Source organism: Stenella coeruleoalba (genome assembly GCF_951394435.1).
Source record: "Stenella coeruleoalba genome assembly, chromosome: 18".
Lineage (NCBI taxonomy): Eukaryota > Metazoa > Chordata > Mammalia > Artiodactyla > Delphinidae > Stenella > Stenella coeruleoalba.
In genome coordinates, this window is record NC_137164.1 from 69541935 (window position 1) to 69655736 (window position 113802).

The 113802-nt window shown below is 41.8% G+C and overlaps 2 protein-coding genes and 1 long non-coding RNA gene across 8 annotated transcripts; 1 reads left to right on the top strand and 2 right to left on the bottom strand.

Moving 5' to 3' along the window:
* Nucleotides 1-5315: 5315 nt before the first annotated feature.
* LOC307176694 lies at nucleotides 5316-17963 on the bottom strand. Its single transcript, XR_013824864.1, has 3 exons — nucleotides 17779-17963; nucleotides 7343-7422; nucleotides 5316-6282 (listed from the first exon to the last, which is right to left on the bottom strand). It is a non-coding gene; the product is annotated as an uncharacterized lncRNA (long non-coding RNA).
* Nucleotides 17964-18107: 144 nt separating this feature from the next.
* TPP2 (tripeptidyl peptidase 2) lies at nucleotides 18108-86468 on the top strand. 6 transcript variants are annotated; one of them, XR_013824843.1, is made up of 30 exons: nucleotides 18108-18345; nucleotides 25932-26060; nucleotides 35245-35340; nucleotides 36961-37065; nucleotides 40055-40179; nucleotides 44179-44342; nucleotides 46128-46282; nucleotides 46928-47004; nucleotides 50205-50332; nucleotides 52919-53018; nucleotides 54523-54671; nucleotides 56401-56516; nucleotides 57051-57219; nucleotides 57938-58095; nucleotides 58401-58477; nucleotides 60400-60506; nucleotides 62497-62651; nucleotides 63800-63916; nucleotides 64156-64256; nucleotides 64854-64950; nucleotides 65843-65980; nucleotides 67309-67553; nucleotides 67814-67892; nucleotides 69794-69832; nucleotides 75139-75290; nucleotides 76626-76722; nucleotides 77719-77849; nucleotides 81290-81492; nucleotides 83660-83779; nucleotides 85548-86468. XR_013824843.1 is itself a non-coding variant. In XM_079902903.1 (30 exons), exons 1-30 carry the CDS (start codon nucleotides 18181-18183, stop codon nucleotides 85635-85637), a joined length of 3789 nt encoding a protein of 1262 aa, XP_079759029.1. In that variant the 5' UTR covers nucleotides 18108-18180; the 3' UTR covers nucleotides 85638-86468. The 6 variants fall into 6 exon arrangements, 5 of the variants coding, with proteins under 5 accessions (XP_079759029.1, XP_079759030.1, XP_079759031.1 ...); XM_079902903.1 differs by having other exon boundaries at nucleotides 81290-81497; XM_079902904.1 differs by lacking the exon at nucleotides 69794-69832 and having other exon boundaries at nucleotides 81290-81497.
* Nucleotides 86469-89359: 2891 nt separating this feature from the next.
* Nucleotides 89360-97110, bottom strand: METTL21C (methyltransferase 21C, AARS1 lysine; the record flags this gene model as incomplete). Its single annotated transcript, XM_079903132.1, has 4 exons — nucleotides 89360-89754; nucleotides 90873-90990; nucleotides 93796-93947; nucleotides 97002-97110. The coding sequence occupies 4 exons, from the start codon at nucleotides 97108-97110 to the stop codon at nucleotides 89360-89362; spliced, it is 774 nt and encodes a 257-aa protein (XP_079759258.1).
* Nucleotides 97111-113802: the final 16692 nt, after the last annotated feature.

The window sequence follows — 113802 nt, forward strand, 5'->3', positions numbered from 1 at the left end:
TCCTCGTCTATAAAATATAGATAATTCTTACCTTGCAGCATTGCTGGAGGGTTGAGAAATGACATATATTTTTCATAATATATGGCTAAAGAAGATGTGGTACATACATACAAAGGAATATTACTCAGCCATAAAAAAGAATCAAATAATGCCATCTGCAGCAACATGGATGGACCTAGAGATTATCACATGAAGTGAAGTAAGCTAGACAGAGAAAGACAAATATCATATAGTACAACTTATGTGTGGAATCTAAAAAAAATTGATACAAATGAACTTATACACAAAACAGAAACAGACTCACAGACATAGAAAACAAACTTATGGTTACCAAAGGGGAAAGTGGGCGAGGGGAGGGATAAATTAGGAGTTTGGGATTAACATATACACACTACTATATATAAAATAGATAACCAACAAGGACCTACAGCATAGCACAGGGAACTATACTCAATATTTTATAATAACCTATAAGGGAAAAGAATCTGAAAAACAATATATATATATTTGAGATTAACAGCAAACAGATGGGTGCTTATGAGGAGGGGGCACAGATGGGCTCCAACAAGCCTGGAAGCGAAGGTAAATTGATTTTAGGACAGATGTACGGGTGGTAACGACGGAGCCAAGACAGTCAGAAGCAACAGCTGAGGACTCTCTAGGGAAAAAGCCCAAAATGAGTTTAAGAAAAAATCAGAACGTTTAAAGGGGTAGCTTAAGAACTCACTGGTCCTAACACGGTTATTTGATCCGAACTTCATCTTCATCTGACGGACAGTACCGACAAAGAATACAGCATTGGATGTGTTCTTATACTTAAATTAGTAAATTATCTTTGCCTTGTTGCATGAAGGATTTCACAGTGGTGATAATGCAGGTATCCATGCCAAACAGACATGATGTCTTAAGCTCCATCTTTCTGAGCCTCATAAAGATGTGTAATGTATCTTACATAGTTATTTATGGAAATGTCTAACATAGTATTAGACTTACACCTGGCCTTCAATAAATGTTCTTTGTTTTTTGGTTTACAGTAGAAGTTCAGATTATGAATAAAAAGTTAAAATCAGAATGAAAGAAATTTTAATTTAGAAAAGTCTTTGAAGACCGGGGGAAGTTGAATACAGATGTGGAAACCATTGGGGTGTAGTGGACACAATGATACACCATCAAGATCCCACTTCAGTGAAGAACTGGGGCCCAGGTGCTGGCAGTGATGTCACAGGCAGCCTACACATGTCAGCTCTTCAGGAGCAGTCAGCACCGTAGGTGAACGTCAAAGTCAGGGAGGATGCACAGGAAACCAGAAAGAATAGGTATAGAGGAAGGGTAGTGACCAAAAAGACCCATAGCCTCTGGCCACAGCTACTTCGGACAACAATGAGTTTGTGAGATAATGGGATCCGATGGGGTTTCCTTCGGACTTTTGACTGCCTGCCCCCAAAATCCAAATTACCCAGCCCTCTCTGACAGTAAAATCCAAAAGACTTTGGACTTGATACTGGAGAGAGCTAAAGGACAGCCTTTCTCTAGGGGCTGACACCATGAGATGTAAAACTCAAGAATTCAGCGTCCGTGTGTCCCACTAAGTGAAGGAAGTGTATGAAATGAGAGACTGAAGCCAACATACTGAGTAAAGCAGAGTCAGGAACTGGAAAAAGGCCCCTGGTGGCATGTGTGTCCCTGGTTCCAGTGGGTCCTCAGGCTCTGCTGCATCTTTTCTTTTCCAGAGTTGTGTATGGGCCTGAAGCTCTCAACTAACCAGTAGAAAACCATTGCATGTTTACCCTAACAGATTTCCTAAGTAACCCAGAATCCTGTTGTGCACACCTCCATAAACAGAGGCATATCCTGGGGTAGCTCCCATGGTTGTGACACCCGCAGGGTGGCTGAGGAAATCAGGAATGGTCAAAGGCACTGCCCACTGCAAAGGCTGTTTGTGCCCTAGCGCAGCCACACCAGCCAAGGTAACCTTCCTCTGCCGGCTTCTTCCCACAGACCCCAGCCACTGCTTCCCCTCTTCCTGACACACTCTCCTTCCCCTACCAAAATCATCTGCTTCTGGGCCTGGTTACTGCTGCAAATGGTCCCCACATCTCAACTCTAATAAGTGTGACACTCATCCCGATATTGAGGGAACATAGCTTCTCAAAAGGGGGAAATCATAACTGCCCCAAATCTGGCAGAAATACCAGAAGTGCGTGGAATCACCCACCACACTATGAAATGTAAGTCACAGTTCTATGTCAATGAGTATTTTCTCATGATAGCAAACAAACAAAAATAGAGGACTCTCAGAGCTGTCCTGGAGACATTCCATGGTCAAGATATTCATTATTCCGACACAATTATTTTAGCCACCATTTACGCCTACAATGTCACCAGTTACCAGCTCATGGGCACACGGAATAGCCCTCATCTAGCACGAAACTCCAGCATTGCTACTGCAGATACCAATTAGGAGTGAATTCTCATCTATCACTAAAGCATCAAAACATGACCTGTCAATGTTCCCTTATCACAACAGGGTTACACATGCTAACTAAATGAGGGAATTAGTTACTTTATGAATACATGAAGAGCTTGGATTACCTTCCATTGTTTAGAAGTAAACTTTCAGCTTATTGTCAAAAACGAGCTATGAAAATCCTCCTTTTGGGTTCAACTTTGTTAGCTTATTTTTGGCTTATGGTAGAAGGTGATTTTTCTGCTAAACTAATGTACCCATGTGTCCTCATGATTTCTATCTCAGCGGTAAATTTTTTCAGATGTTTAGGTAAAACACTCTCCTCTCTGATCATTTCGCATTTTAATTAAAACAATGACTATTTTTAGCTAGCAAAAACACATCCTCGGGCTTCCCTGGTGACGCAGTGGTTGGGAGTCCGCCTGCCGATGCAGGGGACACGGGTTTGTGCCCCGGTCCGGGAAGATCCCACATGCCGCGGAGCGGCTGGTCCTGTGAGCCATGGCCGCTGAGCCTGCGCTTCCGGAGCCTGTGCTCCGCAATGGGAGAGGCCACAACAGTGAGAGGCCCGCATAACGCAAAAAAAAAAAAAAAAGAAAAGAAAAAAAACCCACATCCTCACCTTTGTATTTAAAGTCCCTGGATCCTCCAGAAATAGATTGTAAATGTGAAATACTTTACTAAAAAAAGAGAAGTAAGAAGCGTCTAGTTTTGGAGTGTACATGTTCCAATAAACTGATTTAATGCCAAAGTGAAGACATTTTTAGCATGCTCTCCCAGCTGAATCCAAACAGACACCTTCCCATTTGAGGGGGTGGCACAGGGAATCGTCTGAGCAGTCGTCGCGTATGTATGCTCAACAGAATTCATCATAAGCAATGGGAAACTGCATTCTGGTAGGGAATTTACGATATTAGATTGTTTCCTTAGGGAGATTCATACTTAGAAATACAGGGCTGGCTTGTTTTCTCAAAATTTCCATTTCTCCAGTCGGAATGGTGGGCTGCAAAGACGGCATCCATAATGCCAGTCCTAGAAACCATTAATCCTAAATATCTATGAAGCACCTATTGTGCGCAAGACACTTTGCTCAGAAAACCTAAGAGGCTATTATATCAAAGACTTCTTGCAAGTCACCCAGCTCTTAAGGCAGTGCCTGGCTTTGCCTAGCAGCCAGGAAGAGTCTGGCACCACCACCCCAGGTTGGGGGCCTTCCTCAATCCTCAACTAAGGAGGTTGTATATCCTGGGGTATTCACTGAGATGTCAAATTTGGGGGAGAGGGAGGGCAGTCCCTCAGCGATGAAGGGCAGTAGAAGACGGAAAAGACACAGGAACTGTGGATGACAGTCTACAAAGGAGCATGTGCCAAAGCTCCACATGCAAGTTTCACTGCAGGGTCACCCTTCTGTGGTTCCAGGATGGTTCGTCCAGCTGTTCCTGACACTGAGCGCCTCCCTTCTGCTCAGGCGTGTGGGTACCACACGGCAGCGTTCTCATGATGGCTGGCCTCCCATCTAGGTCAGTCATCCCCATCACCAAACTTGTGAAATACTAAAATGAAAAGAGAGTTGCTCTGTCTCCTGCTTTCATGACTTCTCCCCCATCTCTCAGCCCCTAACTCTCACCTATATACCTGCTTTACAAGCGTCGGAGTGTCTTATTTTCAAAAGGAATAAAGTCCATGCAAATAACACTTTTCCAGCCTATTTGCTGTATCAGAAAAAAGCACCTCCTCCAATCTGCACTCCCATTGAGCCTTGGAGCTAATTTCGCCAGAAATATTACCCATTCCTTTTTCTTTGACAGTCGTGCAAGGGAATCATTATACACATGGCATATATATTTTTCAGTCTAAAGATATAAGCAGTCTTCATAGTAGGGAACGGTTACTGTAGAGGCATGGCTGCCTCTATTCCATGATACTCAACCACTGAGTCTGTTGAGATGGTGTATTGAAAGCCCTTTCTAAACTGAACATTTTATTTGATTTGCATTTCCAGGGGGCTTTTCAATGCCAAATCTGTGAAGTATCTGTCGACTGGCAGAATAAATACAATGTGAGTAGTGACTTTTGAGGAAATTGTAAACAGGTTAATATAGAAATTAAATTAAGGCAAACCCCATGGCTGGCTGTGAAGTGGAATTAGAGTGCAGGCATAGATAGCAAAACTGACATCCTTCTGCTGCTGTCTTTGGCTGATAACAGGGAAAGGATGCTGAAAGAGACCTGCTGGAGACAGGATTGGAGGGAGTGGGCGGAAGACAAGCTGGCTTTGCTACAGCCAGAGCTGGAGACCAGGACATGACAGCCAGAGGTGGAGATGGAAACCAACCAACAGAATCCACGATGTTTTGGGGGGTGAGGGTGCCCTGGGAGGACTCAGCAAAGAGCCATAGATGGGATGGTTCACTTTACCAGCAAAAAAATTGTGGATCATATAAATATTCATGAGAAATCATGAAGAAAATATTGGCAGAGGCAATATTTGAGGATAACAATGCAAGATAGGGAAACCAGATTTTCAGTTACAGAAAAGGATTCCACGTTAGTCACATGGAGCATTTCTAACAGCAAGTCAGAGTCACATGGAAGCCAAGGGACTAGCTCAAACCCTAAATCCCTTTTTAGGATAAAATTTATAGAGTGATTTTACTTGAAGCTGAAATGCAATTATATTAAATATAGCTCTTTGTTTTACAGTAAGCTAGGGCTTAGCACCAAATCTCTGCTCCTGTAGAAATGATTTATCTAACTGAATGAATTAAATTGTAGTTCTCAGTTTCAAAACGTAGAGTTTATGGGTTTTCAAAAGGTCAGAGAGGCCATATTGAGGTCAAAAGCCTAAACCTATTACCCCTCACTTTCCCCTCACCCTTAGTTGATAATGCTATGCTGTATATCATCTGCTCTGGTGATGCTTTCCAGAGACTTCCAAAGAAAGATCTCTTTAAGTCTATTAATTCACTTTTAATAGCTACGTGAAGTCAGTTCATTGAAAACAGTTAAAGGAGGGTAAATAAGGAACTTGCTTTTCTTTCTTTTAATTGACATATAACATTGTGTAACTTTAAGGTGTACAACGTGTTGATTTGAGACACTTAAATCTTGCAAAATGATTACTACCTTAGCTTTGGCTAACATCTTTATCATGTCACATAATTACTGTTTTGTTTTGGTGGTGAGAACACTTAAAATGTTCTCTCTCAGCAACTTTCAAGTATGTACTATATGGTATTATTAACTATAATCTATTATAATCAATATTATAAAATATATATTTACTATTATCAACTCATTTTTCTTAAATAAAAAAGTCTTGGCTAACTTGAGCATCTGGGAAGCTATCAATTGAGAGCAATAAAGATTGATCAACCTTAATGCCTACAGACTTGGAAATACTTTAGTGTAGGAGTTGAAGAATATGGCTAACTAATGAGCTCACAAGCCCAAATATAACTGGTGAACCAGAGACGTCTACAGGCTCTTCCTTGTTGGGAACACTGCTCAGCTCCTAGCTCCTTAAGGGAAATCAATATTTATGATCCACCATATCTGGTCTGTCAGGTCGATTTTTAGTTGTGGTGATTGATGGTCCAGATAACATGAATAGGTTTTACAAGTGAATATATAAATACATCTTTGAGATTTAGGGGCTTTGCTTGCCATCAGATTTAGAGAGGGAATAAAGGGAAATCATCAGATCAAATTCTCAATACTCACATATCAATTCAAGACTAAGTTTTGGGTTGTTGGCTGCAAAAGTGATCAACAGGCACTTCGTCCGCTTTATTTTGTGTTGAGAAGCTCGGCAACTTCAGAAACCAAAACAAAAGAAGCCAGTTAATCTTTTTAGGTGCCCATTTTTATCTTAGAAAAGACCCCTGTATTATTTTCCATGACTGAGAATTAGGAGTATATGTCTTTTGCTTAAAAGTATCACTGTATGGGGACTTCCCTGGCTGTCCAGTGGTTAAGACTTCGCTTTCCAATGCAGGGGGTACGGGTTCAATCCCTGGTAGGGGAGCTAAGAGCTCACATGCCTCATGGCCAAAAAACAAAAACAGAAAACAGAAGCAATATTGTAACAAATTCAATAAAGACTTTAAAAATGGTCCACATCAAAAAAAAATCTTTAAAAAGTATCACTGTATGACAAGAATTTCATGCATCTGGATATTCATTTAGTAAGATGTTAGTGGCCTTGGCTGTAAGAAGGTTTTGCTTTAAGCACATTCTGAAAGGTTGAATAAGTGAGAATAAATAGTGCACCCATAGTCATTCAATTTGGGACATTTAGGTGGGAGATTCTCAGCCTGACAGTCTTAACATAAGTTGTCCTGATCATGCATGTGGTTTGTCTCAAGTTAATTCTTGCTACTTACAAAGTGCCCCTTTTGTGGTAATCAGGGGCCGTTTGAAAGGTGCGGGTTTTCTTATCTTGACACTGGATCCAAGTGGCTAGTCCTTGAGCTTTATACACAGGAGGGAATTCATGATTTTTCCTATAATGGTGATCCTCACTCGCACCTACAAGCTTCCCTGAGTGAGAAAGTGAACAGTGGAACTGGGGAACTCTCTGTATCCTGGACCCTAATTTAGCAGGAAATTTAGCATCTTTACTAATGACTCTGAATAGTTGTGTTGAATACAAATTGCTGTAATGCATTATTTTTACCAAAATAAAAGAGGGAACAGCTTTTGTGAAAATCTGGGTATGCCTACGGCAGTTGTCTCAAATTTTAACTTCATACTTTAAACGGAAAAATGTGAGGGGGCGGGTCTTAGGATCTATCACTTTAGATGAATTCAAATGGCTACATTCAAAGGCTTAGATGAAAGATAAGCAGAAGCCCTTGTAGCCCAAAGACCCACCTTGGACAGCTCCTGATCCACGTATACCCACATTTTTCATTTGACTTTTTCTGCGACGTACACAGTTCCACTGTATCTTTCTAAAAGAGAATGAGTCAATTACAAGCAAAGAACATTGCAAGTTTACATGGTTTGTTTGTTTATATGCTTGGCATAACTTCTTAGTTCTCTCTATTTTTCCCGCATTCCCTATGCTTTTTGTCCTCTAGCACCTAGCAGACCAGCATCTTTAGGGTTGTAGTCTGCTGAGATTGATTTACCACAGTTCACTCACTGGAACAAAATCACAATTTACCGAGCCCCGTGGGATGGTCTGGACAACACACCAGCTTGTAAAGGCAAATTCCAACCAGAAGGCGGCACTATTACAAAGCCAATGCTGAGTGAAAAAAAACCTAAATGAATTGCTTTTGATAAAGAACATTTTCCAGGGTCTACACACACACACACACACACACAGAGAGATATTGAATGAAATTTTATGTGAATAAAAGAATTGAGAAATTTTTACTCCTGTTAAGAATAATTATAATGGAATTATAATCGTATTTTAAGCTTGTGACCACAGCAGCATACTTTCCTACAATGTGTAGATTTGCAGTTCACTTTCTTCTATAGCCAGTTTTCAGTTGTAAATATTACAACCATTTAATTACTTAGAAACTATTTAAATGTTCAGAAATTGGGAATGTTTCAAAAAATTTTGGTATATCCATTGAACTATATACAAATCATGTTTATAAAATAAGTTTTTAAACTCTGAAAATGAGAACAATATAATGCTAAATGAAAAGTTTGTACATGACATTCTAATCCACAGAAAAAGTCTAATTTTGGCTGTTGGTCTCTATTTCAGAGCAGTGGAATTACAGAGCTTTTAATTATAATCAAAAGTGCAATGAGGTATCACCTCACACCTGTGAGGATGACTACTATGAGAAAAAACACGGTAAGTGTTGGCAAGGATGTGGGGAAATAGAAGTCCTTGTACACTCTTGATGGGAATGTTTGACGATGCAGCTGCTATGGAAGACAGTATGAAGTTCACTCAAAAATTAAAAACAGAACTACCAAATGCTCCAGCAATCCCACTTCTGGATATATACTGGAAGAATCAAAATCAGGATCTTGAAGAGATATCTGCACCCCCATGTTCACTGCAGCATTACTCATAATAGCCAGGATATGGAAACAATCCAAATGTCCATCAACAGATGAATGGATAAAGAAAAGGTAGTACATACATACAATAGAATATTATTCAGCCTTAAAAAAAAGAAGGGAATTACCATTTTCAACAACAGGGATGGAACTGGAAGGGATGCTAAGTGAAGTACATCCCTCAGAAGGACCAACAGTGCCTGAGTTCTCTCATAGGAGGCACTTAAATGTCAAAGGTATAGAAGTAGACAATAGAACGGTGGCTCCCAGGGTGGGGGAGGGGAGGATGTGAGGTGGTGTTGTTCAATGGGTATAAAGTTACAGTTATACAAGGTGAGTTCCAGACATCTGCTGTACACCAGCAGATATAGTTAACAATAAGGTACTGGTACTTGTAAGTTTGTGAAGAGGGTAGATCTCATGTTAAGTGTTCTTACCCTCCCCCCACCCCACCCTCACACACAAAGTGATATTTATAAGTTGTCCTCCAGTTGTCATTCTTTTGTTAAGGGAAAAAAAAATAGTTCTACGAAATTGGAGATGTATTTATTACAGTTAAAAGAACCCATTAAGTTCTAGAAACAGTAAAATCATATCTGCCCATGTTATGTTTCACCACTAATGGAGTAAATTGTTTGATCTATTTACCTCAAGGAAACAGGCTTATAAGGTCTCTGTACTACATGCCTAAGTTGATTTTTAAAAACGATTTCTTGCAAACTGAATAATCCTTTAAAAAAAAAATCAATTTGCCTGCTCTACGGAAGTCTTAACTTTAGATAGTGGGATCCAAATGATATGACCAGCCTCAGCGCATTGAATCGCTGCTGCATCCCAGCCACGATATAATAATAGCAATTACTTATTGCCACTGCAGAAGGTACCTTTTCTCATTTAACTCTGACGAAACCCTCAGACTTGTAGTTGAGGACGCTGAGGCTTTGTTAAAGATTGTGAGGCGAATTAGTGACAGACCCAGTCCCAGAGGCAAGAACCCTTAACTTCTAAGTGCTTTTACTCGCATATTCTCTGCCTCTCTCTCCATCAAGTCAGGATACTCAGGATCATCACCAGTATTAGGCTTTCACTGGAATCCAAAGCCTAACATGTTTTTCTGGCACTCCAAGTTCACGCAGGTGGATGGGACTTAGGAAATCCCACGCAGGTACTGCAAGTAGAAACAGCCACAGTGGCTGGGCAGATCCCGGCCTGTGCCCATCTCGTGGAGAGTCCCACAGTGCTGAGATGCTTCCTACAGTGAAACCACAGAGGGCAGGAACTACCTGGGGACAATTCCTGCATTGTACAATTTAATTCATGTCTGTCCACATAAGTGTGATTTACTGTCACGGAATTCAGTGGGAGTATGTGTTTGCTAACTAATACACATCAGGAATGGGTGCAACAAAATAAGCACCATATGCTCTGTTCTAGGTAAAGCTCTTTTGATTAAGGAAGAGAAAATTCCAAAGCTTATCAAATAAGAATGTTTAATATAAGGATACGGAGGGATCACTAATCAAACCAAAAGCAGCAGCTCGGTGCGCCGGGGCTTGTCTGAGAATAGAGCGGTTCTGGATTAAAGAGGGCTCTCAGTCCCCCAGCAGCGGGCCCCGAGGATCCAGCTTTCAAGAACCTCACTCAAACGCTCCATCACACACTACATGCTCATGGGCTCTTTCATCTGCCTCAGGATAAGAACCACTCCTGGTCCCATCACCTACGGCCAGAAAGGAGGTGGGGTATATCCTTCCTGCCCACTTAGCAGGGACTGGGGGCTGAAGTCCTCCAAGGATAGGAGTGAGACTTCTATAGTTATGCATGGAAATTTGACTTTGTCAGAACTAAAGGAACTGAAGATTTTTTAAAATTTTTTTTATTGGAGTAGAGTTGCTTTACAATGTTGTGTTAGTTTCTACTGTACAGCAGAGTGAATCAGCTATACGTATACGTATATCCCCTCCTTTTTGGATTTCCTTCCCATTTAGGTCACCACAGAACATTGAGTAGTTCCCTGTGCTATACAGCAGGTTCTCATTAGTTATCTATTTTATACATAGTAGTATATATGTCAGTCCCAATCTCCCAATTCATCCCACCCCCCTTGAAGATTTTTATGGCCTGAAACGTTTACATTTTAGAAACAATTGTACTGGCAAGGAAGTATCCATTTCCAATTTCAAAAACAAGAGATTTCAAAACTAACTTACTTGGGACTTCCCTGGTGGCGCAGTGGTTAAGAATCTGCCTGCCAATGCAAGGGACATGGGTTCGAGCCCTGGTCCAGGAAGATCCCACATGCCGTGAAGCAACTAAGCTCGTGTGGCACAACTACTGAGCCTGCGCTCTAGAGCCCGCAAGCCGCAACTAGAGAAAGAAGAAGCCACCGCAATGAGAAGAAGCCCACGCACCGCAATGAAGAGTAGCCCCTGCTCGCCACAACTAGAGAAAGCCCGCATGCAGCAACAAGGACCCAAGGCAGCCAAAAATAAAAAATAAAACTAACTCACATGTTAAATAAATGATGACACAAGCAAAGGAATAGTATGAAGCTATTAAGAAGAAAGAGAAATAATTCTCTGTACTAATATTCATCACGAAATAGTGTAAAATGAAAAAAAAACCAAGGTACAGGACAGTGCAGTATGTTGCCATTTATATAAAAAAGGAGAGAGGAATCATATATTTTTTCACACACATTTACACATTTATGTATGCATACATACATATGTATACAGTCATAGAGTATATGTACACATACATACACACATACATACACACATATTCTTTCTATGCATGCAACATTTCTGCAAAGATACACAATACAAAGAAGTCTAGAGAATTTTACACTGTTCAAGTTGAGATGTTTCTTGGGCATTCCTATTTATCCATGGTAGTAGAAACCATAAGGTTACTCTAGCTTTCTATTATTTTCTTTTCTCACTTATCAGAACCAAAAAAAAAAAAAAATAGAGCCTGAGAGACAATGCAATCAGTAATAACCAAATAGTGTGCATACTTGAAGATTAAATTAGGCTAATACACAAAGGTTGAGAACTTATTCTGTATTAGAAGCCATGTAAGAAGCAATTGGCTATTTCAGAACAATTCTTTACCCAGGGAGGACCTGGTGTAGTTTAACTATTTATCGAGCACTCCTGTGCTAGGTGGTATGTAGTTGGAGGGATAGAACCATCTGAGCTTAGCAGTCATAATCTACCCCTTCTATTTCTTTTTTTTTAACTTTTTATTTTATATCGGAGTATCGTTGACTAACAACGTTGTGTGAGTTTCAGGTGCACAGCAAAGTGATTCAGTTATACATATATCTATTCTTTTTCAAATTCTTTTCCCATCTGGATTATTACAGAGTACTGAGCAGAGTTCCCTGTGCTATACAGTAGGTCCTTGTTGGTTATCCATTTTAAATATAGCAGTGTGTACCTGTCAATCCCAAACTCCCTAACTGAATGTTCTATTTCCGAACCCTAAGATGTATTTCTAGCTCCCCTGAGACGACCTGGAGTATTTGCCATCCTGTACCTCCCCCTAGGTGGCCATCCAGGAATAGGTGTCCTCACTGTCTGGCTGGCAGTTCATATGGGATGCTGACCTTGGGAGAGAGGAGCACCTCTGTTTGGGGTTTCACATAACCAATCTTTCACTACAGTGAAAACGTCTTGAACGTCAATGAGGTTCTGGTAGTAATTAAGACACTTCAAATATCCCAGTTATTGTTCCCTTGGGCCCACGATAGAACTGCGTTTCTCTTCCCCCTTGAACGTGGCCATGACCCTGGGATTTGCCGTAGCCGGTGGTGTGTGAGCAGAGTGACAGAAGCTTTAAGATCAAGTGCACGTTTCCCCATGTTCTCATTTTCCTGCTGTGGTGACCAGGAACATTCCAGAGACTGCCAGCTCTTCCAGCCTGACTCCAAGATTGGGTGGAACTTGGAGCAGAGCCCGCCGTGGAGCTGGAGTGGAGACGGAGCACGGCTGAAAACTGTCTTTATACCACTGAAATGTGGGCTTTCATGCTGCCACAGCAGAGCCTGGACTGACAGGTGTTCGGCAATCGGTGTTTTACTGAAGATGGCAGTGAACGCAGCTGGGGAAGGCTGCAGAGAGGGGCACGGACTTGCGCCTGTGGCCACCCACGGCTGAGCCCCTCATCTGCTTGTGCTTTGCGTGGAGGGCAGCCTCTCTGCCTAAGCCCCATCCACCACGTTTTTCATGTGTCTGTAAGTCTACCAGCTCCAATGTCCTCTGGAAGCCAATGGATTTGCTATTCTGCCCACTTTCTACGGATTCTGTAGAAGGAAGGGATGGCCTCTGCTCCTAAGGAAAGCTGGTCAGAGCTGTCAGGAAGGAAGAAAGGGCAGCTCTGGTCCCACAGACGAGAGGAAAGCGGTGAGAGACTTCTACTGTGGCTTGGGAGGCACCTATCTTTGCTATGTGAAAAATTCACACTTCTCCTATTTATATAACATTGACTCTATTTCTCGTGAACTGACAACCCTAGCCTTAGTATGCTAAGCGCACATGACCTTTCTCTGCCCTGGGGGATATTTTGAAACTTTTTTAATATTAACTGACCATAAAACGTGCTGTTTTGAAATTGATTCAAATCCCTCCCCCACCCCCCATAGCTACCAAAGAAGTTCCATTAACTCTTTGCGATGCAAACAAGGAAACAGAGGTCCAGAGAGGTTCACTGCCTTGTTTAAAAATGACAAACCAAGAGAACTAGGACTAAAGCTCAGATCTCCGGATTTCTAAAGCCAGCTCTCATCCACCTGCCAGTACCAACTTTTGCAATGGTTAGACATGAATGGCCATCTGACAAGGCCCACCTCACTGGCTCATGACCTTCACTTTTTTATTTTTATTTTTTTATTGGAGTATAGTTGCTTTACAAAGTTGTGTTAGTTTCTGCTGTACAGCAAAGTGAATCAGCTATACGTATACATATGTCCCCTCTTTTTTGGATTTCCTTCCCATTTAGGTAAAAAATATGGAACACTTCAAGAATTTGTGTGTCATCCTTGCACAGGGGCCGTGCTAACCTTCTCTGTATCATTCCAATTTTAGTTTGTGTGCTGAAGTGAGCACTGGCCTTCACTTTTCTAATTTTTCAGGATTTTCTCCCCACTTCCCTTTGCCCTGAAAGGCAAGGCTGTCCTAAACATTAGGCTCAAGTTTCTGAGTTTACATCCACTCCAGAAATTCTTCACCACACTGTTAGCCCTCTTTTGCCAATGAGTATACTTTTTCATGTGTTGTCCAGTTTTTCTGATTACTGTCAGCAGGAGTCTTGGTCCAAATTGCCTAGTTTATCATTTTATTATTGAAGGTTCAAGGACCTGGAACTGTGTTATAATGCTTAATTTAGTTTGGAGGTAGAAAGAACAGAAAGTGAGAGGATAGCAAGCATAATCTAAAGTATTTAGAATCATGTAAGCCTTAAGGCTAAATGGATATATTATAGATATATATATGTTGGCAAAGTGGCTATTCGGTACAATTAACAAATCTTTTGAATTAAGAGGCATCTTTTGAAAGGCCTTTCTATGTGTATAGAATTTCCCACATTATCAGTCCTGCCTACCCATGCAAGAAGTCAGAAGTTAATCTCCCAGTCTCTTTTACAGCTAAACGCAGGCATGTGATTTAAGCTTTGCTAAATACCTTTGTCCATCTGGCTTTGCACTGGAGAATGTCTAGGAAGCAGGCATATTCGATAGGAATGGTAATAACGGCCTTGGCCTCCAGGGGGAAGCAGTGGTGAAGTTTGAAGCACCTGAATCTCGGTTTGGTGTGAGCTAGTTTAGTCCAGGTCCTCCGACAAGCAAGTGCCAAGACTGGCTCAAAGAAGCAAGGATTCTATCGGGGGAAATGCCTCTGTAAGGTAAAATAGTGAAGGGTCCACCAAAGGCTGGGAGGGCCATCAGGCCGCGAGGCAAGTTAGACCCTGAGAAAAGAAGAGAAAAGCAAAGGGGAGTCTTGGCAAAGCCGGAGGGGAGTCTGCCAGCCCAAATCTGCTGTCACGGAAATACCTCATCTCCCAGGAACGGCCCGGCCCTAGCGTTCCTACTTCCCTCCATCACCGCCTGGGAGCCGCCACGGGAGGAGTGGCCTCGCTGCTAACGCTGCGCAGGATTTCTACGCCCGGCATCTGGGACACGATGACGCTTTCACAATCTCTGCGCAGTTTCGGATACTTGATTAAAGAATATTCTCTAAATGATACGGTGCCGCAATAGCTACAAAGAAAGTGACTCATGGGAAGCGATACCTTTGCCCACACCTCTGCACTGGCGCGCAGCCTCCCACCCGGCAGGTGACGGGGAAGGGAGGTGGCCCTCGGGAACACCCTGCTCTGCCCTTCCCGCTCCGAACAATGCTGTGTGGGAGGGTGCCTGCGTCCAGCCTGTTACTTTACCCCACATAGGATGCCCCGGTCCGCTGACCTCGTTGTGTCCTGACACCCCTTCCTCCCCCTCCTCCCCATTCCTAAGCCCTAGTTGTATTTATCTGTATCTTCATTGTTTTCTTCTTAAAGCCAATGAACTGTCAAACTGTTTGTCAAGTTGCACAAACGGACTTGGCATTGAGAGCGTTCCCTTAGCTGGCAATGTCATTAAATCCAGAGAGGAGGAGGTGTAAACGCAGAATGTGGAGAATACTGTGGCTTGAAGACAAAGAGTAAACGACTTCTTATTGACTTAAAGTGATTTCGGGGGTTTTATAAAACAGTGGTCTTCAAACTGTGATTTAAAGCCATGGATAATTTCAATATGATCAATTTCCAGAGGCTTACATGTCCTATCTACTCTTTTCCAAACTTATCTGCTTGAAGACGTGCCTGTGATGGGAGGACATATCGCCTCCCCTTCGCACCTGTTTCACAGCTGGGTCTCCAGCTTCCTAGAAAAAGGCATCTTACTATCGTGCATCACCTTCAGGTGAAATAGCTTCTTGGCCATCAAATAAAGGGACGATTTGAAAAACTGTCAGCAAAACCTTTCATCAAAGCCCCGAAACATGCCTCTCATGCATCTTTTTAAGAACTGCATTTTCAATAAAAATTTTCTTTTTGTTCTGTAATTTTTATCTTAATCAAATATTTATCAAAGCTTAAGATTTATTTATGTCCTTTTGATCAACTTTCCAGTAATTGAAAGATAATCCAAAAGGAAAATTTTAACACTTTGATCCCAGGAAAAAATTTTAAATTAAATATTAACATACATATTTTTGTTGCAGATAATAATAAATGATCAATAGGACTTTCCATCATAGATGTAAATTACATTAGGATAAAATTCTGTGTAGAATGTTAATAAAATTTCAAGAAGAAATAGTGATGTCAAATATCTGATTTTAAATGGAATAAGTTCAGGTATATAAATAGAATGGCAGATATCAAAGAGTAACATTCAACTGGCTATATTTAAATGAATGATGTAGAGGTTTCATTAAAGAATGTCAATATTTATAAAATGCCAGATATCACATCCTTTATAATTTCTTGAACGTATGATGACAAATTTCAAAAGTTATATTAAAACTATACAAGAGGGTACGTAATTTTTCTAAAACATTTTTATGGGAGCCGTAAGAAAAAAAAATTTTTTTTTAAAGAACATTGTTATAGGAGTCTAATAAAAAGTCTGCCACTTTGGTTTCACAATGAACAGTTCATTCACCATCCATTCACTGGGTGACACTCTGGTCGGAGAGCACAACAGGTGTGGTAGAAAATACTGGGGGCAGACTATGAGAACAGAAATCCAGCTTTTTCACTAACTCCATTTCATAACCCGTGGCAGCCAGTAAACCTGTCTACCTTTGCTCCTCATTTGTAAAATGAAGCAACTGGACTACCGGTTCCTTTGAAACTGGAAGCTATTCCATTCTGTCACTACATGTTCTATTTGGATATCTTCTGCATGTCTTTTCTTTACCATTAATTTTAAGCCCTTTTCTAGAGGTAACATAAACACAGTTGGGAGTAGGAAAGAAAACATTAACTATTCTCCATTTCCTCTCCACTAAAGAGAACATGCTTCTCTAAGATTTATGGAATAGAAGAAATGGACAAGTAATCAACTCAAAGAAATTGCACAGCCATTACAGTAATTTTTGAGATTTAGTGGAGAATCTCCCAATCCTATGGATTGGAAACTGGTGTACATAGAATTTCCCTTTACACCAAGCATTCTTAACCTGGAGTCCATAATAGAATCTGATGGGGTTCAAAAACTTGAGTAGGAAAAAAAAAATACATCCTTACTTCCACTAACCTTTTAATTAAATATTTCCTTCAATTATAGATGTAGGTAATAACCAGAGTGGTATCAGCTGTTACTGTTTGACCAATAAAAATGTTTATCACAGTACGTTACAGGTGTGTCAAAATACTATTTATGCTCTTTACTATTTTGAAATTATGGGAGCTTATTAGATTTGGTGCTAGCTCCTGTTATTTCATGCACAGAAGCATACATATAATTATATGTATAAAACTTGCTATATAATAAAGTTGGTTTTCATATTTTGATAACTATTTCAACATAATTTCCGGAGTAATTCTATATATTAAATTTTATGAGTTTAAAATTGTTCTGAGGTGTCCATAAGCCCAGCCAGATTGCCAAAGGGGTCGCTGGCACATCCACACAAAACACTAAGATTACCCTGGCAAGAATACGGACAGAAAGATCATTAAGGGCCACTAGTGCAGCACGGAGCAATTGATAGTCGCCACTGTTAATCTGAAAAACTGCAAATTTTGGCTCGATAATTGAGTGGAGAACCTTCAGGACCAACCAGAAACATCAATTTAAAGAGAGAGTGACAAAAAAAAAAAAAAGAATTTTTCAGAAATCCCGGAAGCCCAGGGTGAGCAATGAGGATAGGAGGGGCCCACTTCAGCCTGGTATTTGTTACTGGCTACGAGGCCGACTGAACGGCCTACAACCCACTTCCTGTTGATGGCAGCTCTGGCCCATCCACACCCTATACGCCCCCACATCGCCCCCATCAAAGGGACACACTCGAGAAAGGGGAACACAATCCCTACACCACTGAATCAAAGAACTCTCTCTCAAAAATTTTTGTACCGGCATTTCGCCAAAATCCACACTCCTAGGGGTTTAGCGAGCGTGAGTTGGCTCCCTTTCCTCGGGGCAACCGGGGATTCTGCAGCAGCTGACCGAAAAGTTTAGTCCACAACCACAAGTTCGGAAACCATCGCTTGCCAGCGGGAGGTACCTGTTACAACAGACTGGCAGCCCGTTTCCTTTCCCGTTCCCGGAGGAGTGTTTCGGCCCGGGACATGCGGACCCTTTGCTTGGGAGCCGGCCGTCCCCTAAAATTCCCAAACTCAAGTCTCTTTAAGACCCCAGGTTCGAGAACTGATGCCTCCATCAACGCCTCCGACTCCACCTCCTTCTCTGCGGCCCGGGCAACACTCGGGCCCAGCTCCAGAGAGCTGCACCGTTGGCTTACGTAGCAGCGCGCGATTGGCCGCCTCTCCCTGGCGGGCCTGGATTGGCCGGTGGCTGGCCCCGCCCCTCGCCCCCGCCCAGGCCCGCGGCCGCCCGGGTGTCCTCGCGTCGCTCGTCCGCGCGCAACCTGGCAGTTTGCCTCGTCTTCGCCTTCCAGCTTGCGTCCATGGCCACCGCAGCGAACGAGGAGCCCTTCCCTTTCCACGGCCTCCTCCCGAAGAAAGAGACTGGGGCCGCGTCCTTCCTCTGCCGCTACCCGGAGTATGACGGTCGGGGGGTGCTTATCGCCGTCCTGGACACGGGGGTCGACCCCGGGGCTCCGGGCATGCAGGTGCGGCAGCCGCCGAGGGCCCGGGCGCGGGGGCGCGGGCGGCCTGCCACCGGGCCGGGAACGCGGAGGGGACGCGGCGTCGGAGCCTCGCAGGCCGAAGCCCGCTCTGCGGCCGAGGGGGAGCCGCCGGGAGGAGGCGGAGGGCCCGACGGGGGGCGGGGTGCGAGGGGCCGGCGGCCGGGCGCCCCGGCTGGGCCCTGATCCCGGCCCAGACAAAAGCGGCTGGTCGGGGCGCCCGGGGCCGCCGGTCGCCCAGGAAGCCCCTTCCTACCCAGGCGCCTCCAGGCCCGGGCCCTCGGGCTTCTGCCCAGCACACCGCCTTCTTCCGCGGGTGCCTCGTGTCTTGGGCACCAACCGGCGGGTGCCTGTTATTTGCAAAGGAGGATTTTACTGTTTTGTTATTCATGGGAGCGGGGGGTGGGAAGGAAACAGGGAAGGGGCAAATGACCTATCAGAACTTCATTTTTATTGCTGTCGTTCGGGAGGTTTGGTTTGGGGAGGAATAGTTTATCTTGAAACACGAAAGCCGGCTTTCAAGAAGATAACTCGGTCAACTTCCGGAATTGTTTCCTCTGGTAGTTTCATGTATTCTATTTTTAACTCTCTTCCGCAATGTACTTGTTAGGGTCAGTGAAACGCATGGCTTAGTCTTTGATATAAAGAAGAACCCAACTTTGTTTTTGGCGAACTCTTCAGACTGCATTAAATTATCCTTACGTATTTTTTTTTCAGCCTCAAAATGTAAGACAACATACTTCATGATTTTTTAAAGTTATTTTGTTTTGCCCTAGCCACCTTTGAAATCGTTAGATCAAGGTACCATGCCGAAAGGTAATTTTTAAAAATGTGTCTCTCTGTTGAAAGCATTCTCATTAAAGTCTTCAAAGTTTGACTTTTGTAAATTTAGTAGCCTGAGCCTTACACCGAAACCCAGCAATAAACAGTTTCAAGACTCATCTCCCAAATGTCTAACCTAATCCTCCTGTACGCTGATCTCTTCCTTGTATCAGTCTTTCCACTGTATTTCTTAAAACTCTGAAGTTTAATAATTCTCCTCCCCCATGCCTCTCCCTCCTCTGCATCCCTTATTGTGCTCTTGTATAACTGAGGTAGCATTTTGGAAGTTAGGATGTAATGCCGGGGGTGGGGGGGGTGGGGAGGGAACCAGTCCGGTTCCCAGTCCGGCCGACTCTGTAGAGAATCCCTCTGGGAACGTTGTTCCCTCCTGTTCATTCTTCAGCAGCACTCTGGAGCGCAGGACCCCTCATGGTGGCCCTGCCAGGCAGCTCTGGTGCATCAGAGAGGAGCAGGTGATGCGTTCCCTCCTGGTAGCTCTGGTTGTCCAGTTTTCTTAAGAGCTCCGAAGATGTACAGCAGTGACAGCTATCACCTCATTGAGGCTTCATTACAGTGCAGTAATGGTTTCCATTCTGGTGTGGTGTGTGTTTACTTTTTATAGGGATAAGTGGGAGGAGAACAGCTGGAGTAAGTGGTCACTGGCTCTTTTGTCCAGATAATAAGGGGATCAGAAGAGTTTGGAGGAGTAGTGTCTCAGTAAAAATGCTTTTGTAGAATTTCCCGGACCTGCTTATCAGATAATTCCATTACTCTCTCTATCAAGTAGCAGTAATTCTCATCCCACAGTGTTGCTCTGAAAATTGAGGCGATTAATTACATGTGACTTCTTAAAGTGCTCATGGAAAGTGTTAAACAAACACTGATTTTTTTTAAGCAAGGCTATTTAGTAGAGGGAGTTTATGCTGGATCTTGAATCACCATCTGTCTGAAGGATGAATACGCATTAGATATTATATGCATGTAATAATAAATGTTTGAGCAACAACATATTTGAAGTAAAATGAAAACATAACTCTTATCTTCTAACAACTTGAACTCTGAGAGATTGACCTAAACATGGCCATCTGAAAGAAGTTCACTAAGGTGGCTTGCAAACATGAGTGAATTTTTAAGGTTTTTTTCCCCCCTTTACCTTTAACAAATGTATCTTGTAGAGCTGTGTATACATCATTAAGATGAGACAGTGGATAGAAATAAAGTGGAAGGAAAGAGTGAAATGGGAAGAGGAGGTTGAACTGGACATTTGGAAAGGCAGGTGGTGTCTGAGTAGGGGACTAGGGGTGCAAGGGAGAGTTTTCAGGAACACAGTGGGGAGTCCCATTCTTCGGTGACGGCCTTGGGCCCAGTTCTCTTGTGATAGCGTGTAGGCTTCTTTAAATGTAGAGGGTGGCCAGCATGAGAGGAGGAGTAATTAAATAAATGATTAAGTCTTTTCCTCAGCAAATATTCAGGCACCTGCCAGGTCCCTAACATTCTGCGTTAAGAGATGATGTAGTCCTGCAGGTAACTGTTAACAGAAGTTGATCAGGGGACCAGTGAAAGCTGGAGCAATCAGGCTTCGCGGACAAGTGATGGGGCTTGGACTGGACCTGGAAATAAACCCATGGTAGCCAGCGGGTCTCCTGGCTGCCATTGGTCACCCTTCACATGGCCAAAGTACTTTCCTTAAAAAACAAAACAAAACAACCCATCACACCTTTGCTTAATATAAAACAGAACTATTTGGGCATCCCAGTTGTCTTTGCGTTGAAACCGCCAGATTTGAACTTTGCACAGCTCTTTGCCATTCAGCTTCAGCTCTTTGCGTAGCCTCGGTTCTCATCCCACTACTTCTTCTGTCCACATCCACTCCGCCCCACCATTGAAGCACCCCACCTGTGCTTCCACCAACAGCATTTCACAGCTTTGCTCTCACCCAGATGTTCCAGGTCTTTCCCCAACACATGCTTTTGCACGTGGGGTTTAATCTGCCTGCAGGCCTTCTACAATCACCTGTAAACGCCTACTTAATCCCTTAAGACCAACTGGGCCTTCACCTGTTACCTTTGGGGTTATCTAGTGATATTAATTCAGCCCCCCACTGTGTATTTATGTGTATGTGCCAACCACTGTGTTAGGACCTGGGGGTTCAAAGAGGAGTAAGGCCCAGTCCCTGGTGACAGTTATTTAGTTTGCTCTCATAGCAATTTTTTCATATCCTATAGCACTTAAAAGTTTTTTTTTTTGGCCGCACTCAGGCCCTCAGCAGTGAAAGCACGGAGTCCTAACCACTGGACTGCCAGGGAATTCCCTAAAATGTTTCATTTTAGTATATCGGCTTATATACCTTTTTCCTGGTTCAGTTAAAATTCCTTGAAAGCATATATCCAAATTCATTTTGTATGAAATGTGCTTGTAACATTTTGTGTTGAATGGAAAAAAATATATATATATGTGATAATGTCCACAATTTCCTCATGGGAAAAAAATAGTTTGGGAAGGAGGAAGTAGTCCTGTAAAAGTCTTTCTAATTTTACCTTCACTAAAATATAATGGAGTACAGTAAGGAAGTTATCATAGGTATGTACTTGGTTACTAATAGTGGGTGCTCTCCATTAATTTAAGTTTTATTACCTCCCTTTCAGTTAGCCTTTCCTGATTCCCCCAAGCTGGATTTTGTGTTCTTACATGCTTTCCTAGACACTGTCCTTATCATTATTATTTATCGTCCTATATTGCTGTTCTCTTTTTTTTTTAATAAATTTATTTATTTATTTGGCTGTGTTGGGTCTTCGTTGCTGCACGCGGGCTTTCTCTAGTTGCGGCGAGCGGGGGCTACTCTTCCTTGTGGTGCGCGGGCTTCTCATTGCAGTGGCTTCTGTTGTTGTGGAGCACGGGCTCTAGGTACGTGGGCTTCAGTAGTTGCAGCACTTGGGCTCAGTAGTTGCGGCGCACGGGCTTAGTTGCTCCACGGCATGTGGGATCTTCCTGGACCAGGGCTCGAACCTGTGTCGCCTGCTTTGGCAGGCGGATTCTAAACCACTGCGCCACCAGGGAAGTCCTGTTCTCTTTTCTCATTTGTTTTCCCAACTGGATTGTAAGCTTTCTGAAAGCAAAGCCTGTCTTATTCATTCATCATTATGTTCTTAGAATAACAGTCATTTAATAGTGTTTGTTTATGACATACCATTCTTTGCTTAAAGGAGTATTTTCAGTATCTTCCCTGAAATTTCAAGTGGATGCTTATACGTTCACTTTGGCTTGTGCAGGATAGTTTGCAAACCTTCCCCCTTTTGTTCCAATCCTCTACAAACCCTCACCAACTTCACTGTAACTGTTTCAGTGGAGACGCAAAGTAACGTAGATTCTTGATGTTTGGGGAGAATATCTTTGGGCCATTTCTGTTCTGTTCGGCCAGTGGCGCCCAGTAAGCATCTCAGTCTCCCACCCCGTTCCCAGGGCTTATCACCTTAGCTCTCCTCATAGTAACTGTGCCTTCAGGCCCATGGTACCCCTCCCCGTCCTCAAAGATGAGGGATAGAGTTCCAGTGTTAGCAGTTCAGTTTCCTGGCCTCCTCCCAGAGCGCCTCTGCAAAATTCTCAGCTGATTTGCCTTTTTAAAACCTGTCCTTCCTAACCCTAAACTCCCTCTTGTATCTTCTTATCTCCAGTGGAGTGGTTCCCTTTACCTAATGGTTGAAGGAAGGAGTAACTGCATGTATGAGAATTTTTAATGTGAGAGAGAGAGAGAGAGATCCTAGTGAGAAAAACTTGTGGCAGTTGTAGATGGTAAATAAACCACTAAATCCCACTAGACTTTCTTCCTTTGCTCACACTCATAATGAGGTTTCTAATGAGAGGGATCCGTGTCTGACTGGTTAGTGATCTCTTGTGATTCTCAGTCTCAAGTCACCGAAGTTGTTTGGTCATTGAACGAGAAAGCGAAGACAAATGGTTTGTGTTCTTAGGGCTGTGGTGTAGCTTTCAAATTATGTGCTTATTTGGAATACATTTTAAAATAGATTATTTGTTTATGGTCTTGGTACATGATCTGGCTAGTTTTAACTTTATAGGAGAGTATTAACTTCCTCTTAGTGGCTTCTATTTTTGTTAGATTTTCTTACATTTTTCTTCATTCCTTTATTTTCTTTTTATTTTATTCTTAAAGATACTAGCCAGTCCCTTCAAAATCAGTGTCTGATTTGTTTTTTTTTAATAAATTTATTTATATATGTATTTATTTTTGGCTGCATTGCGTCCTCGTTGCTGTGCATGGGCTTTCTCTAATTGTGGCGAGTGCAGGCTGCTCTTCATTGCGGAGCGCGGGCTCTAGGTGCACAGGCTTCAGTAGTTGTGGCATGTGGGCTTCAGTAGTTGTGGCACATGGGCTCGGTAGTTGTGGCATGTGGGCTCAGTAGTTGTGGCTTGTGGGCTCAGTAGTTTTGGCGCATGGGCTTAGTTGCTCTGCGGCATGTGGGATCTTCCCGGACCAGGGCTCGAACCCATGTCCCCTGCATTCTTAACCACGTGCCTCCAGGGAAGCGCCTGATTTAAGTTTTATCATAATTTTATCACGGTTTGGTATGATTTCTGCAGTGATTTTTGTTTAATTATGATTTTGAGCCTTCTCAGTATGTTAGAATACTTATTACTAGTATAGACAGCCCCCCCAGAAATGAACATCCAGCTGATGAATTACCATACATAAAAGTAACAGCTGTGCGGCCCCTGACAGAGCTGTCAGCCCCCAGTTGGTCGATGATTGGAGTGAGATCCGGGATCCACCAGCCACCCCCTAGTTTTGCCTTGTCAAAAAAAAAAAAACAACGTGTGTTTGTTTCCTCCACATAGTGAATTCCCCCGCCTCCTTTTGGGTGCACCCTAACTGCAGAGCTCTGAGGACACTGCAGTTGGTGTTGGGGAGGAGGGCGTGAGACCAGAAAGACTCCTAGTGATGGACACTACACTTCGTCTTAAAGAGGGGGAATTCTCCGGGTGGAAAAGGAATCTGAAGGCTGTACTCTTGTCATACTATAGGCATTTTTTTACATTCCTGTTTCTCTCTTGAGGGTGGGGGGGGGGGTCTTCATTTTTGTGTCTTTTTTGTGTCTCCACACCTGATTCCTGCTGGTAACTCAGCATGTATATCTTGAATGCTGCAAATTCCCTTTGCAAAGCTAGCCCAGAAAGAGCCCCAAAATAGTTTTTCCCACAAAGGCAATAAGGATATTCAGTATTACTGTTAGCTATAGCAGCCAGCATGGCCCAAATGAAAGTCTGGGGCTGGCCAAGAAACCACAGCTGAGGAAAATCAATCTTAATGCTAAGTAATTTGTGTCAGGCCATCCAACAATCCCATATGCCTTGAGTACCTAACAGGCACTGCTAGGTTTGGGGTAGTTTGGTGAATAAAATAGACATAGCCGTTGCCCTTATGGAGCTTATCTTCTGACAGTGCAAACAGGTAAAGAGTCACAAACAGTAATTACGAATTGAGTTAAGTTCTGTGAAGGAAACAAGGTACAGTGAGAAAGAGTAATCAGGCTTAGGATGACAAGCATGTAAATGAGATCATCAGGGAGGCCTTTCTGAAGGGGGCGGTATTTTACTAGAAAGTGGAAAGGTGAGACTGGGATACCTGTGGAACAACTGAAGAAACAGAGAATTCCCAGCAGAAGGACCTGGCGCAGAAAGTCACGAGGCAGGAGGAAGGTGGCCGCGTCCAAGGAGTTGAAAGCAGACCAGGTGGTCAGAGGCGGGAGTGACTGGCACCCTGGGCAGGGTCCGCTCCCGCTGTCTGTGAGCCCACTGAGGGTGTTCAGTGGAGGACTGCCACAACCCGACTGGCTTTGCTGTTGCTTGTGGAGGGCCTCCTGGGAGCCAGCATTGCGTATGAGCAGGAAGTGGTGGTGGTGGAGAGGTTCAGGACACCAGTAGTGAAGAATCCAGGGAAGGTGGGTCTGAACTGTACTTTAGAGGTAGAAGGAAGAGGACTTCCTGAGAGATTTGCTGTGAGGAGTAAACTAAAGAATCTGAGGACTCTGTAAGTTTCTGGCTTGAGCAGCTGGGTGTGTGTTGGCTTCCTGAGATGGCAAGGCCTGGGGAGAGACAAGTTTGAGTGCTAAGTTTGAACTTGATTTAAGAAGTTTGAGTGTTAGTGTGACCTCCAATAATGAAATGTTATTAAACATTTTCCCCTTAAAGTTTTGTCCAACCAAAAACTCACTTTCTTCAGACCTTTTCTCAAATGTTAACCTTCTCAGTGATACCTTTCTTGACCAGCCTAATTAGTGTTGAAAGCCCCATACCACCTGTCTCCTTTCCCTGCTTGATTTTCTTCCTAGTAGTGATTACCATCTGACGTGTTATATATTTGACTTGTTGATTGAGTCCATGTAATGATTGAGTCCAGAGTGTGTGAGGTCAGGAATTTTGTGCACTGATCATTGCTGTACTCCCGACACCTAACAGAGTGTGGCCTGTGGTAAGTGCCCAAGAAGTATCTACCTGAACACATGAAACCACTTGAAGGATTCTGTGCTGTTTTCTGTAACTAAATCTTCTCGTTAGTATCTGTCAGGCTTTTGGCTTAAAACTTCAGTTCTCTTTTTAAAATGAATGCAGATTTTATAGGATATTTTAGGTATGGGTACATGTGCATGCACACACACACGTACGGGAGCTGGCATTGCTTTAAGGATAAAAACTAAAATCTATAATTCATATTTTAATTGTCTCTTAATTTTCAGGTTACAACTGATGGAAGACCGAAAATCATTGATATCATTGACACAACAGGAAGTGGTGATGTGAACACTGCTACAGTGGTAGAGCCCAAAGATGGTGAAATTATTGGTCTTTCAGGAAGAGTGCTTAAGGTTGGAGCTTTTATCTTTTTATTGAATTTTTTTCTTTTTTTTTTTTGTACTATCACCTCAGCATTTTACGTTTTTACCTTACATTTCATGGTATGGTATTAGTTACCTATTGCCATATAACAGATCACCTCAAAACTTCATGCTTTAAAACAACAAACATTTGTTATTTTACAGTTTCTGTGAGTTGGGAATCTGGATGTGACTTAGCTGGGTGCCTCTGTTCAATATCTCTCCTGAGCTTGCTAACTGTCGGCCAGGGCTGTGATTTCATCTGAAGGCTCGATGTGGCTGGGGAAGGGGAATTTGTGGTTATTGGCAGGCTTGGTTCCTCAGCACATGGGCCTCTCCATGCGACTGCTTCACAGCATTCAGCTGCCTTCCCCAGGGCAAGCAGTCAGAGAGAGCCCAGGTGGAGGCTCTGGTCCCTTTATAAAATGATGTTGGAAGTGGTGCCTGTTGCCTCTGCCATGTTCTTTTCATTCACAGTGAGTCAGTAGATCAGCACACACTTACAGAGAGGGGATTTTACAAGGGCATGGGTACCAGGTGGTGTGGACCCTTAGGGTCCATCTTAGTGGAAGTTATTGTTATTGTTGTTTGATAGTGGGCTTGGAATTGGGATTTTTTTTTTTTTCCAGTATGGCTGCTGAATTCTAAAAATTTTAAGATTTAAGTGGAAAGGTGGGAAAAGTGATGAGAATGTAGTTTTGCCTTCCGCTTTTCCCTTCTGGGAACTTGAACTTGAAATATTTAGGCTTTAATATTTGTGGACTTAAATATCTGACCTTGTCTTATTCCATGTACTTGGCAGAAAGGCTGGGGTAAGCTAACATGAAAGATGATTAGGAAACAAACATAAAGCAGTTCATGAGATATTAGCTAATGGGTTTGTTAGATGGCAAGAATTTGATTGTGTTTCAGTACTCTTATCTTTTCAAACAATAAGCAGAATTAGTTTGGAAGGTAATTTGTGGTTATTTAGATATCTAAAGAGCTATATTTAACTTCCCATCTTTTACCATCTATCTGAATCATGTTTAGACCTTGTCTCTCAGGTAAGATCGTCACGGCAGTGTATTAGTTTTCTGTGCAGCACAACAAGTTAACACAAACGGCAGCTTACCACATACGTTCCTACATTTACTATCTCACAGTTTCTGTGGGTCAGGAGTCTGGGCACGACTTTTTGTGGTCCTCTGCTCAGGGTTCCACAAGACCTCAGTCAGGTGTTGGTTGGGACTGTGGTCTCAACTGAGGCTCAGGATCATCTTCCAGGTTCACCTTGTTGTTGGGAGAATTCGTTCATGACAGCGTGTTTCTTCAAGGCCAGCAGGAGAATCTCTGCGACCTCGGGGGTGACCCCAGTCTCTCTTTTAAAGAGCTTGCCTGATTAGGTCAGGCTCACCATGGCACTCTCCTTTTGATGAATTCAGTCACCTGATGAGGGACCTTAATTGCATCTGAAAAAGCCCTTCACCTTTGCCATATTACTTCCCATAACATAATCACAGGAGTAGTATCTCCTTATGTTCACAGTTCCGCTGCCTGTCACAGACAGATGGCAGGCATTCATATCCCAGTTTTGCTTCTTTTCCCGTGTGTTGTGGACTGCATGTGTGACCCCTGAATTCGTATGTTGAAGCCCTAACACCCAGTGTGATGGTAGTAGGAGGTGGGACCTTTGGGAGGTGATTAGTGTTAGTTAGATGAGGTCATGAGGGAGGGGCCCTCATGATGGGATTAATGCCTTGATAAGTGCCCTTCTAAGGGAGAGCTTGCTTTCTCTCTGCTCTGTGAGGACACCACAAGGAAGCCATGCCTGCAGGCCAGGAAGGGCATCTCACCAGAATCCGACCATGCTAGCACCCTGATCTCGTGCTCCTTCAGAACTGAGAAAACAAATGTCTGTTATTAAACCACCCAGTCTGTGGTATTTTTTTATGGCGGCCCAAGCTGACAAAGGCACCATGTGCTTTAAAAAGAAATACTGCAGGGAAATGACTTTCTGCACATCTGAATTGCTCTGTCTTTCCCAAGTCAACTTGTTATTTAGAGTATGTTTCAAAGAGAAACCTGGGATTCCTGTGAGTTACAGTACTCTGGGAAACTAGAGAGCATTCCTAGTAAGTCAGGCAGATTTAGAATCATATAAAGTATCAATAGTATCCTCAAAAATCTATTTTTGAATAGTTGTAGCCCATGCTCTAGATAAACCATCCACACTTGTAATGTTACTAGTGCTTAAAGGTAGAATTAGTGTATTGTATACATGGCTGTGAAGTAAGATCAGAAAATCCATAGATCGGTATTTACATCCTTTCTCAACTTGGTGATATATTTCTTTAGCTGTGCTATTAACTGTTCTCAGCCCATCAGTATAGTGAGTTTTTTTAATTTAATTTTAAATTGTATCCAATATGTCTACATAGTTTAAAGAACCTTCTACAAGGCTTCTAAAGAAAAGTTCACTCCCCTTTCCATGGATCACCACTAATTCCTGCTCAACCAGGGTTAAGGCTTTGATATATTATCTTCAGAGTTTTAAATGACAAGCTAAAATACTTTTTATTCTAATTTTTACCCCCTAGTTTTAGACTTTATCTGTAGAATTAAAAGTGGAAGAAGAGGGTTTAGCTCTCTGGTCCTTCATTTCTGAGAAATTTTCTTGCATTGTCTCTTGGGTTACTTCCTCCCACTTTTTTGCTGTTCTTTTATCTGGGACTCCTGTTAAGCGGACACTGACCTCTTTAGTTGATCCTCCAGTTTTCTTATGTTTTCTACCTTTTCTTCATTGCTTTTGTTTGATTTTTTTCCTTCCTGAGAGAGTTCCAAGATGTTCTCAACATTTTCTTCTAGCTCATGTATTGAATTTTGCCAATTTTTAATTGCAGAAGTCTGTTCATGTTCCCTCAGAGCACATTTCTGTGTCATGTATACAGTGTTTTATCTGCGAGAATATCATTGTCTTGAAAAGTTCTGTCTCATGACTTCTTCTGTTCCTCTTCTTCCTCACCTTCTGCTTCCTCCCGCCCTCCCTCTTTCTCCTGATCTTGCTCTCCTTTTCCTTCACCTCCTCCCGACCCTCCTCCTGCTTCCCCGGCCTGTTCTTCCGTGTGCTTTGCTTTTGACCTGAGCACTTTTCCTCGGGTGTCCCCTCACCGCAGCTGTCTCTGATTTAGTGGCACATGAAAGGTGATTGGAAGTTCCCTGCTTGTGGAGAGTCTGTGGTGTGGGTCTCACTGTAGGGTCACGATACTATCATGGGAGGCCCCAGGATCTCCGTATATGGTATATTTTTTTCCATTGAGATGCCCAGTTACCTCAAAGAGGACCTTCACCTGTTTGACCTGGAGTTTGGGGGCAGAGGAGTGAGAGAGGAGCCTGGCCCTCAGCATCTGGGGACCTGAGCCTTGAAAGGCACCCGGGGAGAGTTCTTGCAGACTCTTCACTGTGCCTCGTCTCTCCCATCCTCTCTAGAGAGGATGTAGACCTCTCTAGAGAGTTCACATCCCAGCTGTCTCTCATCACCTTCATGCAGGATGTGGGGGTAGGCAGCAGGGGACTAATTGGTCCTCATACCGACTTTCCACCCGTCTTCTTGGTTACAGTTCCCTTCTCCAGCCATACACAGACCATAGTTACACACATGTTCAGTTAATTTTTATTCAAGCATGTGCAGGTGTTCAGATATTTTGCAGTAGTCATTAAAAAGAATAATGTTGTTAGTCACTGGGATTCTAGCTAGTGGGATCTCTCAGAACTCTTTAGTACAGAGTTTTCAGAAAGCAACACAGTAAAGTCTTCAAGTTTCTTTGATTTAACCGTGCTTTAAAATGAGTCAAATACCTGTATTCTACTTCTTCTTCCAAATAGCCTGTGAACTGCTGACGGTTAATGTCTAATTCTTCTGCCAGTTTAAGATCAACGACAGGTGCTTTGAAGATTCCTGCCGTCTCATCCTCTAAGGATGCTGTTCTAAGCTGTCTTGAGAAACTGGCAGTCCATTACTTATGGCCAGCGGTACTCGTAGGAGCAGGTAGAAGCAAAAGAGTGAATAGAAGGATAACACCTTTCATGGTAAATTGTACAGGCAAGAAGAAAAGTGCATGAAACACACATGTTCAGTTTAATGAGTAATTTAAACAGACGCCATTTTATCCACCCAGATAGGACCGAGAGCGTTGCCAGGCCTCAGAAGCTTTCTGTGTTCTCCAGATCACAGTGCATTTTGACTTTTGTGATAATCTCTTCTTCGCTTTCCTTTACAGTTTTACCACCTCTATGTGGATACATGGAATATATTTGTTAGTTTTGCCTACTGTGACCTTTATATGAATGGCCTCATTTGAGTGTCATTTCATGTCTTCTTTTCCTGGGTGTTTGCAAGATTTATGAGATTCAGCCATGATTTGCATGGAGCGATGATGTGTTGAGTTTCATTGCTGTGCCTGTGGCATAGTTTGTATGTACCACATTCTGTCCATTCTGCTGGGGGGAACAGTTGAGTTGTTTCCAGTTTGGAGCTGTCACTAACAGTTCTTTAGAGAACATTCTTGCAAACAAATCCTGTGCACACATGTACAGATAGCTCTAGGATGTGTACCTCTAGGAGTGGAATTGCTGAGTCATAGAGATACACCTTTAGTAGGTGATGCTGAACAGTTTTTCCAAGTGTTTGTACTAAAATACATTTCTACCAGCTGTATATAGGAGTTTTAATAGTTGCACTGCTAATAACACTTGGTGTTTTTAGGCGTTTAAAATTTTGCTTATAGGCTGGGAATCTAGCTGTATCACGTTGTGGTTTTAATTTGCATTCCTCTAATTACTAATATGATTGAGCACCTTTTCATATGTTGCTTAGACGTTTGGATTTCCTGTTTTGTGAAGTGCCTCTTCGAGTTCATTTGCCCTTTGTTTTTAATACTGAGTTGTTACGATTTGTGGGATTACCTGTCCTTGGGTTACATGTGTTTCGGGTGTCTTCTCCCACTCTGTACTCATATTTTCACTTTCCAGATGATGTCTTTTGATGAGTAGGAGTTCTTAAATTTGATGTAGCTGGATATCAATCTTTTGCCTTTTTGTTTGGGGCTTTTTGTGTCTTAAGAAGTCCTTCCTCCAGCTGACAACCAGTGTGAATCAGTGGCCCTCAGTCTCACAGACAGAGGGAAGCGAACTCCATCACCAGTCAAGTGCCAGATGAGAGTAGGGCCCTGGCTAGCACCTCGGTTGAAGCCAAGTCGAGGATCCAGCTAAGCTGTGCCAGCTTCTGATTGATGGAATGTGTAAGATTGTAAATAGTGTGTTCTCTTAAGTCACAAAGTTTGCCGTATTTATAACACAGCAATAACTAATACACTCAGCAAAGATATAGAAACTGTAAAAACACTCACATGGATATTTTAGAACTGAAACTTACAATGACTGAAATTTTAAGAAAGCATCACTGGGTGGATGTAGTAGCAGAATGGAGATGACGGAGGAGTCTGAGTCAGTGGACTTGAAGATCAACCAGTGGAGAATATCCATTCTGAATACTGAAGAGAAAAACACTGAAAAATAGCTAACTTAGCTTTGGGAGCTTGTAGCTCAATAACAAATGGTCACATATTTGCATCATCAGACCCCAAGAAAGAGGAAAAGGAGTGTGCTGCTGGAAAAAAAATATTTGAAAAAATAGTGGCAGAGAATCTCCCAAGTGTGGCAAAGATATAAACCTACCAATTCTAGAAGCTGAGTGAACCCCAGGTGAGATAAACCAAAAGAAATTCATGCCCAGAAACATTCTAATCAGATTGCCAAAAATGAAAGACAAAGAAAAAAATCTTGAAAATGGCCAGAGAGAAGGGACCCATTGTATAGATGGCAAAGATACTCAGATGACTTTAGCTTTCTCATCAGAAACCCTGGGGGCCAGAAGGATGTGGTACAACATTTTTCCAGTGCAGAAAGAAAAGATCTGTCGATTGCAAATTCTATATCCAGTGAAAATATGTTCGGGGAAAAGGTGAAATAAAGACGTTCCCAGATAAGGTAGATCTAAGGGTATTTGTAGCCAGCAGATACACTTTTAAAAAATAGTAAAAAGAGGCTTTTCAGACAGGAAGAAAACATGGAGCAGCAGAAATGAAGGACTAGCAAAAGAAGCAAAATGTCTGAGTAAATATGATGGACTGCTTTGAGTTCTTTAAAATCGTATTTGATAGCAAAAAAGAAAAATCCTTCCTGTCCCCAAATCATGAAGATATTCTCCCATATTTATTTTCTGAAAACTTTCATCGTTCTTCTTTTCATATTTGTTCTTAGAAGTCATCTGGAATTGATTTAGCGCTTAGTTTGAAATAAGAGTCCTGTATCCTTTTTTCCATCTGAAGACCCACTTGTCCCAACACCATGTATTAAAATTCCATAGTTGCCCCACTAATTTTCAGTGCCTTCTTTTTACTTTGCAACTTTCAAAATGTGGTGACTTTTGGCTTCTAAAGCCTCATTGCCCATTCTTTGTCCTTTGGGTTTTTGGTTTTTTCCTTTTCCTTATTCTAATTTTAGTAGCATTTGGAAGGGAGCACAGCGCTTTCTAAAACTTTACCACATTTAACTTGAAGTCAGTTTTTAAAATCATGAATATTTAGCCTTACATGGTAAAAAAAACGGTTAGTCCAGAGACCGTGAATGCCTTGGCCAGGTTTAGCACTGTAGTTAGATGCAGTGATAGCTGAAGGAAAGAGGGTCCATGTGTCCTGGCAGGACCATGAGGCTGACAAGTCTGAAGTACAGTTCTGAGGCAGAAACTCAGATTTTCTTGCGTGGAACGTTAACAACTCATGATGACACTTGTCTCGTGAAGAGAACCTTCAATTCGTTAAGCATCCTCTCTTTAAAGAAGAGTCAGGGGAAATGAGGTGTAATTAGAAATTAAAGAGATTCTGTTTCTCGTTTGAAAATCGGTCTTACCACATTGTGGTTACCACGTAATTAAAACTCTTTTTAAAGAGAGCAGCTTAAAATGGTCAAAATAAGCACTTTGATTCTTTTTTTTTTTTTTTTTTTTTTTTTTTGGTACGCGAGCCTCTCCCTGTTGTGGCCTCCCGCTATTGTGGCCTCTCGCGTTGCGGAGCACAGGCTCCGGACGCGCAGACCCAGCGGCCATGGCCCACGGGCCCACGGGCCCAACTGCTCCGCGGCATGTGGGATCTTCCCAGACCGGGGCACGAACCTGTGTCCCCTGCATCGGCAGGCGGACTCTCAATCACTGCGCCACCAGGGAAGCTCCAGCACTTTGATTCTTAAAAGAGACCAAAAGTAACTTCATATTATGAAATACTCAAATATGTAAAATGACATACTCCATAATTGCCTCAGAGTAACGTTAGCTTCACTCTGACTTGGTTAAGGTTAGCTGGCAGAGCCATGATTATACATAATTTCTATTTTCTGATTTTTTTTTTTTTAGCTCAATTTTTGTAAGTAACTAGTCTGCCTTTACTTTGAGGAAAATATATTGTCGTGATTTGAGAAGTATCTTGTTGATGGACCCTGCAGAATTTGGTTTCATTTTGATTAAATATAAGTTATGTCTGTTGGATTACTTTTATTGTATTATATACGTATTTTAAGTAATTGTGGTTGTCTTAACACCTGATTATTTTGCAGTCATTTAAATTAGTTATTCCATTTAATCCTTTGGCATTTCACAGCTTTTTGTAATCTCTTTGCGCAAAGAAGTTGTCGCTAGCGTATAGGGTTACAAAGCCACCTGTGTCGTGAGACATCTGTGATGAAGTAGTCTTTGGATTTGCCAGCTAGTGACTACTTACCTTTTTGTTTTTGCAGCGCTTTATTTATTGTTGTGGTTATGTCACGGGCTGTTGCAGGAATGTTAAAGTTAAGAATCTCTATTCTCTAAAGAAAGCTGATAAGCTTTGAATGAAAAGCACTGGTTTGTGTGCCAGCATATTTGAAATTTCACAAACTCCAGACATCCAGTTGATTGAGAAAAGATCGCTGATGAGCATGTGCTTTTTAAAGTCAGTAGATCTTTGAAGTGCTGTGAATGATTGTCTTCCTGTATTTAGTTGTGAGAAAATTTCCTTCAGAGGCTTCCTACCTGGGGAATAATTTGACGAAGAGGGACTTGAGGAAGAGTCGGTTAAAGATCCTGCACAAGTAAGAACCACCAGTCAGTCCACCAGCTCTGAGTGGTTGATGGTTCAGCTTCATAATCTGTACGCATTTAAAAGCTGTTTTTAGTGATCATGGGTCCTGTGATGACAAAGAGTATGAAGGGTCCCCGTTGTCTTGATTGACATTTCCAGTTAGTTGATGCTCATGCATCTTATTATTCATGCAAATCGGGAGGTAAAGATTATTTTCTTCCGTTTGCACATGAGGAAGCAGAAGCCCATAGGTCCCACCTGGTTAGTGGCAGAGTTTGGGCACACTGCCAGGTTTATGTGACTTTAAAATCCATATCCCTTACACCAAGTTTTTGTCTCTGTGATAGAACTAGATTCCAGTTTTCTTTTCAACCTTTCTGTTGTTTGGGCCAGCAATTTAATTTCTTTTTGCTTCTTTGCTTTCTCCGTTTGTAAACTGGGCATACTCTTTACATCATTCTGTTAATTAAAAGCTGGAAGTGTTAGTTTTAAATACTTTGAGATAGTGGGAAAAACTATTGTAAGATGTTATATGTAATTAACATGATTTTATAGAACTTTTTTCTTAAGAACTCAAAGAGCTCTTTTTTTTTTAGTATCTGGGCATATCCCTATAGTATTGTAGAGGAGAGAGAAGTTCTTTTTCTTAATGGGAAATCTAAGGGTGGAGAGGTTCTATAAGTGGCTTCCCTCCTCCCTGGTTGATGGGCAGTGGAGTGGTGAAGGGGGAGGTGAGGTGTCCTTGATGCTTGGGAATTGAAGGTCTTAGTGGTTTAATGTGATGTTGAAAGCACTTTATAAAGCATTGTGTAAATGAAAGATGTTCTCCTTAAACCATCTCATTGATGAAAAAAAAAAAGAGCCAGAGAGATATTAAGTGGCAACTTAGAATATTAAAAATGTTGCTCTAACATATGAGCCTGCTCATCCAAGTTGAGCCATTCGAATACCTTTTTCCCCAGTACTATATTATTAGAATTGGGAAGCATTTAGTGAATGAGAAATTTACTTTTTATTTTTTATAGATTCCTGCGAGCTGGACAAATCCCTCAGGCAGATACCACATTGGCATAAAAAACGGCTATGATTTCTATCCAAAGGCTCTCAAGGAAAGAATACAGGTAACGTGCCATCTAGTATCAGTGACTTCTTTTCTTCCTCAAATTTTATTCATACTGAAGAAAAACATTTCCTAAAATCTCACTAACTTAATTGTTTGGGGGGTCTGGGAGGCTTTCAAGTGGTGACTGCTTAAAGCAAGATTCTGTTCAATGGAATGTCACCCATTCATGGTTCTTAATCTTGGATACATGGATAAGTTTAGGGAATCTGTGAGTACCTTGAAATTACATTCAAATTTTGTATATTTCTGGGAGATGGGATATGCTTTCATTGGATTTTTGAAGGACTTTTTTTAACTTCAGAGAAGTTAAAGACAGTCGATTTAAAGTGGATTGCCCTATTTATTCCCGTTCCTATCGTTTCTATGGTAATTTGTCCCATTTTCTTAGTCTTTACCTAGCTTGCTTGATCCCAGTCATCATTCAGTATTAGGGAAAGAATTACTCAGACCTAAAGCAGCTGAAGGATAGGAAACACAGTCTGTCATTAGAGAGATAAGAACTGTGAATTGAAAGAGAAGGAGCCTGCTTTAAGACAACGTAATAGACCTTTCAGTGACGATGGAAAGGTTTGAAATGTTCATTATCCATCCATCATGGTGGCCATGAGCCACAAGTAGCTATTGAGAACTTGAAATGTGGCTAGTATGATTAAGGAAATGAAATTTTAATTTTATGTAATATTTTAAAATTTAAGTTTTAATAGCAACATGTGCCAGTGACTGCCGTATCGGACAGTGCTGCTTTTAGAGGACTGCTGACACTAGTAGCCCATACAGGTTTCAGCTATAAAACAAGATGTGATCCTGGCAAAGGGGCCTCACAGGTAAGACCTGTGGGCCCTTTTATCTAATCTAGTATTGTGATTTGCTTCTCCAGGGGTCAGTGAACCATAGAAGTTACTCAGTACTTTACATATATAACCTTGACTTATTTGTCAGATTCCAATCATTCTGGAAAAAAAAAATACAAAAAATAAATGCACTTAACTCAACTTTTATTGGATACTATTTTATTTTAAAATTTCAGGCTGAAATGCATAGTATTTTTATGCACTATATTAAATTTAATCAACCGTGTTAAGGTACGAATTAACATACAAATAGAGTGGTTAAATTAAAGCGGATCCCCTATCAAGAGGGTGGGGGAAAAAAAACAGGCTAGAGAGGACGGAGATTGAGGAAGCCGGCAGGTCCATCAAAATGCAACTGCAGGCACTCTTACTCCTGTCTTCTGCTTGCTCTTGGCTGAAGGCATTTCCCAATTCTGTAAGGGTTCAAAATAAACTTTTTCTTCAAATGACTGGGATTTCAGTCAGTTACCTGACATGGTATTAGTTATTCTCGGAGAAGGAAAGGATTTAAATTGGGACATATGATGTGTAAAAATACATTTGGTTGTGCCTTGGTAAACTTGTTCTCTTAAAACCTAGATGTGGTGAGTTAGCTAATCAGTTTTTTATAACTGATCCATTGCTTTATCAGCTTGATTATACATGATTTTTTTAACCTTTATAGGAGAATTGTATAGCATCCCAGCTCATAGTAACTGTAAATGACTATCTAGGTTTACCTGAATATTTGTCAACCTCATTGGAAAGTCATTTTTCTGTCTTTGCAGAAAGAACGGAAGGAAAAAATGTGGGACCCTGTTCACAGAGTCGCCCTTGCAGAAGCCTGTCGAAAGCAGGAAGAATTCGACGTTGCCAACAATTGCCCTTCCCAAGTTGGTGCTAGTCGCTTTTATTTAAACGTTACCATGTTCTCAGAGAATTAAGAGTTCTTAGAGAATTAATAGACTCTTTTTCACAAGTTTTATGTTGTTTACTTTTACTAATTTTTCTTTGCTTATTTTTCCTGAAGTCAGTTTACATATGTGTCTATCAATTGTTTAAAAGTTCTTAACAAACATAGAATACACACACGTACAAGTGCATAACTCCTAAGTGTATTGTCATGAATTGTCACAAAGTGAGCACCCCATATATGCAGCACCCCAGCCCCTCTCTTGCCTCTTCCTACTCACTGCTGCTTCCTCCCCAAAGCAGCCACCATCCTGATTTCTGACACTTATCGAATGGCTTTAACCTGTTTTGAATTTTGTAAAATGGAATCATACAGTGTGTGTTCTTCTATGCGTAGCTGCTTTCGTTCGATGTTTTTTGTGAGATTCCTCCATGTGTGGGGTGTTGCAGTAGTTTATTTTCCTTGCTATATAATTGACGGGCCACGATTTATGTATCCATTCTGCAGATTGGTACTTGCTTTGTTTTCAGTTTTTGGCTATTATGAAAAATCCTATTTTGAAAATTCTTGTGCCTGTCTTTTGATGGGTCATAAAGTGATCGTACTAGTTCCACAGGAAACGTACGAGAGCTCCCATTGTTCAACATCCTTGCCGTTGCACTTTTGTGAATCAGTTTATAAAATGAAAATAATTCTTGGTTTAGTATGAAAATAATGAGTGCTAGCTGCAGAAACTTTCGGGCAACACAGGTATGTAAAGTTTAGCAAGTGAAAGCCTCTGAAATGCCACTGCCCAGGGATGGTAACAGCAACCTGACATTCGTCCTTCTGAATTTTTCTTTTAATGCATGCATTTCTTTTCTTCTAATGAATTTTTTTATTGAAGTATAGTTGATTTACAATGTTTTAGGTGTACAGCAAAGTGATTCAGTTACACATACATATATATATATTCTTTTTCAGATTCTTTCCCATTATAGATTATTACAAGATATTGAATATAGTTCCCTGTGCTATACAGTAGGTCCTTGTTTATCTATTTAATGTGTAATAGTGTGTATCTGTTAATCCCAAATTCCTAATTTGTCCCTCCTGCCTTCCGCCTTTGGTAACCATAAATTTGTTTTCTGTGTCTGTGTGTCTTTTCTGTTATGTCAGTAAGTTCATTTGTATCATTTTTTTGGATTTCCATATGTAAGTATATCATATGGTATTTGTCTTTCTCTTCCTGATTTACTTCCCTTAGTATGATAATCTCTAGGTTCATCCATGTTGCTGCAAATGGCACTATTTCGTTCCTTTTTATGGCTGAGTAATATTCCATTGTATATATGTACCACATTTTCTTTATGCATTCATCTGTTGATGGACATTTAGGTTGCTTCCTTGTCTTGGCTATTGTAAATAGTGCTGCTATGACCTCTGGGGTGCATGTATCTTTTCGAATTGGAGTTTTCGTCTTTTCCAGGTATATGCCCTGGAGTGGGATTGCTGGATCATATGGTAGCTCTATCTTTAGTTTTTTAAGGAATCTCCATACTGTTTTCCATAGTGGCTGCACCAGTTTACATTCCCACCAACAGTGTAAGAGGGTTCCCTTTTCTCCACACCCTCTCCAGCATTTATTATTTGTAGACTTTTTGATGATGGCCATTCTGACCAGTGAGAGGTGATAACCTCTCAGTAGTTTTGATTTGCATTTCTCTAATAATTAGTGATACTAAGCATCTTTTCACATGCCTTTTGGCCATCCGTGTGTCTTCTTTGGAGAAATGTCTATTTAGGCTTCTAATGGCATGCATTTCTTAATCAGAAATGCAATTGTATTAGTGGTTCTCAGCCCTAGCTGCATACTAGAGTCACATCAGGAGCTTTAAAAACTGTCAGTGCTTTTGCCCTAGAGAGGAATTAAATCAAAACCTTGCAGGGGAGGCAAGCATTTTTAAAACTCTTCAGGAGCTTTAATTAACATGCAGCTTGGGTCAAGGACCACTGGCCTGCATAAATCTACGTACACATTTAACTTTTATTAATCTGTGTACATCATCCTTTTTTAACAGCTGTGTAATCTTCTATTAGATCAAGATGTGTTCTTCAGCCTCCTATTGGAGACGTGAAATGTAGTATTTCAGGTGCTACATATAGACAACGAACTTTATAGAAGAGGGATCTGAATTTAATTATCCTTTTTATATTGTATGCCAGAATTGTTTATATAATTGTCTTTTTCCTTAAGGAGGAGTAAATGTTGAATATATTGGATAAATAAAAATGAAGCACAACTTCAGATTTTGGGAACGTGTGAAACTTAAATTTTTATTCATGAGGACTATTCAGGTGAATGTAGGGCAGTCTAATATAGTATGTCGTTTAAAAAAGTGCCTAGGTTGAAGCATATGAATTTCCCGTTTTTGTAGATGAAAGTGGTTGAATAGCAGCTTGTATGTACTTGGTCATGAACATAGTATGTACTTAACTTAGCGAATTCTAAAAGAGGTAAACCTCTAAAAGAGGTTCCTGTTATTTATTTGGGTTCTTAAGAAACAAATTTGAAATGGAAATGTTCCTGATATAAAAATCTAAAAGTCGATAGAGAAACAATTTTATAACAATTTTAGCATTACTTTTGGAAATGAATTATACAATTATAGGTATGTGACCAACACCCTTGGCTAAATGATAGCACCACCGTGTAGCACCATGTCTTTCCCAAAGCAGCTGTAGGGAGTGACTGAATATGCTAGTGAGTAAAAGAAGTATTTTTTACTGTTTAATATTTTAATTGTTACTGCCACTAAACTGGACTACAAGTTGCACAGATATAAAAAGAAAATTTTCTTACATTTTTCCATGGTAAAATGACTTTAGTATTGGGTCACACTGTGTCTTTGGTGTCTTTGGTTGTATGTTAATATCACCTTTCAAGAGCACAAAATGTGCTAATATTAATGTCTGTTCTAATTGTTTAGGCAAATAAACTAATCAAGGAGGAGCTTCAGAGTCAAGTGGAATTGCTTAACTCTTTTGAGAAAAAATACAGTGATCCTGGCCCTGTATATGACTGCTTGGTGTGGCATGATGGTGAGACCTGGGGGTAAGCTGTGTGTTTCCAGTTCTTCATTTAAAAATCATTTTATCTGCTCTGAAGAACATTAAACCCTCAGAACTGCCCAGAGATTTGGTTTATGTGACATTACTATCTCCAGGCAAAGCTACTTGAGGGCCAAATTGGCTTTTGGGTAGTTTCAGATAAGCCTTTTGAACCTCTTAGTATTTTAGACACGGAAGCTGACCCTTAGCTGTTTTAAAGAATCTTATTTCATTAACCAGATAGTAGTCATTAAACAGATAATATTAGCAGGTTGATGATTGGTGTATGTAGAAATGTTCCTGATTGAAGCTGGGCAGTTTGGAAAGTAAGTGCACGAGGATGTTGCAAAGCATCTACTATAAAAGTTTTAAGGGCAGAGGAGGAAAGTTGTGTAAAGATTTACCAACAGAGACCTAGTAGCTAAGTTGAAGCAAGGCAGCGTGATGCGGGCGGCAGCGTTAGAGCTCAGATCTGAGACGGAATCCTAGCATGTGAGTTTGAATGCTTTATCTGCACCTCTCTAGGCCTATTTCCTCATCTGTTAATTGGGATAATAATCGTACCTCCTTAGAGGGTTTTGTAAATTTGATGTTTCTAAACATAGTAGGTACTGGATAAGGGTAAGCTGTATCTGCTGCTTCTACTACTACTAATAATGATGATTTATACCAAGTTACCTATCACGTACATTTTCTACTTTCTTTCTTAGTGAATCATACACTGAAGTTGTGTTCCTTTATGTCAGCTAGTATGTCTTCTTGAATTACGATCTGTGTAGAAGCAGGAGTATGTTCTTAATACAGATATTTGGGCATGTACATATTTCAGGGTCGCCACAATAAACCAGGGACCCTTCCAGAAATTGTTTTGTAGTTTGAGTCCCTGCTCATATGTAAAGAATTGTTTCCCAAGATGTGGCAAACACAGAACAAGATACGGTGATTTGAATGCTGTCTCTTGTTATTTAGTTTATAATGCACCGACTTAAAAGGGGGCTTTCCTCTCACAGATGTGGGTAATAACTCATCTTTGATAATGGGTATATAAAATTGTCAGTTGAATAGGAAATCTCTACTCCATTTGGGCCTGAAAGTGGTAATAAAATATTTGCATATAACAATATTTCAATCTAGATGATAGTTGATATTCATGCAACTTTTCCATGTATTGTAGTATGTTTTGGTGTGTGTATATGTGCAGGTGTGCACACATTGTGAACAGTTCTTTTCCAAAAGCTTTGCAGAAGCTTTGATCAAGAGTTTGTAATATTAAAAAGTTGTTCAAACATATGGTTTAGTAAATTTGGGGACATCTACCCCGTGGTATAACACGATACAGTCACTCCCAGTCATAAACCTTCAGTGATTTTTGTCATGGGAGAGGAGGTAAGGTTAAGTGTGAGGAAAATACTAGATACAAAATTCAGTGACACGGAAAATTTAGTACAAAACACACAAAAGGACTTAAGGAAATACTTTAATGTTAGCGGGGATTGGGTAGTGGAGCAGTAGGTGGTTTCAATTAAAGTGTTTCTATAGATGCTGAAAGCACTGCGGACTACATTGTCCTAAGGGGAATGGCTTGGGGTTAGGATGTCCAGGGGGCCAGTGTATGTTTCCAGAAAGTTTTCTTGGTCTTTAAGGCAATTGACAAAGAAAGTGATAAGTGTAATAGTTTGTCAACAGTATGCTGAGACATCTTGAAGAATTTTTGTGTTGGAAATGAAATTTAATCAAATATTAAGTGAAGTGAAATCTGTGATAACTAGAAAACATTTTAGAAAATGTTAGTATAATCAATGAAAAACACAGCAGAATCATGCTTTCAGGTGCTACTAGAAATAATCTAACTTGTTTTGCACAATACTATATATTGTATGGGACTTTGATTCCCCCACCCCACCTCAGAGTTAGATCCAGAATTTTTTGAAGCGAATCTTAAAGATCTTGAATCACCTTAAGGCAAATCTCGGCACTGTCTGCAGGTGTTCTCATGTCTCATGTCAGAAATGCCAAGCATTTCTGAGGGGAGGTAAAGTGACCTTAAGTGTCTGTTTTGTTTCAAGAATGTCAGGTCTGCCCTCCGCTTGACACAATTCTACTAATTGTTAAACCCCTGTCTCTGCACTTAACCAGGTAACCTAGTATGACTGCACTCAAGTATTTGCCAGGATGCATAGTGTCAAGTGCTGTCCCTCAATAGGGAGCAAAACCTGGTCAGAGAAACACTATTTATAGAGGACGACATAAAGGAAAGACTATTAATTGGTTTCTTTTCAGTGGTTTTTGACCTCGTTTCAGTTTTCCTTTGAGAGTTTGATGAAAAGCGTGGATTCTTTTCACACACACGTACTCTAATCCTGTCCACAGGCCTTCTCTGTCTTCTAACAACTGTCCCTTGAGTTAAGCCAAACAGACCTTCAAAAACGTATACCCTTGCACCATGTTCACATTTGCCCTCTGTGGAGTTATTTAGTGAAGTCACTAAGTTCTGTATTTATATTTTGATATGGTGCTTGACTTGTTGAGTCCCTCCATGTAGATGGTGGTTATAAGAAGTGCTGTGAAATGTGTCACAGTATTTGCTGTGAGAATGTTGTTAGAAGATGTTGATGCCTTCTTTCACCATTTGGACCAAGCAGACTCTCTAGAAGCTGCTCCATGGACTCCAGGCTCTGGAAGCAAGTACTCCCTGGGAACATCTGAACCTGACTAGGAAGCATCAAGAGAGATGGCATTGAAGGGTCAGCACAAGTTAGCTGAGCAGAGGGTAGGAAAGGGGGTTGAGGGTAGAGGGGAAAGATCCAGAGAATGATGGAGGAACTGTTAGCCGTTTAGTGTGTGATGGGCTGCGTGAGGGAAAGGGAGGACTGGAGAGTGATTTCCAGCATGGAGGCTGGCCAGGTACTTAAATTTTGGCATCAACGGTGCTGCCTTTGGCATCAACGGTGCTAGCAGATGTGGAAGATTTGTTGGCATACGTTTTATCCGCTAACCTCAGCTCTGATTCCATTTGATGTGCTGCTTGTTTTCTCTATGCCTTACTTTCCCCGTAAGTGTTCATTCTCCTGTGTCTTGCTATATTGTACTTATTTTTTTGAAATGCCGTAAATCATTTTAGGCACACATTGGAGTATACATAAAAACAAACCGATGATTTCAGAGATTCTTCTTCCCAAATTCTTCTTTTGTAGTGTGTTAATGAAATGTATGCCTTAGTATTTATAATAACGCCCTCTCTACACTATACTAGTGGACTTCCATTAATTCATTATAGCGATTGTGATTGATGTACTTAGCTTGTTAAAACACAGTTGTTCTTATTTAGAAAATGAGCAGAAAGGTCTAATAGCTAAACACATAATGTTGACCCTTAAATGACGTACGTTTCATTTATGACTGTTTTAGATTTATTTAGTTTTCATCAGTCTGTCTTCTAAAGTGTTTGGAATATATATTTTAAAAATTTAAAAGTTAATAAAATGAGGAAAGAGCAGACAGGAGGACAACCATAAAACTGTAGAAAATGCTTCTTGTGAAAAACAAACGTTTGCCTAAGGCTGTTATAAATGTGCGTCCGAGGCTCCGTGTAGTTCATCTAGCTTCGAGGGCCCGCCTATGCTGTTGGATTCATGAAATCAGTTCTAAAAGAATCAGAAGGAAGCAGGGCCTAAACTATGTTGTCAGAATCACCCTAAACTATTCTAAAGGTCGAGGCTAAGCTTTGGTCTGATTCCTTAAGCAGATAGATGGTCTCGTGCCTGGAGTTTCGTGAAGGACAGTTCCTAAAGCTCTGTACATGACTTCATTTAAGGGCTGGTTCCTGTAAGTTATTTTACCTTATCTTTACTGTCTACTCCATGAAACAGGCAGTTGCCATGTTTGTTATGGTAAAAGCAGATAGAGTGGTGAGAAGATATCTGAGAAACAGTATTGTGTGATTTTTTAAAAAGTAAGAAAACAAGATAAATTTCATTACCTACTCTTTATTCTCATCTTACAGAGCCTGCATTGCTTCAAATGAAGACGGGGATTTGAGTAAATCTACTGTTTTGAGAAATTACAGAGAGGCCCAGGAATATGGCTCTTTCGGCACAGCTGAGATGTTGAATTACTCCGTTAATATATATGATGATGGAAACCTGCTCTCCATAGTGACGAGTGGAGGTATTCTGCTTCAGATTTGCTAACTAGAGATAAATTTACAAAGTGGTAAGATGACAAATTCTTCTGGCCAGAAGCAGCCTTATAGAGAATTTAATCGAATGGTCCCTACTAAAGAACTAGGTCTGGAATAATGGATGTGACTTGATTCCCTGGAAATTCCCTGGCTTTTTTTAAAGCCATAACCATGTAGGCTCCATTCGAGGAGTATAAGCATGGGCCAACCACAAAAAATAGATCAGCATAATTCATCTTATGAACAGTAATTTCACCTCCAAATATTAACCCTTGAAAATTCACCCATGAGTGCAAAGAGTCAGGTAAAAGGATCCTCACTACAGCATTCTATGTAATTTTGAAAAAGTTGTAAACTTTTTAAATGCCCATCAACAAAAGAATAGGTTTTTTAAAAAACTTGTATTATTCATCCTGTGGAATACATTATATAGGAATGAAAATGAATAAATTTACATATTCCTGTATGCATAAATCTCAGATACATAAACTTTACTGAAAAAAATTATGCTGGTAAAACATTTGTATAAAATTTTTAAACATGCCAAGCAGTACTATATTATGTTTATGCGTGTGTGTGTGTGGTAAAAATATGAAAACATAGGTGGGAAGAATGTGCGTACCGGCTTCAGGGTAAGGGTAGTTGTTACTTCTGGGGAGGGAGAAGGAGAGTGAAGTAGGACAGCCAGCTCTTTCCCTCCCCCTCCCCAAGCTCTGTTGAGGTATAGCTGAAGTACAAGAAACTGCACATATGGATACACACGGTTTGGTAAGTTTTGATATGTGCATACACCCAGGACACCATCACCACAGTCAAAATTACAAACATATTCATCACCCCCAAAAGTTGGCATGTCTTCCTTTATAACCCAGCCCTGTCTCCACGCACATCCTCAGGTAGCCGCTAAACTGCTTTCTGTCCACTCTAGATTACTTTACATTTTCTAGAATTTTATATAAATGGAATTGAAGAAAAATTTTTTTTTGCCTGCCTATTTCAGAATCCATATTGTGACTGTAAACTAGCTTGTTCCTTATTGTTGAGTAGTGTTTCGTCATGTGCATCCACCATGGTTTGTTTATCCATTCATCTGTTGATGCACATTTGGATTGTTTCAACAGTTGCGTACAGGTCTTTGTAGAAATATGTTTTTGTTTAATTTGGACCAGTGTCTGGGAGAACTGGTTGGGTGTGGTGGTTGCCTATTTAAGACTCTCGGAGCTCCTCTTCACAGCAGCTGCTCCCTTAGCGCCCCGCAGCAGAGTGTGAGTGCACGGCCCCACCCACGGTTGCCATGTCAGGCTCAGAACTGTAGTAAGAGGCATCTCAGTGTGGCTTTCATTTGTATTTTCCGGGTGACTAATGGAGTTAAACATCTTTTCATACATATATTTGCCATTTGGTTATTCTCTTTTGGGAAATGCTTTTTCAAGTGTATTACCCATTTTTCTTTTGAATTTGAAAGATTATGTTCTGGATATAAGCTCTTTGTCAGTTACATATGTTGCAAATATTTCCTCGCCTTTGTGACTTACATTTTCACTCTCAGTGAAACGGGTAGGATCCAGGATGGCAGAATAGTGTGTGTAATTCATTTTTTGTGAATTATCGTTAAGAGACTTAAGATAATAATACACTGTTAGATGTTAAGATGAGACTATATTTTTATTCTATGACTTTTATTGTGATTAATAATGTGCAAATTGAATCTAATGGTTAAAACTTGGAGTCTCTGAGGATGTTTTGTCATCTTCTCCCCTTTTTGCCTCTAGGAGCTCACGGAACACACGTAGCCAGTATAGCTGCCGGGCATTTTCCAGAAGAACCTGAACGGAATGGCGTGGCTCCTGGTGCTCAGATTCTTTCCATCAAGATTGGTGATACAAGACTAAGCACAATGGAAACGGGCACGGGCCTTATCAGAGCTGTGAGTATTTGTGAGCTGTTGACTTCGAAGACTAATGATTAATGATCATGGATGTTTTCAGGTTTATAAAGTGCTCTGGCTTTACAAAAAATATTGGAACTGTATTTGGTGTATAGGACTTTGTTTTTAAAAGCAAAAATGCTTAATTCATTTATATTTTTTTATTGAAAATTATCAGGATAAAGTTTTTTGGAAACTATGAAAGTATTATTTACATTATACTCTCACTTCTAGTAAATCCCTTAGGAAGCTGTTTTGAGCTACTTTAAAAATTAAAAAGACCTCTTAGCCAGCTTGCTCCATCAGTGTGAGAAGAATTTATTATTCTGCATTTCATTTTAACATATGAATTATATTTTACTTTAGCAAATTTAGACTTTAATAAGAACCATTCCATCCCCCTTCCTCTCCCCAACTCCACTCTGCAAATGCTAGTTTGTTTCTTATTGACTACTTCCTGTACTCTGTGACTCCCTCCTACATTTTTTTAAGTTTATCAACCATATGCCTGAGGATAACTTATAAATTTAGATTTGAATTGGAATACGATTGGTTAAGAAACTATGGAATTCCATGCCTTTATTGTACTGGCTCATCTGTTTCTATAAATGGCTGCCTAAACTGGACTCTTAATCTTTTCAATAGATGATAGAGGTTATAAATCATAAGTGTGATCTTGTCAACTACAGCTATGGAGAAGCAACTCACTGGCCAAATTCTGGGTGAGTGTTCTTTGGCAATTGTCAGCCATAGAAGCTTAGCTGATGAAAAGTATTAGATGCTTTTTAGAACTGGATTGGATATCACAACTGAAAAAGAGCAGACTCGGTGGGTAGATGATAACTGTCTGTCTCTGAGAACCCCGCCCCCATTCCCACAGTCACATCTTTGATGTAGTTTTCCCCTCCTAGCCAGCCAGGTGGACCCGAGGGCCCATCTGTCACTAGAATTCCTCATCCACACGCAGCCTGACCTCTTCCAGGTGTACTTTCCTGACAAAATCTAGACTTGTGGAAGCCCGGCAGATCCTTCAGTGATCCCACAACTCATCTGCCCGGGTCTGTGGAGGTCACACTGATGTCATACTTTGTTTAGGACCGCGAATTGGAGATGTTCATCAGCGTTGTCTTTGGTCACACTGCACGTGCCCTTGCACTCCTGGACGGCCATTTTACACCTCCTTTTCTCCTCGGAGCCTTTCAGCAACCTCCCCTTTCATTCCTCAGCTGATGTCCTCACGTCTTTCTTTCCCAGAGAAAACAGAAGCACTCAGAGGGAACCTCCATGCCCTTTCTGTGACCTGTCTGACCCAACCTTCTGCCTTCCCTTGCTCTGTAACAAAAGAAGTGCTGGGATCGAAAGCCACTCAGGCACTTACTATCTGGCTCTCATCTCCTCTTTCCTCAAAGACTGCTCCAGCATCATCCCTCGCCTTTCCTGGGTTGTCATTACTACACAGACATGCTCTAGTACCTGCTAGCTTTAAAATTAACTTACTAAAAAACCTCTTCATTTCACACAGCCTTCACTTACTTTCCCAGCAAAACTTAGTTATTACTTATGTTCACTGTTTTCCATGGACATGTCTCACTGCCCCACCCCATCCATGCCTGTGCCGTCAGGATCTTCCTGCTGCCAAGTCCACTGGCTTAGCCTTGACTTCATGTTGCCTCACCTCTTTGTCCTTCATAGTACTAACTTTGAAATTACCTTATTTAGAGTGTTTACTTATTGATCACCTCTCCCCCACTCCCCCACCACACCATCCCTATACACCCACCATCCACATACACCCACCATCCACATACACCCACCATCCACATACACCCACCATCCACATTCACCCACCATCCATATACACCCACCATCCCTATACACCCACCATCGCTATACACCCACAATCCCTATACACCCACCATTCCTATACACCCACCATCCCTATACACCACACCATCCACATACACCCACCATCCACGTACACCCACCATCCATGTACACCCACCATCCATATACACCCACCATCCCTATACACCCACCATCTCTATACACCCACCATCCCTATACACCAGACCATCCCTATACACCCACCACCCACATACACCCACCATGCACATACACCCACCATCCACATACACCCACCATCCCTATACACCCACCATCCACATACACCCACCATCCATGTACACCCACCATCCACGTACACCCACCATCCATGTACACCCACCATCCCTATACACCCACCATTCCTATACACCCACCATCCCTATACACCACACATCCACATACACCCACCATTCCTGTACACCCACCATCCCTAAACACCACACCATCCCTATACACCCACCATCCACATACACCCACCATCCACGTACACCCACCATCCATGTACACCCACCATCCATATACACCCACCATCCCTATACACCAGACCATCCCTATACACCCACCACCCACATACACCCACCATGCACATACACCCACCATGCACATACACCCACCATCCACATACACCCACCATCCACATACACCCACCATCCACATACACCCACCATCCATGTACACCCACCATCCATATACACTCACCATCCCTATACACCCACCACCCACATGCACCCACCATGCACATACACCCACCATCCCTATACACCCCCCATCCACATACACCCAGTCTTGTATATCTCAAGATTGTATTTATGTGACATGCTGAAAAAGACACAATGACTGGAATCAAGAATGATGAGTGGTTGCCAGGGCTTAGAAGGGAACATGTAACTACAAATGGACAGATAACACCAGGGAGACTTTTTAATGAGGTGCTAAAATTATTACTGTGTTTATGGTGGTGGTTGCACAGGCTATACATGTGTTAAATCTCGAAGAACTGTACACCAAAAAGAAAGTCAATTTTACTCTATGTTAATATAAAAAATAAAAATTTTAAAAAGTTAAAAAAAAAAAACCTTAATTTTCTCAGATCACTGGTACTAAGTCCCTTGTGGGGCAGGAAAGGAATGTCTCACAAGTACCCTCTCTCTCAGTTGTTTCATCCATGAAGGTAATCTCGCCCCTTCTTCTCTTGCTTCAGTAGCTTGATTACCTCAGTATATTTCTTTCTCTCCTTTAACATTCCTTCTTTTAAAGTCTTCTTTCCCATTCTTTCCTTCACATTTATCACTTTGGAGTGTCCTTGGCCCTTTACCTTTTTTATATTGACCCCATTTTCTTCCTTGTGGTCTAACTTTGTCTCCTTTAATTAATACCAGTACATTTTTCTTATTTGCTGTCAAGCTCTAACCAGATTTCTTATATTTTAAATCCTACATTTAAGTTCTTCTTAGTGCCTTATTTCCACTTTCACCTTTGCCACTTGTCACAACTGTGTGTGTGGATTCCCAAGGAGTCATTTCTGAATACTTTAAGTGGTAGATGGAGGTGGACCCCTGTTGTCCCACCACCCAGTCACTGCCCAATGGTTCAGTCTTTGCTCTTGGTCCTTTTGTAGTTTATTTTCCCCACATATATTCAGTTTTGTATCTAGCATTTTCCCCATGTTTAACCTGGGGGCTCCTAACTCCTTCCCTCCACTAAAACCCAACGAGGGTGTATCTCTTGGGATGGCTGTATCGTGTTCCACCAATGGTGGATGTGCCGAAATTTACTTAACCGTGCGTTTGAGCGTAGTTTGGTGTTATAAACACTGTGGGCATAGGAGCTCAGCACTTGTAGTTTGAGGATGTCCTGAGTGATTCTAAAGCACCTCTCCTGATCCATGACCACCATCTTACTTATGCTACTTAGAACCCTTGTTTTGGTTTGTTTTTTCATATACACCATGTTTGAAAATATTTTCACATTATGGTCATATAGTTCTTGAAAAGTGGGACAGTTTTATATGTTCAGCGGAATTGTCTGTCTCTTTCAGGAGAATATGTGAAGTAATTAGTGAAGCTGTGTGGAAGCATAACGTAATTTATGTTTCAAGTGCTGGGAATAACGGCCCCTGCCTTTCTACAGTCGGGTGCCCAGGAGGAACCACATCAAGTGTGATAGGTTAGTTTCCTGTTTTAGAAATAGACTTAGAAACAAGCAGGCAAAAAACCTCAGTTCATCCAATGTTAACTGTATCTCTACTCTATGCAAGACACTGTGAGCCTTAAGTAGATCCTTAGGAAAGTGAAATCTAGTAGGGACTTGCTGATCTAGAATTTCCCCTACAGCAGCCTGGAGTAAGGGGTTTACTGGAAGTACAGATCCAGGGCTGTGGGATTACAAATGTGCAGTTACCTCTGCTTTGAGAATTTGGGCAAGGCTTTCTGAAAACAGTGTGAGAATGAGGATTTTAATAGGTAGAAATAAGCAAGGGAAGGGCTTTCCAGGCTAAGTAAACAGCATAAATAAAGACACTTGCTTCACTACTTACTTATAGTGTAGGGCAATTTATTTATAGTCGCGTTTCCTCTTTTAATTTCTCTTGGAACATGCAGAAAGATTTAGATGTAGAGGAAGGGAGCTTCATTATTGTGAAAAGCAGTTGAATCACATTTGTTCTATGAATGTGGCTTTTTCCCACTCTTTGGTCTTCAGGATCTGATGCAGTGTTGTTTCACTGTAATCTAACGGGAAAAAATGCCTGTCAGCGGGAGTTGTAGGAGCGCAAAATTAGTTGCAGTCATAATATGAAAATAATCAAATTAACTTCCATTATAGTACAGTAGCTGCCGCCTTGTGCAAAACCCCCCTCCACAAAACATGAAACCCAGCCCTGATTTTTTTTACTAAGATCATGAATGAGGAGGATGAATTGAGAGATCCCTTACGTAGTAAATGAGGCCTAAAGTTTTTTGGTTTATTTTTAAATTTGGGATCAAAATAAGGCTTACACCTCTTAACATTTGTGATTGGATGCATGACTATAAAAACTGGTCCCAAACAGTTTTTCTGGCGTATCCATCAGTAACTGAACAGATATGTATATATCATAAGTGTTATTATAGTTGTAAAGATATTATTGATGTTATAGACACAACAAAATTTGGGCATCAAAGCTTAGAACAGAAACTGGTCCTTTTGAAAATGTTTCTGTTTTGAAATATCAGTGACCTTATGTTTATAGGACGTGCTTTTATTTATAGCTTGTAAATTTTAAGCAAGGTGTAGCTTGCTTTATATAATTTGGTTTTGTTTTTTTGCGGGGGCTGCGTCAGGTCTTTGTTGTGGCACCTGGCATCTTCGTTGAGGCATGCACGACCTTTTTCGTTGTGGCGCATGGGTTCTCTCTAGTTGTGCCATGCGGGTTCCAGAGCACGTGGGCTCTGTAGTTTGCGGCACATGGGCTCTAGTTGAGGTGCACAGGCTCAGTAGTTGTAGCACACGGGCTTAGTTGCCCTGCGGCACGTGGATCTTAGTTTCCAGGGATTGAACCCACGTTCCCTGTGTTGCAAGGTGGATTCTTTACCGCTGGACCCCTTTATTGTAGTTTGAAACCTTTTGATTCAGTAATTCTGTTAAATCATGTGTTAAGATAACAGTGCCTGCCAGTGTGATACATCCCTTGTGTATTCCAGATCTCTAGATATTTTTAAGTACACAAATTAAAATGAAACAGAAAATAGACCTCAAAGGTATCTAATGATCAAAATACACTGCACTGCTACAATGCTCAGTATTTTGTCATTTTTTTATCCCCAGTTTCACTGAAAATTTTATACTAAATTTTACAAAACAATTAGTTTTATGTGGCAGCATCGTTAACCTGAGTCCTCTTAACTCACCTATTTTATCTAGACTTCTGCTCCGAAGATGTGTGTGTTGTAAAGAAGAATGAGGAGCTGGTAGGCTTCGATTCTAAGTCTTGTCTCTGCCAGTCATTTCCTTTAGTAAATTTTTTTAATCTCTCTACGCTCTGCTTCCAAATTTCTAGAATGAAGGAACTGAGTTTGATCTCTATGTTCTGTGATTGCAGAGTCTAACTAGTTTGCATCTGCACATTTATCTAAAAGATTGTATGTAGGACTTCCCTGGTGGTACAGTGGTTGAGAGTCCGCCTGCCGACGCAGGGGACAAGAATTCGTGCCCCAGTCCGGGAAGATCCCACATGCCGCGGAGCGGCTAGTCCCATGAGCCATGGCAGCTGAGCCTGCCCATCCAGAGCCTGTGCTCCGCAGCGGGAGAGGCTACAACAGTGAGAGGCCCGCGTACCGCAAAAAATATATATAATACTAAAAGACTGTATGTAGCATGTTATATGCTTGTTATTTACTACAGTCATTTTTGTGGTCATTTAAAAATGAAGACCAATCAACTGATTCCTTATCTTTCTAAAGTTATATTTTTAAAATTTGAAACACATTTCTCTTTTACACATAGATACACTTTTAGATACATTATTATATTTAATCCACATAATAATCCTGGAAGGTATTTTTATATACAAAAGCATACCACCTAGTGTAACATCTGGCATGTAGTAAACTTGCCTTGGTTATTAAATTTTCTTATCTTTCCATTTTGTGAGAAAGAACTGTGGTATCGGGAGAGTAGGCGATTTACTAGGGTCACACAGCCGAGGGAGCAGTGGGTTTAGAATTAGGATCCCTGTCTTGTGTCCTTTTGTTAATGACCAGATCCACTCCACAGGTGTTGGTGCCTACGTTTCTCCTGATATGATGGTTGCCGAGTATTCTCTGAGAGAGAAATTACCTGCAAATCAGTACACGTGGTCTTCTAGAGGCCCCAGGTAGGTTGAGAGTTGTACGTGGGACTATTACAAATATTTTGTTAAACTGCATGGTGGGGAGGGGTAGAGTTTTGGTCATTTTACCGATTCTTTCTATTGGTTTTTGCATTTTCATTTTGATTAACAATCTCGTTTTAGGGGAACAGGTAATTAAAGAAATAAATTACAGTTATTTCATTGTTAGATGTATGACATAACTATTCTGTTATAAATTTTACGCCCATGTCTACAATCCTTCACTAAGAATATGTAAGGTTTATGTAAGGAAAATTTTATTTTTTTATTTCAGTGAAAGTTTTATTTACGTTTTATGGAACCTATTTTTAGAACACTATTTCCAACACCAGAAATGCTTTATGATCAGCCACTTTAACAGACTAGTGGAAAATTAATAGAGAGTAAGGAAGTAGTCAGAATTCATGAGTCTTCCCAGTTATTTGTTCCAGTTACCAGATATCAAGGTTCAGTGCAAACATTGGTAGACAACATAGACAGTGCAAAGAGAAAAGTGGGAATCACCCTAAACCTCATCATCTATCGTATGTATGGGTGAGATTTCGAAGAACATCTTTTTAGTCATTACCGTGTGCGTAAGTGGAAGCACACATGACTCAGGCACTTTTATAACCTACTTTTGTCACTCGGTAATACAGTGAGAACATCTTTACAGGTCAACAGATATTTACCCAATAATATTTGTTTTAGGATAGTCACTAGGAGGGCTGCTACCAACCCGTTGCAGGAGTTGTTTGCATTGCTTTCAGTTGTCTGTTAAAATGTGAAACCAAATAGCCCCAATATTCCTAGCCAGGAACAACGGTAGTTGTTGAGCTGGTGTTTGGTGACGATGCAATGGTGAACTCTATGGGCTTTAACTCAGCAGACCCTGCTGGCTCGAGTCCAGCATGGCAGCCATTGGTCACATGAGAGTCTGAACTGAGCTGTGCTGCAAGTATGAAATGAACACCAGATTTGCAAACTTGGTACAAAAAAGAATGTAAATTAACTCATTTTTTCCTATCAATTTCATGTTGAAATTATAATATTTTAGATATGTTGGGTTAAATAAAATATGTTACTAAAATTAAGTAAACCATCTTTTTGTTAGCTTTTTTTAAATATGGCTTTTAGAAAACTTTAAATGCCATGTGTGTCGTCCCACATGCTTCTCCTGGACAGCGCTATTTTAGACTTTGTAGACAAGAGGGTGCTTCTGCTTATTACAGACGCGAAAAGTACATTCATCAGGCATCTGAGCAGCGACCCTCATTTACTGTCCTTCTATAAAACATACTTGATACTATGGCCTGCCACGTGTAAGCCCAGATACGCACACACACAGACATTTTGTCCACTTATGAGGGAAAAAACTGCTGCGTAATAGTGAAATAGCCATGACTGCGGATAGTTCGTGTGTTGTACTGTAATTTATTTGGCCAGTGGCCAAAGGCCCTGTTTATCCAGTGTCCACCGTCGTAAGCAGACTCTAACTGCTTTTGTTCAGTGCTGATGGGGCCCTTGGAGTGAGCATCAGCGCCCCAGGAGGTGCCATAGCCTCTGTTCCTAACTGGACACTACGTGGAACTCAGCTCATGAACGGGACGTCTATGTCTTCTCCCAACGCGTGTGGAGGCATCGCCTTGATTCTGTCAGGTAACGACGTTGCTCACCTTACTACCGTTGCTCAATTTCCCAGTGAAACGACAGTGAGTTGTTGGCTATTCCACGTGTACTTCAGCCACAATTTCATTACTTTTCTTAATAAGATAGAAGTAACATGATAAAATGGATTTTAAAAGTATCATTTATACTTCATCTTGGTCCTGGTTCTAAAATGCATGGTTTATGTATAAGCTTAGTTAAGTAGGTGTGAAGTATCTAGACAATTTCATGTTCATAGCATAAAATAAAGTCAGATTGTGGCCGTGAAAAGTAATTGAATAAATTTCTCTTATTTCAGGCAGATATTTTTAATTCCTGAATTTCTCAGGGTGAGAAAATGTGGTACAACTGGGAATGTCCTGGCCCAAAGTAAAGTTTAAGGTGGAGAATAGTTGATGTGATGATAATGATTTGAATGTATATTCATTCAGCAAGCATATTCATTGGCTGTTAATGACTCTTAAGCATTATTTTAGCTCTGGGGCTAAATTAGTGAACAGAGCATTAAAAATACCTGCCTGTGTGGAGTTGATGTTAAAGTTGGAGGAGAAACAGACTGTGAACAAAATAAAAAATGGTTACTGTTACACGTAAGAAGACAGTGAATATCGGCGTGGAGCCAGCGAAGCCGACGGGGCACTAGGCTGGCGTGCGAGAGGCTGCTGTGGTGTTGGACGGGGGGCGTCGGCCCTGACCAGGGCTCAGCGTCCGGTCAGCCCGGCGGGCCTGAAGACCCCTCCCCAGCAGCGTCCCTCTGGTCAGATCCCAGGCTCTCCACCCACAGTCCTGGTCCTGTTCAACCTTGCCGAGTATCTCAGGGTCGCTCGCGCCTCTTGTCTGTGGCGCGCTGCTCTCTTTGCCTGGAGCTCCTTTCTGCCGTGTCTTGGCCTGTGTGTTCCCTGTGTCTCCTCTGATAGACACTACTAGGGATACCGACTCACGTATCTGTTCTCATGGAGCATCACCCTTTCGTGGATTCTCACACAACGGTCACCTTCTTGATTTGCTCTCAGAGCGCCGTAGCGTTCCCATGTTCGTTTTGCTCAGGGCTTACTCTCGTAAGTGTCTGCGTGTTCAGTTCTGGAGGGGTCAGGAGTGCGCTCTTACTCATCTTGCGCCTCTAACATCAGTCGTTATCAGAAGGTGGACAGCTTGGCGGCCTCCACATCCTACCCAGAGGAGAGTCAGCCCCAGCCTCGCTGCTCCCTGGCATTGCCAGGGAAGCTTCTAATCAGTGGCCATGCCTGGGATCCAGTCTCAAAGGTGCTGATTTAATTGCATCGGGACCTCACATCTTTCTGGCTCCTTCCAGTACCCTTGGTGTTTATAATGTGCACCCGGGTTGAGACCTTGTGCCAGTGACCATGTTGTTTGACCAGCAGTAGTTTAAGGAAGGTGTCATTTGAATGCCTTTTGGTACTTTTTGCTCAGACGTTCACATTCCCAGTGCAGAGCCCGTGTTCATGCCGCTACCTAGTGGGCACACAGGAATTTTCGTTGAATGAAGTCTTTGCGTTAACACAAGCAGCTTGAGTCAGACTGTTTGTCAGTTTTTTGTTTTTTTTTTTTTAATAAAAAAAGATTTAAAAGTGAGTGTTGAAACACAAGACGTTAAAACCAGAGGATGTATGCGCTATCCATACTAGTGAGCAGAGAGTGTTTCAAGTAACCAGCTCAACTGATGGACACTACTTTCTTGTTTTCTGTTTTTGGCTTTTAGGTCTGAAAGCTAATAATGTTAACTACACGGTTCATTCAGTCAGAAGAGCTCTCGAAAACACTGCAGTGAAGGCTGACAATATAGAAGTGTTTGCCCAAGGACATGGTATTATTCAGGTATTGTCGTTTGTACGAAAAAAACGGGTTGTAAATCAGCAGGATAATATTTCAGTGATTACTGGATAATACTCCTATTATAATGATGATTGAGTTTTTCTAATTGATTATATGCCAGAGTAGTCTCTGAACTGTAAGCAGAGGGTATGAAAACAAATTTTGTACTTAAGACAGATTGGTGAGGCTAAGGTGGAGAAACATAATGGACATAGGACATGTAGAGGGTGGAGTTCACGGCAGAGCAGCAGAGGGCAGAAGCCGGCCAGTCGTAATGGCATGTGGAGGTTTCCTAGCTTCGTCATTTGGGAGTAAAGAGGGTGGAGTGGAAGGCGAGTCCAGTGGCTAGACCAGTGTTTTGTCCAGTGAGGTAGAATTGCCCTCCTAAATGGGGTTTCCGTGTAGGTCAGAAAGGCGGATGGAGAAACTGACTTTTTGCTTGTACTTTGCTACAATGGAAAAGAAATTGGGGATCTGCAATAAAGTACTTTCTTGACCCAACCGTGTATATCTTACTGTTTGTATTCTCTTAATTAGGTTGATAAAGCCTATGACTACCTCGTTCAGAATACATCATTTGCTAATAAGTTAGGTTTCACTGTTACTGTTGGAAATAACCGTGGCATCTACCTCCGAGATCCTGTTCAGGTGGCTGCACCTTCAGATCACGGTGTTGGCATTGAACCTGTATTTCCAGAAAATACTGGTGAGTAATAACTGGACAGTAAGCTGATGTGCTCACATTTATGCTTTGAATGAATTGTACCACAATAGAGAAAATGCTGTTTAGGCTAATGTTCTAAAGAGAAGACAGGAATTGACAATGTTATTAATTTGTATTTCATAGAGGTGTAGGGGACACTGATGGCAATTAGGGATCCTGATACAGTGGCAGTTCAGTTGGCAGTGTGTCTACCAGAAAAACAGTAGCATGGGCCTTTAGGGACCTGGAGCTTTTATTAAATTGTGGATAGTAAAGCATCAAATTCCTTTTCTTTCCCACTTTTACTACTTGGGTGTAAGAGTTTTTGGTTGGAGAGTGGGAAGCAGAAGCAGCCAGGGAGAACCCCAGCCCAACGACTGTGAACAAAATTGTCATCACTGTAAACTTAGGAGTCTTTTCTCTTAGTCAGATTCTGTTAACTGTATGCAGTAATGAAAAATATTCACTAAAATGGTTTGTGTTCAGGTTGTAGCCAGCCATGTTGGGTGAACACATGAACGGATTCCGAGCATCCTAAAATAAATGTGAGGGAGGTTCTGTGGCTCTTTTATGTAAGCTGTGTTTCGGGAGCCCGTGCCTACTGGATTTTACAGCCAACCACATGTATCTGCGGAATTTTCTTGACAGACGACAGAATGTTTTAAAATGGAAGAAAAGGAAAAAATAACTAATCTTTACTTTTTGGTCTTTTTAACGCCAGAAAACTCTGAGAAAATATCCCTTCAGCTTCATTTAGCTTTAACTTCGAATTCATCATGGGTTCAGTGTCCCAGCCATTTGGAACTCATGAATCAGTGCAGACACATAAACATACGTGTGGATCCCAGGGGCTTAAGAGAAGGATTGCATTATACGGAGGTATTTATTGGGATATCTTCATTTTTACTTTCTTTAGTCTTTAAAATGTGTAGAAGTCTTTGTGTAGCAGTCCATTTCCCCATCAGTCTGAGTAAGTCAAGGGTTGTCATGGGTGTATTTGTCCAGGCTGTTTGCCATTAATTATGTGGCCTGACATCAGAAAATTGATGCCAACTTGTACTTAGGACCTTTACATTTTAATCTTAGATTAATTTATTCGCTGAGTAGATTCACCCTTTTTTTCTTTTATTTTCTCTTTTTAAAAAAGTCTGTTTATGGATACTGACACTTATTCCTTTTTCAAGGTATGTGGCTATGATATAGCATCGCCTAACGCAGGTCCTCTGTTCAGAGTCCCAATCACTGCAGTTATTGCAGCAAAGTAAGTGCCCAGTTACCGATAGCTTGCTGTTACGTGTAATTATGTAATGGCTGTTTATGGAAATGGGGTGAACTTTTAAAGGATCCGTAGGCCAGAACCAGGTGACTGGGTTTTGGTTCTGTTCCTTGCTTAACGTTCAAGGTGGTGCGTAGTCAGTCACGGTGTTCCTTGTTCACAGTGAGGATAACTGATAGCATGTGTCACCTGCCCTCCTTACACCTGATTCAGAGGCTGTTTTAGCCTTCATCTGGCCTGATGCCTCGGCAGTGTTTGACAGTGACTTTGTCCCCTCCCACCCCCGGCCCAGATTCCCCCCTTATCTCTGGGATTACCATTATCTCCTCGTTCTTCCGCTTTTCCAGTGCCGTTTCCAGACTCTTCCCTTTCCATCTTGTCTTCTGCCCCAGAATGAAGGAGCTCAGGACTGATCACACTGCTTGCTGTATAAAGTACCTCAGCGGCACGCCCAAGGATCGTGCTGCTTAAAATAGCAAACAGTGGCCCTTCACAGCCAGTGTTTCCCGCGGCTCCATCAACAAATTACACGTTTCCACGAGCTCACCAATGCTGACCCCCCCAGTTTCCTCAGGACGGGTGCATTTGCACAGCTGATTTCTCTGCTTCAGTTTCCTGTCCCTTAACTTAATGACCAGGTGTGTTCTTGGTCATCTCTGGGTGAAGGGAGCCCCTCCCTGCCGCTTCATGGCACTTTTCACTTGCCTGTGGTACAGACTTTAGCTAGTGTGTTGTCATTTTTAATTCACCACATTTGACTGTGAGCCCACGGAAGACACGGGGACTGCATTTTACGTGACCCCATATGGAACCCATTGTACAGAATGTACGAAACAAATTATTCAGTACATGAAAGGCAAGATGGAGATGAGAGTACTGGAAACAATAGAGAACTCTGAGTTAACAGCTTCTATCGAGTTAGTTGCACAGTAATATTTAATATGCAGTAGGTCTCAGCCCATATGAAACATAGGATGAAATTGAGGAGGTAACAAGTGACACACATGTGAAAAAATTGCGGAACAGTTAAATTCTCAGCCGCACATTCCCTAGAAGTCCCGTAGGAACTTCAACAAGGTAATGTACAAGATTCAGGAGTGGGCTGAGACCTCATGTGCTTCAGGAAGCTTTCCCTGACCGCTCCTCGTGAACCAGGAACCTTGCATCTTTTCCACTAACGCTTCCTGTCTCCCCAGAGAATATTACGTTCAACGTCCCTGTTGGGTTTTCCATCCCCGCTAGATTGGCTGGGGAAAAGGAAGACATTATATTCATTGTTGTAATTGTAGCACCTAATAGCAGTGCCTCAGGTATAGTAGGCACTCATTAAATGTTTGTCATACTGACTAGAATTTGTCCTTAGTATGTACTTTAGGTTTCTGGGTTGGGTAATTATACATTTGACCTTTATGTTTCACTGATCCCTTACAAAAACGCTATGAAAGTACTTTCTCTTCTTTACTGTGTCATTTATGGCATGGGTGCATTTTGAAGCTACGAAAGAGGTTAAATTTAATATCAGTCTCAACTATAAGGCAGTATCAGTGGCACAAAACATTGCCTTTGATTTTAATATTTTGGACTCACAGTAGTCCAGATTCTGGTAACTGGAAAATCCTGTGAATGTTGTAGAATTCCTTTAACCAGAAAAGAGGGAGCTGTGTGTCTGACTTCAGACAAATTATAAAGCAAACAAGTAAAAAGCAGAAAAAGCATCTCCACAGTGTATCTCTGCTAACATGTTGCAAAACTGAGATGACATTGTGCATACTGTTTTGTTACCAGCTTTTAACTCCCTGTGTTCATTTCTCATGAACTGTTGAAATCTAGAGTACCAGTGGGCTTATAATATAAAGCTTTTTTAATGAGAGTGTCATGTTTAATCATTTATTTTTATTAATTTTCAGAGTAAATGAATCAACCCATTATGATCTAGCCTTGACAGATGTACATTTTAAACCTGGTCAAATTCGGAGGCATTTTATTGAGGTTCCTGAGGGTGCAACGTGGGCTGGTGAGTAAAGTTAATGTCTTGTCTTGCCCATTTACCTTTATGTGCATTCTATCTCTGCTCTGGTTATGACCATATAAAGTTCATATACCTGCAGTAGACTTTTCTCACAACAGTAATAGGTGTCTGGCACTGTAGATTTGCTGTTAGGTTCAAACCTTTTTAAAGATCTAGTTCTATTTTGCATTGGTTCATATGTCAGTCATCTATCTAGGCCAGGGGTCTCCAACCCCTGGGCTGCGGACCCGTACCGGTCCGGGGCCCGTTAGGAAGCGGGCCGCACAGCAGGAGGTGGGCGGCGGGCGAGCCAGCAGAGCTTCATCTGCCGTCCCCCATCGCCCCCCATCTGCTCGCATCACCGCCTGAACCGTCCATCCCCAACCAACACTCCCCCCCACCCCAAGTCCATGAAGATATTGCCTTCCACGGAACTGGTCCCTGATGCCAGAACGGTTGGGGACCGCTGATCTAGGCTATCTTAAGATGTTTTAATAGGATTTTAATTTGGTTCAGAATAATGCCTTCTCCGTTCATGATCAGAGTCAGAGTTGCATCGTGGTACAACTCAGGGCTTCCACTCACATAGGCCCAATGGTTGTGTAACATCTAACTCTAATAAAACGTATGCTAATCATACCAAAGAATAAAGATCTATAGTTAATTCATATTGAACATGATGTCTGTTTACTGGTAAATGTCAGTGATTATAATGCCCTAATTATGATTTGTTTAGGTTGGGTATTGAAAATAATTAGTTCTTTGGTTTTTTTGTGTGTTTGTTTTTTGTTTTTAATAAGAATTGATCAGATCATCCAGAATAGAAGTAGCTCAGAGCATTTAGCAGTCTTTGATTAGATATATACTGTGGGAGGTGGAGGGGGTGGGAGAGATGTTGGTCAAGGGCACAGACTTTGTTATAAAATGGAAAAGTTTGAGGGATCTAATGTCCAGCATGGTGACTGTACTTAATAATACTGGGTTGTATACTTGAAATTTGCTAAGACGGTAGATCTTAGATGTTCTCTCCACCAAAAAAAATTGGTACCTATATGAAGTGATGTATGTGTTAGCTAACCTTTTTGTGATGATTGTTTCATAACATATACATACTCGTCAAATCATCACGTTGTACACCCTGAACTTGAAAATATTATATGTCAGTTGTTTCTCAATAAAACGGGGGGGGGGGAAGGGTCAAAGCAGGGGAAAAAAAGAAATGCAGTACAGATGATTCCTATTTCAAATACTTTGACATATTGTCATAACACTAGATTCTGTATTCTTAGCAAGTGATTAGGTTCCCAGAGCCCTGTGCCCACTTGATCTTGTGAGGCAGAGAATTAAGCCTTGCTTTGGTTCCTTGTCTCAGGGCCAGGTATTCGCGAGATAAGCTGCTGACCTGGCTTCACGGTGATCCTGGCTCATCTCCAGCTCCGCCGCAGAGCACAGCTAAGCATATGTAGTTCTGATAGTCATACTTTCCAGAAGCAAACAGTGCAGATAAACCAAGAGCGAGAGACTAGGAAAAGTTATCAGTGAAGTTGGATAAATGGATACTAATGGGACTTAGGCATGCTAACAAATAGAGGTTTCTAAAATTAAAATTCTCTTTACCAAGAATTGATTGGTTTTTAGCTGAAGCAAGAGGAAAGGTTGAACTTAGTAACAGAGAAGGGAGGGATTTTAAAAATTACCTGATTAGGATAATTGTGTGTCCCTCTGTGGACAGCTTGCTGTTTCCTGCTGTTTGCAGCGTAGCAGTTGCTTATTTTAATCCTGATTTATTTATTTTCCATAGCTAAATTTTCTACCCTCTCATCTTTATTAATACTCGGTCAGTTCATTGTTTTTAAAGAAATAGCAGATTTCATTTGAATATACCATTTCATTCTCTTGATATAGTATTTCCCCCTAAGTAGGCATTATGAAAGCCATTTTGTGTCTGTTTTAAATCTCGTCAGTTAGAATGTTGCTTCTTCCCTTGTCGTTGTAGAAGTTATGGTGTGCTCCTGTTCTTCTGAGGTGTCTGCCAAGTTTGTTCTTCATGCAGTGCAGCTTGTGAAGCAGAGAGCCTATCGAAGTCATGAGTTCTATAAGTTTTGTTCCCTTCCAGAGAAAGGAATGCTGACTGAATCCTTTCCTGTCTTGGTAAGTGTTAATTAACAGTCTGGAATCCTGAAACAGTTTCCTTTCGTTCTGGGTGTGGACTAAGACTAAGTATTTGAATTTGATTTTATAGTTTGTATTCAGAGCACATTGGGACTGTATATTTTATTAATGCTGAATAATGTTGGAAGATAGGTCGTCTTACTAGGATACTTGCAACCAAGTTGAGGTAAATGTTAATCTCTTAGGAAAGTGCTGGTCTGCCAGATGCTGACGCCTCACAAAGTGGACCCTGGTTGAGATTGTCTCCTCATCGTACAGTAGATTATTTCCATGTTTAAGACTTCTCTACGTGTTTTCTACTTATTTTAGTTATTTTATTAATGCCCTGTTGCTAAGAATCCATGAGGTTAATTTGCTTTTTAGGTGAAACTGCTGCTCCTGCCTACAGATTAGCCTGGCAGCTCTCCAGGCGTATCTGTAGTGTTAGAAATGGTGCCTAGTCCTTCCTTCTAGAAGGTGAACGCATTGATGTTCTTTCTTGAACTTGCTACTCAGTGTTTTCAGATGGCTGCCTCATCTTTCCTGTATCGCTTATGTTTCTGATAACTTTGACTTGTGTCCTTGTATGTGTTATAGAGTAATATGGTTCACTTTAAACTTTCTAATACACTGATTACTAGAAAACTTAATTTAAAACTCAAGTGTTCAAAGAACAGCTTTTGTTTTTACTTTTTTTAATAGGAAGAAACATGTGAGGGACCATAATTTCATTTGGCTTTGGTTGCCAGGCAGCTCTTGAGCCCAGAACTCAGCTGTGGCTATTGAATATGCCTCACAGAGTTGTCATACCCCTTCTCTTATCATTGTTCTTAATTATTTTTCCTTTGGTCCCAAGTTTTTATTCCAGTTTGTTTTCACCATTATTTTATTACATGTACTTCAGAAGCTGCCTCAGACCTCTTACGACAAGCAGTTTAGGATTATGAGTAAATAACTGTATATTTAAATACCTGCAGTCTGTCTCAGCAACTGTGATTTGTGTAACTTCAAGCATAGCTAATGATAAGTTTCTTTGAATTTTCCTGCTGTACAAATAGAAAAAGTTTGAAAGCATAGAACTGCTTTGAAACACCTATTTATGTTTTGTAATTTATGCATTGATAATTTAATTTCATTTTTCTTTGCAGGGTGGGAAAGCAATTGAGTTTTGTATTGCTCGTTGGTGGGCAAGTCTTAGTGATGTCAATATTGATTATACCATTTCTTTTCATGGGATAGTATGTACTGCTCCTCAGTTAAACATTGTAAGTTCCACATTTCCATCATTTTTAATGTCAGTTATTTGTGTTATTGTGAAATAATTTCAATGGTTGGGTTTACATTTTAATGGGGAGATTATCTATGGTTCTGGAAATAACAATAGTCTTTGTTCATAGGTGCTTATAAACATTGTGTTTGACACATTTAGGTCCAAGTATTGTTTAAAAATGCAGCTTGTTTTCAGTAGAGTTTGAGAAACTAATTTGATAAATATCCTTTGTAGCATGCATCAGAAGGAATCAACCGTTTTGATGTTCAGTCCTCCTTGAAATATGAAGATCTGGCTCCCTGCATAACTTTGAAGAGCTGGGTCCAAACACTGCGGTATCTTCAATGTTTTGGGGCTGCAAATGTTGGGTATCAGTGTGATGGGGGTGGGGGGATGGGCATCTCTTCACTCTTTGGAAAGGGTCTCTTTTATTTTTAATCATGTGAATGCTGGACGTGAAAATTCAGTTCACGACTTTCCAGCCCAGGGAACATGGTGGGTCTCTGAGAGGCAGCCTCAACAGCAGCTTCTGGCTTTAAGTAACATGTACCTAGAGCCCTTGCTGTGGCACCTGGCAGGACCCATCCCGTGATGAGGGCAGGGCTGTCTGCGGTCAGAGCCTGTCCTTCAGCACTGTGAGGAATTGTCACCTAGTCCCGGGATCTGATTCTGTTGAGACTGTCAGTTGATGGTTGAAAATGTTTTTATCATGAGAAGATTACCTTTGTAATACTGCAAAATTTAACTGTGTGCATTGCTATGGTTCAGTCAGTAAAGAATTATATAAGTTAATGATTAAAATATTACAAAATACATGGAAAAGGACAGCATCTAGGAATGCTCATTTGTCATTTATTGTGATACGTTATAGATTTTGCTGATTATAGTTTTCTCTCATTTCAATGAACTCTTATGCAATTGTCTGATTACAGCCCACTCAGTGCAAAAACAAAACCTTTAGGATCAAGGGATGTTTTGCCAAATAATCGTCAACTTTATGAGATGATCCTGACTTACAACTTTCATCAAGTAAGTGTTTGTGTAACCAAGTATACCCTTATAAAGAACTCTTGTGTTTTATGAATCATAAAATCAGAAATGGAAGGACAGTGTATTCAGAGTGTGTGTGTGTGTGTGTGTGTGTGTGTGTGTGTGTGTGTGTGTGACATACATGTATATGAAATAGAAACAAGTAATTAACCCTGGTTAATTTAGAATTATTCTTTGGGAAATTATGATATAGAACGATCTAAGTACCATTCAGATCTGAAGTCACAGATTCTAATTTAGTGGTGACCTGGCCTTTGAGCCTTAGTTTTTGTAATCACTGACACCTGCCTATTCTCTGATAACCTGTCCACTGGTTTGATGTCTTGTCAAAGCCAGATGCCTTCTGATTATGGAACCAGGCCTGATTGCTCTCTGTGAAGCAGGTGTTGGCACAGTGAGACATCAGAATAGCTCCTAGGTTGAATGGGTAGTAAAGGTAGTTAAGACGGGCATAAAAATCAGATCGAAGTTTATGGAGGATCAGTAAGATTTTAGTAAAACTCTTACTGAAGCATAATATGAATTACTGTTGGGGAGATAATTGATTTCAGTGGGTTGTCTAATTTCAACTTTATAAAGAAATTTTTAGTTTTATTAAAAAAAACCAGTTAATTAGAGGTCCTGAAGATATAGGTATTGCTTTAGTAATGAATACAGTTAGCTAGGTTTGTGTTTTTTAAACCTTGTAAGAGAAGTACCTTTTATTAGTCCCGAAATCCTGGATGTGTTCTGCATTTTTGAAATTGGTTACTGCAAGAAAATATTTTTAATACTTTAAATGTAAAAGTCTGATCAATAGCAACATTACAGGTCTACATTAGAAATCATATAAACCACATCAAATAATCATTCTTCCCCCCCCCCCCCACAGCCCAAGAGTGGGGAAGTGACTCCAAGCTGCCCCCTGCTTTGTGAATTATTGTACGAATCAGAATTTGACAGCCAGCTGTGGATTATATTTGACCAGAACAAAAGACAGATGGGTTCCGGAGATGCTTACCCTCATCAGGTATGATTTTTAGAATTAACAGCTGTTTCTTGAGCTGATGAAGCCCGGATTCTTGCTCTGGTAACGTGCCTGCTTTTTAAACACCAGTGTGGTTGTGCGTTTAGTACTTGGACACACGGCTAGCAGCTCAGCTGTCTGTTGCAGGTCGGACCGTGACAGCTTTTCATCCCCATGGTTGGGCTGAATCCGGCTTCGGGGTAAAGGAGGGCCAGGAGGATGCTCACAGACGCTGGCCAGCAGAGCTTTTTATTTTTAGTACTTCTCCTTCCTACCCAGTGCTTGCTCCTATCTGCACGGTGAAAGCAAATCATCCAGGATATGTGAGCCCCTTGAAGTGATCCCAGGTCTGAACTGGATCCAGAGCACAATGACAGAGCCAAGTGTCTTCAGTTTATTAGAACTTTGAAATATGTTTCTTCTTGGTCAACTGTGTAGTGAGCACTTACTATATGCCAAGCACTGTGCCTGGCACTGTCATTTGGAAGGAAAAAAAATCTTTTAATCATATAATTTATAGAAATCTTATCCCTGATTGAAAGACTGGGACAAAGAAATGAGCTATTTCCTGTAACCTTTATAATTTTATGCTAAATAATAAAAATAATTTACGCAGGGTTTTCAGTTAGTCATTCAAGGAATGGTTTCCTTTTTTTCCTCAAAGCCAGGCCCTGGCACGTCTCCTCAGTACAGACTGGGTTATTGCAGCCATTCCTTTTGTTACTTTAAAAAATCTCAGAAGAAACTGCTGCTGCAGCATACAGCATTCCGTCCTCTTGAGCAGGTTGCCTGGATGGAGCATGGCAGATCTGTACTCCTTTGTCCCCATTGGCTCCCTGTTTTTCCCGTCTGCAATAAAGGGGGGTGGCATGGTGGTTATGATCTAAAGGTTACCAGTTATGTGCATACAAACACGTGTGTGTGTCTGTCTTAGATATTACACAGCACCTCAGTTTTGCTTATTCTTGGTGTCATTTTATCCGTGCCCGTGAAGACCCAGGAACTAGAAAATCGTTGCCTTTTCCAGTCGTGAGCGGATGCTGATTCAACTGGGCGCCTAGAAGTGGCCTGTTGTTGTGGGAGGGCTGAGGGCTGAGGGCTTGGCTGCCTTCAGCTCCCTTATCCTCTGCTCTGGACGTGACCTTGGCCAGCTCACTTTGACATCCAGTCGGGGCGTTGTGTGCGTGTCATGTGTGTGTCGTAACTTGCACTGTACCTCACATACTGTAAGCACTCTGTAAGTGGTAATTCTTAACTGTTTATCCTCTTACTGTAATTTTCGTTCATGTGGCTAAACCTTACTTTTCCCAAATGTTGTTTTTCTTTTATAGTATTCTTTGAAACTGGAGAAAGGAGATTATACAATTCGACTGCAGATTCGGCATGAGCAGATCAGTGATTTGGAACGTCTTAAAGATCTTCCATTTATTGTTTCTCATAGGTTGTCTAATACCTTGAGCTTAGATATTCATGAAAATCATAGTCTTGCACTTCTAGGAAAGAAGAAATCAAGTAACTTGACATTACCACCCAAATATAACCAGCCATTCTTTGTTACTTCCTTACCTGACGACAAGTAAGTGATAACATTGCTTAACACTCACTATCCATCTTATACTCTGTAATCTTTAAATGCTAGTTTATAATATGAGGCTACACTTATACTGTGTTGTCATTTGCCATTTTAGACTAAGGTTATTTCTCCCTTTGGTTTTTGAAATCTTAGCTACGGAAATTATTTCAGAATGCAATTGTTTTGATGTTTTTCCCCCTAATTCACTTTGTGAAACTTTCTTTTTTGTTCCTTTTCTCTCCTCTTTTGAATCTTCTTCTTAGAATACCTAAAGGGGCAGGACCTGGATGCTACCTTGCAGGATCATTAACGTTGTCAAAGACTGAACTCGGAAAGAAAGCTGTAAGTACTAGGTTTTTTTCACACTGACAGTGCCTGTTCCAAAATTTCCATTTCCTTAAAAATGGAAATTAATTTACATTTCAGAATGAGTAAAAGAGAAGATCTCTCTGGAAAAAGAAATTTAATAGTTTTTTTTCCCCCAAGTTGCTAGTAAAGGTCAATTAATATTTGGTTGTATTTTTATATATTTATTATTCTTTTTCCCAAGCCTAAGTACTTGGGCCTTGAACCTGTTCTGCCTTGCACAGCTAATATACTTGAACTTCCCGTGAAATATGTAGATCCAGATCAAACTTGGCTTAAGTGAATGGGATGTTTTTAAAATTAGAGAATTTATAGAGTTTTAAGTAACGTAATATTGTGGATATAGGAATAAATCAGATCTTCTTGGGTGACTTCTAAAAACCAGTCAGGACAATTACTACTAATAAACAGTATTTTTTACTTGTACAGATCTTTCTCTTATTGGAATTTTGTGTAGCTATCTACAAGGTAGTTATTTCTTTTGGCATTAAGGTTTATTTTATAGTTTCAAAATTGTGCTTTTTGTTAAAAACATGTTTCTGGTTGTTATATTTTAGAGATAATTGTTATGGTTTGATAGTACCTGTTTTAGTTTTTCCATCTGTTTTCATTACAAATTTATTGTGAGAATAGTGTTTATATACATCTATCACCCTCTGTCATAATGTCATTTTAGCTCAATGCCAGTAAAAGTTGTCATTCTTATAGTTTTGCATTTCTCTTTAGCATTAGTTCTTACAAAGTAAGTCCACCACCTAACTCTGGAATTTATAAGTGCTGTTATCAAAATGAATAGAGCTCAAACATCTTAACAAGTATTCTCATGTCTTACCACTGTTGAACCAAAGATGGTTTATTAGCTGTCATAGGAGCGTCATCACGTAGGACTTTTGTGCTTAGAACAAGTCGTTTGCCCTGATAGTTCTTGAGTCTCATTTCAGTCTGTACTATTTACTTATATGTACTTTAGTATAAGTTATAAGTACTTCAGTATAATATAGCCTTAGTAGAATGTGAAGTGAATCAGTAGTTACTGGAATTCATAGATGCACTGATTTAAGAAGTCCTGGTCTAGGTCCTTTTAAGTAGGTTTCATTTTCTGCTATGGGAAATATTGCTGCCTCTGCTATGGGGCTTCAACAGTGAGTCTTCTCATCCAGGTAACTTCTGAAGTGTCCACTGCCTGTGATGAGTAAGACAAGAAGAGCATTGTTATTAGAAGTATGCTTTTAGCAATTCAGAGATAGTGCTTCCTGGCTGCATTCTTTAAGAGGCAGTTGTGAAGTTAAGTTATAAACAGGTGGGATTGACTATAGTTATTACTTACCAGGGTAGATTTTCTTGAGAAAACCTAAAGCTACAGAGTTAATTGTAATTCCCAACACATTGTTTATTTCATCGGATCTCAGCCATGGTGCATTTCTTGCGGTTCTGGCAGCTGCGAAGGTAACTGTTCCTCTTGCCCCTCTCTGACGTTCCCAGATTCCCTCGAACGATGCCGTTTCTGGCGCATGGGCGTGTGTGATCGTTGTGACAGCCTTGAAAATCTGACTTTGCGGACCGTCACCTAAATTTAATGTTTTTAGAACTGTTTGGATAACTAATGAATTTTGCTCTACAAACTTTTGAAATAAAAAGCTGAAAAACATTGACCCTTAGGAATAACACATTTGAGTGCATTTTTATTAAAAAAAAAAAATGAAAGTGGCAGTATTGCTTTCTTTAAAAACCTGCCATTTTGATGACAGACCTGACCCTTCTAAGTACTGTGACCCATACAGGTGGGATGGAAACTGGCAGAAAAATAGACAGAGGTGGTATCTCCATCCTGTGTAGATTACGCATGATTTCTTACAGAATGTTGTTCTAACTCCCAGGGGCAGTCTGCAGCAAAACGACAAGGAAAATTTAAAAAGGTACTGATTGTCAGTTCTTTAAAAAGATGTCTTAAAGCCTTATTTGCATATTAGTTAAACTTCTTTTTCTGTCACTATTATCTTTTTTTAAAAAATCTCTCCCTTAGTTTCCTTTCTTTCAGTTCTGCAGTATAGTGCTTTTAGCTTATCAGTGTTGACAAACTGCTTTCTTAAAGTTTTTTTTCCCTGCCATAAATTGCTTGAAGACCCCTGGTTTATATGTGTATAGAGAAAATTTTAATGCTATTCATTTCTTACTGCAGGTATGACCAAGTAATAATATTTGAACTTTGGCATATCTAAAATCCTATAGAAAGATGAATGATTTTTTTTAGCTATATATGACAAAACAATTATTTTTGAAGTCTAAAGTCATTCTTAAATTGGATGATTTGATTAATAATAAAATATTATTAAAATATTTAAAGTAAAGTTTTTTTCCTGCTCTTGCATCTTCTTTGTTCTGGAAAGGCAGAGATGAAAAGAGCAATGGGTGTAGCAGAAACAGAAATAAGGACTGTGGCCCCAAATTAAAACTTACACTAAGAGCAGGAGCAGGTTTTAAGACCGTAACTAGTAAATGATGTGACCAGCTTCTCTGCAACTTATTTAACAATCTCTGATTGACTGCTGGAGCCAAATTTAGTTTGAAAATCTGTACTTCAGGTCTAGTTTAGAGAAAGGGATACGTATTCGATGAGCTCTCTGGTGAGGACCTGCTGACATCATTTGTCATCGTAGTGATTTCTCTCCTGCGTGCAACAAGCACTGTAGGGCAAGAATTAGTGTTTTAAGAAGAAACAAAAGAGAATTCAGTGTTTAATTCATAGTGATGTGAAACTGGGAGCCACCATTTTATAATAGATAAAATGTCTTTATTAAAATGACCTCTAAAATTCTATATGATTATGTAGTGGTAAAGACTTTGTTCAAACAAAATACACCACTGGGGGTTATCTTCCCAGGTAAAGGAATGTCGGCTTCTCTGTAGGCCGTATTTCTCAACTGAGCGTCTTTACCCATTTGAAGGCCATGTAAATTCATTTAATGGAATTTAACCAGCATTACAACAAAAACAGAAAATGTCAGTTCATCAGACTCATAAAACTGTAATTTCATTTTATGCACACATTATCTTTGATTCATTTTGAAAATAGCCTGAAAGCCCCTGCTTCAGAGAATGAGGAGCCCACTAGAAAGAAGGTGCGCGTCCCAAAGGCAGAGCTGGGGGTTCTCTTTCTGTTGTACTGTTTGGTGGATCTTCTGGAGTTTTGGTGCCTTTTGTTTGTATTAGATTATTTGAGATAGGAAACTATCAAATGAATAGGAACGTTATTGTTAATTGACGGATAGTGAAGCTTCTAGAGCTGGGCATCTGGAGTCGCTTCCTCCCATTTCTCCCCATCTTCAGTGTAAGTGCACGTGAAGCTCTTGTTTTAAAAATAATCATTATTATATATAGTTTTATAGTCACATTACAAAATACATAATTTATTGCCTGAACAAAATACCAACTTTGTATACATAATCCTCAATGGATTTGTCCTCTGGGTTTCAGTGACTTTTGAGTTGAATGTGTATGTTACCCTTTTTAAAGTTCATTGTAATATGAAAGAATATAGTTATTTTTAACATAAATAGCACTCAAATATGACATTAATTTTTTAAATAGCTATTTTAGTTCGTGTAAATGAATTAAAAATTTGAATTTATACTTTTTAATCATTTAAGAGCTAAGGGTATTATGTTTTGAACCGAAATTTAAATGGTGGTTTGTTAAATAGTTATTGGTTTGGCAGATAGATTTCATTTTCTAAATATTGTTCAATTCAATTCAAACACTGTTGAAATACTTTGTAATAATGGAGTGATTTTTTTCTTAAAAAATATGCTTACTGTTAAGTGTCTGCTATAGAGAGCTTATATCGTAGTATTTCTGCTCTGAAGATTCTTCTTTGACTGTCTTTTAAAATCATAATCAAGATTTCTTATGATTTAATGGTACAAAATCATTTCTGTTAAGTGGACCCTATGCTAAGCCCTTGAGAAGCTGAGTTGTAAAAATACTTACTGACAAAAAGAACAGATGACCATGATAAAATAACTGAAAAATAGGGCTTCCCTGGTGGCGCAGTGGTTGAGAGTCCACCTGCCGATGCAGGGGACACGGGTTCGTGCCCCAGTCCGGGAAGATCCCACATGCCGCGGAGCGCCTGGGCCCGTGAGCCATGGCCGCTGGGCCTGCGTGTCCAGAGCCTGTGCTCCGCAGCGGGAGAGGCCACAACAGTGAGAGGCCTGCGTATCGCAAAAATAAATAAATGAATGAATGAACGAATGAATGAAAAATAACTTCATTTCTCTTTTGGTTGGAGACTAAAACAACCATGTCCATAATATTTAGTAATAAGAAGTAGCTCTTGTCCTGAAATATTTTATAGGATAATACTGGCCTTTATAATTACTAATTTGGTACAGATTTACTATATAAAATGATGATTACAAAATCTTGGTTCCCCCCCACCCCAAGGCCATTCATCATTAACTTTCCCAGTCTCTTTTGCATTTTTAGTGATAGTTTATGGTTGCTATTATATATGGTTTCTCTCTATTTGCAGATCTTTGTTAGAGTTCATTGTTAATCATCGATGAAGTTTAATGGATTGTTCATTTTTAATTCAATTCTGTTTTCTCTCTTTACTAAAACATCTTAGCAAATGCCTTACCTCTGAGCCTCAGAGGAAGAATTGCCTCACAACAGAGAGACCTCGCCTCCTGAGGTTTGTCCCTCTCCCTGCTCAGGCGAGGAGGAGGGGACAGCAGGGGGGTGCACACACTGAATGCAGGTGCAGGCACATTCCAGCACACTGGGCGGTACAGGAGCCTGACTGCAAAGGGAGTAGGGCCCTATTAACAGTAAATGTTGGAGGCCACTTGCACCTTTAATTCTTAGGTGTGTTGTCTCTGCTAAACAGATGACACTGAAGTGGGCTGTTACTGTGAAAACTTGGTGGTCAGTTACCCACTCAAATGTTGCAGACCCTTTTAACTTGGCTTAAGCTCAGGGCAGTGTCCACCTAGCAGAGTAAACCTGGAGAAGGAGCGCAGGATGGGTGGCAGGGACTGGAAGGAAGCCTGCCCATGGGAGGGCTGTTTCCCCTTCCCAGGCTCACACTTCACTGAAGACCTTTGCTTGCAGACTTGCTCCCGGACCTCAAGGGGGAGTGGTGCTGAAATGGCTAAAAATGGCTTTCTGTGGTTCTCGTCCATCAGTGGTCTTCTGCGCTTTAAATGGGTTGTACTGAAATGGTGGTTACTATTTCATTAGAGCTCCTACAACAGTAGCTGCTTATATTTACTGTTATATCCCCAAATAAAGTTTAATTGTGAAAATTGTTAAAATGGACATATTTATGGAGTATTTACACCTCAGGGGAAGATGGGGCCAGTACTTGTTTGTGACTCAACCTGTGCAAAGTTTTTTCTGAAATTATGTGAATAGGGCCTTGACAACTTTGATAGTGTAATTTGTTCCAATTTTAGAAACTTTGTTAATTAAAACAAATACAAGATTTTAGTTTAGCAATGTTTTTAATGTAAACCTAAAGATAGAATTTTAGAAATTGTCTTAATAAATAATGATTTAATTAGGGACACCTAGTATTGTGCCAGGAACGGATCTAGCAACTATAACAGGTGATTTCATTTCCCAGATCCTGCATTACTTTTCACAAGACTCACGTGCTAATAAAATAGACACAAAAAGGTGTAGTTACACTTGCTCTCTTTAAAGCAAAGCTTCTCAAAAGGACCATCCATGCCTGTTTACTTCTCACCTCCCTCTCGGCCTTTACCCTCCGCCCTCCGCCCCCCACCAGCCTCCCCTGCTGCTCTTGCTCTGTCGGCGATCAGCAGCCACTGTGCTGTCAGGTTTGACAGTTACTTCTCCCGCCTGACGCCGCCTTTCAGCTAGCTGTCACTAGCCGCCCACGCTCGATCTTCGTGCTGGCTTTTCCCCGGGGCTGCCGTGACCTCAGACTCTCCCTCCACAGTGGAAAGCTTTGGACCATTCCTGGGCTTGCTCTTTTCCCCCTCCCCGACCCCTGCTGGTCTCATTCAGCCCCTCGTCTTAAATACCACCAGCAACCACCATCGGTCCTGCCTTCCTGGGACATCTCATGTCCCTTTATTGCTTCCTTTTCTATAGCCTGTCCTTTAGTTCCAGGCAGTGTCAGGACACCTGGGTCTGTGTCCCAACTTGTTTTCTCTTTTTCCACTTTGGCCTCTATCATCCATTCTCCACGTAGGTAGTATCAAGAGTTATTTAAAAAAAAAAAAAACACCAAAAAACCAAAGTGTTTAAACAAAAAGCAAAAATCCTTAATCATGTCACTGCCTTGCATACAGCTCTTCCTGTGGCACCTAGAATAAAACCTGTATTTTTTTACCCGTACTCTGTCAGCCCTGCTTACTTACTGTGGCCGCTGCCCTTTCTCAGAACCTAACCCTGTGCTTGCTGCACACCCCCTCAGGTTTCTGCAGGTGCTCGTCTTGTCCCCGCACATCTCTTCCTCTCCTCGTTTTGGTTATTCAGGTTCATTGAAGTTTATTCCTTGAGATCACTGAGGCGCCATTAGAGTGTTTCCATGACCACTTTGTCTGCATGGGTCCCCCCTTACCCACCAGTCACGCTCTATCCCCTTACTCTATTCTGTTGTCTTCGTATCACGTGTCGTTCCTGAAGTTGTTTATTTACCCACACGTTTGTTGGCTGTCTTCCCAGAGGGTGAAAGGCCCTTGTCTGCTTTGTCCCTCACCTCTTTGGAGCTATTACCTTGCACACCGCGGGAGCTCAGTAAGTCCTGTGGACTGAATGAAGAAAGAAATTTCTCTTTAAATTTAATTAGAAAAGCAGATCTTTTCTTTCTTTCTTTAAAATTTAATTATTTTCTCTTCTCAGATGTAAAATGTGAAAGCTCAGTACGTTTTTGTAGTCAGTCTGTCAAGTAAAACTAAGAATACCAAATAACACTTAAATGGAGAAAAGTTTGTTCTTATTTCCTTGTTTTAAAGGAGTTATTAGAAGCATTAGCTTTAAAGTTTGGGAGAAAATTACTTTGATCTCAGATTGGAACTTTAGATGTATTTTGGCCCTTAGAATCTGAAATACAGTGTAGTACCGCTCAAGTGCAGCCGATGTTACGTGCTGTTCGGCTATTGAAGATTTTTTTTTCTTTTTTGAAGATTTTTAAATAAGGAATATTAAGCATGTTAATCTAAGACTGTCTCTCCACGTTCATTTTTCACAGGATGTAATACCTGTTCATTACTACCTAATATCTCCACCAACAAAGACTAAGAATGGCAGCAAAGAGAAAGAAAAAGATTCAGAAAAAGAGAAAGATTTAAAAGAAGAGTTTACTGAAGCATTACGAGATCTTAAAATTCAGTGGATGACAAAGTAAGTTTTAAATGAGTTTTAATCCTCTAAGCGTTTACTTTTATTTTCCCAGTTACAACAATATTGTGTGTGTATGCAAAGGCTATGTATTCAGAAATGTTGACAGTGGATAGGACTGCAAGTGCTTTTAAATTTTCTTGTAATTATATTTAGTTTTTAATTCCCTTTTGTGATAAGAAGTTTTAAAATTTTAATCCTTATTCTGATCTGCTCTTGGAAGAGAATTTTATTGGAAGGTACAAAAAAGAAAATAAATCACTTTTTGCCCCCTTTCCAAAGATAACCATTGTCCTGTTATTATTAGTTGTCTCTGTATTTATACATGTAGCAGGTGAGTGATACTGTGTCCTGGTTTTCCAGTTACTATTTGATTACGAGCAAATTTAAAACAGACCTTTTTAAGCCTCTGGAAATGATCCTAAGGACATACAGCAAACGGAGAAACACCTATTTAAGAACATCTACAAAAGTTCAGTAAGAAAAGTGAGACTCTGGTATGTGAGCCAAGGTCACTCTTCCCACTCCCAGCTCAGTGAAGCGGAGCCTCCTCCAGACTGGCTGCAGCCAGGACCACAGGCTCCCCGTCCCCTTGGCTTGGAGGACTCTCCTGCTGGGAGGGGCAGGGGGTTGGCACATGTCGGCCAGCACCCCAGCCCCGCAGCCTGCTGCTGAGGCCAAGTTTTGGGTGAATTCCGTTGAGAGGCGGGGGCTCTCTCCTGCTCAGCCCCCGCCGGCGACGCAGAGGGTTTGCCAGGTGGGCACTGCTGAGAACGCAGGCCCCGCCATGGTTTCCCGCCAGGCGGGGCAAACCGCGGCCTCTGCTCTGCTGCTGTTCCTCCCACCATGGAGTCAGTAAGAACAGATGTAGTTTCTTCAGCTTCCCCAGCTGGGAACGTGGAACATCTGTCTCTTTGTTCATTCAAGACTTCAGATTCTTCCAAAACAGTGTAAATTTTCCTTCTTTGTAGGTCTTAGGCATTTCTAGATCTTTTAATCTTTCTTAACTGTTTTTGAATGTTTTTTTCCCTCCCGTTGATAAATCTAATTATAGATGGTATGTAGGAAAGCTGTCGATGCTTACTTTCATCTGACCATCTTATTGAACTCATAAATGAAATAATTTCCAGTTTGATTTTTTGTTTTGTTTTGTTTTCTCGGTAGCATATTTATACTGCCTGCAAATAAATACAGTCTTTGTCAGTAATTATATTTCAGATTGGTACCTTAGGTTATTGACTGGAACTTCAAAACAATGTGAAGTAATAGGAAAGACAGAAATTATTTTCTTTCTAAAAGAACTGAAATAATGACTGTTTCTCTTTCTTATATATGTAGGCTGGATTCTAGTGACATTTATAATGAATTGAAGGAAACATACCCTAATTATCTCCCTCTGTACGTTGCACGACTTCATCAGTTGGATGCTGAAAAGGTTGGGCGTGTTCGATTTTACTCTGAGTCTCTTATTTTGTTTGCAGTATTAGATGAGGTTTGCCTTTGGAATAAGGGGGCAGTCTTTGTCTTCTCTTCTTGCCGACTGAGAACGTGTCGCCTCAGATTGAATGTTCTGTTGAGCTATTTTCATTAAGCTGACTCGGGACTCACGTTTGGTCAGTGGGAGGAGAAGTAGATAGGAAACCCTAAGGGTGGCTTTTCTGACCTTGACCTGAAGAGCCGGGAGCAGAAGGCCGTGGTCGTGGCCTGCTGGAGTCTCAGGCGCCTGCAGCAAAAGCGGAGCTCCTCTGCACTACCTTGGCTAACTTCGTTTCTGATTTCTGAGAATTGGCTGTGTAGCTCCCAGCTGTCCTCAGTGGACCAGCTCTCACTGGGAGTCCTGGCTGTAGAAAGTGCTTGTGGCCATAACCAATCAAGAGTCACCAAGGGTTGAGTGTGAGCCAGCAGGCCCTGTGAGGAGCTGGACTGCTGAGGACGCCAGGACAGCCCGGGGCCCGTAGTGAGACTCTCTTGCTTCTGTTCCTGTTTACTCTCATTTCGGAGGTTTCAGTAATAAATTAGAATTTGTCTCATCAGCTGGTGCTTTTTTTACTTCTGTTTTCATGTGCTGTGGGACTGGGGTAACATAGCTGATCACATTTCTGAACTTTTAAGTTACCCAAGGAAAGAGCTGCCTCTGTAGAAAACAGTTTATATTTCTGTGAACTTCGTTATCTTGCTTATTACTCCATTCAGCGCCAGTGGGGGGTGTAGGGTAGGTATTTTCCCGTCTGAGCTCAGGTTTTCGAGAGATGCTGACCGTCGTAAAGGTCACACCAGGAGCTAGTGCGGAGCCCCTGGGCTGCACAGCCTACCTGGTCCCGCACCACGGGAGTCCTAACTCTCACGGGCATGACCGACAGAAGTGAAATGCGTCAGGAGGCTCATGGATACATCCATTTTTTTCTTATTTCTTCTTTTTTTTTCCTCCCAGGAACGAATGAAAAGGCTTAATGAAATTGTCGAAGCTGCAAATGCTGTTATTTCTCATATAGATCAAACGGCCCTAGCAGTTTATATTGCGATGAAGACTGACCCCAGGCCCGATGCAGCTATTATAAAAAAGTACCTAACCAGTAAATACTCTTTCTTGCATCTCATTTCTTAGTTACTTTTTTTAATTATTGAAAATATCCTTCTTTTCTGGTATTTTTTATATCCTTATCATTGGAGTTTCCGATTTGGGGATACTCCATCCTTAAATATCTTACAGTAATTTTCTCCAGTCGTTTAAGATTAAGCAAAAGAAAAGTCGTTTGCCTCCTCCACCATCAGGTGCTGTCATGGTGGAGAGATTTGAGTGGCTGTGATCAAGCAGTCCAGCCATTTGGGGGATATGTGTGAACTGGACACATGGAGAAGGAAGCACAGAGCACCCTGTAAAATTAATTTTTCAAGTGTTGATTGACCAATAGCATGACAGGCTCCAAATTTAGTTTATATGCTTATTAGTAAAGTGATAAGAAATCACATTGGGTTAAAGCCATTATCTGGCAACTTCAGTTTATGAAACTGGGTTTACAGTACTACTTGAGAACAAGGGTGGGGGAATTATACTTTAGCCTTAGGAAACTCTAACGTGATGTGTACAACAGACGCGTAGCTGGGTTAATGCGTTTGTAAGGCTCCATCCGTGCGAGAGTGTGGTTTCCGCTTGCTGGTGTGACGGTCCGGCGGCTCTCCCGTTCACCCTTCCACGAACTCCTACCATCATCTCCTGATAACACTCCCACACTCCCAGTACCAGTCTCCCCTCTGTCACTTTGGTTTATTTCCAACCCTGGGGGTCCTTAACTTACAAGGGTAGAAGTTTCCTCCTCTTAGCGTTATTGTAACTAATAATAAACTGACACCGTGCAGGCTGCCTGAAAATATGGTAGTTTCCCTTAAAGATTCCATCTGCTTCAGTCAGAATTTTTTTTATATACATACAAAACTCTTGATTTTAAACTGCTCGAACTCTTGACCTTGCATCGTTTATACTGATATTACAGGTCTTAACGAATCTTACAAGCAGCAGTGTTCAAGCGGAATAAAATTTGTTCAAAATAGGTTCTTGGCCATTGCCAGCACCCTTTCACACTTTCCAAAGGAACCTTCTCGAAACATTGCTGTTTTATTGTTGCTAATAATAATAGTGGATGGTGCAGCCACCATTTATGAAATGCCAGTTATATACAAATGCCAGTTATATGCATTATGAAATGCCAGTTATATATATTATGAAATGCCAGTTATATACAAAGGATTAAATGGGGCATGGATTTCTCATTTCCAGCTGCTTTCGCTTAAGTCACTCGTTTCAAAAATTGCAAGATGGCCATTTTGTAATCTTAAAAATACCAACTTTTTGTAGGAGATCTAAGTTTTAATTAAACTGCAGTTTACTTAGTCCACTAAAGTATCTAATTGAAGTTACTTCCTAAAATGTAGCTATTACCATCTTGATCAGTCCCTAACTAACTTTGATTCAGAGAGATTTATTGACCAAGCACTGTATGTAGCACCACTGAGAGGGATGTAAAAAAAAAATGAACAAGACACTCTCTACTCTTAGAAAACATACAGCCTAATACAGAAGATGATAATTGCTAGATGGAATGTGATTAACAGTTATAATAGAGGGGCTTCTCTGGTGGCGCAGTGGTTGAGAGTCCACCTGCCGCTGCAGGGGACACGGGTTCGTGCCCCGGTCCGGGAAGATCCCACATGCCGCAGACCGGCTGCACCCGTGAGCCACGGCCACTGAGCCTGCGCGTCCGGAGCCTGTGCTCCGCAATGGGAGAGGCCACAGCAGTGAGAGGCCCGCGTACTGCAAAAAAAAAAAAAAAAAAACAGTTATAATAAGTATTTTAAACTGTGAAAGACGATGGGAAGGAGAGCAGGGAAACCATCATGGATTAATAGGTATTTAATCCGAGCAGGTCAGTTCAAAGTTAGAAGAGGGTAGGAAGAGAACATTCCAGATATGTGGAATTTAGGTTATTGGATCAGAATGCGGAAATAGAAAGGGGTCTTAAAGGTGATTCAATCCAGATCTGGCGAGTCCAGCACACCTGTCACCCCAGCTCGCCCTCCAAGCTCTGCATCCTGCAGCCCTCCTCTGGGCGGCCAGGACAGTCAGTCGGGATGCCGTAGGTGAGTGGATATCCAGACCTGCCCTGCCTGCCCAGTTGTGTTCCACGGCCCCCGTTCTCCCTCACAACGTGGGGATAACGCTTGACTGCTGAGGCTGCTGTAGAGCATGAGTGAAGTACTGCCGAGACATTTCAGGCGCCGCCTGGCACCTAAGAGGTGGTGGGGTAAGGAGGGACTCAGTAAATGAAAGCCCGTCCATCCTTCTGTTCTGAAGTCCACAGTGACCAAGCACTTCAAGTCCCCAGAAACGCTTCCCAGGAAAGAGAGTGAGAGTTGGCTCTTTTAAACTTTGAAAGTCTTTGCTCATAAACTCTTGGGCATCTTTTAGGCATAATTTCATCTGCATTGCAAATGTATTAAGGTGGGTAACTTAGGTTGTAGCAGGTTATTGGCGTTGTGTTGGGGTTTTTTTTCCTCCTCTTCTTATTTTAATTGTCTTTTGTACAAATTGTTGATTTTACAGTCCCAGCGGATTTCATAGGCGGCACGTTTCACTCTGGGCCCTTCAGAATCATGCTTACCGGTAGACAGTTTGTTCATCCCATATCTGAGTGCCTCCTGGTCATCTTCTCAGCACTTGTAATCCTCGTCTTTAGATGTATCTGACAGGAGTTGGGCAGGATGCGTCAAATAAGCATTCGAGGGGCCGGTACTGTCCCAGGAGTGTAGGCTGTTACTGTATTTCATTCAGCAGCAATTTACTGAGTGTCTGTTCCGTGCCAGGCATTGTTCTGGGCATTGGAACACATCAGAAACAAAGCTGCCTGCCTGGAGCAAGGCTGGTGGCCCCGGCGATTAAGAGCAGGGGTTCCAGGACCAGCCGCAGAGCTCCGAGTCCTGGATCTGCTGCTCCCTAATTGTGGGACCTTGAACAGATCGCCTGATCTCTCTGTGCCTCGATTTCCTCCTTTGCAAAATAGAGGCAACTGATGGTCTCTTGCTCATAGAGTTATTTTGAGTATAAATGAGTTAATGTGTTAAAATGCTAGAGTAAGCCTTGTATTCCTTTGCTCTGTGTATGCGTGATAGTTCACGACTGCACAAGTATGTAACGACTGACATAAGAAGTTGAAACACTTAGAAGATACTGTTCTAAGAGTTTCTTAGCTGACAGAATTGACCCAACAGTCTTTCCCCTCTGTTGTGCATGGCATGCTGTTTCAACCGATTACAGCGATCCTAACTCATTTAATCTGTGTGTGGAACACAGTGGCTCGTGTGTTGCGCAATGCAGATGTCTCTCCATGGCTACACCACATTCCTGCATTGTAAATCTTAGGCAGAGAAGGCATGAGGTTAATTTCGGGTGAGGCTGTACTTTTAAAGATGCTCTCCTGATCTGTGGAATGTGTTGGTTTGGCACACAGTGACATGGACAAGCAGAAGTCGACGCTCGTAGACGCCCTGTGTAGGAAAGGCTGTGCCCTGGCCGACCACCTTCTCCAGACCCGGGAGGAGGACGGGGCTGCATCAGGCGACCTGGAAGGGAGAGAGGAGGAGGGAGAGAGCGCCCTGGATTCTCTGACGGAAACTTTCTGGGAAGCTACAAAATGGACTGATCTTTTCGACAGTAAGGTACCCTTTCTCCTTCTTGTTTCGCTGCAGTTCTTGGGGGTGCATCCCAGATCCCTTGTGCCCAGTGGGCCCGGCCAGAGAGGACGAGGATAAATGGAACGAGGCTGAGCTGGGATCCGAAGAAGATGAGGTGCTTAGCGAGGCCTCCCTGGTCTTCCCGGCTTTGAAACCACTTGACCGTTGTTTGGTCTGTCCGCACAGTGGCTGGTGGACCACGCTAGCTGGGGAAACAGTTGGAGAGCGTGTGTGGCGGGCTTTTGGTTAAGCCATTTATGTATCAGCTAAAATTAAGGGCGTCTGAAAGCTGTCTTCGTACCTTCCCACACCTGTCCCTGTGCTCATTTGTCAGGGATGGAGATGGCGGTATTCTGGTTAGTTTAGATATTTGTTATTTCTCTCCAAACTCTTTAACTTCTAAATAACTATCATCTTGATTTGTACCTGATCAATTTTTAAAGCCCAGTGTAGAAAAAGTAACATTGATGAGCTTTTTGGGTTTAGATTATAAAAACATGTAAAATGCCTTCTAGCTCTCTACTATAATTCTTAACAGTAGAGATTATATAGCTACAGGTATTTGCCAGTCTTCCTTTCTTCTGGACATAAAGGAAGAAAAAAGGAAATGTAATCAGTGGAATTCTTCTTCCAGCACAAACTGTGGCGGTTTTTTAGGAGACAGGTGCTTGTTTTCAAGATTAACTATGGTGATCGGTAGTAAAGACTTCTGAAGTAGGAGAAAACTCTTCCTATCTGCTTCAGGTTGTTCCACCTCAGTTCAGTAGTGCTTTTATAGAAGGAACTCAGTAATGTTCCAGAAACTGAAGGAAGCAGCACCAGAGGTTAAGAATTTGGATCTGAAATCAGGCCCCTGGAGCTTGGATTCTGCCCCTGCCGCTTTGACCTGTGTGACTGTAGGCGGGTGTCCGAATGCTCATGTGGGACTGTGGTGCTGCGTACCATGGGATTTTATGAATGAGTATCACGTACCTGGAAGGACGTCAGCAATACTTGCTGTTACTACTAACAAAGTTATCTCGTGTCTGCTGTGTGCCAGACACTGCGCTCGCTGCTGGGAAGAAGATGAATAAGAGCCTGGTCCGGCATCAAGTCGATAGACACTTGATGAGCATCACAGTAAAGCTGTTATAAAGAATTCTGTTCTTGCCGCAGCGCTCTTATGTTAGGGGTGTGCATTATATCACCTGTCTGTTTACTGTGTCCGTAGCAACAGTTGTTGAGCCCTTTCCTTGTCTCTAGAATACAGGTAAGTGTGACAGGATTCCTTTCTTTGAGGACATGCTGCACATTCTAAAAGTGGAGACTAAAGATATAAACAAATGCTTACGAGTATTTTTGACAAATGCAGTAATTAAAGGTAGAAAACTTGTACAAAAGGAAGCAGTTGAAAGTAAGAACATGTTTATATAATATGACACTTCATTTGTTTACTTTTATCCTCTTTCGCAATTCTGGTAATTTATAGTGACTGTAGTTTTGTACGTCTAACTTGCAATTTTTGTCATCACTTATGTTAGCTCTGCTTTCTTTTGCATAGAGGTATTTTGGTATGGATTCCAACAGCTAGTGATTTATCATAATAGCTTTCTTTCCCCAAATAGATTATCTGTTCTGTGGGATACCCAGCTCTTTTAAAGATGTTAATTGTTGTTTTAAAAAGTTGTTAAAATTTACTTGATGTAACATGTTCATTTGAAAAGCTACACTTCTGTTAAAGCCTCAATTCTTTCATTATTTTTCTTCTTTATTATTTTTTCTTTGATTTTTATTTATTTACTTTTGGCTGCGTTGGGTCTTTGTTGCTGCACGCGGGCTTTCTCTAGTTGCGGCGAGCGGGGGCCACTCTTCATTGCGGTGTGCAGGCTTCTCGTTGCGGTGGCTTCTCTCGTTGCGGAGCACGGGCTCTAGGTGCACAGGCTTCAGTAGTTGTGGCACCCAGGCTCAGTAGTTGTGGCGCACGGGCTTAGTTGCTCCGCAGCATGTGGGATCTTCCCGGACCAGGGATCGAACCCGTGTCCCCTGCATCGGCAGGTGGATTCTTAACCACTGCGCCACCAGGGAAGTCCAGTTCTTTCATTATTAAAGCAATATGGCTTAAATTGTAAATATTTTGTAGATGAGCTATATCTTGTTTTACGTTGTAGGTTTTGACATTTGCATACAAGCATGCCTTCGTAAATAAAATGTATGGGAGAGGCCTTAAATTTGCAACTAAACTTGTGGAAGAAAAACCAACAAAAGAAAACTGGAAAAATTGTATTCAAGTAAGTGATATTAAAATTGCCACTGTTGGGTATCATTTCAATATTGTAGAGTGACAAGATAGTTAGAAAGCCTTACGGTAGTGATAAAACAGTACCAACTTTATCGTGACTAATTATTAGTCTAGTTAACATAATGTGAACTATAAAATAAATGCATGAAATGTAGTCAGTAAGCTGTTTAAATTTTTAAAACATTTTTCACTCCTGTCCAGAAAACCTATATTTTTAGCTTCTAGTGTTTTCAACATAGGCAAAATGCATTGCATATTTTGTGTAGTTAGAAGACAGGTTTCCTTTATGAAGGAAGCAGATGATTTCTTTTAAATACGTGTTGGCTCAGTTCTAAAACGGTTGAACTTCTAGAGTTTATGTTTGATTTTATTCTTCATTTGACACGATAGGCCATTTTTTATTTTACCATGTGTTATATGCAGGGAAGTTCTGTGGTTGAGCTCTGTGCACAAATTAAGTGTCAACTGTAAGAACTCACTGAACCCCAAGAAATTGTTTCAGCCTAGCCTTGTCTTTGTACACATATAGTTGGTTTATGCTTAAAGGGTATATGGAGGTTGGGGTACGCTAGTCCTGCCAAAGGCGGCCGAGGGTCTGGTCTTCATATTGAAGGTATTCTTTGGACGTAAAACTCACCTGTAGGTTCCTGGGGCAATTTCTGGTAATTAGAGTAAACTATAGGTTATCTTTACTCTCAGACCTTTTCTGTCAGTTCAAATTGTAAGACATTTCAAATTCACTTCTTCAGATCTTTGAGGAGGCTGAGAGAGCTCTTTCTGGAACTTAATGTCTTCTCATCACGTAGGCTGTGAACTGAGCTCTTACATTTGTGAAGCCCGCGATCCACCCAGATGCTCACACCAGGGGATGTTTCATAACTTGTCTCCCCTCCACTCTGCTCGCCTGCTGTCTGTTCTCCACACAGCAGCCGGAAAAGATGGCTTTAGACCCCTCCTGGTGAAGCTCCGTCACGTTTAGAGTAAAATCCAAACTCCTCCCCGTGGCCTGTAAGGCCCATGTGGTCTGGCCCCTGCCAGCGGCCTCTCCAGCTGCATCTCATATCACACTCCCGCGTCCTCACTCTGCTTCTGCCGTTCCAGCCTCCTCTCTGCTTGGCTGACACAGCGCACCCTTTCCCTCTCGAGGACCCAGCTCTTCCAGCTGCATGGAGAGCTCTTCCCCAGATTTTCACAGAGTAGGTTTCTTCTTGTCACTCAGATTTCAGCTTAAGTGTCACCTCAGAGATCCCTTTCTTGACCATCTCACTTCCCAGTCTGTATTATAGCAAGTTTTATTTTTACTATATACCTGATACATTTCTTATTATTTACTTATTTATTATCTGTTCATTAGCTTGCTGACTTTCTGTTTGGCTTTCCTGCATAGAACTTAAGTTTCCTGAAAGTGGGAAGTGAGTTCAGTGCTTTTTCCTAATGCCTAGAACAGTGTTTGACTACCGTAGGCACTCAGGAAGAGTGAGGGAAAGGAAACTAGGGTGGTCGGAAGGAAAGGAGCCAGTCATGTCAAGTCGATGGGAAGCCAGGAGGACAGAGGGAGGGAAGGCAGGAGGGTTGGCAGGGGTGATGATAATCGCCAGGATAGGCGGGTCGGGCGGAAGGAAGGTTGTGGGTGAGTTGATGGAAGGAAAGTTCTACCTGCTGCTTCTTTATTACGACTAAATATTTAATACAGAATTTACCCTAAATGCTGAGCCTGAAACATCTGTTCTTTAATAATTGTGTGTGTTTTGTTACAGCTGATGAAGCTGCTTGGATGGACCCATTGTGCGTCTTTTACCGAAAACTGGCTCCCCATCATGTATCCTCCTGATTACTCTGTATTCTAAAATAGGAACCAAGACTTTAAATTTTAAAAAAGTTTTATAGTGAATGGATATAAAAACAAATTTGTGGCATTTTTAGTCTAATGCATGTTTTCATCTGCTATCAAATACTGATTATTAAAATGATGTGTATTTATCAGAGAATTTGCTGGCGTGTGGCTTAATACATGTAAATCTAGACCTCTGACATCATGGTGTTTTCTTAATGCCTCACATTGCTGGCAGCGGGCTGTGCCCTGGCTGCCAGCACCAAGGACTTTCAGTTGGGTTGCAGCTGTTACATGCATGAGAGGTTTTGAACAGTAACTTTTAACTGCAAACCTATAAAATTCTATTTTTTATTTTATAAATGAACAGGGTTTTAACATGCGCGACTTTAATTTTTTCAATTGTATGAAGGCCTTAAAAAAGCTACATTAAGCGTAGCTAAAATTATTTATTAGACTAAAAAGTAACAGAACTTCATTTCCAGTTTTTTTTTTTTTTTTTTTGGCAAACGTTTACATTCAATTAAGGGGAGAAAATAAAACCGGCACAAATAAATTTGTGGCAAACGCTGGAGCATAACTGCTTCAATCAGTCTTCATCTTGGAGTTATTTCAGGCCAATCATTTTTAACATCTTCTTGACATGCAGAGCATCAGAATGAACTAATAATACATGTATAAGTGCCAGACAGCTTAAATCTGTATCAGGTATTGTAAAGATACATATATGGTATGTTTATTAAAGTCGAAATAATGTAAACACGTGAATAAATGTGCAAACCCAAGATCGCAGTACACCATATGCACTCTCATACCTTAATTTTTTTATAAATAATAAAAGTGAATATTGAAGGTTCTTAAAGTTGGTCTTAATTTTTCATAAATAAAATTTGGGGTTAGAACAGAAATGAATAATACATTAAATCCATAGACAAAAAATTCAACATGAAATAATTTATAATGTTTCTTATAGGCTTGCAATTATTTGACTATATTTCCGAATCTTATTATGTGATTAACTTTTGTGTAGGTTTAATTTTTTATTTTTATCTCTCTGGCTACTATACTTCTTTCATCCTTCCTCCGTAAAATAAGCACACGTAGACAATATTAAAAGGCCTCTACTGTCTTATAGCAAATATGTTTGTGTGTGTATGGTTTTTAAATCTTCCCTTAGAATTTACTACTGTAAAAGGCCTACCAGAGATCTGGTCTTAGTCATTCGTGACTGTTTTTTGAGTAATTGGCTCCTTTATCTGATGAAGACGTTAGACCCTTTATGAAAAAGTGCACATATGCACGCAGACATTTTGCACAGTTTCTGAGCCATCTAGAGTCTAAAGTGCACCCATGAACAACTGCATGCATGTTCTCTGACAAACACATGCTTTCACCTACGCATGGACAGGTTCAATCCAGTCAGGGAATTGAGATGCTCAGAAGGGGTAGGGTGGCTCCCCAGGGTCGTGCTGCTGGCTGGCTGTTAATTAGAGAACGTGTTTTACCACTGGATTTGGCATCTCTGTAAGTACTACCTGCAGCACAGAGCCTCAGGGTCAGCCAGGGGTGAGCGCTTGGGTCCTCCCCAGGTCCTCCCCGAGGATGCATTCAGCCCCGCGATGTGCGTGGCTGGTACCCAGGAATATGACAGCTTTCTGAGCCCCTCTGGACATTTCCCAGCCTTTCCCTTTAGGCTTTTTAATTAGTCCCAACGGTTAGCCATCATCTAAGGCAGCCACAAAATTGTACAGTTGCCTGTAATCCTCTAGACAAACCCCTGGGGAAAGGCTTCTCAGCCTGCGAGAGATCTGAGTCCAGTCAAAGACGGCCTTGCACGTGGTGTTTTCTGGGGAACAGTCTCCAGGGATTGCCAGGCTGCTGGTTTTCAAGGCTGCCATGGAGCGGGAGATGGCATGGGGACAGGGCCATTGAAAACGTCACAAAGCACACTGCTGTCTTAGCTGAGGTTCAGCCGTTTTGAGTGAACATGCTTCAGATTGCTACATGCCTTTGGTTAAGATTGCTACATGCTTCTGAGAATTTTTGTCAGTTTTCTCATGACTTTAACGGAGGAGAGAATTTTCGGAGGTGCTTTTTCTCTGACAAAAACTTTTACCAGTTTCACTGAAATGACACCTTTTTTTAGAACATGCCTTTTAGTATGCAATTTTAGTGTAATTTTAAGGTTAGAAACTTCCTAGTAATAGATTGATTTTGAAGTACTACCTTCTGAGTTATGTCAAGATACAGTAAATTCTGGTATCCTTCAAATACCAGAAAATCACCATTGTTGCATTTCCCTAATTTCTCACTTTATTCTTCAGGGTTTGGTCTTTTCGCTATATTTTTTAATGTGGAAGGAGAAGTTAAGTTCATGGTGGGTTTTGGATGTACTCACAGTCCTGACTGGTAGTGAGAAGCAGTAGAGTGAGGTACATGTCTGCAGGGGGAGGTGGTGAATAACAGCGCTTTTTAATAGGACGTGCAGTACATCGTGAAAGTTCACAGGCAATTTTTTTTTTTTTTTTAATCTATGAGCCACATCCGGCTCTCTGTTGTAACAAGGACTTTTCTATCCGTAATTACTACTTCTCTCTTTCAGTGGGGTGTAAGTCTTTCTCAGATAATGAAATTTTAGAATGAAGATTATTAAGTTTGCTGTGGAAATTAGAGATACAGCCACACACTGGCAAAGTCTGCTTTGAACTGTGATTCCTAGAAAGGTTGGTCCATCAGTGGTACCCGTGGTGAGTGATGCCGGGATCTGGGGCAGTGACGCCAAGCTGCCTTGTCAGCCCTGCTTTCAGGCTAGATTATTCTGTGCCTCCATGCCGACACATACGTTCCAGGAGAAGCCATCCCCGGCAAAACTATGACGTTTCTGTGTGATTGATACAGGAGACAAAATGGTTCTTTATTTCTTTATTTTTATATTATAAAGTGGATTCTTTTTTTTCTTTAACTTTTTATTATATACTGGAGTAGAGTTGATTACCAGTGTTGTGATAGTTTCAGGTGGACAGCAAAGTGATTCAGTTATACATGTATCTATTCTTTTTCAAATTCTTTTAAAAGTCGGGACAGTTTTCCTACTTCAGGTAATGGTGACCAATGTCTGCACCACACCACTGAAAACAGAAAGAGCTGGATAAAATAACTTAAATTCTGAAGGAAGCACTAGGGCTGGTGCAGAGTGTGTGCTCAGCACTAGTTCTGGGCCCCTGAGGTGACATCCGTTTTCTCATTCCAGCACTGTTTCCGTATTTTTCAGTTTTAATCAGTGTAAAGCCTAGAACTTGTTTTCCATTACTCTTTATCCTCTCCCTTTGCTACAGTTAAAATCTGTACAAAGTAGACTCTTCCGATTAAGATACACGGACCCTGTCAAGCTTATTTTCAAAAAGCAAGTGACAAAAGTATATTGACAGGTTTAAAACCATGCTTTCCAGCAGAAATAACGAGGGGAAATCCACTTGTTTGTTAATTTATTTGTGTAAAATTTATTTAACACTTAATTGAGACTCTCAGAAGCCAACAGAGCTACTTTCATGTTTTCATGTTGGTTGTGTGTATTTAGATGAAGCAGATGATCCTAAACTGCTTGCTTTGGAGAGTTGCTGTAATATTATGTTTATTCTAGTTATACAAGTTGTTTCCGTGCACTACCTTTGCAATCTTATAAAATTTCTAACACTGTTCAAAAGACACACTCACGTTTCGAAAGGTATCTTGTTTAATTTAGTCCCATTTTAGCACTCCTTTAAAAAGTTTGATTGATGACTCTTGAAATTCAGCCAAGAGTGTTGTGTCAAAAACCTGCTTGAATTTATCTAAAAATTCATAATCGGTGCTGAATCTGAACTTGTTTGCCCAAAGCAACACCGTTCCCGGCTGGCAGAGGTACACCATGGTGGCAAGCAGCTTGTCCAGGAAGTAATGGTGGTAGACCACGTCAGAAGCCAGCAAGTAATCATAGTAACATGTGGACTTGGGGAAGTTCTGTTCCAGGCCCTCTCCCCACACCAGCTCTTTCACTTCAGGCAGATGTGCTGTATGGTTTCGTGTGTTCCTTAAAAGATTGTATTGAAGGTTCCCTAGGACGTCAGGCAAATCCGTTGCTGTGACTTGAGCTCCTAAGAGAGAAAGAGGAAACTTGTACGAATTACCTGGAACATTCGGGCAGCCACAGGGTACACATACTCTCAGGGAGAAATCGAACTGGGCTTCTCACCTTGGCCCTGGACCAGGACCCTTCTCACCTGTGTCCATATGGGCTGGATAATTCTGCTGGGGGACCCTGCCCTGTGCCCTGTAAGATGTTTAGCAGGGTCCCTGGTCTCCATCCACAAGATGCAAGTAGCACCTCCCCACCCAAACCCCAAGTTGTGCTGATCAAAAATGTCCCCCAACACTGCCAAATGTCCTTCATGGGGCAAAAATCACCTTTGGTGAAGAACCATTGAAATAGAATAACGTTCCCGTCTTTTAAGAAACTAAGTTAAACGGCGGTGCAGTTTTGAGAGATTTCAGAATAATTAACTAAACATACCAAGATTCTTAGCGTTTGGTTACTGTCATCATTTATAATGTTTTTCCTTCCCAAACTGTCTTTATCTGAAGATTTTGATTTTCTCTTACGTGAGGTGTCAGCACCTAGTTTTCTTTCCTAGGGGATGATCTAATTTGAATGACTCTCCCCCCTACTAAATGCATTAAGTTAATTTTTAGGCATTTTAATGCTAGTGATAAAGGTTCACAAAATCATAATTCCAGATTGGTTTTGACAGAAGAAGATCTGTAATAGTGTAGGCTGAAGTAGGCCAGACATACCCGCCTCTTGCCCAGCTCCCAGGACTCACAACTGGCATTTTGGGTATAAATCTGTCTTCACCTTGGATTCACTCACTTATTTTTTGTTTTTTTCCAAAACATCAGTTGTTAATAGTTGCACTGAAAAGCAGGGGACAGCATAACAGAGCTGTTTACAACAGGAATTCAAGAGTCACACCTTCAGAATTTCAACTTTCTCACGTGGTAATAATCAATGGATTGGACGAGTTAGCCTCTAAGGCACAGTTATCTTATCTCCGGATAACAGCAGTCATTCTAGCCTGGACGTCTGGGTAGATTCAGTGAGTGCGATCACGGCCAAGCACCTAAACCACAGCCCGTCACACAGTAGTAAGTGGTTATTATCACTGTTGTCACCGTAACCATCTTTTGAAACAAGGCCGAGAATAGACAGACAAACCTAGAATACTGGCCACGATGGAAACGAGGCCTGGTCCAGCACCGATTTCGAGCATCTTAGCTCCTTGGAGACCGAGTTCCTCTGCGTGTTCCTCCAAATACTGGCACAAAGCCATGGCCTGAAAAACATTCACAGTTGTCACCTGGACACTGGAAACCGAGGACCCTGTTCCCCACCGCAAGTTAAATACTCAAAGACATGTTAAAGAGTTTCAGCTTACTGGGGGCTCACAAGAATCAAAATATACGTGCAACGGCGTGTTTTGACCTCTGGAATATGAACGCTGTAACATGCATCAGAGGAACTAGAGAGACAGACTTGTGAAAGCGCCTGTACCAGAAGACCCTTGACCAGCCTCCAGGAACAGGAAGGTCAGCTCAGCTCTTCCAGAACCAGGAGACAAGGGGCCGCAGGGCAGCAAGCCCTTGCTTACGTCGTGTCGGGCCTCCACCTGCTGTAAGACTTGCGCTGTAAGCAGCTCCATCCCCTCCCTGCTGACTCCACCAGCGTTCAGGTTGCTCTGGACTTTGCCTGCTGCACTGAACAACTGCGTAGGAATTTTTCTCTTAAAGCAGTTCATCTAAGAAACGCTCGACTGGCTGGGCAGTGCTTCCCAAACCCTAGCGCACATGTAGGTCACCTGGGGCCTGGTGAAAGACGCCCTGGCCACGTGTGGTAGGGCTGATGGAGCTCAAGGCTGCATTTCTAACAAGCCACCAGCTAATGCCAGTGCCGCTGGCCACACTTTGGGGGGTAGCAGCAAGGAGGTTACATCCTTTACACAGTAAAAAAAAGAAAAAAGAAAAAAAACAAAATTTAGATCGATTTCTGTACAGAAAATCAAGGTCCCTTCCCACGTGAGCCAATGGGCGTCGGCTGGTGATGTCGCGGACTAGAGGGACTGGGGAGAGTTACTAGGCGTGAGGGCGTTACCGGAGTTGGGAATGAGAACCCTGCAACCCTGCGCTGAAAAGGCAACGTGAATGCTCTCGTTTGCACACACCTTTAGCCCTTGTCTTCGTGCAGGTGCTCTGGACTCGCTGTGACTCACTTTCTGTCTGGGGCCCAGGCTGGAGTAGGGGGCGGCCTGGATCGTATGAGACAGCCGCGCTCACGATGGCCTGCGCCAGGGTTGGCGGCAGCTCCGAGCCCGTGGGTCCCTCCCTTTCCTCCCCAGCTCCTCTCAAGGGACTCGGGGGCCAGGGACGGGGGTGGGGGGAGGACGGAAACCAATTCCCAATGGCACTGTAGGGAGGTAAGGGGCGTCAAGGGGCCCTGGGCGCTGGAGGATGAGTGAGAGGGGGACAGGCGGGACGGCACGGGTGCGGGGTGGCACTGGCATCCAGCCCGTGGCAAGGAGCTCCAGAGCTGGGGACGGCAGTTTTGAGGAAAGGCTTTCTTTGGTTCTTGAGGAGAAAGGAGCATTAGTCACTGTGTGGGATTTCGGGATTTGGAGGAGTGTCACCCAGAGCCACCAAGACGTGTGCTCTGAGGAGTTCCTGAAGGGGTGGCTGTAGGCGTCCTTCCTGAAGGGCCCTGCCCTGTGACAGGCTGGCCCGGTGGATGCCATCTGGGGACAGATCTTCTCTCGGGAACAGCTACATCTTTCAGCAGACACTCCCCCGCTTCTTAGTCCTATTAGCAAACTCCGAAAAGTCATCTCTCACAGCTGCTCTTGAAGTCGCACAAGGAAAGGGTGCTTCCCCACACGATACGGATCCTTCTGCCGCCTTCAGGAAACTGAGGTCCCGAGAAGGGCCAGGGTTTGGTGCATGAAAGGCTGAGGCCTTATTAAGAATAAAACAGTCCAGTGGACAAATCGTCTTTTTCCACTCCTGATTTCTGATCACCCAGCTCTGGGTGTCTGTTTGCCAAATACAGTAGGAAGCTGTGGAGAGGCGCTTGATGGTTTCAAACTGGTTAAGCCAAAGGAAAACATTTAGCTGAAGGAAATCATACTTGTATTAAGCATAATGGGTAAAAATTGAGCTTCCTTGGCTGGGGTCAGTGAGGGGGCAGCTCTAAGAGCCTGGAGCCCTTGGCTGTCCCTCCCCTGCCCCCCCGCTCCATCTCCCCCATCACTGGTACCCAGACTGCAAAGGGCGCTCCAAGGAACCTCTGATCACAGCCACGCAGCGGGCCAGCAGGTCTGCGTCACCCGGGGGTGAGTCAGAAATGCAGCCCCAGTCCACCTACCCCAGCCTGACCTCCTGAATCAGTCTGCATTTAACAAGAACCCAGGAGGATTCCCATCTAAGCTGACAGTTCTGATCTAGAGCCCCTCCAAGCACAGGCTGAGAACCTCTGCAGTGGAAAGAACGAAGGCGCTGGCCTCCGAGGTCCATCGTCCCAGCCTGGTTCTGCACTGCGCCGCGCCAGGGGAAACAGTGCACTCAGCCAGAACGTAGCAGGTTTTCTGGCTCTGAATTCCGTGTTTTCCCCCATTTCAGCTCCATCCTCTGGGGACTGTTGCAGGGAGAGCATGAGATGAAGCACCACTTCCTAAGCGTTTCCACTGGACTGGCCGCACTGTAGAAGGCGAGTGAATACCCGAAGGTCTGTGGGAGAGGCCCAAAGGTGGCCACTACAAAATCTAAACTCTAAAGACTTTTCTTCTGATTTTTTAACAATTCATATGAATTTTTCATCCTACTTCCCAATATCCTCAAGTTTATGTTAATGTGAGAAAATAATGTTTCAAGAAACATAGCATAGAGGAAAATCGTTGTTTTTAGGAAAGATGCCGTGTTTCTGCAGCATCTAGGTACACCAGCAACACCCCTGGGGGGGCATCCTTGGACCCTCAATTTGAGAAGCACAGAACGTTAGAGCACGTGGCAAGTCGTCCAAGGCACCACAGTTGTACAAATTTGCTGTTCTCATCCCCAGAATCCCCGACGCCCCAATGTGACCGCTCCCTCACCCCTGGCCACACCACCGCTCCGTAACTCTCGATCGATTCTTGAATGACAATCCTCTTGCCTGCAAACCAATAGTACTCCTGGGTGTAGCTGGCGTAATTCATAGGAACAAATTTCTGGAGGCTTTGAAGCGATGGTTCTATCTTGTTAGAATCTGTGGGACAGAAAATTAAATCGGTTTCATTATTTGTTGATCCAGTGCAAATCTACACTCGGTACAGTTAGTCAGACGAGAAGAGACTGAGCAGTCTTCCAGAAACAGAGGGGGGAATGCCATCAGTGAGACAGTGGCTGCAAACTAGCCCAAACTGAATGATATGGGGTGACAGGGACATAACATTTCTATGGGACATTTTTATCACACAACAAAATGCCAAAGGATGCCCTGGGCCCTTCCCTTGATCTAGGAGCAGACAGTGCGGTGTCGATCCATCCCTCCCTCTGTTTTGGTGAGAGGAGGAAGCTAGGCCACCGCACAGAATGGCACGAATGAGCCATCTGCATAAGGAGGACCGAGGCAAGCGTGGACCTGACTATTTTTGGGTCTTGAAGTGATGTAACATTCCCACATGTTGGCTGGAACATGTTCCTTAAGTCCTTCTACAACTGCTTCTCAAAAGGTGCAGGTCACCCAAAGACGAGCCAGCTCCGCAGTCCTGGGGGAGGTTGTCAGATGAGCTCCAGCTATTAAATTACTCTTCCTTAAATACTCCTTTACGCTCATGACCACTCAAGCAGCTCTCAGATGTCATATAAAATGAGAAGAAAAGAGCACCTGATCGGGGCTGACATCATGGAAGCCCAGAATGTCAAAGGTTTCGCAGGGGGTTTCAGCATAAAAAGAACAGCGAGTAATAAGGTCAGAATGGGGACCCTGAGCACACGGAGGGTTCGTGCGCAGAAGACGGGGGGCTGCTGGTACCCTCGGGGAGAGGCGTTGGCAGCGAGGAGTCTGGGGGGGAACTTGCATGAGACCAGCCTTTGCTGCCTGAGCTCTGCCTGCGGATGTGTAACCAGGGATGGACTAGTGGAAAGGAGCATTCAGTGAACATCTGAAGGTCTCTAACCAGAAATATGCACTCAAGGAGGCAGGTGAGGGTGAGTGCAGGGTGAGTGCAGGGTGAGGGGTAGGGGGCCTTTGAAGAAGCCTAATCAGGGGTCCACCCCTCAGAGTTCAGGTTTCACTGATCTCCACCCGCACTGGACGGTTCTGTGCCACGGCTCTGCAAACGCTTTGCAACAGGGTCACAGCCAGAAGAGTCCAGAAATGTGGAGTGAACACTTAGAAACATTTACAACAACTTGACCATATCTGTTGAATCTGATTACGAAAAACCAAAGCTTGTATTGTGTATGTCTTTGTACTTCTTTTCATGTTGTTCCTCCAGAAATTCATTTGTGTTGCATTTTACAAAAAAGTATCCAAGTGGTCTTTGACCACAGTGTGGGCCAAATGACCAGTTTGTAAGTTAGCACAGTGACGCCTGCAGCTCTCAGCCGTGGGTTCTGGTCTCCTGGAAGGAGAATTCTCTGTCCTGACCACAAAGGCGAGCTTCCAGAAACCCAGGACTTCCTTGAGCTTGCAAGAACCTGCTGATGAATAGTGGCCAAGTCCTGAGATGTAATCCTTCCCTGTCATGTGCCCCAGGAGAGGCTGTGGGGAGAGGAGAGGACCTTTGGTCCTCACCCACCTCTTATAAGGGGAAACAACCAACATCTAAAACCATGAACCTGAAATTTATCACTCAACAAAGGGGACCCAGCTTCTCCCATAGGCTGACAGGCTGACTCTGAGTTCTGTTTCAGAGAAAATAAGAAGGTAGAGGAACAGACCATCTTGTGCCCAGAAACTTTAACAACCAACCTGGGGGCGGTGAGGAAGCACTGACGTGCAGGATTTGGCCATCACCATGGTGACAGCGCTCCCACAGTGGCCATCCCTGGGAAAGGGGTGAAGCAGCTCAGCACCACAAGCATTTCTACCACACGGATACGACACCCCTCAACAGCCTCAAGGGCACAGGTCATCGTAAAATGTAGGAAAAGAATTCCTGATGAGACGTGAGTATTTATTACCTAAGTTTTTTCATATACCTTTACCTTTTACATAATCCATTTCATTGTACGTTTGTATGACTTAAATTTTAACAATGGCCATGTTTAACAATCAGCTCGCAAAATTCCTGAAATGCAGGAGCTGGTACAGGCCATCTGGAATGAGGAGTGGGTACCGGGCTGTCCTCCTTACCTCTGAGCCTCTCATCACTGGAGCAGCCAGACCGTCAGGGACCCAGGCCACCTCCTGCCAGCTTCCGTCCCCTCGATATCACCCAGACCGTTCCTTCCTCCCTTCCTCCCACAAATAACCACAAATAAAGGCTAACTTTTCTCTCAAGACTGTAGGAAAAGTCTATGTGCTGATTTTAAGTGGCTCATCCTTTCACAAGATGACAGATCGTAAGCTGATGGTTGTACTCTCTGGATCGACATTGTAAAGAAACATGGGCACATAAATGTCCTCCCTAAGACCATTTTTCCACGCTACAAAGATAAAAGAAATTTATGTTGATTGCACATGATTTTCAATTCTTGTATCTATGCTCGTCTGACAGTTTTAGAGACATCAGATTTTCAAGATAGGCAGAGTTGCATTTTTATGTAAACAGTTTAGGAAAAATGAATTACCATCCTGGTTTAACAGAGTTGGAACGTAATTTTCCACTGTTGACTGTTAACGTTTTGAACGTTACATCTTGGCTCTTATGACATCATTTGTTATGTCTGTTGTTTATTTACTACTGATTCCCTGCCCAGAAAAGCAACACTAAAGGGTTCTGTTGTCATAATGGGAAAGTACACTTGACTTTACACTGATCCACTGAAGGACGCAGCTGCTAGGAATACATTTTGGCGAAAAGCAGGAAGGAATCTAGATTTCATTTCTCTTTTAAAAGTTCTTGTTACAAAAATCTAACCCTCTTAGATTTGGATAAAACAAAGTTTTGGTCTTTGATAGGTAAATAATAAAAACATAGGGATTACCTTTAGTGTCATGCTTCTGCTTGCATAAAGGCATTTTTCTACTAAGCATCATGATAAGAAAAAGATGTAGGGTTAAAAGGAAATGGATATTCTTGTGCCTGGGGTTCACTGCAAAACGCCATGCCCAGGAAAAGATGGGAGAAGATGTGGAGCTGAGGAAGGTTACCTCCCGGGGGTCCGCTGCTGCCGTCTGTCTGTAGACCCTCCTCATCTGGGGGTCTCGGTGCCTCGTCCACGGACTGGGGCTGCTGCCCTGAGCGCAGACACGCATCCATCCCAGAGCCGCCAGGGAGGAGAGAGCTGGCCTGGACTGAGGGCTCCTCCGGGTCTGAATCGCCCAGAGCCTCTGCAAGGTGCAGCTTATCGCCTTAGCATCTGCTGAGCTGGAAAGAACACCTGCATTTCAGCTTAGTTTCCCGGGGCGGGGGCGGGGTGGGGAGAACAGCCGCCCTGGGTGCTGCCATCCTGGTTTTGCAGAGCAGAGTGGAAGGAAACCCTGACACATCATCACCCCACCTTTCCATCGCCTGGAGAAATGCAAAAGCAGAGCCACTGTAGCCAGACAGGTGCTGCCTTGCTGCAGTCTAAGGTGTATTTCTAAGAGCTTTTGGAACTGAATCTCCATGAAGAAGGTCTGATCCAGACGTACATATCTTTAAGGGTACCTTGTGGATCCAGGGTTAATGACATCATGGATTTGTCCCCAATGCGGGGCTGCTCCCTTCTCATCTGAGGCTTTAGCGCAAGACAGTAGAAAGCGCTGGGGGCTGAGAGCCGGGAGGCTGGTCGGCTGCCCCCTCTTCCTCTTGGCAACTCACTTAATCCCCTCCACACCATTTCCTCCTCAGCAAAAAAGGGAAGGATGAGATCTACCTAGCCCCTAGGGCTGTGGGCGAGAAACGGGAGAGCAAAAGTGATTAGTGCAGCTCAGGAAAACTACTGATGAAGAAAACAGGACCTGGCTGTTGGGATCATTGATCAGCTTCCAAACAAGAACACGTGACATCGCTGCGCGACTTGGCGTGTTTTTGCCAAGCACCGTTCTTGTGCTTTTAGTGAATTGATTCATCTAATCCTCACAACAAACCCTATGAAGTGGATGCTATTATTATGCCTCTTCTCAGATGAGAGAAATTCAAGCACAGAGAGATTCAAAAGCAGCCCAGGAGCACGCAGCCGGCCAGTGGCAGGGCCAGGAGTCAAACCCAGGAGGTCCAGCTGCAGGATCTATGTTCTTGACCATGAGGTGGGACACGGCTTGAGCTGCCTTGCTTCAGCGGTGGGTTTTCTGGCTGAGTTTGCCCTGAAATGACTCGTAATGCTTAGTTGTCACAGTGACGTTTTCTAGTCTTTTTTTTTTACAAAATGTAAATCGTTTTCCTAATTTGTTTTTATATACCAGAGTTGCCCCATCATATTGTTTTGGCCAGCTGGGGACAGCAACCAGCCACACCATTACTAACTATTCCACACCTGGAGGGGTCATGTGCCTCTCACATTAATGTGCAACAGCATTTCAAATCAGTGAAAAGTAATTTAGCATTTTCACTGGCTCTAGAATCAAACAATCAAATATTTACCCCAATTCTTCAACTCAAGGAGTTTTTTTTCTCTTGCAGATACTTACTTGCTCCTTCTCTTCAACGTGCCCCCGACTCCAGAAGTGAACTGTTCCCCTAAAAGACAGCTGACTGGTTGTTGGTGAGTACCCAGAGCATCTTCAGGGAGGAAGTCTCAGCGCTGCGGTGAAGGGCCCTGCATTTGAATGCTGGCTCTGCCATGTGCTAATTTTGTTGAAAATGTAGATAATGGTGATTCTGACCTCACATGACGGTCGTAGGAATTAAGTGAGATAACCTGTGCAAAGCCTCTTGCGCAAACAGTATTAACTTATTCTCATCTTCAAAGCCAGAGAGTAGTCAGGCAAGACAACACTCTTTACAGGACACCCACCCAGCACCACGGGACTCTGTGCATTAAATTTAGACACTTCTTCATTTTGCATGCAAGAAAAGGAGACCTGTTTTCACTCCAATAACAGGTAGTATTTTTCCTTGTGAAATGAAATGACTCCCCTCCCCCATCATTATAGTTGACGTGAGACATTAATTTTTTTCCCCAAAAAGCAACCTAGAAAATAACTACAGTAATCTACCTAGTGTTCATTATTAGCTCAACACATCATATGATCTATATCATATGTTAGTATTTAATAAAGAATTGGGAAGTTCTGAAAAGGACTCCTTGTTAGTACCCTCAAAATAATTTCGAAAGGTTAGTTTAAACATATCTTTACCTTATGCAGCAGAAGAGATTTGAGATTTCTGTGCAGACTTTAATCCCCAATGTTTTATATAGGTCTGCACCTGAGAGGATTAGCATTTTATGAACAAAAGCCAGCCAGTGGAAGTCCAAGTTATTTAGGGTAGCATTACCCACCAGTACCCATGCACATTACTTTGCTAGAATTACTCTCTCTCGTTCTCTCTATCCCTTTCTCAGTTCTCAGTTTTCTGTCTTACACACACACACACACACACACACACACACACACACACACACACACACACACACACACACACACACTTCTTTCAACATGAAATGGAATCACTCTCAAAAGATCCAGAAATCGTTCCAGCAGAATAGAGGCTGTCCTCTGTGGTATCCAGTGGCTGTGATGTGGTTTGAAATGTAGACTTACGTTTCATTTTAAAAAGGAGTGGGTGGGTGCACAGGTGGGGTTTTGTACAAACCTGGAAGCTGGGTGCTTATCAGCCCAACCCCTGTGGCTGAAGGGAGAGCCACGACTGACGTGGCCTCTGTCCTGGACCCTGATTCCAGCAGCCAGAAATAACATTAAGACTCTGCTGAGAGGAGGACGAGAGAACATCTATCCACAAGAAGGGATGTGTGTCAAAGGCTTAAAGTTGCGTAAGGGGTAAAGTTAGTTGGGGCAACAGTGAACAGGAAATCAGAAAACTCTTCCCAGAAAAAAGCCAGCCATTGTCATTAATTTCATTGAATAAGGAGCAGTTAAAAAGGAAAGAGGAAAATCATGTGCTCGTTTGGGAAGACTGGAAACCCTTGAAATAGAATATAGGGCATGTAAATTAAAGGCTTAGGCAAATGAGAATTGAATAATCCTTCACATTTATGAGGGACTACGCTTACCCAGTGAGCTGAGTGAGCGACTTAGCTTGAGTAGATATGAGCCTATTTTTATTTATTTCTTTACTCATCTTTGGAAATCTCTTCTCTGCTGTCACTTTTGTTCTTTAGTCCATTTCTTTTAACTCCGGATCTTCATCTGGACACGCTGTGGTCCCATGACTATCCTCGTTCTCACTCCCTTAAATGAAGGGAGGTGACCTGCAGTCTTTTCCAAGCCTGTCATTCAAATACTTTCTTATTCCCCAGATGGTCCAGTCCTGTGACTGACCCTGCTCTCCTGTGACTTATTTCCACCAGGTGTCATCATCCCTTTAAGAAACAGCAAAAAGATGGTCATCATTACAATTTAATAAATAACTCAAAAACTGATCGCAATTTATACGAATATATATATATATATATATATATATATATATATATATATATACACACACACACCCCCCCACACACACACACACACACACGTTTATTCTACATGCCTTAAAATGAAGAAAAGAACCAAGGAGAAAAATGTTCTGAATCTCCTTTAATCCCACTACCTGGGGAAGGAAACTGAACCAACATTTTTGGGTGTCAACATCTGGGCTTTTTTGTATAAACCTTATCAAAACTATTTGGCTGAAAATGAAACTGGATAGAAATATGTATCTCTCTTGACCTAGAATGGACTAGTCTATTATTTTAAGAGTTTCTTTTCAATACTTTCTTCAAAAACCATCTTTTCGGTAGCTGCTTTAGGAAACGAATCAGAACTCTACTGCCCGGAGCTGGAATGAGTTAGTCCGAGGTTCCTAAACACTGCGCTGTGGTCAGGGTACCTCACAGTTAACTGCAAGCTTTAAAGTACATAGACTCTGGGCTCTTGGAAGTTCTTTTGCAAGATCGAAGAAGGAGTCTAGGACTTTGAACTCCCCGTCTAACAACTGTTCCCGGCGTGTCTATAGCACGGGCACGCAGTAGGTGTCCATCTATAGGGCAGGGGACGTGTGGGTTGTTTTCCCATAGTTGAAGTGCCGGTCCACGAGGAGGGATTAGCCTCCTGCCGGGCTCCGCAGGGCACGCTGATGAAGTAATTTCCCAGGAGGCAGATTTGGGTGCAACAGGAAAGAATTTTGTAACAAGCCGAGCAATGGAACAGTTGGTCTCGGGGAGCCTAGCAGGATGGAAAGTGGGCCAGATTTAGAGTCAGAGGATGCAAGACTGGATAAAGGTTTATGCAGGGTCAAGGAGAAGGCTGCGTACATGCCGCCACTCTGCATATCTCCATCAGTGTGGACTCCGAGGTATCACCGGGCTTTCTTCCAGCTCTCTCACTGGTGGTCCTCAACGAGGGGGAATCCTCCCTCCCTGCAGGGCTGTTTGGCTATTTGGAGACAATCTGGCAATTTTTGCTTGTCACTGCTGGGGGAGGGTGCTATTTGCATCTAGTACAGAGAGGCGGGGATGCTGCCGGACGTTCTACACACGACAACCTCCCTCCACTGCCCCCAGCAAAGAACCAGCCCAAAAGTCAGCAGGGCCCAGGCTGAGAACCCCAGTCTAGGCAATGGGTAGGAGTTGGATGCAGGGTAAATTCTAATTGCCATCCTGCAAATACCATCTACCAGCAGGCTGATTCCTGCCGCCTCCGTGTCAGGGTCCTCATCCGTAAAATGGGTGGGTTGGCATTCACAGAGTGGCTCAGACACGCCAGGCTCTGAGCCACATCCTCACAGAGGTCCAACACTGCAGCCCCTGGCTTTGTCTGGTTTCTCCCAGAACCAGACCCAGAGACAAGGATTTGAGAGAAAATATTTTATTTGGGGAAGTGAAGAAGGGGGAGAATAATCCAGGGCAAGGGAGGCCACCAGCAATGGGTGTTTATGAAGCAAGACCTACCGCAGGGGGTGATAAAAGACTTAATCCCGTGGGGGAAGACTTGGAAATGAGGCAAAATACAGACCTCAGAACTATTCTACTCCAGGTCCAGAGGGTTTCTGGGCTGTCTTTATACCAACACATCGGCACAGATGCAGAGACAGCAGATGGAGCACCCTGATGTGTCCGAGGGATGTGAGATGGTATCATTCCTCTTCCCGTGGTAAGAAGCGAAGTTTTATACATCTGAAAGAATCTGGCACAGTGTCTGGTGTCCTAGAAGGTCAACAGTAATATGTCTTGTATTAAATTGTATGCCATTCAAGTCGTGAGTCGGACAAGCAGGGTTCTTTGGAAGGGCTCTGGGTCATTTCTCTGAATCAAATGGAAAGGCTGAGCATTGGGGCTTCAGAAATAACGGACCCAGGATGGCTCTGGTCCCACATATCTCAGCAGCAGCAGGTGTTCATGGCCTTCTCTTTGAACAGTGCTCTGGGGGCCTCACTGCCGTCACCTTCCGCCTTGTGTAACTGTAGATTCAAGATCTGGGGGATGTGACTCTGATTGGTCTTAACTTGGTCATAAGCCCTGCCTCATAGTCAGGGCTGGTCGGGGCGAGAGAAGCATCTGACCACATCACAAGGAGTAGTGCAGGCAACTCCGGGAGGGATGCTGAGCCCATAACAAGCAAGAGTTGTGTGTGGCCCTCTTCCTCTCCCTGCCACCCTATGCGTACACACTTTCTTATTTTCATAAATACAATTTCAAAATGGGGACCCATCCTCTCTATAATGGAACATAATCTTAGTCTCATTGGCTATTGCATCCAGAGAGAATGGAGCCATTCTTCAAGTTGAAACCTCTCGACAATGGCATTTCTTCACTAGTTCCATGCTTGTCCCTCAATGGGCAGGCATTCACAGGAGACCAGAGACAGTAACTTAATTGTTTCATCACCATTTACCACAGGCCGCTAGTCCCATCCCAGAATATGAACGAGAGGCTCACTGCTTCTCACGTGACCTTCCCCAAAAATTCTACAGTGGAAGGGTTGCTGATCAGACAGATATATGTCCACCATCCTTACTTATAAGGGAGACTACGGTGGTAATTCACTTCCAGGGAGGTGAGGGTCTCAGCGGAAAACTAGAAGTTCCTGAAAAACCCTGGTAACCACTAACATTCCCAAAGTGTGTGATTTTCAGTGTGTTATGCAGAAAATATTTAGTCACAGTGAAGTGCAATTCCAGAATTTCTGGTCCCTCAACTATTTGGTAACACAGTGGCTCAAAGTTCATGATCCGTTCTGTCAAATGATTTAGGGCTGCTGCAATGCCCCCTCATTTGCCAGATTTCTCGGGGAGCCCCTGAGGGTGCCAGAGGAAAGGGTTCATTGATGCTGCTATGGGAGAGGTAAAGATTTAGACCAGCTAGCACTGTGGAGGCTCAGACATGGGAAGCCTGCACAGCAGGACCTTAAAATGGGACTCTTCTTGTCTTAGTTTGACTGAGACATGAAGATGATGGATTACTTGTCTTGTTAAAGAGAGACCACCACGAGACGTTTTAAAGTAGGAGTTCAAAACACATTCAGGCAACACTTACATTTTGTCAAGCTTGTGGACATAGAAGAATTTACTTCTATTTCATTTTAAATGCCCTCTATATAATGACAAACATTACCAGTCAGCATGGAAGAAACAGTGTGAGTGAAATCATCCAATACATTTGGAAACAGCAAGTGAAGTTATAGCCCTTTCATCTTAAAAAATAGCACATGCCTGGTCCTAAGCATTTGGGTCCGCATTTGCTCCCCATAATTTATCCGCCTTATAAAGTGCCTCTGACAGGAAACCATGATGGACTTACATGCATTTCGAAGAAGGGATTTACTTGGTTGTTTGTTTCTATTTTTAATTTTTTCTCGAGCCAGTTCTTAAAACAGATTTCCCCTCAAACAAATTTCATTGTTGTTTTAGAAGAATCTTCAACTGCAACCGTGTGTAAATCACAATTGGTAATTGCCAGGGTTCATGTCATCAAAAGAGCCAAGAATGCTTTGGAGCTGAGCTATGAGCCTGTGATATTAATCACATGGAGGGACATAATGGTTGGGCAATAGGTTTAGATAAGAAATTCTGACCGAAATGTCTACAAAATAAGGGTCAGTTCGCTAGTAACATTCCTCTTAAGTTAACATTTAATAAACAATAGCTTTCTGATGCTCACCTTCATCCTAGGATAGATGGAACCAAATGAATCTATCAGTATGGAAAAAAAAAATCCCTTCACAATAATTCAACTTTGAGAATGAGGATGGGCCCTCAGTTCCAGTTTTATTACCCAGGAAGCAGAAATGACTACAACAAGCCTTCCAGCTCCCCGCCAGACGTGGATGCCTCCAATACCATCTGTTCTTTCCATATTGCCATCAGCTGCTTGGAAATGGCACTTTTTAGAGGGACTTTTTTTAGTGGTAACTAATCATGTTCCAATTTTAGCAACAGCAGTTGACCTGTGTTCAGAAAGATAATTTTTTCCCAACAGATTTCTACTAGGAAAGAATGTTTACCTGATGGGACTCTTCTGGGATGGGCCACAGTGGAGAATTCCTTTCATTCTTTCCCCTCATTCTAGGGCAGACTCAATTTGAGAAGCACAGGTTCTCATCTAGGGCTGTGCTGTCCTGGGTTTGGGGAGATATGCTGAACGATTTCAGTACCAAGCCAGGTGAAAGGAGTGAGAGGGTCGCGGAGGAGCAGAGAGGGACGGGCAGTTCCATGGGAGCCTAGCCCTCCCGATTCCCAACTGTGGGATCCCAGAGAAGTCACATCCCCGGGCTCCCTTTCCTTCCTCTGTTAGGGATGATAACACCTCTTACATACTTACTGCATAGATCCTTATAGGGGTCAAATGAAACAAAGTATATGAAAGAGCTTTGAAAATTACAAGGCCTGTTCAGCATTATCGTTAGTTCTTTCAAGAGGAATTTGGATCCTCTGTCATGTGTACCTCAATAACTTACAAAAGAAAGCAAGTGTTCACTTCTGGCCACGGACTGATGAACATGGTGCAGGCGTTCCTTTCCATTCCCAACACAAAAAATACCCAATAAAGTATTTCCAAAGATGCTTTAGAAATGCATATCCAAGCTTGAAAGAAAGGGAAACCCCTAGATGCCATAAATGAAGGGGGAAATCAAAGCCACAATAATAAGTGAACTAATTTATGCCACCGCAGCGTGGGGTGTATTAGACTTGGGTGCAGGCCTGGCATCCAAAGGCTTTGGGGTTTTGATGCTTTTGGAGGACAGAAGATATGTCCTTGGGCAGACAGGATATGCGATTTGGGTAAATCCAGGTTTGGGGCAGGGCCTGATGTATATACAACCTGGGGGGAGTGTCCTCTTTAAGGAAAAAAAATTTAATTACAAATACAAAATTTGGTACAAAAGTAATATTTATTTAAAATGAGAAATCACCCAAATTGACAAATTTTAAAAGGTGTAAAAGAGTATTTTTAAAATAATATGTCAATCATGATTTACTATATATAATGAATATAATTATTATAACTATATAATGCATTATATAATTATAACTATATAATATAATAATTATATATATGGAATCTAAAAAATACAACAAACTAGTGAATGAAACAAGAAAAGGAAGCAGAGTCATAGATATAGAGAACAAACTAGTGGTTACCAGCAGGGAGAGGGAAATACAGGGATAGGAGGAAAAAAAGGCTTATTATGGGATTATATAAAATCATGTGTGTGAAACTTTTGAAAATTGTAAAGCACTATAGAATTTAAAGAATCATTCAATAAAAAAATTTTTTTAAAGAGCAAAATAGAGTACATAAAAATAATATATTAATCATGATTTACTGTATATAATTTATAATTATAACTATATAGTACATGATATAATTATAACTATATAACATAATCATTATTATATAATAATATATTAAATACTCTATCAATATATAAACTTCCTACCACACTTTAAGAATATTTCCTAAATTTTTGCCTGCCTACTTTTTGATTACTTTATATGGTAACAATATAATATCATATTTCTTAGAGAAGATAAAACATTAATAAAGTTTTTTTCTTCTGGCATGATTAATTTAAATATATTATAATTAATGATGTTTTGATAAAGTTTCTTTTAGCTTTGTAACCCATTATTGGTAATGTCATGTGAATTTTTAGGTTATCAAATTTGCTTCTTTCATATATGACTTGTAAGATTACAGGGCAATTATGAAGAGACTGGCTGTAAATATTCTTTGAATTGACAACACTTGTTGACCAGATTGTGATCTATGCCCTTGTTTTTTTTTTTTTTTTTGCCACGTTGGGTCTTCGTTTCTGTGCGTGGGCTTCCTCTAGTTGTGGCGAGCGGGGGCCACTCTTCATTGCGGTGCGCGGGCCTCTCACTGTCGCAGCCTCTCTTGTTGAGAAGCACAGGCTCCGGACACGCAGGCTCAGCAGTTGTGGCTCAACGGGCCCAGTTGCTCCGCGGCATGTGGGATCTTTCCAGACCAGGGCTCGAACCCGTGTCCCCTGCATTGGCAGGCGGACTCTCAACCACTGCGCCACCAGGGAAGCCCTATGCCCTTGTTTTTGTAGTGAATTCTATGTTTTATTTTTATCTTCTTCAGTGTCAGTATTTCATATTAAACAGTAAGAAGTTTAATCTTTTTTCCCAATGTGTTCATATTACTCCTTCCTTTTTATTAACTGGTAGGATAATTATGCTTAAGTACATGAACTCCAGGCATCTGTGGACTTGAACTTCAAGACGCAGACAGAGGAAAAATTAACGCACTTAAGGGGACATACCTGACGAAGAGAGAAAAGACACGTATCACACATGCGCGCGCGCACACGCACACACTCTCATATATAGATGGAAGAGACAGTCAGTAAAAATATTGGAAATGAAGATATTATTAAAGAAAAAACAAAATGGAAGCCCCAGTTTGAAAACTGCCCTCCACCAAATACTCATAGTCACATAACCAAAGTTTAAACTGTCCTGATTTCCCCACTATGCTGACTCTGACCTTCAACAAAACTCCCATTTCAGTGGGTTAGAGGTAACATGAACTGTCATAAACCACCTCGTTAGGACTTTTGCCAATGATGACCTTTCTTCCTACAGTTGTTGGCTGGAACTTCAGCAAGAAAACTCAAGTTGAACACAAGATCTCCCCGTGTCCGGGTAACCTTCCAGCATCCTGGCCGGTCAGCCTGGAACAAGCAGGCCTCTGCAGTGTGCTGCCCTAGAAGAGATGTAAGTTTCTGGGGACCCATCACAACAGAAAGCAACAGGCTTCCTTTCTTCTTTGCTCGTTACTAGCAGAGCTGTAGCTGGTGAGAGCTCAGCTTTGACCACTTTTCCTCTCCAAGTCTCCCCACTTGTAGAGAGTTGTTTTCTCGCTTAATAATAGGTTCCTAAGCTGTGACAAAGTGAGAGAGCGGCATAGACATACATACACTACCAAACGTAGAATAGATAGCTAGTGGGAAGCAGCCACATAGCACAGGGAGATCAGCTCCGTGCTTTATGACCGCCTGGAGGGGTGGGATAGGGAGGGTGGGAGGGAGGGAGACGCAAGAGGGAAGAGATATGGGGACATAGGTATATGTATAACTGATTCACTTTGTTATAAAGCAGAAACTAACACACCATTGTAAAGCAATTATACTCCAATAAAGATGTTTAAAAAAATAACAATAGGTTCCTATCAAGCAAAGCTCTCTGAACTTTCTCTTGATGATGTAAAGCGACCCCCTGGCCTAAAGAAGCCCAGGGTCAGGCAGCAGAGAGCAGGAAAGCATGATCTGAAGAGCCACACAAGGCGTGTCTCATACACAGTCATATACTGGTTGAATCTTCTCCAGTGACTGCCCATTACTGAACTAACCAGAAAAGAATTCTACCTTCATTGCTGGAAAAAACATCTATTTGTGTAAGTCTTCCCTTTAACAGATTAGAGGAGAAAAACCATATGATGTCCTTAAAAGATACACACACACAAAAAAAGATTTGTTATAAGTCAACATCATTCATGATTTTTTAAACAAACATAAAAGAAAACTTCATTAACATGATAAATGGTATCCTCTGAGAGCCCTCAGCATGAATTATATTAAATGGAGAAAAAAGACAAAGACAGGAAAAAAAAAAAAGGTGTCTGCTCTCACTCTTCATAGTCAGTGCTGTGCTGCAGGTCTGGACAGTACAATAAAAACAAGGAAATAAGTCAGAGGTATAATGATTAGAAGGGAAGAAATACATTTCATACCATAGGATTTCCTATATGGAATAGTCAATAGATTCCATCAACAAACTGTTAGAACTAATGAAAGAGTTCAAGTTTGTACAAGATCATGTACAAAAACTATATGATACACAACCACAACATTTTAGAAAGGATAATTTTTAAAATATGCCATTTGCAACATAACGAAAATTATAAGGAACCAAGGAATAAATCTATTGAAGATGCTCTAAGAAATTGTCTTTTTTCAAGATCTTTCCCTCTAGTTAGTGGAAAGACAGCTCCAAATATATACTCTCATTACAGTGGGATAGAGGTAACATGAGCTGTCATAAACCACTTCTTTAGGACATTTGCCAATAATGACACTTTGTCTTTCTATAGTTGTTGACTAGAATTTCAGCAAGAAAACTCAGAAGCTTTTGGAGCGTCACCTATTCTCCCTCTCTGTCTCTCTGGTTTCTCTTTCTTGTCTTCACTTATTTGGTTAAAGTGTACTGCACTTTTATTTAATTATACCAAAATAAATGGAAAGAAAATCCTGAAGCAGGAGATGAATGTAAACTGGGAAAATCTTGCAAAATCACAAAATAATTCTTGGTGCTTCCAGAGACAGAAGAAAGTACTGAAACAGACCCACTCTCTCTGTAGGAGAGTGAAAGTTGACAACCTCTGGAATTAAAGATGACATTTGCTGCCTCTTATTTCTTAGATTCCAAATGGTATTGTCAACTGTAATATGAACTTGATCTCTTTTTAACTGGTATCATGAATACAATCCATTGGCCAAAGAAAAAATAAAAGTGTGTTTGCTATCAAGAGACTAGTAATGCTACCTGACATGGGTACACGTGCTTTTCAGTTTCCAAAACCTGTTCATAAACATTGTCTCATTTGATGCTCACAGCAATTTTGTGGGATCCACAGAAACAGCATCAACGTGTAGGAGGAAAGTTTCAATTAATCGTCTCTATGAGGGCAGCAGCAAGATTAGAGGACAGTAATGTTTATCAGGGTTAAAAGTAAAATAATGAGTCAAATAAAAATAAACTTCATCCATGAAAGAAATAATTGATAAGGTGGACTTCATTCAAATTAAAAACTTCTGCTCTGCAAAGGACAAATATATGTCAAGAGAACAAGACAGGCCACAGGTTGAGAAAAAATATTTGTAAAAGATATATCAGACAAAGGACTGTTATTCAAAATATACGAAGAACTCTTAAAAGTCAACACTAAGAAAATGAACAACTGATTTAAAAATAGGCCACAGCCCTTAACAGACACCTCACCAAAGAAGATACACAGATGGCTAATAATATGAAGAGATGCTCCATATCATATATCATCAGGGAAATGCCAATTAGAACAACAGTGAGATACCGCCATCCACCTGTTAGAATGACCAAATTCCAGAACACTGACAAGGCCAAATTCTGGTGAAGATATGGGGTAACGGGAACCCTCATTCACCTCTGGTGGGAATGCAAAATGGTCCAGCCGCTTTGGAAGACAGTTTGGTGGTTTCTTACAAAACTAAACATACTCTTACCATACGATCCAACAACCTTGCTCCTTGGCTTACCCAAAGCGGATAAAAAAGTACGCCCACACAAAAACCTCCATGTGGATGTTGATAGCAGCTTTACCCATAAACTCATAATTGCAAAACTTGGAAGCAAACAAGATGGCCTTCAGTAGATGAATGCATAAACAAATTGTGATCCATCTGGATAATGAAATATTATTCAGCGCTAAAAAAAGAAATGAGCTAAAAAAAGACATAGAGGAATCTTAAATACATATTACTAAGTGGAAGAAACCAATCTGAAAAGTCTGTGCACTGTATGATTCCAACTATACAACATTCTGGAAAAGGCAAAACTATAGTAAAAAGATCAGTAATTGTCAGGGGTTAAGGGAGAGTTAGGGATAAAAACGGGAATTAAGCACATAGGATTTTTAGGGCAGTAAAACTACTGTGTATGATACTATCATGCTGGGTCCACATCATCATACATTTGTCAAAAGTGATAGCATGTGGGCTTCCCTGGTGTTGCAGTGGTTAAGAATCTGCCTGCCAATACAGGGGACACGGGTTCGAGCCCTGGTCCGGGAAGATCCCACATGCTGCGGAGCAACTAAGCCCGTGTGCCACAACTACTGAGCCTGCGCTCTAGAGCTCGCGAGCCACAACTACTGAGCCCACGTGCCTAGAGCTCATGCTCCACAACAAGAGAAGCCACGGCCATGAGAAACCCGCGCACCGCAATGAAGAGTAGCCCCCGCTCACCACAACTAGAGAAAGTACGCACGCAGCAATGAAGACACAAAGCAGCCAAAAATAAATAAATTTTTTAAAAAAGTGATAGGACGTACAACACTAAGAATGAAACTTAATGTAAACTATGGACTTTAGGTGATGATGATGTATTGGTGCAGGTCCATATATTGTAAGAAAGGTACCACCCTGGTAGAAATGTTGATGGAGGTTGTGCATGTGAGGGAGTGGGGGTGGTATATGGGAACTCTCCGTACTTACTGCTCAGTTTTACTGTGAACTGAAAACTTCTCTAAAAAATAAAGTTATTAATTTAAAAAGTAAATGAACAATAAAAAGCCTCAAGATTTAACATTTCAGTTAAGAGATTTTAATCGCGATACAGGATGGGTTCCATTTTAGTGTTCCGCAAGAAACAAATTTAACAAGTCGATCTTTTTCTAATCCCTTACAGAAAACCCTGAGTAGAAATCAGAATTCAGTCGAGAAGTCAGTGCAAGCTGAAACCCCGAATGGCAGGGCAGCTTAAGTGTTTTACACATGTGTCAAAAGATCAGCTGATTTAGTTAGAGCCTTGGTCCTCTGCCCAGCACAGCAATGACAGTGGCATTATCAGTGGAACCGGTTTGGGATCGTCTTTTCATTCCAGACATATGAATCACTCTAGGTATTGGAATAACAGCACAGTGGCTTCTCCCGAAGGAAAAGACTGCAGGATGCCTCAACACATAGACAATAAGATCGGAAATACTCAGTTGCACATACATGGAAAACAGCGATCTTATCTTGCAGTATCTCTTTGAGAAGCCCAGGATGGGCAGGAGAGAACATGCAAATGTTATTTCACTTAGAAGATGAATGTGATAAAATGCACATTTCATGAAAGGTATATGTGTTACCTGTCCCAGAATGTGTTGGTTCTAGTCTGAAATGCATGCTGAGTTATCCCAACCATTTAAAATCTTTAGCATTGCAGATGGTCAGAAAATTGACTGTGACCCAAATGTAGCCTCTCTGTCTCTCTTAACTCTTCTGGCACAATGAGAGCTGTAGGATCACAGATCATTTATAAATGCTTCAACTCCATCAAACTTATTACTCACTTTATTTAGACTATATCTCATTTTAAAATGTTCAGATGTTTCTTATTTAGAGTCTACATTTTTCCATTCTCTTGGTTTAATTAATTTATAGGTGAAAATTGAGCTAGACTTTTTACTTTTCTTCAAACAATTGCTTTTCTCTCTGAAATATTCTCTCTTGGATAATTCTTATTATTTCCTTCAGCACAACACAGGCATCACTGTACCAGGTGGACTTCCAAAACTACTTCTGAGTGTAAATGTCGCTTACATTCTCTTCTGTCCAGTTTAACTAGCCAAGATTTTGTCTCTCGCCTCCTGGATGTGAAGAACTGGAGGGTTGGGAGCTGGTATGGTTATCAGCATAGAAGAGTTGCTCTTAAATGTTTAATGAATAAATTAAAGTATGAATAAATGATGGGAACAAGTTATTTCTTCAACAGAATTAAGATCATACAAGTTAAAAAATTTCATGTAGATCAGTTTCTTTAGATGTAGAGGGATTTATCTACCAGCTCAAGGGTTCTCAAGCTTAAGTAATATATCAAGCACTTTTTCTCACCAAGATTAGATTTAAAATATCTAGAAAGTTACAAAATGGATATAATAAACACCGAAAGTCCTGCCACTTACAATTTTAACTTAACATTTTATTCTGTTTTTTTTTTTCAAAATATCGATACAAGCAAAGGTCCCTTTCAATAGGTATATGGTGCCAATCACGGGCTTCTTGGCTTTCTGCTCCATATTCACCCTTTTTTGCCTGCTCTGCGAAAATAGGTGTGGGTCCTTTAAAGATTTTTCCTTTGCCAGATGGAACAATGCTAGATTTTGTCAGTAGAGGGCGCAGGAGGACAGGGTTCAGGTGTGTCCCTCAGCCCAGCAGACATCCCAGGTTAGCCTCCTTTGGAGCCGGTGGCTTGCCTAGGACCCCGCTTCCCCAGAGCTCATTGCTCATCCACTGCTCTGCATGCAGTACCTGGCAGCCAGCAGCATCAGTGGCAGCAGCGTGCCGCCCTTTCCCCCGGCACCCTTGGGCGGTTTTGTAGCTCCGTCCTTCCCCATGAACACCTTTCCCTGGTATCCTCTAGGGCAGATTTCCAAGGAATATGGCCAGCACAACACCACGACAACTTCTCAGCAAGCCGCAGCCTGCCCTCTCAACAAGATGTGGATTTCAGCCCAACTGGTGGGGTAAGTGGAGAAAAGGGGGTTCCGTCTCAGCCCTAAGTACAGTGGCTGCTCCCTGTTTTTGCTCTTTCTACATTCTTTCGTTCTCTTTTTAATAGCCAGTGCCTCATTATTCCAATCTCCTGTTACAGTTATTAGTTCTTTACATTCAACTTTCCCTCTTAAATTACGGTGTGGTTTCTTTCTCTTGACTGGACCCAAGCAAAAAATAGATACCAGCAAGTGTCCCTTTCAGCAAGTATATTAAATGTATATTTCTCTAATAAGGTGTGAAGTTAATGAATATGGCTGGCGTAGCTGCTTTTACCTATGGACGTATGGCACGGATTGATGTGTTATGTGCTTGTACTTCTTGTCCCATGAGTGCCAGAGGGAATGATTCTGGTCATGTAGAGAAGTACTACCACCCTTGGGGACCTGTCATCCTGACTCGTCCGAGCTATAAGTCACTGTGACTAACGATTATGCCCGTTGGAGTCTCGGGCAAAGAGAGGCAGCCTCTACTCAGACGCACCCCGAGGCCTTGAACTTGTCGCTCCCCGATGCGATTGCTCCCACTGGCACTCCCGCTTTTGAAAAGCAGCTGCTGGGCTCTTGGGCTCTCATGAAGGCCAGGTGACCCTCTTGCTGGATATTCCCATCTGAGGTGGGTAAACTTCAACTCAATGACTAGAAGGTGCGGAGAACCCAACAAGCCCTGCTTGTGAAGGTTTCAGCCCACCTGAGCCAGCAGCATCACAACTGTCTGTGAAAAAGTGGCCGCTAGCTCTCTGAGGGAAATTTTATCCCCCGCCTCTTCCATGAAGCCAAGCTTCTGGCTCTAGGGGACCCTCAACTCACAAAGGGGCACAGCTGGGGAATTAATAAGAGTCATGTATTCTTTCAATTAATTTAACCAATTGAATATATGGAAGCGAGAAGAAGAGAGAGGGAGAGAGAGAGAGAGTGACCCAGCTCATTGGACATCACTGGAAGTACCAGGGAGCCAATTTCATTTGTTTTTTTTTGAAGTATAGTTGATGTACAACGTTGTGTTAGTTTCTGCTGTACAGCAAAGCGATTCAGTTATACATGTGTATATA

What these genes read in the sequence shown, in the direction of transcription:
- TPP2 (XM_079902903.1), top strand. Translation starts at nt 18,181, where the DNA reads ATGGCCACCGCAGCGAACGAGGAGCCCTTCCCTTTCCACGGCCTCCTC. An exon ending in AACCACATCAAGTGTGATAG is followed by an intron (nt 50,333 to 52,918) that starts GTTAGTTTCCTG and finishes TCCACTCCACAG; the next exon opens with GTGTTGGTGCCTACGTTTCT. An exon ending in TGGTCTTCTAGAGGCCCCAG is followed by an intron (nt 53,019 to 54,522) that starts GTAGGTTGAGAG and finishes GCTTTTGTTCAG; the next exon opens with TGCTGATGGGGCCCTTGGAG.